Raw genomic sequence first — 120,069 nt, 5'->3', positions numbered from 1 at the left:
CTCTACTCCCTCACCTCTTTATTTTAAATTTATTTTTTTAATGGCAGGATAATCACTTTACAGAATAGCATTGGTTCCTGCCAAACACCAGCATGAATCAGCCACAGGTATATATGTGTCCTCACCCTCTTGACCCTCCGTCCCACCTTCCTCCCCATCCCACCCCTCTGGACTGTTACAGAGCCCAGAGCCCAGTTTGAGTTCCCTGAGTCTTAAAGCAAATTCCCATTCCCTCTCTGTTTTACACATGGTAGTTAAGTTTCCATGTTACTCTCTCCGTATATCCCACCCTCTCCTTCCTCTTCCCCCCAGTTGTGTCAGTTGCTGCCCTGTAAATAATTTCATTGGTAGCATCCTCATAGATTCCATAGATATGCATTAATGTATGATATTTGTTTTTCTCTTCACTGTATATAATAGGCTCTAGTCTCATCCGCCTCATTAGAACTGATTCAAATGCGTTCCTTTTTATCAGCCTCACCTCTTTTACCACTTCAACCAAAGCCCAAAATGGTTAAAACACAGAGCTGGGGATAATGTCTGAGCCCAGAAGCTTTTTATTACCTCTGCATCCCACCTAGCTAACTCGTCCCCTTAGAGATTTCAGTGGGGCGAGGCGGGGGGGGTGCAACCTCTTTCAGGAAGCTGTCTGAGCCCTGCTCCAGGCCTGGTTAAATGTCTGAGTCTTGCATTCCCAAAGGCAAAGCACATCTCAGCCGTTGATGACCAAACTCCACAGCAGTGGTTCTCAACTGGGGGCGATTTTGCCTCTTAGGGGACATTTGGCAATGTCTGAAGACATTGATGTCACCTCACGACAAATAATTCCCAGTGTAAAATGTCATGCATGCTGTGGATGAAAACTGATGTACGGTGACGCACTGTGAGCCATCCAGAGCGTCCTCAGGCCCCAGAGGGTCCCAGCAGCAAAGTTACTCTCCCAAGGTGGGCGTTCTGTATGTGTGGGGGTCACTGACTTAGTCATCACAAGGAGGAGGATCCTACTGGAATTTGGTGAGCAGGGGCTAGGAATGCCAGAGTCCCCCCACAATAAAGAATTGTCACACACACGTTTAGAATGTCCCACTGACATTTACATAGTGAAAAACCTCTTTATCATGACCTGAGCCCGAAACCTGACTCTGTTTTACATACAAAATATTGAGGGTTTAGTTTGGGATTTTTTTTTTTTTCCACATGGTGGTATTATTCGTTATCTGTTTTTATTTCAACATACACCCATACTCTTTAACTTTCCTGGGCTTCCTGTACAGAATAACTTCTGACCTTCTTCTTTTAGATCCAAATATTTGTTAAAAATAGAAGCAAACGTAGGACTGTGTCCTATTGTCTGGTGATTGTGCCTGTGCATTGACATATTGAAATTCACCGTTCAGGTCAGTTCAGTTCAGTTGCTCAGTCAGGTCCAACTCTGCAACCCCATGGACTGCGGCACACCAGGCTTCCCTATCCATCACCAACTCCAGGAGCTTTCCTTTACAGGACAGTGAGACAGTATGGTGATTTTTTAAAGCACATGTTAGGTATGTTACATTAAATTTCTGTCTAGTTCATAAAGAAGCCTGATGGGAAGTGTTAGAAAATATCTGCTAGAGGAAAAGAACGCCCACCGAGGCCAGACTGTGACATAAGTGAGAAGCTGGCGCCACCTGATGGCTGAAGTGGAAATGGCAGGTGTATCCCCACAGAAGAGACTGCCCACAACAAGCATTTCATCCTGCAGGGGCGCCTGCTAACCCTCCCCAAACACAGCTTCTACTGCCAGGTCCCAAGACCTCCCCCAGGCCTCGGTGCTTGGCACTTCTCCAAGGGCTTCAGAGGGCCAGGGAAGAGCTCTGGCTGAGGTGGGAGCCCATACTGTTGTTCACTTGTTAAGTCCTGTCCGACTCTGTGACCCCATGAGCTGCAGCATGCCAGGCTTCCCTGTCCTTCACTATCTCCGAGTTTGCTCAAATTCATGTCCATTGAGTCAGCAGTGCCATCCAACCATCTCATCCTCTGTTGCCTCTTTCTCCTCCTATCTTCAATCCTTCCCAGCATCAGAGTTTTTTCCACCAAGTTGGCTCTTTGCATCAGGTGGCCAAAGTAGTGGAGCTTCCACTTCAGCATCAGTCCTTCCAATGAATATTCAAGATTGATTTCCTTTAGGATTGGTTGGTTTGATCTCCCAGTCCAAAGGACTCTCAAGAATCTTCTCCAGCACCACAGTTTGAAAGCATCAGTTCTTCAGTGTTCAGCCTTCTTTACGGCCCAAGTCTCACGTCTGTGCGTGACTCCTGGAAAAATCAAAGCTTTGACTACACAGACCTTTGTCCACGAAATGATGTCTCTGCTTTTCAATACAGTCTAGGTTTGTCATACTTTTCTTCCAAGGAGCAAGTGTCTTTTAATTTCATGGCTGCAGTCACTGTCCGGAGTGATTTTGGAGCCCAATAAAATCAAATCTCAGTTTCCATTTTTTTCCCCATCTATTTGCCATGAAGTGATAGGAGCTCTTACTACTGTTCCCTGATCTGCCGCTTACTTGTTGGGTGACCCTGGGCAAGGGCACTGCCCACTCTGAACCTTGATGTGCAGGGTGGGGGGGTTAAAACTGGCTTCTACGGGCCCTCAAGGCCTGTCACACTCCATTCTCTCAATCAGGAGCATCCAAGCGCCCGTCACCTGCCTGTCCCCTGTGCCTCCTGCCCACAGAGGTGACGCTAGGGGTGGGACAGAGACAGTTCTTCCTGGAGGTGGAAGAACAGGTGGGCCAGCCTCCCAGGTTCCATCCCAATCCTGAGTTCTTAGATTGCAGTGAGCGAGCCCCTGACCCAAGTACCCCGGGCCAACTGCCACTCTTGCTGTGAAGGTCATCAGTGGTCACTAAAGATAGAATTCTGCCACTAAATGACTGTGACTCAAGCTCTAGCTTTCCCAGGGCTAGGGACTCTCAAGAGAGCTGAAGTGTCTTTCTCTCTTGGGCTGGGGACTCCCTGAAGGCTGAGACGGTCTCTCCCTCTCCCTCGCCCCTCTCCACATGGGCCCCTGACAGGCTGTAAGGCCCCTAGACCAAGGGCTTGCTAAGGGCAGGCCTGTCTCCTTCCAGTGCCTCCAAAACTCTGAGCACAGCAAGGCAGGCCCCAAAGGCAGTTCGGGCCCCAGTCCCTGCCCGGACACCCAGAGAAGGCGGCGAGGCAGCGAGGCTCTGAGGCACGTGTAGAATAAATATAACTTTATTCTTTATCCAGTAGATCTCAGTGGCAAGTCCAACAGTAACAGGTGCACCAGCGGGCTCTGGGGGGGATGAGACCCCCAACCCCGGGGCAAGGAGGGCAGGGCAGAGCCAGCTCCCCCGGCCCGGGGGAGCAGGGGTGACGTGAGGGGACCCCCTGTAGGCCCGTCCTGCGGGGCAAGGAGGGGGCAAGGGTGTGGGGTGGGGGGCAGGCCAGGGAAATGGAGGAACTCAGGCCATGTGTGTCGGCCTGTCTGTCCACTGTGTGTTTGTGTGTGTGTGTGTGTGTGTGTGTGTCTGTGTGTGTGTGTGTCTGGGGGCCCTGTGGGCGGTGCTGGTGGCCGTGAGGCTGGAGGGCAGGGGAGCTCGGACCCCCCCGGGCAGCCCCTTCACGGGGAGGGGCGCGCTGGAGGGCTTCGATGACGTGGGCTCTGATGGGGAAGCGGCTACGCCGAGGACGCAGGGCGGAGAGATGCACGCCTGGATGTCCCGAGGCCCCGGCGCTCTGCCCCCAGCCCCATCTCGGGGGTGAGCCGCTCCTACCAGGGGCTGCCGGGAAACGGTCCTTGCCCAGTGGTTAGGCAGAGAGGGAGGAGACGGCAGGCCTTGGAAAGTTACTACTTCACAGTTTTAAAGAGAAAACTGAGGAGGAAATGGCTGGAGAGGGGGCCTTGGGGGGCACAGGGACTTGGAGAGAGAGAGGGGAAGCCCCTTTCGAGCCGCTCCCCTCCCCCAGGGCCCACCCCCTCCCCTCCAGCTCTGAATCCAGCTCCCCCCGATACACAGCACACTTCAGTATAAATGTGCTTAAAATGAAAATTCTTATTTAAAAAAATCAAAACCAGAAAAAAAAATTAAAATAAAAACAAAACCAGCGAGAATTAATACCTGGGGGTTGGTATGGCAAAGTATGTACAGGGGATTCCCCCACCCCTGGCCCACCCCCTCTGTCACCAACCGAGGCAGGGGGGGTTCCCCAACCGGGGGGCAATGGCTTGTGAGTTCTGAGGATGGGGGAGCCAGGTCCTGGCATTTGCTGGTGATGAAGATGTGGCGAGGTGGGCAGAAGGGTGTCTTGATGAACACGAAGCCCCCAGGCCCCATCCCGAGGCCCGGGGCCAGGGGTCCTCACTCAGTCCACGGCCACACCCCTGCCGTCAGCCCAGGCTCCAGGAGCGGGCAGTCCATCGCAGGCCCGGGCCTCTGTCCGAAGAGTCGCCGCCACCTCCTCCCTCCAGTCCCCCGGGGAAGGGAGGACAGGTGGGGCGCAGGGCTGGCGGGGGTCGCATGGTTGGTAGAAAGGCAGAGAAAAGCCAGGGCACGGGATGAGGGCTGTGTCCACGGGGCAAGGGCAGTCACGGGGAGTGGGTGGCCGGGCTGCTTCTGTTTGAGCTGGGGCTGAGGCTGGGGCTACAGCTGCCGGGCGGGGGAGCCAGGCCGCCCCCGTCGCGCCCCCCACCCCCCGCTTGTCCGCTCAGAGTGTCCAGGCCCTCTGAGTTCTCCAGCATTTCCTGGATGAGAGGTGGCATGGAGCCCGGGATCTCCATCTTCAGCGTGATCACCCGCTCAGCCCCTGCAGGAAAGGAGGGACAGACGTCAGTGTACCCACCCCGCTCCTCTGGCTCTGCACGCAAGGGTGGCCCCAGGAGGGGGCATGTCAGGGATAGGAGAATCCACACTACCAATATCAGCTCCCACCACACACCGGACCCAGTGTTGTTTTCTGACATAAGCCAGCTCTCCTAAGACCCCACAGCTGAAGGGCAGCAGGGAAAACTGGCTCCCAACTCAGCTCTGGGGTCACTGGACTTGATGCCAGGCCCTTCCTACGTGCTGCTGCCTCTCCTACTGACATCTCAAGACAACTCTGTAAATGTTATGCCTGCTCTGCAGTTGGGTAACTGAGGCTCTGAGCCGTTGTGTGACCGGCTCAAGGACACACAGCGGTCCGGTTCCAGAGCCATGCCCTGAACTAGCATGCCAAGGTGACACTGCCACCTGGGGGCTGACAGGCAGGGAGGTCACCTGGGCACGGTGGGGTCCAGGTGAGTGGGGCATCACATGGGCACAAAGATGCAGGGTACCGGCTCAGATGCGGGAGGCCTGACTCTGGACATGGATGGCAGACACACAGGGACAGAGCCTCACCCTTAGCGCTGATGCTTCGCAGGTCTGTGATCTTCATCAGCATCTTGGGGAACATGTGTGGGCGGCTGGGCCTCCGTTTCCGCACATAGACCTTCAGTGCCTCAAGCAGCGGCTCCTGCAGCATGTCCACCCTCTCTGGCTGCTCCAGGTCCTGCCGGTCTGAGGAAGCAGAGAAGCCGGCTCAGTCTGGGAGGAACACAGCTGCGGGCCCCACCGTGACCACCAGGGGGCGCACGTGTCCAGGCCATGGGCAGAGCATCTTTGCTCCCCAGGCCTCCCCACACAGAGAGGTCCTAAAAGGCTCTCAAATGCAAGCAAAGAGCGACTGGGGACAAATGTGTCCCAAAGCTCGCCCTGAGAGCCCCGTTCATGGAGGTCACACCCTGAACACAGGCAGTGCCATCTTAAGTAGAGGCAGGTCTCCCACTCCTGCCAGTTATTCTGGACACCAGCCCAATATGGCAGAACTCATAACAATAAAATAATAACAGCAGTCAACATTTACTGGGTCTTACTCTGGGCACACTGTGCCTTATTTATTACCTCCTAATCCTCCCATCAACTTTATGAGGTGGAGACCATTACTGCCCCCATTTTACAGAAATGGAGGCTCAGAGAAGTCCAGCAACCTGCTGAAGGTCACGTGTTGGCCAGGATTTGAACCTAGGTGGTCTGACCTCCAAGTCCTCTTTCTTAAGCCCCCTGGAAGGAGCGCTGCCTAGAAATAGAGAACCAGAGCTCAGGTCTCCATCACTGTTCCACTGCCCTGTGGCCACAAACCAGACACTGCTCTGCTGGGACTGCTTCCCGTCTGACAGGTGCCTTTCTGATCAAATGATTCCCTAGCTTCTCCCTGGGAGAGGCTCTGCGAGCCGCACCACCACCCCTGGGCCTGGCCCCCAGACCCAGGCCCCCTGCCCACCTCCACAGATGAGGCAGATGGCACTGAGCAGCCCAGTCTCAGCATCATCCATCTCCAGGGGCAGCAGCTGGTTGGCGAAGGCGAAGACCAGGTCCGTGAGCGGGCCAAAGCCGGCGTTGTGCATCTGGGTCCGGTTCAGGGTCAGCCCGTCCGAGAAGGTCATTGTATCCTGCTCGGGCGTGTACCGCGTGCAGATCCGCAGGATCTGGGTGCAGAGGGTTCTCGAGTTCAGGAACTCACATCCACCAGCACTTCTGGCACCAGCAACCCCCCAGGACCACCTGGCTGGCAGCCAGACCACTGCTGTCCTACAGAACCTTCTGTGCAACACAGTCGCCACCAGTCACACTGTGACCGCTGGGCACTTGAAACATGCCGAGTGCAACTGAGAAACTGAATTTAATTAATTTCAATTTAAAACAGCCATACATGGCCAGCGGCTACTGTATTAGACAGTGCAGATCTACAGCATCCTGCCTGCACACAGAGAATTAGAAGGGAAACAAAACATTTCCAGGAAGGCCAAGACCAAAGTGGATTTTGGTCTGTGGTTCCCAGGACTGGGTACAGAACAAGAGCTCAGTAAATGTACATCATCTTCAGCTCTCTCAAACCCTGACCCTGCCCTCTTGCATCTCCCCTCCACCAGGAAGAACAGCCTGGTCACAACCCAGGTTCCCGACCTTGGAGGTGGCCGAGAGGGAACAGGAGGGCTGAGGAAGACAGGGAGGACGATCCTCCCTCCAGCCATGGATTTGACAGTCTCATCCACCCCCATCCTGCCTCAAGTCCAGCCCACCCTCTGGCCCCACCAAATGCCCTGCAGGCCCCTGAATCCCACTGGTCCCAAACCAGCAGGCCTCTCACATACCGCACACACCTCTAGAGGCTACCTCCTCTGGGGTTCGTCCCTAGGGCCCAGCAGTGTGGCTCTCTGTCCTGCAAGGAGGGGACAGCCCTCCCCCATGTGCAGCCAGCACTTATCACAGTTTTGCAACCTCTGTTTACCTATCTGTTGCCTCCACCAATGGAAGATTCTCTAGAGGGGACAGCGGTGTGTTCACCTCTGTTCTGACACCAGTTCAAGGCCTGGTCACACAGGGTCCCAGGTGAACCTTTACTAGACTGAACAGATGGGAAGATGGGTGGTTGGACGGAAGCATCGAATGAAAGATGGGCTGAGGGTGGATGGACGTGACTAGAAGTGAATGGGTGCACACCCAGGTGCTGAGTGTGGCTAAGCAGACAGGCAGACACGCGGGGGAAGGAAGGGTGGCTGTTTGGGTGGGTGGGCCTTTGGACAGGTCGACTCCAGATGGATTTTTAGGAAGGTGGTTATTTCAGTGGCAGGACATCCTCCAAGAACACAGGGGGCAGTGCCCAGGTGGGCAAGGTGCAGACCCTCACCAGGATGTCCAGGCAGGCAGCCTTGAGGAGGGTGATCTGGTCCGCAATGGTGAGGGTGGTGAAGCCGGGCAGCTGCTTGGCGAACTCCACAGTCTTAATGATGCACTTGGTGGAGAGTTCACTGAACTTGTCCCAGAGGTCAATGTCCAGAGAGACACGCTGTTCTGAGCTGTTGTTCTGGGAGGATGGGGGGGGGGAGTGGGAGGAGAGTGAGGGCCTTCCCCAGGGGGCACCCTTCTGGGCCTGGCTCTACCTGCCCCCCCGCAGGCCTGCCCTCTACCAGCCTTCACTTCCTGAGAGGCGGCGAAGGGGAGGACAAGGCAGCCCAAGCAGGGGTACGGAGGGGCAGGCCTGGAAGAAGCAGGGGTGCCCCTGGGGGGCTGTACCCAAGTGTATTAGCCCAGCTGGGGGGAGGGGCAGGCCTGCCAGCAGAAGGGGTATGAGGTTGGGGCGGGGAGCGGGCCATACCGTAGTGTATTTGCCCAGTTGGCAGAGGGCAGGGAAGGTCTCCTGATGCGCTTTGCGCACCTTCTCGATGAGCTCCCCCACCTCTGGCGTCAACGTGTAGCTCTCGGAGCACTCGGGCTTGGGCACCTCCTTCTTCTTCTTGTTCCGGTCATTTCTCACAGCTGTGGAGGGCCCAGGCCGCTCAGTGAGAGGGCAGGTGGGGTCAGCGGTCCATCCCCCCAGCCGTCCATCCCCAGCCCAAGCTCCTCCCACCAGCCTGAGAGATGTCCCCGCGGAGGCCACGGGGTGCAGTCAGGCACGCACACCAGAGTGCACACACACGTGAGTGCAGACAGGCGGGACATCCACACACAGTCGGTCCCTTGGCCCCCCCTGCAGTGCCCACCAGGCCCACACGCCGAGGCCTGCCCCAGGGCCTGTGACCACAGCATGCATGCCCCAGACCAGCTCGCTCTCCCGACGTCTACTCCAGCTCACTCTCCAGGGTGAAAGCCACCTGGCAGTGGTCGGGATGGGCTCAGAGCAGCTCCCTGGGCGAGCAGACACGGAGTAGGGCTCCCCAGCCTGAGAGTGGGGGGCCGGGTGGGAGAATCTCTCGGCCCATTAGCCGGGGGAGCTGACAAATCACCAGGGGCGCTGAGCCGCACACACCACTCGGCTTTAAAGAAGCGATGGGGTCGTTACCAGCCGATTATCCCAGACACACAATCACTCACAGGGCCAGTGGTGGCGGCTGCTGACGCTGAAGGAAGAGAGGGTGGGGGGGTGTAGGGGACCCAGGGAGGGGGTAGCAGGGTTGGGGGGAGCTGGCATAATTTGGAGATCACTCATGTCGATTCTGCAAATTCAATAAAGTGCAAGGGAGAGAAGGGAGAGGGAGAGGGAGAGAGGGGGGATAATTTGGGAAGAGAAAATTGCAGCTGTGACAAGACGTTTATCATTCGGAAGCTTTAATTCTATTGAAATGGCAGCTGCTCAGCTCCGGGGCACGGAGCAGCCAGAGAGGAGAAGGAGGGAGGGGAAGGGGGAGTTGGCGGTGGGAGGCAGAGGGGGCCCCACCCTGGTCCCCCTGCCATGAAAAGCTCTGGGATCAGAAGGTGGCAGAAGCAAAGGAGGAGGAGGTGCTGGGCCCTGCAGGGAAGGGTCCCAGGCCTGTAGGTCCCAAGTTGTCACCCGCTCTGCAGCGTGGAGCCGCCACTTCCTACGCTACAGAACAACACAGCCCTTTCCTCCTGAGGCAGGAGGTGGCCGGGTACTTCAGGGTCCCTCCACTCCTGTTCCCCCACCATGTCCCCTCCCCACTTCCTTCTTCCACTGCCCTGCCCACAAAGGGCTAGAGGGTCCTGCAGCCCCCTCCCCCACCCCAGCCCCCAAGGCTCAGGCTCCATGGCAACGGCCACGCAGACAAGGAGGCGTCTGTCAGCGTCATTTATCTCTGACATCATCAATCACCGGTCACCACGGCAACACCCATGATTCAACACAAGAGGGTCTCCCTGTCCAGCCCTCCTTCTCTCCCTCCATCGGGCCTCAGCTGAGCCCAAACTGGAAACCCCCATTCCTCTGGGACTGGAGAAGTCCCAATTCGCTCTTCCAACTCCAGGTCCCAGGCTCCACCAGACAAAGGCTCTTAGATCCCTGTGCCTGCAGCAACCCCCAACACACGCACACAAACACCCAGCAGCACCCGTCCTCAGACGCACGATCGGCGGGGGGACTCAGGGATGCTTCTGAGCCCCACCCCAAAGCCAGTCAGAGCCTGGAAGCAAGCTGGCAGGAGCAGACACGTGCATCCACGTGAGCGAGCACACGCAGCCCGCCTCACACGAACAGGAAGGGCTGTCCGCACACGGACACACAGATGGTGAGACAGACAGGTCCGTGCAGCTATACAGGAACTGTCCTCAGCCACGAGCCAGGGCACCGCATCATGGCAAGGCCCGTTCACATCCACACATTCACCCACATGCCCCTGCTCCTCTGGCTTTAGGGGCCAGGAGCTCAGGCCCTGCCCGGTGCACGGCGCGGCCCCGTCGGTGGCACTCACACTCCTTGGACATGCCCACTTCGAAGCACTTCTGCAGCCGGCAGTACTGGCAACGGTTCCGGGTCACCTTGTTGATGATGCAGTTCTTGTCCCGGTGACACGTGTACACCATGTTCTTCTGGATGCTGCGGCGGAAGAAGCCCTGGGTACAGAGAGCAGGGAGGCAGGTCAGCCACACCCACAGTCGAGCAGTGCTGGCCCAGAGCCTCAGTCTGAGGGCCGAGGGTCAGGCGACTGCTGCCCCCAAGCCTTTGGCCATCCGCTACCTGAGAAGGCCGGATAAGACGGAGAGAAGGGTCCGCCTACAAGGACGCTCCAAGAAGAATCTGAGTATGTGCTGCCTCCACACTGGGGTGGGGAGGGGCTTCCCCCACCCTACACACATAGACCTGGCTTCCCCGCTCCAGGGGAAGGGGACCTCAGGCTGCTCGTGGGTCAAGAAAAGGGGCAGATGGGGCTATATGGGAGAGAGACAGAGCTCTAGAACCCACATCACTGGGCTGGGAGTGCAAGAAAAGAAGACAAGCAGGAGGGGCCAGAGATACACACAGGCTGGCCTGGCCTGACAGGTGGAGACATGAGTGCTTAAGGGCAAGGCAGCAAGACACACATCCACCAACCAGGCAGATGAGCACAGATCACCGGGCGACGAGGCTGGTCAGAGGCTGCCCACGTGGGCTAACAGAGACAGGCAGACGACTGACCGGGGCAGACCACGGACTGGTCTGGACAGGACAGGCAGACACAGAGAGTCCAAGGCCTTGGGCTTTTTGCCCTTGACATCTGCCCCACACCTGGTGGCCACCCCACACTGAGGGGAGCCCAGGGCCCAAACCCCGAAGCTGTGCAGCTTCTGATCCCCAATCCTGGGGAAGAAACAGGTATACTCAAGCCCTGGGGAGAGGAAGCGGGAAGGCCAGGCCCACAGCTTCCGGAAAGGTGGCAGTCCCTTCTGCACCCTGGAGCCTAACGTGGGCACTTGGAAATCCGGCCAGACGCTGGGGAGTCCTAGCCCGGGCACCTGAAGGAGAGGCCAAGGCAAGGCGCCTGCTCCCGACGGCCGCCTGCCAGGCTGCCATGGCAAGGTGCGGGCAGGCCACCGGGGGCAGGCCTCCTGGGTCCCCAGCCAAGAGCCAGTCGGCAGCCAGTTCACCATGGCAACGCAGGCAGCAGGAGCAGAGCGCGTGTGAGCACTGCCAGCTGGAGGATGGAGATGCTGGGGGAGAGTCAGGGCTGGAGGAAGACCTCCGGTTTGGGGGACCCCTGCTCATCTATGGTGAAGAGGTTCTGCTGAAGGCTTCCTCTCCTCCAAGGCTGCTGCCACCTTCCGCACAGAAGTTAGAGCAGCAGCTTGAGGGACACCCCTACACCCCCACCGGTACAGTCCCCAGACCCAGTGGTGGGAACATCCCACTTATCTAATCAGGACTGTCCTTCCCCACAACCCCCTGAACTCACCTTGCAGCCCTCACAGGCGCTGACCCCATAGTGGTAGCCTGAGGATTTGTCTTGACAGACAAAGCAAGGCTTGTAGATGCGGGGGAGGGGAGGCGGCGAGGGGGGGCTGGGCACGATCTCTTCGGAACTGCTGCTCTGGGTCTCGATGGCTACAGAGAGGAGAAGGGCGGTTAGAGACCCAGGCCACCACCCTCAGCACAGCACAGCGCCCACCTGGCCTCCAGGTCTCGCCCAGGAGCCTCTCCCAGCTGCCCCAGGGCTGCCAGATGTCAAACCCTGGGGCAGGGGAAGTCTTGGGAGAGCTGGCACTCCCCAGCCAGACTGCCAGTGACGCCTCCAGCACCCCATCAGTCCTGCCTCCTTCCCCAGGACCCCACCTTCAAAACCAGAAACATCACATAATAAACCAGATTCGTATGTGGATGTGCCTATACTGGGTGGGTGCCAGGTGTTAGGTGTCAGCCTGGGTCCACAGCCCTGGACCCCAGGCGCCTGGTCCCACCTCCCCCAAGTGAGGAAGGGGTTAAGGCCTGAAGGAGGGAGGGACAAGGACACAAGCTGGGGGCAGAGGAAACTGGGGTCAACAGGATATTCAAAGTTGGCCACTCCCCCACCCCCCCTCTGCTTCCTCTCCCCCCCCCCCACCACCCCCACTACCAGCAGTGACAGCCCCTCCTCCGCCCAAGCAATCCCCTGGCCAGGGATCCAAGGCAGGGTGCAGAGTCACCAATGCTGGGGCGCAACAGGCAGGGACTCCCTCAGAGAAGCAGGGGGACCCCGTGGAGACAGGGGGAAGAGTCCCTGTGGGCCCCGGAAGCCCATGGCTCTCAGCGCACCCTGGCTGGGGGGAAAAGCATGACAAAGGGGGTCTGTTCCCATCAATGCTCTGTCTGTCTGGCCATAGAGTCCATAGTATGTCCGGGTTACTGCCCCCCTCCCCTCCTGTTATTCAGCTCCAAGAGGGCAGCCAGGAGGATGACCCCGCCAGCAGGGGCAGCCCCCACTAGCGAAATCCTCCCCAGTGCCTGGCCCCATGCCCATCACCCCAGGCAGAACAGGACCGGGCTAGGTGGGGGCTGTCTGTGCCCAAAGCAAGGGCAGCTGCTGGGTGCACTGAACTGCATAAGAACTGTGACCTGGTCACCCCCAGATTCCCAAGGGGCCACCCGGCAGCCTCCTGAGGCCTTCGCCAAGTCCACTGCTCCAGGGCCAAGGATGCCTCCCTGAGTAGATAGATCCCTGCTTCCTCCCACACCCCAGACTCCTATCTAGCCTCACCCCAAGACCCAGCACACGAGGTTCTGGAATTCAGAGGGGCCCAGAGTTCCTGCCCAAGCACCTCACAGCATCTCACAGCAGCTCATGTGGCCCCAAAACCCAAGCACAGAGAAAAGCAGCACTCAGATGGGGGGCTGGCTAGCTGCAGGCTACCACCCTCCCCACTTACCTGCAGACACAACTAGAGACTGCCAAGCGGTTGATGACAGGGAACCAGGCCAACAACCTTGGCAAGGCTTTCCTGGCTCTTAGCTGGGCCCGGGCACCACCTCCCTGGTCAGCCCGGCTGACCAGCACTGCTGTGGCCCCGCGTCCCTGTCCCTGCCCAGAGAACAGCCTGCAGCAAAAGATCAGGGGATGCTCACACCACACCCCCAGAGATCCAGACTCTGCTGCCCCTCCCCCCCTACTCTGCTCCTCACCCCAAATCGAACTGTCCTGGCCTGGTTTTCCCCCACCTCACTCTCCCGGAGGCCAGACAAGCAAATCAGACAGGCGAGAGGCCTGAGAACAGCTGCTGTGGGGGGAGCGGGGTTGGGGGGCCTGGGTGAGGCCAGGAGGCAGAGGGGTGAGCCACAAAGGAGCCCTTTGTTGTGCTAACTTTTTCCAAGACGTAAAAGGAGTAACAATAGACAATCCAGACTAGTGGGGGGGTGTCAAGGACAAGGGGATGTGGGGGGGACCATGGCCTAGAATCCCAGTCAGCGTTCCAACAAGCAGGGGACCCAATAAGCAGGGGCCGGAGGCACTGACCTACCTACCCCCACTCTGGTCCGCTCCTATCCAGTCTTTGCCCTGGGCCCACCTCCCCCAAGTCTCAAACCTCTCCAATGGACCAGAAGGCAGGGGGAGAAAGGGAGCTCTGGGTTCAGAGTGGGCTCGAGAGAGGGGAGGGGCACGGGGAGGCGCAGGGGGTGCCTGGGTGAAGGACAGACAGCTCTGAGGCCAGGGACTGACCGGAGGGCCAAAGGCTTGTAGAAATTTGGAGCTATGGCAAAGTCCAGAGGCTGTTTATGAAACTGGAAGAATGTGCTTTTTTAAACTCTGCTTTTTGGCAGGATGGGAGGTGGGGGCAAGATGACCCAAGCTGAGTGTACAGTTCGGTTTCAGTGAGGCCTCCTTTAGGCCCACCCCACAGCAGCAGGCTGCCTCTGGGGCCGGAACTCTGCTCTGCACCCCCCACCCCCAGCCCATCCCCACCTGTCACCCAGGTAACAGCTCTGAGGTTTCCCATTGTGCCCTTTGAACCCAGAGCTCCAACCCAGTCCCCACCTCCCGGGAGTGCAGCCAGCAGCCTCAGAGGAGCAGGGTGCACTGGGACCCTCCCAGCCTCTGCAAGAATTAGCCTTAACTCTGCACACCTCGGGGAGTGAGGACTGCCGCGACCTGGCCCCTCCCCAGAGGCCCCAGTCCACAAATCTCTCCTCTTCCCGCAGAAGGACTGGACGGGAGAAGCACCACACCTTCTCGGGCTCAAAGTTCCAGCGCCTGGCGGAGGGCTGGCACCGGCCCAGGAAGCCAGGCGTCCCCTCCCGCCCGCGCTACCGGGCTGCCGGCGGGCAGGAGGCACAGAGCGCTCCGGAGTCCCCCGCGCCCCAGAGCCGCTCGCAGGCGCACAAGGGGCCGGTTTCCTGGAGGAGATCAGCAGGAAATCAGCCGGGCCCCTGGCCAGCGGCCCCCTCCCAATCCAGCTGGCGCCCGGTCCTCTGCAGCTCCCCTCGCAGCCCCCGGGGAGGGCCAAGGAGGGGGCGCCGGGCGCTGGGTCCCGCCCTGCCTCCACCCCGGAGGAGGGTGGGGGTGGCTCTGGGTGCAGCGCCGCGGCCGGGGCGGAAGAAGGCCCCTACCCAGCGGCCGCCGATAACCATCTCTCCCCCTCCCCCCACTAGGGGCATCCACGTGCTTCACATTCTTGGACGTCTGGGAGCGGGCGGAGGCATGAGCGGAGAGATTGGTAGGGGACAGATGGAAAGCCACTTCCTGTGTACCCCTTATCCTCTGGCGCCCCAAATCGGGGGCTCTAGCGAGGGAGGCAAGGTCCCCAGGGTCCCGAAGGGTCGGGAAGGTCTCCTCCCACCTTTGGTGGAGGTGGCAGGAGGGAATGGAGAACTTGGTGGAGGGGACCTCCGAGGGTTCCTTTCATCCAAGGACACACTGGAGGGTTGGGTAATGACCCCATGTGCTCTACTCGCTCAGGTCACCACCCCCAGTCTCCAGGTCCTTCCTGTGCCCCACGACCACCCCCAGAGCCCCTCTACCAGCCTACACCGCCTTGGGGGAAAAGCCCACTGCCACACACCCACACTCCCACCACCCGGACAGGGCAGCCCAGGCCTCTGGCTCCACACCGCCCCGTGTCCTGCACTTCCCCATCGCCCACTGGACTCCAGGCTCCCCCGGACCTCGTCTGGCCAGTTTGGGGCCAGGAAGAGCTGAGCTGCCCCCAAGGGCTGGAGCCCAAGGTCTCAGATCCGCGCTCCTCCCCAGACCTCTGGCAAAGGCGGCCGAGACTGCGGAGGGAGCAACTGTGGCAGCTATACCCCCAGGGACCCCACTCTGGAGGGGGGACACCTTCCTCCAGTTCTGGGAGGTCTGGGAAGAAGGGTCCTGGTGTATGTCACACTTCTCGCCGGTCCCCTTCTCCCTAAAGTCCACCCATGAGCACCCCTCCCTCCCTCCCACCCTCTGCAGCCAACCAGGCAATCTGCCCCAGAGGCAAAGGTCAGGGGGCAGGACGGTAGAGGCTGGGGGTGAGGTGGCTCTGAGATGGGCGGCGCCCTACCTCAGGTCTCTCTTTTCTCTCTCTTCTCTCAGGTCTCAGGCGTTGGGGGCTGCCCTTCAACCTCCGGCAGCCCGCCAGGCCCCCAGAGACCCACTCCACCCGTCCTCCCTGGCAGGCAGGAGGGAGGCAGCCAGCCCGGGAGTGGGGGAGAAGCCCCAGGGAAGAGCTGAGCCCAGAGCAGCCGGAGAGGACGAAACCGGAGCCAAGTAACAATAACCCCCTGAGCGCCGCTCTCCCCCTCAGGTACACTGCCTCACAGCTGGGTATAAACACGCCCAGGTGTGCACCCCGGGCACTCAAGGCTCCCGCCAAAGCACAGAGCCCCTCCCTTCCAGAGAAGCCTGAACCCAGACAGGGGACAGCCAGCAGAGGTGGTGCCAGGACTCCAGGGTTCTCATGGGCGGCCCTTGCAGGGACAGCGCAGCGCCTGCCCCCGTCCCCAGGTGAAAACAGGGAAACAAAAGGACACGCTGGGTTGGGAGGGGATACATTCCTCACTTCCAGAGCAGCTCCAGACCCACAAAAAAATCAAGCTCAGCCTCCAGAGGACAAACCCTTTTAGGATTATAGGGAGGGGGAACCCTTCCCACCAGATTAACTTCCCCTCTCCATTCCTGGCACAGCCAAGTATCCAGGACCACGGCTACCCTCAGATGGACAAGGTGTAAGGTGTAAGGGTCGGGCACAGTGGCCAACGGGCATCTGATGGAGTTGCCCCTTCTTGCAGCACCCCACTGCCAACACCAAAGACCTGGAGTGCTCCCCTGACACCCACCCAGACGGCACAAGGGCAAGAGCTGGGGGCAACAGCCGCTGCCCAGGAGGGGCTGTCCCCCAGGCTTTGGCAGGGGTGGGATCAGAGACGGAGGCCCCTCCTCCGAGAAGCAGACAAGCCCCCTCTACCACCTTCACCCCACCCTCCTGGGTGGCAGAAAAGACCACTTAGCTGCAAAGCTATTGGGAGTCCAAGCAAGGAGATAGAAACTGGGGACAAGGGACTTCACTTCCCCTGCAAGAAGTGGAACGAGAGATGAACAAACGTTTCCTGAAAGGAGGAGCCCCCAAAGTTCCTCTGTTGGAACACAACAGAAATAAGTGCCCAGGGTTACGCGCGGGGAGTCCAATTGTCCAACAAGGGCACCCGACTTCGAGCAAGAGAGTCAAGGGAAAGTGAAGGGTCAGAGACAAGACCACCTCACCACGTCCCCAGTCTGCACCCCCTATTAGCAGCGGAAGCCCCACAGTCCGCCCCCACCCCCAGCTCCCACAATAGGAGAGGGAGGCCGATACCTACAGTGGTTTGAGCCATTCCAAAGCGGAGTCCGGAGCGGAGTGGAGTAGGGGCCGGGAGCAGGGAGCCCCTTCTCCGGAAGCAAACAGGCCCGGTTCTGGTTATAAAAATCCACCACCAGGAAGGGATTGGGGGTGGGGGTGAGCCCCCCCACGTCCACACTCTCGTACATCTTCCCCGCGAATACAAGAGGTCCGGGCGGGGAAGTCCTGCGCGCCGCCTCCCTCACTCAGTCGGCGGCGCCATCCAAGAGCTGCTGGGGGCGAGGGGCACGTCCCCCTCGCCCCGACTGGTGACCCGGGCCGGGGGCCACCTTGTGCCCGAAGTCCCGCGTCCAAATCGGCCGGCCGCCCTTCGAGTCCCAGGTGAAAGCGGGCAAGTTGTGTGCACTGCGGGAGGGGGGAAGTCCGCCGACTGCCCTCGGGAACGCCCGGCCGAGGCCCGGGAACTCCGCAGCTTCACCTCGAGGGGGCTCCAGTCGCGAGACTCCTGGTGTCCGAGGCAGCGTCCCGCGGCTCCCCGGGTGCGCCGGCCGGGGGCGGGATCGGCGCGGGGAGGGGGGTGACCGAGCACTTCCTCCTACCCCCCGGGGCTCCCGAGCTTCTCCCGGGCGAGGATCGGGTGAGGTGGGGACCGCGCGGCTCCGCCTCCACCAGGCCCGGGGCGGGCGCCCGGCACTCGGTCTCCGGCGGTGCGCGCCGAGGTCCCCCCACCCCGGCCAGCGCGCCCCGTCCCCTGCGGTCCCACCCCCTTTCCTCCGCCCCGTCCCGTCCAGGCACCGCCCCTGCCTTAACCCTTTCCCGGCGGATCCGGCTGCAACGGACGCCAAGCCGGGAACTGAGAGGGAGAGGCGGGGTGTGGAAGGAGATTGCGGGGAGCCCGGGCAGGGGGAGGAGAGAAGAGAGGACGGAAGGGGGAAAAGGCTCAAGAGCCGGAGTGCGCGGAGTATGGACGGAGGCTGTGTACCGGGAGAGGAGGGGGCTCCAACAGGACGGAAGAGGGACGGGCGTCTCCCCCATCCCAGTTCCGGCTCCCAGCCTCCCCAGTGGTTGGGTCAGTCCCCGGCCCCGCGAAGCTACAGCGAAGAAGGAGGTGGTGGGCGGGAGGAGGGGGGTGGTCCCGGTGTCCACCCCCAACACACCCCCCACCCAGGCCGGGCCTCATTTGCCTAATGCAATGCGGCTGAACTCTCTCTGAACTCGCCTGGCGGCGCCTCACCTCCGGGTGACCCACCCACCGCTGCCCGTGACATCACCCGCTCGCCAGCCTGCCCGCGGGGCTCGCCCGCCAGCCCCCTGCCCAACCGGGAGACGCCGGGAGTGGCGGCCGGAGACGAAGGGCCAGGGTGCTTGTGGCCAAGTGTGAGCGCCTTGCAGGGTGTCCCGGGTGTGACATTGTGCAGTTCGGGCAGTGTGAGAATGAGACACCCGGCTTGTGTCATTGTCTGTGACATCATGTGTGACTCCGGCCACCCGCCCGACCGAACCCGCAGCGGCAGCTCCGGCGCTTGGGCAGAAACGCTTGTGCCGAGGGGGGCTCTCCCTCCACGCTCTGCGTGCTTCCGTCGAGCAAAGCCCCGCCCAGGGTGTCTCCCAGAGGCGGAACCACCCTGGGCCCCCCACCGCACCGCCCAGCCCTGGAGTGAGAAAAGGAGGGGCTGAGGCCTTCCAGCTGACCACTTCCTCCCGGAAGCCCTCGGGAGGCCTGTTTCACTGGAAGAAAGGCCTAGGTTGGATAGGTCCAGGGAAGTGGGGGGATGCCCTGGGAGAAGAGGACATCTTATTGCCCCCTCTGGCCCTGCAGCCGAGTTCCTCATTCTAAAAAGGGATAGGAATTTACGTGCTTCCCAAGGATATTCTAAAGCCAGGTTTCTAAATTATGTGGTCAGGTAATCCTCACAGCCACTCCAAAAGATAAACACTATTATTCCTGTTTTACAAATAAAGAAACTAAGGTCTCAGCAAGGTCAGATGGGTTGTCCAAGATCACACTGCTAATATAGAGTATTTGAACTTTCTGCCATCAAAGCCCATATTCCCACCATGCCAAGCCAATGCAAGGAAAACTATTTTCTGATCACCTCCTAGGTGGATACCATGGGGAGCCTGCCTTTTTAGACCTTATGGTGAAACAGCCATTTAGCAAATAATCACACATATGTTTATTATTGCATATATATATATATATAAATATATATAATTGCAAGCTGAGATAATTGGTATTATGACACAAGTAAGCATATAAAGAACAAGTAAGCTTGAGGGAGAATTAATGTAGGCACCTAATTTAGGTTGGAGGGTCAAAGCAGAGACCTAAAGAAAAAGTAGAAGTTTAAAAATTAGTTAGGCAAAGAGCAGGAAGGAGTGGAGTTCCAGTAAGAGCCTATGCAAGGGTCCTGGGGTTATAATAATTAGAGCGTTTACTCAAGGAACTATCAGAGGACTAGGGTGGATGGCATATACAACTCAAGAAGAAAAGGAGCACAAGACCAGGCTGCAGAGGTGGGCTGAGACCAGACCAGGTGGGCTTGCTGAATTTTCTCTCAAACGCAGGGAGAAACTACTGAAAGGTTCCAAGAAGAGAAGAGGCAAGATCTGATTTACAGTGTTACAAATCAGCTTTAACCTTGTGAAGCTGTGTGGAGAATGGATGGTAGGAGGGCAGGAGAGACCAGTTAGAACAGTCCAGGCAGCACACAATGGTTAGCACAGCCCAGGAAACTGCCAGTGGTGATAAGTGAGTGAAAGTTGCCCAGTCGTGTCCAATTCTGTGCAACTCATGGACTATATACAGTCCAGGCCAGAATACTGGAGTGAGTAGCCTTTCCCATCTCCAGGGTATCTTCCCAACCCAGGGATCAAACCCAGGTCTCCCGCCAGTGGTGATAAAGGAAAGTAATCAGTGTGTGGCTCGGGCTACAGCAAAGTTCCAGGAAAGTAGCAAAGTCTACTGGGCTGGGGGACAGGTGGGTGTGGCGCTCCAAAGCAAGGTCTCACCTAAGTGAGGTGTCTGGGCTACAGAGGCAATGCTGGGACCTAGAGCACAGATGCAAGCCTTGGCTGGGGATGAGACTGCTGGGGAAGAGGGCAGATTGCTTCCAAGGCCCTTGGTATCTTTCCTCCCAATGACACAGATCCAGGGCACCAGTTATGTGCTAGGCCTTATGTTCGCAGCTTTGAGGTGCTCGGGGATCGGGGACTGTCCCTGCCAGCAAAGACCTGGTGATTGGGAAGAGATCTCCCAAATGATTACAGCTCACGGTGGGTACCAGGTGGAGAGGAGTCCCTCTGTGGGAGAGAGATGAGTTTTATAGAAGGAAAAAATAAGGACCTGCAGGCATTCAAAGGAGGTGGAGGATGGGGTGGAGAGTGAGTGAGGAAGAGGGAACATCTGTGAAGGTTTCTGGGAAGAGGCGGTATTCAAGATGTTCCTTGAAGGATGGATAGGATTTCCGGAGCTGGAGAAGGGGAGAAGTCAGGGTGAGATGTCTGTTCTGGACAATAGCAAGGTCACCGGGCAGGTCAGAGGAGAACACAGTGTCCTGGGGCAATGGGAGAAGAGGGGAAAAGGAAGGTTCCAGCAGGTTCTGGCTGGCCACTGGGGGTAGCAGGGGAGGTGGGGAGGACCTAGTGGCAAGCATGGGGCCCCTGTCCTCTGCCACATCCCCCATAATTTCTCCAGCACTGTGTGCTTTGCAGACCCTCAGCAGGTGTGGGCTGAACTGCCCCCCCCCCACCCCCCCAGGCAGGGCTCCCTCCGGTCCCTGACCCCATCTAGAGGAGATAACAAATAGGAAATAATGAGGCCCGGGGGGGCTGAACAGACATCAGATCCCAGTACAGGGTGCCGTCCCCCAAGACAACACCAGCTCCACCACCCGCCTCCCTTCGTCACCACTGATCTTGCAGGGTACTTGAAGCCCGCCCAGGCCCTCACCAGCAAGCAGGTCACTGTGGCCTCCTAGCAGCCTGCCCAGCAAGGAACAGATTAGGAGTCTTGATTTAAAGAGGAAACAGATTCAAGAGAGGTTGAGTGACCTGCCCCCGGCTGCACAGGAAGAGTTGTCCTTTAAGACTTCTGCCAAAGGGGCCTTGGTCTGTGGGCTGAGGTTCTCTGCAACTCAGAAGTAAGAATGGGGAGGGGAGGACCTCTATTTCTGATCTAGCCAGGGCTGAGGGCCTCTGGTCTACCCTGGGAGGTCCGGCTCCCTGGGCTGTGCCCCACCTTTGAAAAAGGAGAGGAGGAAGAAGGCGTTGTGGGCACCACCCCAAAGTGATTTGGAGAAGGGAAACATTTCCTCTTTCCACAGACACTACCCCTCAAAGGGTGGTCAGGCCCGCACTGGCACATCCCCATGGGCACAGGGCCCTTGGCATGGGCACACACTATGTCTCAGGTCTGGGCCAGCCTAGAGGACAGGCTTCCTTCCCGGAGTCCCCTCCCCCAGCCCATGCTGGGATCCGGCCCTGAGGGGGTCTGTGCACTACCAGTGCTTCAAGATAAAAGGTGAGGGGGGCCCCATTTTCATTCAAAACCCCATCCAACAGTCTTTCAGCTGACTCTGCATTTTGGGCCCCGGGAAGGGCACTGCTAGCAGCTCCCCCTCCCCCTGGGCTGACTCTCCTATTGTCCAGGGAAAGAGTGGGAGGAGAGGGAGTGGCAGAGAGGAAGTCTCCCCAGGCTCCCCCAGACCCTAGAGCTGCTCACCCGTTTCTAGGCATACAGGACAAATGTGTGGATGGAAACGAAAAGTCTGGACCCAGTCTTTCCCAGCTCCCATCCCCAGCTCCTCTCCCCAAGGCTTCCAACTTCCCTACCCCCACTCCACAAATGGAAACAAAATAAGAATAAGAAAGTGCCTTTTACACTCTGTTCCTCCAGTGTCTGTCTGGAGATGGGGGGAGGGTGCCCGCTGAGCTCTGCAAACTCCGGGGGCTGCAGTGGGCTGATTCGGGGGCGGGGATGGGTGTGAACAGATTGTATCCGCAGCTTCCAGGACAGGATGGAGATCTGGCCCCGGCCTCTTATCGCTCTTTCCCTCCAGCCTTCAGGATCAAAAACAGAAGAGGGGGCGTGGCTAGGGGGAGGCCTTCCCTACGCCCCCTGCTGGGTGAAGGCGGGAGGTCCTGAAGCAGAAGCGGGGCTTCCTCCTACCTTCAGCCAGGGAAGAGGTGGTTTCACCATGGCCCTGATCCGCCCCCCAGACTCCTCATACCCAGGGCTCCCCACCATACCCTCCCGGGGCTGCCTATCTGGAGGCCAGAAAACAGCCCAGCTGTAGGGTCACTCAGCTCAGCCACGTAACCACCAGCGCTGTTTCCTCATGTGTAAATGGAGATAATGTCCCTCTCCCGGATTGTCGGGATTAAGATTTGTAAAACAGAGATAAGGTCCCAGGCACACAGTAGGTGCTCCACAGATGTTAGCATCCCATTCTCTCCAGCTCCCACCCAGAAAAGGGTCACGATCCCTTTCCCCTATCATAACACCCGGGTACCACAGCCGCGAGACAGCGATGAGCGCATGCAAGGCAATGAGCAGAGTGCATTACGTCGGCGATCTTGCCTAATCTCAGCCCTCTGAGGGAGGTTCTGCTTAGATCCCTGTTTTACAGACGAGGAAACATGCTCGGAGAGGCTGTCACACTTTGTAAATGGCAAAGCCAGAACTCAAACTACACAGCCTACTCCACAGCAACCCCTCCCACCCCATGGAATTCCCAGGGCAAGCAATAAAGAAAGGCAGGTGCGTTTCCTCTCCAGCCTAGACTAGCGATAAGAAATAGAGACCCTTCCCCCTCCACACACACAACACCATCATAGACCCCTCCCCCTTACCCTCTGCCCTAAGTCACCCCCCCTCCAGCACACAAACACATTGACACCCCTCCGGCTCTGGATCTGATTCTCCTCAAACACACTCTGACCCTCTCACCCAATACTTTTAAGCCATTGACCCCCTCCCCAGCACACACCCAACCTTGACCTCGCCACCCCTAATACACACCCAACCCTGACCTCCCTCCCAAAACACACACAACCCTGACCCTCCCTACAAGGCACACAGAATCCCAAACCTCCACAGTAAATACCAGTCCTCAAGAGACCAAGCCCCCAGGGCTGGTTTGGAGGTGGGGATCTTGTATCATCCCTGGAACTTCCCACTCTGGCTTCCGGGAGAGGACAGCAGGACAAATACCCACCCCTCGCCACTGACCTAGAGAACAGTTCTGTCCTTCCACAGGCCACCAAGTCTCTGAAGCACACCCAGGGTCCAGCCTCCCCCCGCCCCAACTTGGCGAGAGGGCTGGAAGGATGGAGGGGGCACTACCCAAACACCTTTGTTGGCGGCAAGTGGGAGGAGGGGGCCTCCTGCGCCAGGCTGCCTGCAGAAAGGGTGGCAGGGGACCAGAGCATATAATTGCTCCTGGTGGGGATGGGGGCCACAGCTGTCCACCCTCCTGGGAAACACCTGGCCCCGAGCACCAGCCCTCAGGTGGGGGGAGCAGAGAAGGCGAGGTGCTTCCAGGTTGGAACTTTGATTTGTCATGCTGCAATACCCAGAGCAGAAAGCCAGGGTCACCAGGTCCCGCAGACTTCCACGAGAAAGAGGGAGATGCCTGGCTCCCTCGGGGTGGATGGGGAGGTTCCTGACCTAAGGGGAAGGAAGGTCGGGGAGAAGCTCAGAAGCTGGGGGTCTGGGTGAGCAGAGGTGTTGTTGTTTACTAGGAAGAGGCAGGGAAACCCACTGGCTCACACGGGGAGGGGGGCCGGAAGGGGCATTGCTTAACCAGAAATGTGGGCACCCCACCCTGGGGGAAGAAGGTTACCAGGGTGGGAGGTGGGGTACCCGGAAACCCTCCCCACCCACCTCGAAGAAAGAGGAAGAAGCTTGCAACATTCAAAAAGGAGAGCAAAACACCCGCTTGTCCGGCACAAGACAGGGATCAGGCCAGCCCTCCATGAGCCAGGGCCCTGTCCCCAATCACCTGAGGAAGAGCAAGCTGTCCACCAGCACCAGGCTGAGCGCCCTCGGTTTCTCCCTCCCTAAGAACCCCACCCTGGCGGGAAGCAGACGCTCCAGTTCCTGGAACTGGGATGTGAACTCCAGTTCCCACACAGATCCCAGGCACCACAGACCCACCCGCCCCTTCTCCAGCATCCCCTAACTCAGAGACTGGCCCAGCATCATCCAACTCAGAGACTGGCCTCTCCCATCACAGAGCACAGACTGAAGACCAGGCCAGAATCGTTCTGACTCCCGGGTCACAATGCTGCCCGCTGCGCCCCCTCCATGGGAGGAAACAGAAGGTGGAGGTTTGAGGAGGCAGCATCTGCCTGCCCCCTTGCCCCGGGGCACAGAGGGTTAGGGACCTAAAGGAGCACAGACTTAAGAGCCCCTGCTCTCAGCGGGCTGGTGGGGCTGGAGAGGGAGGGGGCCACCGTGCAAGCCAGAAGACGCGAGCCAGGAAGCCGTGGTGGCGGTGGGCAGCCGGCCAGTGCGGGCAGCGAGGCGCCCGGCCAGGGCCTGCCCCAGGGACAAAGAGACTCCCTGGCTCCGGGGAGAGTGCGCTGCCCCCACGCTGGGAAGGGGGCACTGACCCAGCCCGGCCAGGCGCACAGGGCAGTGGTGCCAGGCAGCTTGCCAGCGGCCATGGGAGAGGAGGTGGGTGCCCGGGGTGGGGTGTTCAGTCCCTGCCCGCCAGGAGAGATGGGACACGGTTCCCAGGTCAACAGCTGACCGGCCAGGCCAGCCCGCCATCCACAGCCCCCTTCTACTGCTTCCACCCCCTCCCGCCCCAGGCCAGGCCCCGGCTCCCTCCTCCCCCAAACCCTGGCCTGGCGCCCAGCTGGGCCCTGGGGGCCAGAGTTACTGTAAGCGGCCTGGCAGGACCGAGGCCTGGACTCTGCCAGCTGGCCACAGCTGCCGCCACCTCCCACTACCTGGCCAGGGAAGGGTACCAAGACCCCCACCCAGGCAACAGGCGACCCCCATGGCAGAAGGCGGAGGCGGAGAGAAAACACAGGCCCTGCCAAGAGCAGGCCTGCGCCCACAGCCAGAGTCCAGGCCTAGCGTCCCCTCCCCGGACACTCTCCCCATCACCAGGCTGCCTGTGGGGCCCTCCCCTGCCCCGGCCCCCTCCCCACAAAGGGAAGCACCATCCAGCCTGGCCAGCAGTGAGGGAGGGGGTGCCTTCTCTCAGAGGCACTGGATGGGGTGGAGGGGAGGTGGGGTGCTGTTCTCAGTAGACCAGCCATCCCCACCAAATGTCGAGAGGTTTGTTTACCCGCCTCCAGCCTCCTTGTCCAGTGCTTGGAGCTATTTATAAGGCCCTCAACGGCGGAGCACAGGAGGGGGCGTGAGGGGCCAGAGGACAGCATTGTCTCAGCTCTCCACACTGTGTGCCACCCCCAACACCAAACACAGCCACGGCGATGCATCCTCAAGCCCCCGTGTCCAGGCGGTCCCCCTTGTCTGGAGGAGACCTGGCCGCTGAGGAAGAGATGTGCCCAGAGGCCCAGCCTCAGGCCTGCCGCCTTCCACGGCCCCCTCCCACAGCGCTCCCCCACCCCACTTACTGGCTGGGGATGGCGTGCTATAGCCGCTCACTGGAAGCTGGTGCTGGAGAGTGGTCAGAGCGCCTGGCGGGGACAGTCCACCCAGCATGGGGGGGAAGAAGAAGGCGTAGGGGGGCACCGTGTACCCATTGAGGTGCCCTCCCCCAGGTGTTGGGCAGGAGCTGCTGTTGCTGGCCATGCCAGGCGGCCACAGTCAGAAGCGCAGGCAGACAGTCTGGCGGGCTTCAGGCCGCCTCTCCTCGGGGCATGGGGCCTGGGCCCAGAGGGGACTCGGGTGGTCAGCCCACCCCCCCTTCCGTCCCGGAGCTGCAGTCCAAGGCCAGCAGGCTAATCTCAGGCTCCTGGCACCCCCACTCTAGGGGGGGGCTGGTGGGCTGGGGGACGTCCCGAGAGCCAGTCCTTTGGTCAAGCGGTTCTGCGAGCTGGCACTTTCCCGGGAAGGTCCAGAGCGGGCCTTCAGGATGCCGAAAAGGAAGCCTCTCCTGGGTGGGCCCCGGCTAGGCGGCTGTGGGGGCCATGTCCCGTGATGCTGCAGAGAAAGAAAAGACAGGTGAGTGGGCACCGAGGAGCGGGCTCACAGGCATTCCCCGTGGAGCTCCCCAACCTGGGCGGCCGGAGATTTTCCCGTGGCACCCGGCTGAGCAGACAGCTGGCACCATGCCTGGCTGGCAGAGACAGCCTGGGAGTAGGGCCCAGACACTGCTGGGGGTGGCAGGACAGCACAGCCAGGCTGGGGAGACGGGGACAGAGCCCAGCAGCAGGGCCTCTCACCCACAGTCCTGAGAGCAAAGCGTCCACACTGCCATGCCACCCCGGAGGATTCCTGCAGCAGAGAAAGGCAGCTGGCCCTCCTTCCCCCAAAGCAGGTTACCTGAGGTCAAGATACAGAGAACGTGTGCTTGAGAGGAGGAGGGAGGGGGAGGAAAAGCCGCTTCCCTAAAGCATTGGCACTTCTCAGAAAAATGACTCCTAAGCCAGGGGGCCTTGCTTACACCACTTCCCCCCCCAAATCCAAGCCCGAGCACCCCAGATGGTTTTGTCCCACAGGCCCAGGGAGGAGGCCCGTTTACATACCTACAAATAGGGAAATGGGAGCTGAGGACTCCTGAGTATCACCTCCATTGCCTAACAGCATGATGGGCCGGGGGTGGAGAGTATGCCAGGGGACTACCCAGCATGGAAGCCCCCTACTCCCCTCACCCACAATGAAGGGGCAAGGGAGACGGAGCTCAGACTTCACCCACATCCTCTGCCTGCAGAAGCAACCTCCCTGGAGGCAGTGGGAGGTGGGCAGAAGATGACAGCCCAGATGCCCCCACCACCATCAGCGTATACACAAATCCACACCCTGTTTGAACAGCTGGGGCCTGAGGATACACACAGATAACACCGCAGGTAGCAAGAGACAGAGGTGAACCCAGAAATTCCACAACACAGTGAGACAGACAGGCGGCAACAAGAGCAAAGAAAGAGAAAGAGAAGCATCCACAAGAGGGCTAGGAGGAAATATATAAACTATCAATAAACATGCATGTATTTATATATGACTGTGTGTGTGTACACACACATACACACACATGTGACATATATGAAAAAGAAAAGAGAAACATGGCTAATCAAAGCCACAATGAGATACCATTTTGCATCCACCAAGATGGCTATAATCAAAAAGGCTGACAACAAGTAGGTGAGGGTGTGGGGAAATTCAACCTTCACACATGGTCGGCAGGAATGTAAAATGGTACAGCTGCTTTGGAAAACAGGCTGGCAGTTCTTCAGGAGGTTAAACACAGAGTAATATGACCCAGCAATTCCACTTCTAGGTATCTACCCAAGAGAAGGTAAAACATGAAGTCCACACAAAAACCTGTATATGGATACAAACCTTTACACCAACACTCCTAAGAGCCAAAAAAGTAGAATCGACCCGAATGAACATCAACAGATGAATGGATAAATAAAATGCTGTACATCCATACAATGGAAGAGTGTTCTGCCATAAAAGGAACAAAAGCAGTGGGACTTCCCTTGTGGTCCAGTGGCTAAGACTCAGTGCTCCCAAAGCAGGCAGCCTGGGTTTGATCCTTAGTCAGGGAACTAGATCCCACATGCTGCAACTAAGACCCACATGCTGCAACTAAGAGTTCCCATGCCGCAGCTAAAGATCCCACAGGTGGCAACGAAGATTAAGGATCTTGAGTGCTGCAACCGAGACCTGGAGCAGCCAGATAAATAAAGAAATGAATATTTTTTAGAAAGGGACAAAGTACTGATATATACTACATCATGGATAAACCTTGAAAACATTCTGCTAGTTGTAAAAGACCACCTGTTGTATGATTCCCTTTATATGAAATGTCCAAAATAGGCAAATCTAAAAAGGCAGAAAGTAGACTGTGGTTAGTTACGGGGTGGGGGGGATGGTGTGGGTGTGGGTTTGAGGCAAATGGGAAGTGACTGCTGAATGGTATAGGGGCTCTTTTTGGAGTGATGAAAAATTTCTAAAAGTGAACGTGGTGATAGTTGCACAACTCTGTGACTATAGTAAAACCACTGAATTGTACACTTTAATAGGTGAATTTTATGGTATATGAATTATATCTCCATAAAGCTGTTAAGGGGAGGACGGGAAGAAAGGGGAGGAAGGGAAGAGAAAAGAGAAGAAAAGAAAACAGGGCCACAGAGACTCAAAATAATGATGGCCTCCAACCCCTTCCTCTCCAAGCTCAGGCCATACCATGTTCCAAGCTCCAGGCTCCAGCCTCAGACCTAAAGTCCAGGGGACACGCACATGGCCAGCATTTGGCCAAGAACCATGCCTGAGATGGAGGAGTTCTGCCAAGGCCACTGTGGACAAGGCCAGGACTTCTGAGCCCAGTTGGGCGAGCCAGCCAGCCTGTGACTGTGCAGGGCTGAGGGGGGAGGTAGGGACAGGTACTTGCAAGGGAGGGGGCAGTTCCCCAGGAGTGAAATCTGGACCTTGTTAATGACCATGATTTTTACTGTTACTAATTATGACCTCCTTAGGGCCTCTCTTACTCCTGAATGAGGTGCCCCCTTCCTTCCCAGGCCCCCGCCGATTCCCTCCCAGGCAGAGAGGCTGACGTCAGAGGAACAGGGGCCCCACCCATTGGGCCAGCTGCCGCCCTGGCCCCCCTACACACCCCTGAGGGGCCCCACACAAGGAGAACTCGAGCCAGCACGAGAAGGAGGGGCTGGCTGAGCCTCAGTAGTGTTGACAGTCAGACCCTCACACACACACACACACAGACACACACACTTGCAGGAACTTACACGCAGAGTTCTAGGGAAAACGTCACACACACACATTTGCAGGAACTTAGACGCAGAGCTCTAGGGAAAGCGTCCGGTGAGCAAGGGCATGTTTGCGCACCCAGCCTGTGTGCGTGCAGACACGCACGTGGCTCATGAGGAGAGGGAACCCAGATACACGATCGCTCCACACCTGGGCTCCACACACAATGAACCGGCTCCAGGTCTGCATGCACAGCCCAGGACACAGGTCCTCAAAGACACACAACCACAGCCTCACGGTTTCCCAAACTGTACTTCCCCTGGTCCTCACCCAGCCAGGCTGGCCTCTGCACCTGCCTCCCTGTGGGCCAGCCCCCCAACAGCAGCAGGGCCCACAAACACAGAGAAACACTCCAGTGGATTCCCCTCCATAGGGGGGCCTACCTCCTGAGGTGAGGCCCAGGAAGCCATTCACTCCAGACTCCAGGCCTCCTGACCCAGCTTTTGGAGGGTGGGGGCGGATTCAGTCTGGACCCTCTGGAGCTCACCCTTGACCCCAAAGGAAAGACTAACAACAGCCACCTTAATATGCCTCAACTCTGCCCCTGAGAAGTTTGAAACTGGACCATACTTCAAACCTCACTCACAGATACACACCCCAGGGAGAGGCTGGAAGGCGGCCCCCACCCCCATGAGAGCTTCACCAAAGGAGCTCAGCCTGCAAACTTCAATGCAAAGTTACTCAACTCCCTGGGGAAGGCCTTGAGTCAAGGGAGGGGGTAAAGGTCACAGAAATGGGCCAAGGGCCAGGCTGGCCAGGGAACAGGGGTGGGCAAGGGCAGGGATGAGGCGGGTGGGGCCAAAGAGCACAGGCCCGGCCTCAGAAGGTTTCTCTGGAACCATGACCACCCTCGGGGAGATGCCTGGGCCCTGGCCCCCAGCACCCAGGGTGGAGAAGACACTGTCAGAGAATCGAAACCAGCACCAAAGAAAGGGAAAACAAATTACCCACATCCAACCTCCACCCTGTGCCTGCCACCTCCACGGCCCACGGGCACCCTCCCTCGAGGGAGAGAAAAACCACAGGCCCTCACCTCCCATACACCGGGCTCAGCCTCAGCGCAGCACGAAGCGGGTGGGGGGAGGGCCGAAGCGCTGACCACCAGCCAGGCACCCCTGCCCGCTGGGGACCCCCCCACCCTCAAAGGTGCCAGGATCCCTTCCCCAGCATCAGGAGTCCCAGCCACCGGATCCTTAGGTCCCCAGAGTCACACATCTAGAGAGAGAGGCAAAAGTTGGCCGAGCTGTGAAGACAGCAGAAAGAAGCAAAGGTTTTGAAGGGTCAAATCTCAGCTCTGCCACTCTGGGTGACCTTAGACAAGTCACTTAACCTCTCTAAGCATCTGTTTACTCGGCTGTGAACTGCACACCTCAACAACTGGCTGTGTGATTTCGGAGATAAAAGTCCTGGAAAGCACCCAGCACAGTGCCTGGCACACAGGAGGTGCTGGGCAACGGGGTCCCCCGCTTCCCCCACGTCTGCCAGCACCACCTCACAGCCTCCCTGGCCCATGTGTCAGCACTCCCCTCCTTCTCCCCAGCCAGTGCTAGTATCTGCTGACGGGGCTGGGCAGGAAAATTACCCATTTTCCAGGGTCTGTCTTCCCCCCAGACCAAGGAGCGGAATGTAGGGAGAGGAATACTCGGGGTGTGGGCGGAGGCCTGACCACAACCCTTTCCCAAATTCCCTTCTTTCATTTCACAAACCAAAAAAGGGAAACCTTTGGATTTGGGGAGCAGAGGAGGGGAAGAGAGATAGTCGATTTATTCCCCTGCCCTCAGGGGAGGGGAGCCAGGGGTCCCCAAACCCAGCTGGCCTTGCCCTCCTCTTCATCCACTTCCTCCTCCCTGTTCCCAAGTTCCCCCACAACTAAGGCTCCTAAGGAATAGAGGCCAGGCAGTTCTGGATAGGCTGAGAGAAAAGGGGATAAGGATTGAGGAGCTTAAAAGAAGGGGCGACAGGGGCTTTCCTAAGCATTCTAGACAGTCAATGAATCATATGCAAATGCCACCCAAAGCTCAAGCTCAACTTGAGGGTGGGGGGCAGGGAGTCCAGCCCTGGCAAAAGCAAAGACCCAGCCTCTCTGGACCCCCTTCCCCTGCCAGGAGCTGGCAGAGCAGGGCAGGGAGGGACAGGGCAGATTTCAAACCAGAACAGTGGGCTGGAACTATTTATAAACTTTCCAGGAAAACACATACACACACACACACAAAGCCACAACCTCTCCCCCTCCCCCAGACTTCTCAGATCAGCAGACTAATGAACATTACTCCCTTTTCGCCCTTTTCCAGGGGCCCCTCTCTCCTCCTGGCCAGGCTCGTCCTCTGTTTACCTTTTGCTCACCCGGCTCCGGGCTGCAGAAAGCTGGCAAGGCCAGCCCCATTTTGAAAGAGACCACCCCAGGCAGGGCAGAGGAGGATCGGCTGGGTGAGAATGGGACAGGCGGAGGGCATCTCTTCCCCCACCAGTCCCCAGAAGCCCAGGCCTGCCTCGCTGGAGCTAGGAACTGTTTGAAAACCTGCCCCAAGCGCTTGCAGGGCACATCACTGGAGACAGTCAGGGGAGACCCGAAGTCCAGCGGCTGGCTTCAGGATGCTACCACTCCCCCACCCCACTCCTGTCTCAAGATGCAGCACTTACTCCCAAAAAGTCTCCCCAACTTGTACCCCCTCGGCCCAAGCTTCTGCCTCAGCCCCACTGGGCTGCCTGATGTCCACAGGCTCCCCATGTGACTGAATCCCAGGCAGAAAGGGCAATTGGATAATCCAAGCCCAAGACAGGACAGGTCTGCAAGGAGGAAGTTGGGGGGGGTCTCTGCTGATCAGAGCAGTGTCCCAACTCCTGCACCCCCAGGGACCGCACCCCAGAGGCCCCTGGGAGATGTGCCCCGGGCCTCCAAAGCCAAGGGTGACTGGGGGACCCACTCCGAATCAGAGCTGAAGCCTCCCACCCGGTCTTCTCTCGGAGCAGAGAGCAGGTGAAAGGGCAGGGGGCAGCCCAGGCCTCAAGGAGAGGGACCGGCCCACGGGGAAGGAAGAAAACAGGAAGAGGAAGAGATGAGGCTGCTGAGGCCACAGCCAGACCACAGGAGTGTGTGGACCACACAAAGGCAGCTCTGTCCGGGGGGAGGACCAAAGGGGCACAGACAAAAGGGGACCCCCCCCCCCAGCTTGGAAACCACCGTCTTGTCTCCACAACCAGACTGGCACGGGGCTTTCCCCACCCCCACCTTGGCAGCTGCCCCCTCACCACTGTCTCCCCTCTCCGCAGTGCAGGAAGTAAGACTATCACAATGCAGGGGGCCGGGGGAGGTGGGGGTGAGCACAGAGAGCAGAGGGGTGGGTGTGTGTGTAGGTGTAGGTGTAGGTGTTGTGTAGGTGGAAGGCTACAGCAATCTACCCTGCTAACTCCTCAGCCCTGCCCCAGCCCTGGGAGTGCCAATGCCGAATCTGAGGGCAGACGGACTGTCAGCAGGACACAGGGCTCCGAGCCCCCCTCTCGGCGTCCCTCCCTAGGGGCCGCGCTGCAGGGAAGCCGGGAACGCCCCCCCCTCCTGCCTCAGGATATCCTTTTGGCTCTGACCCCAGACCAGGCCTGAGTCAGACTGTGCCCCGCCCCATACCCCTCTATCCAGCAACCCCCCAGGAACTTCCTACTCCATACTCGCCTACTCAGTTGGGGTTGGAACTAGGGGGAATCTCTTCCCCCACTTTAACCCTACCGGGGGTGGGGCAGATGGTCACTAAGTCCCACGACCTGCCCCGCGGAGGGCCGGTGGGGTCAGGGAGAAGAGGGTGCAGGCTGTGTGCGGAGGGGAGAGGCGGCGCTGCAGAGCACCACCTCCCCACCCCCAAATCACACAAAACCGGGGATCCTGCCCAGGGCCCCTCCCTACTCTAGCCCGGACCCCAAGAAGCCGCAGAAACTCCCTGGGGAGAGTAGTTTCCATGAGAACAGAGGATGGGAGAAGGTTCCGAAGGGAAAGGGGACAGGAGCAGAGGTTCCTAGATCGGGAGTCTTTCTAGGCCAGCGGGACCCCCAGGTGGAGGTCTGCACAACTAGTCAGACTCACAGTCAGCCACAGCCAAGCACAGCCAGACGTGGTCACAGTCTCCTCGACATTCAGTCTGACTGGGTGGCTGCGACTCCTTCCCACAGACAGAAGTCTGGGGGGCCCGGGGATCTGGGGCATGGGAGACCACACACACTCAGCCTGAAACAGCCCCCTGGGCAGGCCCCCCCAACCCACCCCAACTGTGGGCCTAGAGGGAGGGGCAGTTCGCTCCCCACAAGAGCCAGGGTAGTGCCCAAGGCGGCCATCTCCATGGCAACCAACAACAAACATCCCGGGAACCACAGTGGGACAGGAAGTGACAGTCATGTGACGGGAAGACAGGTTTTTTTTTTTTCAGTGGGGGGGTGGTGAGGAAGCTTGTTAGCAGCCCCCCTCCCCACCCCGGGGGAATCAGCAGTCCCCTAAGTTTCCCCCACTTGGAACTGGATGGAGGGAAGTGGGGCAGCTGGGAAGGTGCACCCCCTCACTGCAGTGTACGCAGTTGGTCGCAGGGCTGATGGGCCCTCCCTCCCCACCTGCCACTCATGGTTCTCCCCGCTGGGTCCCCCTCCCTTCCACTTCCTGCCGTGACTGGAGATCAGAGAACTCCCCACCGCAGCTTCCCCTTCTCAAGTCTCGATTCCTGGGCTGAAGGTTTCATTGTGGGGCGAGGGACACAAGGAAGGAGGGCTAGGGACCTGCGGTAGGACCCGGGGGACAGAAGCTCCAGGGGAGGGGCTGGGAGGGAGCTACTCCAAGGGAGGTGTGTATACACAGCCACACCAAGAGTGGGTCACGGTGACATACCACCGGGCGCAGTGACACACAGACTGCCTGACCTCAGGCAGCTCTGGGTGGAGGGGGGCAGAGCCACTGGATCTGGCGCGCCCCACTCCACCCTGGTCCTGAGCCTCCAGGTTCATCTCAGGCGTCCACTGGCTTCCAGGCAGGCGAGGTCCCAACGGTGCCCAGCCCACACCACCTCTCCCCTGCCTTTTGTGCTGAGGAATCCCCCTCCCAGCTCCAAGGTGCCCGCCCAGACGAGGGCACCTTGGCCGGAGGTGGGGGGAATGGAACCTCCCGCCACCCCCCTCCCCTTCTCTGCAGATGTCCCAGACTATATTTAGCCCAAACCGGGCGGCCAGCCAGACCCAGACTCCCCACTGGCCTGGAGCTGAGCTCCCAGTTTTTATGCAATTAAAACATTAACAGAGAACCACCCCCATCCACACACCCCACCACCACCTTCCCCCCCAGTCCAGCCACAGCAGCAGAGCTCAGAAAACTTGAACATGGGCAGCCCAGCTCTGCAGCCAGGGATGGGGTGGGGGTCATTGGGCAAAGAGCAATAAATTCATCCCCTTGCCCATCTCCCAGGCCCTACCCCCACAGGCAGGAGAGGCACATCATCCACGAGATCAGGTTGACACTTGGGAGGGGAGGGGAGGCTTTCCTGGTTCCGGGGCCGGAAGGGAAAGGCATACCCAGTGGGTGGGGGGTTGCCTGGCTGCAGAAATTCCACCTGTCATTTTGCAGCCCCCCTCCCAGGCCAGCTCCAGTTACAGGGCTGGGGGTTGGCAACAGGTGCTGGCCAGGCTGGCAGCAGACTAATCCCCACCCGCCCCAGGCTGACAGTGGTGCCTGGAGGTCCAGGCAGGGGCCCTGGCCGGCAGGATGCTGGGTAGAAGAAGGAGGCACTGCTGCCTGGGGGCAGGGGGTAGACCCAGACCCCTTCTGTAAGACCTGGTCCTCTGGACTCTGTGTGCTGGAAGGTCTGGGGAAGGCAAGGAAACCTTAGTTCCACAGCACCTATTTCATTTCCCCACGATGCCAGGCGGGCGGGCTAGAGTGTGGGAGGTCTGTCTGCCTGCCTCTTCCTCCTCCTCCTCTCCAAATTCCAGGAACAGGCAAGGGAGGCTCCAGTTGCGGAGAGAGAGAGCAAGCAGGCGGTCCCAGCTGAGAGGGAGGAGGGGCGGGGACTGGAGCGGGAGGCAAGATCCAGACGAAGCAAGAGACACCCACACCCAAGCCAGACGGGACAGACACACCGACACTGACACATTCTCACACTCTGGGCCTACTCCTCATGTGCCGCCCACTGTGCAGGGATACCCAGACTCCCTCAGCCAGTCCTGCCAATCTCCAGAACACTCCCTGGACACACACAGCTATCCAGGACTTTGCCCCCACCCCACATCCCCCCACAAACCCTGTGGGCTCCACACAGCAGCCAGAGGGCGGAGAGGGGAACAGAAGGAGGAAAGACAGCAGGCGTCAGAGAGGACGTGGAGCCAAAACCCTGGGAACTGGGGTATCAGTTGCCACACTCCTTTCCCAAAACCCATTAAGTCAAGACAACCCTGGCCATCTTGCCAGGGGCCCTGCCAGCTTCCCACACTCCCCAAACCACCACCACCAGGAAGGGTGTGGGGTGTTGGGCGAGAGGAGATTTACTCATCGCACTGGTGGGGGGTGGAATAGGATTACCTTCCCCAGACGCCCATCACCCCTTAACCCAGACAGTGCTCCTAAATGGACGCCAAAGAGTCCCCAACTCACCCACCCATACAGCCCAGTCAGGGTCCTGCCCTGTCCATGCCACCCAGAGAACAGGGAACGGGGCACTAAGGTTTTATCTGGGGGCAGGCCCCACCCCATCACATAATTCTGAGGACCACCCACCTAAGAACCTCTAGTCTGATCAAGGAGTGGGGAGGGGGTTGGGGGGGCTCCCTGAGGGCAGACAGAGCCAGGTTCCAGGACCAAATGATTTAGAGGAAGGGGAGCTAATTAACTGGGGTCTGGGTCAATACCCCCAAAATAGACCCCAAGGGCCACTCAGACAATGCCCTTTCCCCCCACAATAGACAGGGTGGCAGGAACCACGTCATGGCACATGTGGGTGACTGTGCCCAGCGGGGGAGGCATAGGGGTGATCAGGATGGGGCTGCCCACAGCTAGCTTCCTGCCAGGCAGCCACATGGTTAGGAGTAGGAGGGGGACCAGGGAGGTTTCCCAGAGTGGTAGTAGGGGCATTTAGGGTCAACCTGAAGGGCAGGGATTTGGGGGCTACAAGAGGAGGCAGCCAGGATCAAGTCGCTCCAAGCCCAGGGTCATCTCAGAACTTCCCCTGCATCTGCACTGCCCTTACCAGTCTGGCAAGGAAAGTCCTGAGGTGCCCACCTCATGTACACTCATTCAGACACTCCAAATCCAAGATCCTCCACTCCCACGGACCTACTCAAGTCTGACACCAGTGACCGCTCTGTCTCAGGACCCACATGGCCCAGAGTTCCAGGCAGAACTGACGTCCAAGCCCCTCCCAATGCACCAACGTCTTTCATAGTCACAAACTCCCTGACTCCACAACCACCCCCCCTGCCACCTCCAGCTCCAAAGACTCTTTTATCCCCTCCCCCAGACTCATCTCCACCCCTCACAGGGGAAGCCCCAAGGCTCCAAGCCACCCCCACTGCAACCTGGGGCTTCCCCGGCCCAGCCTCCCCATCAAGCACAAGGCCAGGGAGGAGAGTTTGGGGCTTGAACCCATTTCCTAGCAAGACCTGGCGACCTTACTGAACCACTTCCCCAGAACAACCCTGCCCTGTGACCACTGCAGCCAGGGAAGGGAATAAGAGACATCTCTGAATCTCCTAACTGGGAAACTGGAGGAGGGATGGCAGTCAGGAGCAGAAGTGAGGGTTGGGGGTAAGCCCGCAGTGGGTGGAGGGGTGGGGGAGTCTCCATCTGAGAACATACACACACATACATGTGCACACATCTCGCAGATAGAAGGCAATCTGGTTACAGAAGAGGGAGCTGGCATTAGGTGGGGGCCAAGGGTACCGCGCTCCATGCCAGCACATGGGCAACCTATCCAAGGTAGGATGAATGGTAGAGATGTGACTCCAAGACTGGGGGGCTTTTCTTATCTGATTTTCACATGAGTTAGTCCCCATCCCCAGCCTGGCACAATGGAGGCCTGGCCCCCTTCTCAGGGAGCAGCCTGACAATAAGGCAATGCCCAGAGAGGAGAAGGGGCACTGCCAAACAGACTTTCCAGCGCCCCCCTCCCACATACACATCTGGCTCGCAGCTTCCTCGCTTTCTGGGTGGCACCAGGTCCCAGACACCCTCAGCAGAGCAAAGACGACCAATCTGTGCCTTCCTCCCCACGCCTCCAAATACTTCCACAACCCCACAGTGCCACCAGATTCAGAGACATCCCTCCCCTGACTGCACTGGCTCCCGTCCCCAATTCTGAGGGCTCCCCGCACTCAATGGGGGACACCAGCTGAATGGGCCCCGCCCCCCAACCGGCTGCCTCTGGTGGGGGTGGGCCCCAGGGCTGATTCTCCCCAAACCACAGGGCGGCTCAGATAACAGGAGAAAAAGAAGGAGGGGGCTAGTCCGTTGGGCATCCGATCTCTCCCCAAACAGGTTTCAAAGTCTTTTTTGTTTTACTTGTTTGCGAAAAGAACAGCAAGAGAGGGCAGGAGTTCCCAGGGTCGGTCTGCCACAGCTCGGCGGCCGGAGACGCGCGCGGCAGACGGCCCCAGACACCTCCCGGCTGCGCGCGAAGACACCGGAGCAGACAGACGCACAGACGGGGCTCCCCCACCCTGAGCACGGCGGCGGGTTGGGAAGCCCAGGAAACCCCAGGTTCCCGTCGGAACCCGCCCAGCACCGGGTCCCCACCCGCGGGTTCTATCAGGAACAGGCCAAGGGGCCCCGATGCCTGCGCGAGTCGGAGGCTCTCCAAAATCCCCCGGGGAGAGGTTACCTCGCTGTAGGGGGAAGCAATCCGTCCAGGTCACCCGCGGTCACAGCGTATGCTCTGACCCTGAGCCTTAGAGCCGCTCGGCGTCAGGGGTTGCGGGGTCCAGGAAGAGGAGTGGTTTGGGGGGCCGTGGCTCAGGGGCGCGGGGCTAAAGCAGCGGCCATGGCGAGTCACGTGCGGAGGCTGAAACTTTACCCGGAGCCCCAGACTGGGGGGGCGGAGGGTACCGAGCAGCGGGGAGGCCCTCACCCTCGGGCCCGCCCCCGTCCGCCCACCGACCAATCACTAGCCAGGGGCGGGCCCACAGGCTCACACCCCCCCCCCCCACCTCCTTAATAGACCCAGGGAAAGGGCGAGTCTTAAAGGAGCCGCGCCTAGCAGAAAGCTCGACCGTGGGAATCTGGGAGAATCCCTCCCTCTGCCCCATAAGAAGAGATTGAGAGCGAGAAGGGGAGTTCTGTGCAAAGAATGGAATGAGGATTCAGTGGAGAAAGGACTGCCGTGTGCGGTATCATACTCCCTTCCCCCCAACCACACACATCCACAGTCACAGGCGCAAGGATCACGAGCACACGCCCTTCACAACTAAACCTGGGTTAGACAGGTGGCGACGTAATTTGGAAATACACACAGAGATTCTGGCCCTAGCGGTCAAGCCTCTGATCCCCTTCATTATAATCTTCCTCCTGGAGCCCCCTGAAAATGAGAGCTGTGTGACCTTGAGCGAGTCGCTTCCTTTCTCTAAATTTCAATTTTCTCACTGGCAAAAAAGAAGTGCAAAGGCATGTAGACCACCCCCAAGCACGGCCCCCTCCTCTTCCCCTAAACACCTTTCCAACCTGAGTGGGTCGGAGGAACTCTGGCCCAACCCAACCTTTCAGCAACCCCCAGAACCCTTCCCCTAAAAGAACTGCAGTTCTCAGGGGTATTCCAAGAGCTGAGCTGGGGGCGCCCAGGAGCACCCCTACATGATCAGACTCAAGCTTCTCTCTCCTGGTCCAGGCTGGAGGAGACAGGAAAGGTCGCATTCTTGGGGCAGAATCTGAGTCACTCTCCCTCTGCAGAGACCCCAATCCCCGACACAGCCACAAGCCCCCTCCTAGCCTGCTGCTCCGTTTGAGAGGACCATCTGCCCACCTCTAGCCGTCTACGGGGCGGGTGCGGGGGGGCGGACAGAAAGAGGAATCAGTAAGTGAACACCTCCCTCCAGGTCCTCGGTCAGAGAAGTGGCCACAAGTGCCCCCACAGGACTTCCCACTGTAAGGGGAAGTGCCCACTCCCAGGCCTCCTGTGAGGAGACAGCATGACCCGGCTGGCAGAGCTCTCAAACCCACCGGCCCGACGGTCCCCGCTTTTTAGACAAGGAACCCCATTCTGCGAGTGGACACTGGGTTTAATCCCCGATCGCCCTGCACGGGTAGCACAGCCGGGCCTAGGACTGAGGGATCTCATTGTCTCTCTCCAGCTTTGGGCCCTCAGCCTGTTTGAGGTAGGACAAGCAGGGTCGGCAGAACGCTGTGCCCTGAAGTCCAGCGGCGCGGGGCAAGAGCGTCCGGGTGACGCTTCGCCAGGCCCTTTCCCGCCCGCTGGGCCGGGCTGTCTCCCGCTCCCGTCTGGATTTCCGTCCGCTGGTGCGAACCAGCCCCTCCCGCCCTGTCCCGGCCAGATCCATCCGCAAACATGCGCTCAGCGGGCAGGAATGCGCCAATGACTCCCAGATGTGCACGCCGACGCTTAACCCCTTCTCCCCCAACTCCCCCCCCCCCCCCCCCCCAAAAAAAAGGCCTTCTAGCTAGAGTCCAGCCAGCAGCAGGGGGCGCCGCTCAGAGGGAGGTACCAGCCTGGGAGGGGGCTCAGTGCCAGCCACCTCCCAGCTCGCACAGTCTCCTCCTAGATTCCACCAGTCTAGATTCTGCCAGACTTCCTTCCCGCGGAGGCCAGAGGGGAAAGATCACGGACACTACAATGCATCGTGCACTTTGTGCACAGGGATACTGCCTCCCACGAAGGGGGGCCTTCACCTACACCTGCCAGCACATGGGGTCAAGTACATTCACGCACATGGGGATGCATGTGTGCAAATGTACACTCAGGACATCCATATATGCACACGCATGTGCACATTAGCGCACACATGTATGCACACATATGTATACACACAGAACTAGCACATACAAGACAGGCATCTGTGTATCCACAAGGTCATGAAGCAGAGGGGAGGCATACTCCTGAACAGACAGAGCAGGAGACCCACATACAGATGAGGGTAGAAATTCCTGCACCCACAAACCTGCTCCCCACAGAGGGCAGACACGCACAGAACATAGACATCCATGTGTACAAGCACACAGCCGCACACTTTAGGGCACTACCTCACTGCTGAGTTGAACTCCAGCTCTGCAGGACCCACTCCAGGGTCCCCACCCCCACCCTCCAGGGACTCTCATGCAAGAGCATGGCCAAAGGAGGGAGATAAGCCACAGTCCCAGGGACCCCTCACTCTTTAAAAAAGACACCCCTTCTTGGGGTCTAGCCTTCCCCTCTGGCAGGCAGAGGAGATGGGCTGGGGGAGGAGCCTGAGCAGCTGATTTCCCAAGACAGGCATCTCTCTCCCAACTAGAGGAAATCTGAGAAAACCCAGATAGGTGTGGGGCCAGTGACAGCCTCAGGTCAGACAAAGGAGATACAAAATAGCTGTGAAACACCCTGGGAGAGCCTACACTTCCAGCAAAACAAGGCCTCCCTTTCTCTGCCAGTGGGGAACTCTTAAAAGAATAGCATCACTGGTAATCTGAACAGAGGATGGGAAATACTGCCCCCGCAAGACCACCTGGATGCAGGTGGGGTGGAGATGTCTGCTGGAACCTGAACTGACCCCACCAGACTCCTCTCCCCCTCCCTAGCTGCTCAGCTTATCCCCCCAAACCCCCTCATGGGCCCACCCATCTCACTTTCACAGTCCTGGGGAGTCATCCAGGGCAAGGCTACTGCTTCCATTGTACAGATGAGGAAACTGAGGCTCAGAAAGGGAATGGCCGTACCCAAAGTCATACAGATTGTCAGTGGCAGAGCTAAGAGCTGAGACTCAAATTCACAACCCCTCTGCAAACCCCCATTTATCCTGAATATATTTCCATGCAGCACCCTGCTCCCTCTTCCTTCATCCCCCAACAGAGAGCACAGGGCAAAAACACCAGCCTTGCCTGGCTCTGCAGATTTGTGGGTGGGGCCAGGACACGCCAGAGAGAGATCACAGAAAATGCTGGGGGCTACATACATAGCCCCCCAACCTCACCCCCAAGCCTGGTGCCCACCTGCCTAGCAGGCACGGCCAGTGACTCAGCTGCATCCGGGGGAGATGCCAGGGCAGTGACTCACCTACCGAGAAGAGCTGAGCCTGGCACCTTGCCAGCCCCAGGACAGAAGTGACTTAGTCACCGAGACTGTGATGCCCAGCAGGCACAGCCCAGGGATTGGGGACAGGGGCAGGCCGTGTCCTCCATGGTAATCTGCATCCCCGATGAAGACCAGGCATCCTGGGGCAAGCCATGGCACTACCCGCCCCTGAACCCTTACCACTGCCCACACCCACCATGACAGGCCCTGCTTCCGTGCAGACAAGTTTTCTGAGACCCCTGGGCTGCCCTGCCCCTCCCCTGAATGAAGCCTGCCCCTTGCCCATCACTCACCACCCACTCTCCCCCGGCCCCACCTCCTCCTGCCACCCAAGTTGTACCCAGGCTGTGAGTCTCCTTTAACGTGTCTTGGCAGCACCTCCTGCCCCCACAGCCCCTCTTCCCCCCGCCATACACACATGCACTCATACACACTTCTGCCAGCCCTGCTTCTGCCAGCAGCTGCTGAAGTTGTTCAGCGGGAGGGGAATCGGGGTGCAGGGATTGAGTTACCAGAGGCTGATGGGGTGGGCTGTCACCCAATCCCTTCCCCAGCTCATCCTTCCCCCTGGATACAGCCTCCCTCACCCACGTGCTCCCCTCCCACCTCTGGCTGGCAGCCTACTGCCCTTTAAGCCCCTCCACCCCCACTCCACCCAAGCTAGAAAATAAATGTTCAAGGGTATTTGTCATGCGAAGACCAGCCCAGGATATGAGAGAGAGAACAAGAGAGGAGACAGAGACAGACAGACAGAATCATTCCTGTGCCCGCCACAGGCACTAGGTGTGTGGATCTCTGTGTATGTTGAGCCAGAAAGGGACTGAGTAACTCCCCAAGTCTTGGGAGAGTTGATGGGGCCCAAGGGGAGCCGACAGGCTGAACAACCTCAATCCATTTGCACTATTGATTTCTCATACACTGCAGCCGGCCTGATGAGGGGGGATGATAAATCAGCCCCCCAGAGACATAGAAACTGAGTGGAGAGAGGGGGAGGGGCCCCTGCACCACAGTTGGTGGCCCACTGAGACCTGCTTGGTGGGGAGGAGGCGGGCTGGGCGGCCGAGTGGCAGGAGGCAGGGTGGGGAGTGGGTGTTGGATTAAAGCCTGTCTAGGACACCTCCTTCCAGCTGGATCTGAAGCTGATTGGAAGAAAGAAGGTGGTGGACAGAAGCACCATCTTTAGCTCCCCAAGCAGGGCTCTGAACAACCCCAGAGGGTGCCCTTCACCCACTGGTCTATGGAATGGCGCCCCCTGCAGCTATGCAACATGCTGGCCCCTGGGATGAGGCTCAACTCTGAGGGACCAGTTTCTCCACTGAACTTTCTCTGGGCCTCAGAGGGCTCACTTCTGACTGTGATCAGAAGCCAGTGGCAATCTCCCTGCTCGCACCCCCTTCCTTTGTTGGGTGGGTTGGCAGACAACCACTGTGACCTCGGCGTGGCAGGACGGGGGCTCACACAGGGCTCTGGAGAGTCTGGAAGCCTGTATCCTAGTCCTTGGTCGGTCCCTAACTCCTCCTGGGACTGTGGGCACGATCCCCACCCTCGCTGGGTCCCTAAAATGGGGTTAGGCCGGATGCCCCTTTTCGAAGGTGTCTCCGAGCTCCCGGCCAGCCAGCCTGTGAGACAGTTGGAACCGGCCCAGCACCTCGACTCACACCAGTGGCCACAGGCCACCTAAACAAACCCCAACCCTGACCTCCTTCCAGCCTGGACACAGACTCTCTCCACACACGGCGGAGACTTATAAACAAACCAAGCTGGGGTTTACCAAAGACCCTGCATAAACAAGCAGAGAGGGAAAGAGACCAGGAGCCTGGCCAGGCCCTACTTGCTGCCGGACGGACAGACAGACGGAGGGAGCACAGCCCAGTGGGGGGAGGGGCTGTGACAAGAAAAACAAAGGGCGCAAGGGGCCTGGATTGGGGTTCCAAAGCAGCCAATGATGGGGTGAATGTCCAAGGGCAAATCACATCCCCTCTTTCCCCCTCTGTAGGGCAAAGGGATGGGCCAGGTGCCTCCAAAGCCCCTCCTGGTTCTTTTTGGATAGAGAGAGCCCTGGGGGTCCCCAGGACTCCCCTGGCCAGTCCAGCCCATCCTCTGATCAGGACCCTCTTCTCAAGGCCCGACCCCTGCCCACCACGCCTCCTCCTTGCTGTCTACTGTCCCCCTGGCCCTTCCTCACTCCTCCGCCCGCCGGCTTACCCTCACCTTGGCCAGCCCCTCTGCCTGCCCCGTGCTCTTCTGCACGTCCCTCCTGCCAGGGGACAGACCAACTAAAAATAGTCCCCGCAGCCTTTCTCGCCCACAGCTGCCCAAAGAGCAGGAAATGAGGGGGGCAGGGAGGCCCATGTCCCGCTCTCCCCCACAAACTCCCAGCCCCAAATCAGGTCCAGCCCTCCAGCCTGGGACGAGTGCCAACTTGGCCATCTCAGGGGCACCCCACACCCCTTCCCTAGGGGGAGGCCTGCCCATAAGTGCCTACAATCTGAGAGCTGTCCTCACCCCACAGGAGGGGGAGAGGAGGCCAGCGGTCTGGAGGGAAACCTTCCCAATTTCTGACAAATCAGTGCCAACCACACTGTGGGCACCGAGAGGGCAGGGCCTGGCTCCATGGACTGGTCTTTTGAGGGCAGAGGGAATTGGTGTGGGGAAGTCTGTGCTGGTTCTCTTCATCCTGGCCCAGCTGGAAGGAAGACAAAATAGTGCCCCAGCCTCAATTATGCTAATCCCCCATTCCCCTAAATGTGTGGGTGCAGACAGAGGGGTTTCGGTAGCCACCCCCAGATACCATGGGAAAAAAAAGCTTTAGAGGAGAGGTCTTGGCTCCCACACGTAAAGATGGAAGCCTGGAGGCAAGAACAGGCCATCCCTGCCAGGCTGGGCATATGCTGCCCCCAAGCTGAGTCAGAGGCTGGGAGGGAGGAGCCGGGCTCTGGGTGCCAGGGGCTACAGAGCCTCCACCCCTATCCCACCTGGGACTCCTGACACCTCCAAGCCCTGGGAGAAGGCCCTCCCCGCGCAGGAGGAAGGAAACCAGCTTAGCGACTCTCTGGAGGCCTGCAGGGCAGCTCTGCACCAGGAGGCAGGCGGGAAACCCAGGAGCCTTGGCTCCTGGCCCAGGGAGGGAGGGAGAGAAATACCTCGGAGGGGAGGAAACAGCCTGGAGAGAGGCAGACACAAGTGCCCCCAGCAGCTCCCAGAGGTGACCCTCCAGGAAGAACTGGCCAGAGAGGCTGCAGGGGGAAAGTGAACACATTTCTGAACAAGAAGGGAGAAGAAGGCAGAGCCCTAGGGATGCAGGAAGCAGGGCAGGCCAGCCAAGCTCTCACCTGCTCTCCTCTCCTCCCATCAGAGCCTCTCAGAGTCGGAAGTGCTTATTAAGGGCACTAAATATCAGGGAGGTCCTAGGGGCCTAAGTGCGTTCCCCCCTCCCCTTACCTCCAGACCCCAGCCTGTTCATTCCTGAGCTTCCCCTGGCACCCCTCCCCTGGGGCCCAGCCAAGTCAGGAGTCAGCAGGCCCAAGGTGGTGCCTGGGAGGCCTGGGCAGTGCCAGGGGCAGCCCTCATACCATCCTCCCACTGGCTTCCCTCCCGCCTGCTCTCGGCCGCCACACATATCTCAGCTGTCGAATCCGATTAGGGCTCTTGCCCAGTGAGCCGGACAAGGAGGCCACTGGGCAGGGGAGAGACAGGGACAAGGACGCGGAGCAGGAATGGCAGGAGGAAGGTGGAGACGGGGCTCAGGGGAGAAGGTGTGGAGCCCCAGAGGACCAGAGAGCTGGGAGCCAGCTATGACCTGCATTAGGGGAATTCTGCAGCCCCTAGGGCAACAACCTGGTTCCTCCATCCCAGAGATGGCCAAAGATGGGGGAAGGAAACTGAAGGCAGAGAGATGACCTAGATTAGAAAAAGAATCCCATCCTAGAACACTATCCCCGCCCCCCCCTACCCCACCACACCCCCCACCCACTACCATTTGCACTGGGCTGTAGGATACATCGTCTTATGAGGTCTTTATGGCTGCATCCCTATCAGGCAAGCCGGGCTTGTTACTAATAGCCATTTTTATAAATTAAGAAACTAGAGGCTTAGAGACCTGTATAAATGCACGTAGTCAAATGAGCAAGCTGAGTCTCAAATTCAGGCCTGATTCTCAGTCCACTGCTCACAAGCAGAATTTACTTTCCTTCCTGGGTCAAGAGCAGAACTGAATCTGAAGTCACTCCATTATCCCTATTTTCCTCCAAAACCACCCCTTAGGGGATCTGGGGGATCATGGAGGAATACAGAACATACCCTACACCTAGATAGAGTGACCAGATAGAGGTGCGCCACCCACCCGCCACACAGGGCTAGAGGGGTTCCCTCAAAGTGTGACCTGTCTCTTCCATGGCTCCCCAGCCCAGTCTGCAACACCCAGAGGCAATACACACACGTACACACACGGTTACTCAGACAAGTCACACACCCCTCCTGCCAACACACCAAACCAGAATGAGATGCCCTAGATCTTCAGAGAACAAGGCCTGTCAGCCCCCCAGGAGAGGGACAAACAAGTCCCCGTAAACACTAGGTATCAGCCACCCCTCTCTCCCAGAGAGCCTGCAGGAGGGCAGAAGCTTCAGGGTAACACCAGGAGCTCGAGCTCTGAAAGCCAAGGATCCCAGGGAGCTGGCATGGCTGGGTGGCCTCCCTGATTTGGTCCACACCCCCTTCCCCAGCCATCTGGGCTGAGTCTATTCTGGCCTGGGCCACACTCTGGGATCTCTCCCCTTCCATGCATATAGCCACCTCTCTCCTGAGCTTATAGATCTTACAACCATATGGTCTACACACACACACACACACACACACACACACGGGGGGCGGGGGGGGGGGGGACACTTTTCCATAGGTGTTGAGGTGTTGGCAAGGATAGGAAGGGCTCTAACCTGAAAGAACTTCCTGCCGCCCCAGGGAAAGGTCACCCCCACCCCCCCCAAAAAAGCTCACAATCTCCACTACCCTCCGCACAGCCTTTGGCCACTCCAGCGTGCCATGAGCCTGGACGCGGGCACTGGTTCTACAAGGCGAGCGGGGAGTAGGGAGCAAAGTCCTGGTCTCTTAGGGCTGGCGGGGGCGGGGAGGGAGGGCAGGGAGGAAGCAAGAGAGAAATCCCCAGGGAGTCTTGGCTTCCCCAGCGGCCTCCCGGTCCGGCTCCCCGTCACCTTAGCGTGCCAGCTCTCCCCTCGAGGTGAGGTGGGGGAAGGGGGATTAGGAAACACCGCAAAGGAGGGTGCGGGGTCTGGCGCCCGGGCAGACCTTACCCCCACTTTCCATTCTTAGCTGGAGAACGGGAACGCCTGAGGGGCGTGCAGCAAGGGCACCGGAGGGCGCAGGGGCTCGGAGCTCCCAGGCACCCCTGTGTTCCCAGGCCCCCACCTCCCTGGACTACAGCGAGCCGTGGGGGAGGAGAGATGGGGAAAGCCTGAACTGCCGAGAGGGAAACGGCCAGATGAGAAGCGGAGAGGCCGGGCGGAAGGCGGCCGAGGCAGAATTGGGAAGGGGTGTTCGAGGTCCTACCTGACTCAGGTGCGTGCCGGCGGGGGGCGATGGGGTTCCCAGGAGAACCGGGGAAGCCCTCTCAGCTCGATTCAGGATTCCCCCCTGCTTCTGGGTTAGGCTGCTGCAAGAGGCACAGGTTCCCGCTGGGTCCTAAAGCCCACTCTCCAAACAGTAGGCTCTCCCCGCCCTCTTCCACCAGCCGTGACTGGGTCAGCGGGTGCAGAGCTGAACCGATGGGGCAGAAAGAACTCACTGGTGAAAGACGAGGTCTGAGTCATGGGCTGGGGACAGCCACAGTCCCCGGTGTCAAATACACAGCACATGAGAGATTTTAGTTGAGGATATTATGGGACAGAATTAAAGAAAACATTGCTTCTGCCTGGCCTGAACGGATGGATTTGAGCTTTGGGACTGAAGGTGGGGTTAAGATGGCTTTTCTCACCACTCTCAACTAGCCTGGGACTGGGGAAGGGGGGTGTTTACTTTGGACAGGAACTCACTTCTACCCTCCTCCTCCTAGACAAAGCACAGTCTCCCCTAAATTATTCCTAAATGCCTAGGAGGAGGAGGTCATACCAAGGGGAAAGAAGACACTAATTTCTAGCAAGTGGAAAGAGCAGTATGACTTAGGTAGCAATTGGAAATTGGCATTTTTATATCCTTAGACTGAGGCCTGTGTGTCCGGGAGTGTGTTGGGCTGTGTAGATATAGGTAGCCAGGTGAGAGGATAAGCCGGTGGGGCTGGGAGTCTTTGGGTTACATCCTTTGGCAGAAATGGCAACTGTCAGTGAAGGAAGGGGATGCAGAACCTAGGGGTCGACTCGGGCTCCCTATGCGGCCCTCAATAGGATCCTGAAGCTTTATCAGAATGAATATGTTAAAGGAGAGTATTTTCCCAGGTACTGTTTAGGATAAATAGGGGGCAAGAGGGCCTCAGCATAATTAGATCAACTTCAAGTTTGTTGTTTAGTCGCTCAGTCATGTCCGACTCTTTGTGACCCTATGGACTGTAGCCCACCAGTCTCCTCTGCCCCTGGGCTTCTCTAGGCAAGAACACTGGAGAGGGTTGCCGTTTCCTTCTCCGGGGAATCTTCCTGACCCAGGGATCAAATCCTGCATTTTGGCAGGTGGATTCTTTACCGCTGAGCCACCAGGGAAGCCCGCAACTTCAAGGTTACAGACCCAGTTAAGGATAGCCCACTTTCTCAAAGGGAGAACTCAGGGTTGGGGGGCAAGGTGGGCCAAGGAATGTGGAGGGAAGGCTGCAGAGGACCTGGTAAACATTTTGCAAGGGGAGTTGCACACACCTCCAGCAGCAAAGCAGGGGAAACGTCATGGGGTGAAGGGCCAGAGGAAGTCAGGGACACAGTCATGGAAGGGAGAGGGCACGGCCTCTTCCTAGAAGGGGGAGAGGGTGGCAGCATTGCCTCAGTCTGGCAGGAACTGGGGAGAGGAGCCGGATGGCAGGTTTGGAGGGCCCCAGGGTGGAGCCGGTGGGGTGAGCTCAGGTCAAGCCTTTCACCCTAATGTGCCTCAGTTCTCTCCCAGCTGTTAACCAGGTCTCTGGGTTCTTCCCAGGCAGTTAATGAGTGTTTACAGAAGAGCTTGGAGATCTTCAGATCTCAGCTGGGCCACCACTACAGTTATAAAGCTCAATAAGGGCTGAGTGTCATTGGGGAGGGGAGGAGCAGGGGAAGAGGGAAACAGACGACTCTCTTACAACCTAAGGATAAAGCCACGCTCAGAGAGCAGAACCAGCCTCAGCTGCCACAGGATATCCTTGTGCCCAGGGATGGAGGTCATGTACCCTCATCCTTCTTACCACCACCAAAGGCTGGCCCGCAGCTAAGTGTGGGCAGAACCCAGACTACAGCTGGTCTTCATTAACTCCAGCTCTTTTTCACCCCCCACTGTGAACCCACAGCTTCTACAGGCCCAGGCTGGAGGGGCTGCCCTAGCCCGACCTTGCTGCTGACTCTGGGGTGGGGGGCACCACACCGTAGGCCAAGCTACCAGCTGAAAATAAGGTCAAAGCAAGACTCGCTTTTCCCACTGGGAGCACGCAGAGAGGAAAGAAAGGAGTGTGGGGGTGAGAGGGTGGAGGTGGGGGAATTTAGGGCAAACAGCAGGCAGTGAAGTCAACTGGATCTAGGCCCAGAAACCCCCACACCCTGGGGCCAAGTCTTACTCTAGCTTTGCTTTCAGCCCAGTCTTGGCTGGGCCCCAAACTAGGGAAGGCCCTGGCTGCCCCTTTCCGCCTCCCTACCCCCACCCTTATTAAATACACATTTTATCTCTCAGCATCTTCATTATCTTAACTGAAGGAGACAAGCAGTGGATGGCGGCGGCAGAGCGTCAGGAGAGGGGGGCGGGTGTGGGGAGCAGGCGCACCCTTGTTGTAAAGTGCTGATGAAGCTCTTTCAGGCAGTGTGGGAAACAGAGGCGGGATCAAAGGCAGCGAGGCTGATTCAGAACTCAATTAGAGCTTTTTAAAAAAGGAGCTGGCTCCCTCCTTTTGCCAGGCTTCAGACAGCCTTTACCCAGGCCCCTCGCACCCAATTAGCTTCTACTGCCAGCACCCTGGGGCCGGGGTTGAAAATCAAGGGGAGGCCAGAGGGCACAGCTTCTCCCCCTGCAGACCCACCCCTTCTGAGAAGGCGGAGACCTGCTGCGGTCCGTGTAACTTACAAGGTCTCCGAGGGCACCTGATCTTTTCAGGAGGAACCTGAGCTCACACCTTTTCCTCAAAAGTTAAAACAAGCTCACGACCCCAAAGGTGGGCTGCTCCCCAGCCCCTTGCCAACTAGAGGCTGCACAGCTTCTGGCCCACCTCTGGGGACACTAGGTAACATCCAGACAGACACCCCCTCCTCCCAGCCAGTAGGTGGGACTCTCTCCCCCAAAGCCAGGGCCTCCTGGGAGCAACATGGAAGTTGCCTCAAGCAAAGTATCACATCAGAGGGAGCCACTGGAACGCATCTGTGAGGGTGAGAAGCACCGTGCCACGGGGATGGAGCGCCCCCTCTCCTGCTCCACCTCCGTGCAGAAGCACCAGCCCCGGCTGCCTCCAGATCAGAACTGTCCTCAAGATGGAGAGGGAGGCAGCGTCTTACTCCTGTCACGGATCTGTTCACTCAACAACTGTTCATGGAACACCGCCCCCCACCCCCACCCAGGTCTCGGGCCCTGTACTAAGTGTTGGGGACAGATACAAGTGTTAAAAAAGCTCTCCACCTCAGCTCTGTTTTGGTCTCTCTCTCAGTAGTCAAGGTAACCTCTCCACAGATATTTTTAAAAAGCCCCAAGTCGTATCTCCTTCCTACTCCTCAGTTTTTATTGGTGTATCTTAAAAGGGCGCAATGAGGGGGAAGAAGGAAAGAGCTCTGCCAACTTTGGATCTCTGGGCAGCTTGGACCTCACACCCTCTTGCCAGTCATCCAGCCACAGGCAGGTCTTCACTGAGCCAGAATTGTCAGTTGCAGCTCTGGGGTTGAAACTCACACCAGTTTTATTGTGTCTGTGTGCGTTCCATGGCAATACCCACCCAACACTCTATAGAAGCTTCCTCTGCTTCTGTGAAGAAATAAATAAACCAGGAGACAGACACACACACCCCACCACCTTCGAGAGGAAGAATGTAGGTCAGCATCTCTGCCACTACTCCATGTGAAACGGCCTATGCTCCTGGCAGAAACCAGTAACCACAAGCCCAGCCCAGCCCCCTTAAAATCCCACTGGCTTCCCAGGGCTCTCAGCTTCGGCGAGGAAAGGACTTTCTTCCTGCTCTCAGTCTGCTCCCCGGCTGTCTGAATTACATTTAAGACTCCGCTGACAAAACATACATCAGCCTGTGCTCCCACAAGGGCAGCGGAAGCCAAGCAGGGACTCGAAGTCAGCTTCACGCATCGTTGACGGAACCAACCCTGTTCCAATTGCTGAAGTCTTAAGAGCAGCAATGACCTAGAAATTGACAGTGGGGGGAGAACCGAAGGGAAGGAAAACGAACAAACCAGTACACAGAAAACCCGATTTCCTAATACCAGGGGAAAGGGAGAGGGAGGAGGTAGAGGGGGGAAGAAATTTGGCCTCTTTGAATCTGCAAATGCGATCTTGGCTCAGTGCCATAGAGGATCCACAGCGGCCCCAGTGCGAGTCAAGCCATGTTCCTGACTCCAGCCCTACAGTTAAGAGGAAGGCGCCAAGCCTCAAACACAACGAGGTGGGGAGGTTGCTCCTCTTTGGGCAGGATCCTACTGTGGACACAGAACAGACAGCAGCTGCCCACAGTGTGGAAACAAACTGTAAAGCAGTCACGTCTCTTAAGGCTGCAGCATCCAATAAAATGTAATTTAAATCAAGCCTCGCATCTGTTCTCAATCCCATTCAGTCTCTGCTTTCCATCAGCCTTCGGACAATCTCTGCAATTATGCTCGTTAACCCTTATAGCCCCGGACACTTTCCAAGCTGCTAGGTAGAGACCAGTGTTCTCCCCTCGCAAATTGACCTCAGAGGGAACAAATGCTCTAGTGAAGGAGTGTGAGACATTCAGACTCCTGTCTACAGACTACGCTCTGCTACACACACTAGCAGGTAGTGTTCATTTCAGAGGGCCCTATGTGTCCCCCTTCTATCCTGTGCCACCTGCCGCAGCCCAGATCACATTGCAGGGATACAGTGGGCAGCATGAATGAAACAGTGGCCTACTGATCATTTGTACACATATCAAGTTCTCAAACCCAGGCCGTGTCAGGAAGGCAGGAGGCAGAACCCAGGAAGCAGCACAGACTTGGTCACTGGCTGTCAGACCATTCCTATCACACATGGTTTGCATTCCAAGCATATGCTTGAGTTATAAAAGTACAGCAGTCTCCCAGAGGAATCAAACATCAGGTTTTTTTCTCCCTTCCCTCAAAACTACCCCAGTCCCACACCTGCACTCCTAAGATAGTCAGTGTTATCATGGTGCCCTCTGGTGTCCCCATCACAAACTGCCATTTAATGTCACTGGAAGCCAAACCCAGAAAAGTGGGGACTTGAGTAACCATGTGGATTAATTTATCTAAGAAGACTGGGAAAATGAGGTTTCAATGACAATCCAAACCCAAACAAGGGCGTCTTGAAACAAGTGGCTTCAGCTGAGGGCAGCTAGGACCGTGGGACAGTTTGGGGAGGAATTTTCACGTTGCCTTCTGAAAAGTTTGAGCTCTCTTGAAATGTGATTGCGGAAGAAGACAAAGACTGCAACTTGAAAACAAATATATTCACAATCTGTAGTCACATTCTCCTGACCACCCCCATAACCTTGGGAGTGCCCAGGAAATTCAACGAGTCTTTAAAATGTCACAGTGTGGAAGTATCTGCAACATAACATGAACACAGTACACTCCAAAAAAAAAAGATATCCTTTGATCAAAGTGTCCTCCAAATCTCCACATCAACTTGCTTATTTGTCTGGAGTCTCCTTTTTCGTTCTGCTTCCTCTCATCCAAAAGTTCTTAAAAATATACCAATGTTTTAGGAGACTAAGAAATAAATATATGAACTTTCTGCAGCATCCATCTGTATACTTGTAAGCATGTTGGTTAGGGGCACACTCAGGGTAGAGGTAGTGAATGTAATTAAAAAGGGTCTACTTGGTAGTTTGTAATGCATAAATATAATAAAACTCAAAGGTGTAATTCTGTGCTAATAGTCACGAATCTATAGATTAGATTTTATCAGTTTTAAGTAAAAAAAGTTCATCTGCTTTCAGACCTGAGTGTATAAAGTACTAAAATGAAGACTCCATCGGTCTCTAAATGCCAGCTGGATACTTCCGGGTGGGGTATTAGTAGAAAAGAATTTAAGGCAATCCAGTAGCTAAGATATTTCCAACTAAAGCTTTGTCTTTCAGCGCATGCTCTATTTCCTGCTCTTCAATCTTCAGAGACACCTGCAGGGAAGAGAAAAGGACTTTTTGTGGTGGAGAACTCACAAAAGCCAAGTTTTTATTACAGAAACCTTTACTATGTTCAACTTTTCTCACAAGAGTCAAGCAAGTTAAACACTGCTTTTCCAATAACATGGGGGAAAAAAATCTGCTTCATACTATAGCCATATCTTCACACGCCTTAAATCCTACCTAACAAAAAAAAAAAGTGTTCATCTAATTGGGATCATTTTTAAATCTTTACTTTAGCAAAAGATAAGCTCTTCAAAGCAGGACAATTAAAAGCAATGTCACAAAGAAGCAGTTCGTTGTACCTTTGTGAAGCGGGTTTCCTTGTTTTTCTTTAATCCGAAAATGCCTCTGGCCTCCAAGAGACCTGAAAGTGACAAGCACTCGGACTGGTCCACAGCTGCCACCTGCTGTTTGCGACAGACGTTACTGTAGGCTTCGTATAACTGGACGGAAACAAGGGAAAACAAGTGTGGTTTAAAAGCCCTATCTCTTCTAACTTTGTAATCTTCTAAAATAATGTAAATCTGGGTTTGCAAAAGAGTTATCTGAATACCCTAATGCTCTCCCTTTTCAGTAAAATCCTTGCAAAGGCATTCTGGAGGTACCGCCGAAAACCAATACTGCAATGCAAGGAGGGGGCTTTATTGTGTTTCATGGGGAGAGGCAGAAATAAAGGGGAGAAGATTAATGGTAAAGTCTCAACCACAGCCCAAGGGAAATAAAAGTCAGCTGCCTTTTACATGATACCAGTACTTATTCTCACCGTTAAAATCCATTTTTAATTCACATCAGCTGCAGCATCATAGGCCTTTAGGAAAATATCTGCTCTGCAAAGCAGATTCTCCTCTCCACCCCAGCTCCATCTGCTGAGATTCCTGACTAACCTTCCCCAGGGTGACCTCTTTGATTTTCAACCGCCTGGTCAAGAGCAGCAAAGAGCAGACCAAGATCTTCTGCTGGAGGGGGAAGGAATCTCGTGCTCCTTCCTGGCTCAGAGGCATTCTGTTTCCATCAACTTCCGAGATGACTTGTGATACGTGAATAACACCAACCCGCCTGGGAACCAGTGACTCAGAGGGTGATTGATCTAGCAAGTAAATAAATCAGGATTAATTTGATTTTTTAAATATTGTATTTTTACAATTAAATATGAATCAAAACAGATGAGATACTATGTTTTAGTGGAAGGAAATTCAAGAGCAAAACAGAGAGGCTCCAGGTCTGTAACATGAAGTCAAAGGATGAGACACAGTGTGATCCTCAGGAAGATGCCAAAATGTGACATGACTTGGAAAGTAGGGTTATCCTTTCTAGGCAGAACGGTGAGCTGTTTTATCTGGTATGATGCAATTTAATGTCAAAGAGATGAAATCTACCTCATGAAAGAATAAGGACCAGACAGAGAACTGATGTAAGGTTCCTAATATCTCAGAGACAAAGAAGGACAGAACCTTGAAACAAAGATGGCTGGGCCTGGTTATTGTTAAAGGCTGGAAAAATTACCTAATATTTCAAATCAAATGAATGGCTAAACGTGGACAGTCCTAAGGCCTCTAGATAGCCTCCCCAAATGACCTTTGAGGTTTGGTTCATTTGCCCAAGCCGATCTCCAGGAGAGCAACACTTGAGAAAATGTCATCGGATATTTCAGCAGATAGCACCATCTCAGAGGCCGGAGGTTGGGAAACGGCCAAGGAGCCACAGAGGACTGTGGCCTCATTGTTTGGATGCAGGAATGGCAAGACAGAGGAGGATTTGCTCTGTAACAAACTTTGCCTCATGTTACTTCCTGAGACCAAGTCAGTTGTCCCACAAGAGTTTGCTTCGATTGTTGTTGTTCAGCCACTAAGTCGTGTACGACTCTGCAACCCCGTGGACTGAAGCACACCAGGCTTTCCTGTCCTTCACTGTTTCAATTTCATGATCACAGACAGGATGCTACCGAGGACTACGCATACTGGAGAACCTGGAGTTCAGTGGTCAAGAAGCAGAATCTCACAAAGTTGAGAAGAATTCAGGTCTAGTCTTACTCCCTATCCAATGGCTGAGTCTTTTCATAACACCAAGAAGGGGTCACCTACCCAGCTTGTGTCTGAGTCTCTTCAATACTGGGACACCCACTCTGTGTCAAAAGAAGACCAGCTAGTGCTCTTTAATGGAAAGTGCCTTCTTTTTTTCTTTTTGGCTGCACCACGAAGCATGTGGGGTTTTAGTTCCCCAACGAAGGATCAAACCCACACCCCCTGCACTGGAAGTGCGAAGTCTTAACCACTTCCCTGGACCCACCAGGGAAGTCTAGGAAAGTGTCTTCTTATATTTAGTTAAAGTCAGTCTCCCTGTAGCTTTCTAAAGCCATTAAAGCTAACCACATCTACCAGAGGTTAAAAGACAGGAATTAAATTAGTTTAATAATTTATGAAAGAAGTCACAACTTCTTTTAGTTCTGTGTGTGTGAGTGGTGCTCACAGGGTCCACTGACAAGCCTAAATGTTACTGGTAGGGGAAAAAGGGAATGATGTGAAAAGTTGAAGAGAAACCAGTATCTAGTCTGTGCATTGGCAAGTATTACCCACTATCAGTCAAAGCACTGTTTGGCTACTTTTGAAATATTTTTATTAATCTTCTTTCAACAAGTTGATGATAAGGAAGAAACAATCAAATCAGACTGTCCTGTTTCTAAAGATTAACACTGGATATTAACCATAAGATATGTAGTTCATGGCCATTTTACATCCTCTATAGCTAAGAGGACAAGGCTGAAGGAAAGGAAAACTAATTTTGTCGTTTTTGTGAAAGCTTGCAGTTTACTGTAGCAATGCTATCTTTGTATCACCACCCTCTGAGGCTTGTTGAAAGTCTAGCGATATCCCAAGTTGAACTAATTCTTTCCCTGTCTGACTCTTATTTCCTGGGCTTTGCTTTCACCTATATCAAGACCTAAAGTGCACTCAAACATAAGTACCCAGAGAGAAGCTGATCCAATCCTACTGTCTAGTTTTCATTCCTAGGACTTGGAAATAAAACCGACTCTGTCCCAACTATTCATGTAACACCCTGGAGAACTCATTTCCAGTAATGTGTGGATTACAGCACTGGCAGGCAAGACTGAAATAAAGTAGATGAAATTGATGAAAAACACAGACACCCATACACAAATGGATAACAGGATTTAACTACGCTCATCTCATCTTTCTATCTCTTTCAGAAAAGTAAAGCTTCTAATTATAAAAGAAGAGGGAACAGAGATAAACTACTCACATTCAGAGAGTGGTTTGAGGATAGTCTGACTTTTGACATCTGACTCGACAATTTCAATAGCCCTCCTGTAAAAAAAAAAAAAAAAAGCATTTCTAGAGTTAATTTAGGCTGAGCCAAACCAAACACCACACCAAACCACCTAGCCCAAAAACAGGCACATTAACACAAAGCAACATGTTTTATAATTTTAAAACCCAAGAAAATTGGATTATGCCTCAACTCCAGGGGACTTAATTGCCTCGAAATAAATCATGGACCAGGGAATCTGAGAAACTTCAACACTATTCGATTTTCTCTTATAGAGGCCAAGTAAGTCATCCTACATTGAGCCAATGATAATATTTTGGACAAGGAAAACATGTCATGGATAGAAGAGAGGACATCCAGTGTGGGTGACTGACTAAAGAGAGACAGTACCACCCACACACACCAGACCTGAGAAGAGCCCGCAGTTATCTATACATAGGCTATGTGTAGGCTAAAACCACACCGGCCTACATGACTCTTGCTCATAGCTGCAGTCTTTATCCAAGTAGTTTGCTGACTAGGAAGAACTTTCAAATCCAGGATCACACCATCTAGCAAGAGGAAGAGCTTACTCTCCCACTGCTCTCTCCAAAGTACTTTGCCCACAGGAAGCCATGAGCCAGACCTGGATCTTCTGCATGGCAGTAGGGGGAGGTTGGACCAGCGGGCCAACACAGCAAGTGTCATTTTAATGGACCCAGTGTTCCTACTGGGAAAGAAGAAATTTCATCAGTCAGCACAGAGGCTTTCCCCAGCAGGAGAGGCCGGGGGATGGGAAGGGAGAGAGAGAGAGAGAGGTCTGGAACACAACTGTGGGGGACCACCAGCTAGAGGAAGGGGTGCTCACAAAAGCAAAGGAAGGGGGCAAAAAAAGTCTCAAGGCAAGGATGGTTCAGGTCCATAAATAAACCTGCTTGAGACCAGCTAATGGAAAAGTAAACTGGAGTCTTTTTTAATACAAATGTAATTAACCAATCTATAATCACCACAGGGAGTGCCAGCAACATCTCATTTGTTTCCCCCTCTGTAGGTAATGGACTGATAATGTTTCAGACATTAACACGGTGGAAATGCAGAGCTCCCCGCTGAGAAACAAGTCCTCCTTTCTGAACGTAAAAAGTGGCAGAATGGAGCCTCTTAAGCCACATTCATTTGAGTTACACAAGACAATTAACAGCATTTCTTCTTTTTTAATAAAAGCAGCCAACAGTGCCATAACTCACCTGCAAATATCAAGCGCTTTGCGAACATCTCCCGAAACAGCAGAGACTTTGCGGGCGCAGAACTGAATGGCAGCATTGTCTAGGACCTGGTCATTAGATGCCTTTGGACAAGACATAGAAGTTTACAGCTGAAACTCTACGGCTCCTCCTCTGCAATTTAGGTCTCAGACATGACTGCTTTCACACTTAATTCTAAACTTGATTGACCAATCTTAAGGGTCTAGGAGATGCCTTTTCTGCTTAGAAATGGGAATTTTATACACTGAAGCATTTTGTAGGAATGTGGTAGAGGTTCACAAAGGGGGAAAAAGCAACTGAAATTTAAATTACCAAAACTACACTAAACTAAAATCTACTTGGTCATTTACAAGAGAAAGTGTTTACTTGGTCCTATTTTTTAAAAAAATTTTTTGGCCAGACCATGAGACATATGGGATCTTAGTTCCCCGACCAGGGATAGAAGCTGTGTCCCTCTGCTTTGGAAGTGCAAAGTCTTAGCCACTGGACCGCCAGGGAAGTCCCAGGCCCTATTTTTTCTTTTAATTAAAAAAAAAATTCTATTTCTTTTTGGCTGTGCTGGGTCTTCATTGCTGCATGGGCTTTTCAGTGGTTGTGGCAAGCAGGAGCTACTCTCTAGTTGTGGTGAACGGGCTTCTCATTGAGGTGGCCTCTCCTGTTGTGAAGCATAGACTCTAGTAGTTGCGGTTGTCAGGTTCAGTTGCTCCAAGGCTCATGGGATCCTCCCAGATCAGGGATGGAACCCGTGTCTCCTGCACTGGCAGGCAGATTCTTTACCACTGAGCCACCAGGGAAGCTCCCTCAGGTCCTATTTTAAGACTACTGTGTTAGTTGCTCAGTCATGTCCGACTGTTTGCAACCCCCGAGACTGTAGCCCGCCAGGCTCCTCTATCCATGAAATTCTCCAGGCAAGAACACTGCAGTAGGTTGCCATTTCCTGCTCCATAAGACTATTAGAGAAGCATTTGAGTGACTCCTCTCTTATGTTTATTCCAACACTGAAGCACCCAATAAATGGAGCCATGGGTGGAAATTCACATAAAATGTTCTCACTATGGCCCACAGAAACGCCTTGTTTAGCAATGCAATCAAAGCAAAATATTTTAGAGCCATGGTTAGTTTCCCTTTCACAGGTTATACAAGGAACAGACACCTTGGTACAGTGCTTGGCACTCACTTGATTCAGTCGATCCTGCAAGATGGTGGCTATCTGATTTTTGGTGTAAGGTGGGAAGTTCAACAGCTGTGGCTTACATTTTTCTCTAGCTTGAAGCCTCGGCAGAATTCTGTCCGTGAGATCCAGAGTATTAGCAATACCTGAGGAGGAGATAATGTGACACTTATCAGTGGTCAAATCATCCTAAAAGGAAAAATAAACCTCTGAAAGCCGAATACAATTTCTAGTCATAATCCAGCATTCCAACTGTTGCTTCCCACTTGTCCCCCACTCTCAATACTCATTAAGTAGGATGTACACAATCATTGAAGAATGCTTTTTTTAAAGTGTTCTTTATTTCTTGGCTGTGCTGGGTCTTCGTTGCGGCATGTGGGAAGAATGCTCTTTTCAAATTAGGTTTAAAATTTTGACTAATAAGCAGGACCAGACACTCCCAAAATTGACTGTTGCTGAAATGCAATATTATGCCATTTCTATTCAGTTAACAAAATTGATTTGATTAGTGAAAGTGAAAGTCGCTCAGTCCATGGAATTCTCCAGGCCAGAACACTGGAGTGGGTAGCAGTTCCCTTTTCCAGGGGATCTTCCCAACCCAGGGATTGAACCTTGATCTCCTGCACTGTAGGCGGATTCTTTACCGGCTGAGCCACAAGGGAAGCCCTGATTTGATTAAGTTCCCTATTATTTTATAATAACTGTCCTTTTTTAAATTCTTTTATTTATTTTTATTTTTTTTTTTGACTGAGCTGCACAGTATGTGGGATCTCAGTTCCCTGACCAACTCATGCCCTCTGCCATGGAAGTGCGGAGTCTTAACCACTGGACCACCAGGGAAGTCCCTATAGTAACTTTCTTATTATGGTAAGAAAGCAGAAAGCTGGTGTAAGATAAAGTAATAGGTGATAACGGAATTCCCTGGCAGTCCAGTGGTTAAGACTACTCACTTTCATAGCCAAGGTTCAATCCCTGGTTGGGGAACTAAGATCCCACAAGCTATGTGGCACAGTGAAAAAAAAAAACAAAACTGATAAGCTGAAGAGATCTAAAAAAGAAGTCTTTAGAACCACCACGTAACAAAAACAACAGAGCACTAACCAATCAGCAGCAACCGAGAATTGCTCAGCCACGGCCATTCAAAGAGTGTGTACAAGACATCCTGCCCTCTGCTGTCCAGCTGATCCATCTCGTCCAACACCAACACACTACAAAGAAAGAGAAACCATGAGGATCCATGTTCACCCTCTTAACTCTCCAATCTGTTTGATGTGGGCTGACTCTAAGTCACATTCCTACACCTCAAACCAGTTTGAAGATAGTCATCTACCCCATTTGGTAACATACAGCGATGAGCTTAAAAACATTTTCCCCCAATTTGAAACCGGAAGGTTTTTCTTTTTTCTTTTCTTTTTCCCCTTTAAGCTTATGTAACTACATCTCAGAGAGAAAATATAGGAAATGTTCTTTTTATGAGTAAACTAATAAATTCAAGAGAAGAGACTGTGAGTTTGTGGGCAACAGATCTTTCAGACTTTCATAAAGCAACATGTGGCAGAGCAAAGCTTACATCATGGGGCCCTTCTCTGCAGTCATATGGTTTTCCAGTTTCCTCATCATGTCCTTCCCAGCTGGCCTGGATACTTCTTCCTGACAAATCTCCTGAGCAATGGCTGGGAATACAGCCTGGGCACTCCTCAAGGACATGCAATTCAGCACGATAGTTTTAAAGCCTTTTAGTTCCTTCTAGAAAAAAATGCAAACAGGCAAGTTAGTTTGGCCTCAGATAAACTTCTGATGGAACATGAAGTGTCTTTGAGGGGTTAACAGCATATAAGAGAATAAGCTCCACTTTCATTTGGAAAGATTTTGACAGTGAAATTAAAAATGTCTTATTTGGGGGAAAACTGCAATCCCTGAAGTACTTCCACTGCTTCTTAACCCTTAATAACCAGATGTCATTTTAGCAAGAGCATCATAATTCAGACTCTCAATGTACCTTGAGGTCTTGCAGAATTCGGCTTAAGCAGGCAGTTTTTCCAGTTCCAGGAGCACCAGAAAGATAAAGACTTCCAGCTTTTTTCCCACAGATGTGCTCTCTTAGGAAATTCCTGATGACATCCATCTCCTTTTCCCTGGCAGGCAGCTGATCCGGGACAGCTGTAGTCAGGACCTGTTTTGCCTGCTGGTAGCAAGTGCCTGTGCCAGACATGAAAGGACAATTAGACACAAGAGAGGGGACGGAGAAGACCCACCGGCTTTCACTTGGAATCACCAGCCTTGGTTACGAGGCTGCGCCAGCAGCTGCCATGTAAGAACCAACCTTCTTGCTTGAACAGTCTCAGACATGCAGGTTCTTTCTCCGGCGGACATCTCTGCTCAGAATTGGTTGTGATGTCCTGACCTTTCAGAACTGAGGAATGTGTTTTGCTTTGGTGAACTCTGGTGTGTTCTCTTTTGCTAGGAGACTTAGTTGTCAGCTGATTGTCAAATACCAATCTGCGTCCCTTTGATGTCTGTGAGCGAGGGGGACCATTCTCTTTCTTGCCTTGCTTTGGTGGAGAACAGGGAGATAAACGGGGAGTGTTGCACAGGTTGTCGTCACCTGAAACATATTAAAATCAGAATGGGTCACTCATAGCAGTGGACTCTAAAAGGACTTGGAAAGATCTCTGCATCTGCCCCTCAAAAAGGGGATGAATTTCTACCAGGGTCAGAATTACCAAAATAAAATGCCTCTCAGCCAGAAGCAAACATCGGCCACCAGATGGCACCACTGAGTCTTACTAGTTGGTAGAGATTTTAATGGGAGGAAATTCTAGGATTGCTCTAAAACAGGGCTTTCCAACCTTGGCATCTTGGACCAAATAATTTTTCATTGTGGGGGACTGTCCTTGCACTGTATCATAGTGAGCAGCACCCACTGTCAGTAGCATCCCCTCAGTTATGACAACTAAAAATGTCTCCAGATAATACTAAATCACCCCTCATTAAAAATAGATGCGCTAAAACAAGAAAAGGAAAAAAGAAAACAAAACTTAAAACAAAAAAACAAGAAAGGATTATCAACCACAAGAATTGTCACCTGTTTCTCATAATTTCACAACCATTGAGGCAAGTTTCAAAATACTATGTAACGAACAGCGACACTGACAACCAAGTTCAGTATTAAGGAATTGACGACCAGCCCTATCAAGTAGTTCAGAAAGTGATTTCAAAAGTAGCTTAACTCTGAAGTTCCATAAGCAGTTAGCAACCATTCTGAAAATAACCAAAGGGAATAGAATCGTCTTAACTGTACTCAGAAAGCTGTTTCAAAGGCATGTTATTATTAAGAAAGAGGTTGAGAGCTACTGGTTAAAAAGTACTCAAACAATGGATATCTTACCCAGACGTTTTCTGGGGCTAAGAGGCAGAATTTTTGCACAGGGAGAACGCAGGATAGCCTGAGCATTTGTCAATTCTAGTTTGGTGTCACTGGAGCTTTTAGCTTTGTCCACCCTATGAGATGGTTTCTTTTTTGGAAAGCTGATTGTAGCCTGTGACTGGGAGCGGGTTTGAGGCATGATGGCAGCACAGCTGGGTACAAAAAAGGGAACAGGACATCCAGTCAATATGTAAAAGTGAAGGAAAAATAATTAACATGTAACTTAAACCAATGACCAACACTCATTTCATAATCAGATTATGTTGTGACAATATTTTAGCATTTACTTCTGCTTCATATCCAAATCTATGCAACAACAAATACCTTGTCTACCTACTACACATAACAGGCTGTCATAAGTATTTTAGGTGTTTACTCAGCTTCCCTTGTGGCTCAGCTGGTAAAGAATCCATCTGCAATGCAGGAGACCTGCATTTGATCCCTGGGTTGGGAAGATCCTCTGGAGAGGGGAAAGGCTACACACTCCAGTATTCTGGTCTGGAGATGGGATCGCAAAAAGTCGGACACGACTGAGTGACTTGCACTTTCATTTAAGTTTTACAACCATTTTAGAGCTAGGTACTATTATCCTTTTCTTACTGATAAGAAAACTGAGAGGCAGTGAGACCCAACATCATAGCAAGGTAAGATACAAGACCAGGTATTCTGGCTCCAGAGCCCAAATTTTTAACCACTCAAACCATGCAATAAGAAGTTGATCTTAATTGGCGCCTATAACACTTCTAATTCTCTAGCTCCAGGCCCGGGGTAGATCATTATCACCATCTTAGCGCAGCAGCCTCCCATACTTACAGGCTTCCCCAAGCCCTCAGTCCCTACTCCGCCCAACCTCGGCCCCACATAATCCCAGATGTTCGGGGAACATCGCCCTCCTATCGCACTCAGCACAACTGTCAGACCATTCCGAGGGTGCATTCCTCGCTACCCGACCCCGACCTCATCAGCTTCCAGCGATCTGAGCTCTCCTCCTAACAGAACCCGCGGTCCTTGCCCCAGGCTCTCACAAACTCCGCTGACCCCAAGGACCCGGGTCTCTTCTCCTTTCCACCATACAGGGATGCGTCACCTCAGTGCCGGCTCCTCCTCACGTCTCCGGCAGACAACTTTAGGGACTGTCCACGACAAGCTGCTGGATAAACCCCACACCGACAGCAGCAAAGCCCAGCCACGCTCGCGCCAAATCTGCACTGCCGCAGGTTTCCCGCCTCCCGCCAAAGCCCGGCCACGCTTCTGATTGGGTGTCGCCAGAAAGCCGGAGGCAGGCCCCTCCTTCACAGCCAATCAAGCCGGAAGGTACACGACCAATAAGAGAGCCCCAGGTCTTAGCGCCACTGTGAGGCCACGCCCACAGGTCCGTCTACATCCGGGGCCTCCGCGGAAAGACGCGCGGTGGCGCCGGGACCGACTGAGACCCGCTGGCCGCTCCGCAAAGCCCGGCGGGAGATGTAGTCTTTGCAGCTCGCTACTGTATTCCCACGCCCCTTTTTCGTTCTCGTTGCCCTTTCTCAGTGTTGCACGTACCCATTTTCATTATCCGAATGCGCTAGATTTTCAGAGAGCTACTACATAATCAGTTAATCAGTTCAGTCGCTCAGTCGTGTCCGACTCTTTGCCACCCCGTGGACTGCTGCACTCCAGGCTTCCCTGTCCATCACCAACTCCTGGAGTTTTCTCAAACTCATGTCCATTGAGTCGGTGATGCCATCCAACCATCTGATCCTCTGTCATTCCCTTCTCCTCCTGCCTTCAATCTTTCCCAGCATCAGGGTCTTTTCCAATGAATCTGTTCGCATCAGGTGGCCAAAATATTGGAGCTTCAGCTTCAGTCCTTCCAGTAAATATTCAGGATTGATTTAAGATGGACAGGTTTGATCTAACTGCAGTCCAAAGGGACTCTCAAGAGTCTTCTCCAACACCACAGTTCAAAAGCATCAATTCTTCAGCACTCAGCTTTCTTTATGGGCCAACTCTCACATCCACACATGACTACTGGAAAAACCATAGCTTTGACTAGATGGACCTTTTTCGGCAAAGTAATGTCTCAATACCTAGCATTATTTGGGCAATTCTGGGTGCCAGGTTTGATGCCAAGTGCTTTACTAATGCTCAACACTGCAAGGCACAAAGCAAATCCGCTGTGGGTTAGAGGTCACAAAATTTTTGGTGGTCTTGAAGGGCCTAGGATCATTATCTGACACCAAAGTCAGTTTCTTTGTAAAGTTCTACATAAATAACACTGCACTTCATCACATTAGCCCCCTTATTTGTGTTTCAAATATGAGAAATAGGGCCAGGCCTTAGCTTATATTTTGTTACAGATAAGAATATGATATTCTGTGTACCTTCCTATATCTGTGTGTACTAGTCCCATTGATCCACACAATGTGGGGAGTGGAGAGAATTATGGCCCCTTAATTTAAAAATATTTTTTAATGGCTAAACACAAGGGTTTCAGGACCAGAGAAGACCTCTACAGAAGAGGCAAGCTGAGCTTTTAATGAAAAAATATAAATTAGAGCAGTAATTTACAGGCCATCTTCCAAAGCTAATAACCCAGTTAAGCCTCAGGCACCATTAAAAACCAGAACCCAATTCTAGGTGATGGTAAGCATTTATCTCTCATCCTTCTATATCAAATGAAATAGAGCAATAAAACCAAGAAATAGGAAAACAACAATATTACAATCAAGTTAGTTGTAGTTGATTCATATAGGGTATAAAAACCAATACTGAGATCTTATGTGTATGCCAGGCTTTGAGCTCTGGTATTTTACCTATATCACCCTGTTAATTCTCACAGGAACCCCATGAAGTTGGAATTATTTCCATTTCACAAATAAGGAGACGGAAATAGAGAGGTTGAGATGTGCCCAAGATCACACAACTAGTGAGTGGAAGAACTGGAATTCAAACCCAGGAAGTCTGAAAGGAGATCAAACTCCTAACCACTTAAAACATCCAACGAGTAATAGACAGCAAGTCAAAGTTGCTCAGTCATGGCCAACTCTTTGAGACCTCATGGACTATACAGTCCATGGAATTCTCCAGTCCAGAATACTGGAGTGGGTAGACGTTCTCTTCTCCAGGCAATCTTCCCCACCAAGGAATTGAACTCAGGTCTCCCACATTGCGGGCGGATTCTTTCCCAGCTGAGCCACCAGGGAAGCCCAATAGACAGATGCAGGTTCTGTAGCAGAAAGAGGGCAAGGGCACACATTTGAGGAAGGCTTTCTAGGAGATGAACACTGCAAGAATGAAGGGCGTAGGCTGCCACAAATGGAGAAAGTGTTACCATAGAATTGAGGCTTTTTTACCAGCTGGTATTTCTGATCTCTTAATAGGGCAATAAAACCTAGGAAGCAACTTCCTATGTTCATAAATTTCTATAACCTGGACACCTAAAAATTGTCCTTCATAACCAATGGTAACAAGTGCCCAGTGAGGTTTTAAGGTATGGTGGTGAACAACCTACCTATCTTAGTTACAGAGGGAGCAGAGGAATCCATGAGTACTTAATGTGCATACCAGAGCCTGTGGAAGCATCCACCAGGAAATACAGCACTGGTCCAAGGAAAGTCTACAATTAGAGTCAGGGACTACTGGAGAAGCAGGCAGAGAACTGCAGAATGTCCAGATTGAAAGGTCTCTGAAAGGATACCTACTTGAAGCTTTCTATTTCCAGTACTGCAGTAGTTATGATGAGATACCATAATGTTTCTTGCTTCTGTGCCTCTTCTGTGCTGTTTCCTATGTCTGGAATGCTGCTCACCATCCTTCCCTGGCTAATTACCATAAAGACTTTTAGTATCCCTCATAGGTTTCTCCTGGTGGCTGTCCTGCTCTCCTGCTAGACTGTGAGCTCCTTGGAGGCAAAGACCATGTCCTATTCATCTTCATACTGTCGGTGTCTGGCACAGAGCTAAAATATGCAACCAATGCTTGCTGAATGAATGGAAAAAGACATTCCTGCCAAGCGGCTATCCATCTTTTGCGTGAGCATTTTTTGTGGTCAGACAGCATACAGTCCTTTAAATCTCACACCCCCTAAACCTAGGAGTGGAGAATGAATTATGTGTAAAATGATCCAGACTGAGCTCTGGTGATGTCAGAGACAAAGCATCTCTCCATCGTTATCTTCCAGGGTGATGAGGATCCTGAGGTTGACATTTTAGTCCTTTTAACTCTGTCTGCAGAGTAATAGTAAGTCAGAGACAGGCAGCTTCCTTACGGTAACTTGCAGTTTGTGACTGGGCTGGGTCAGGAAACACTGAAGCGACACTTTCACCGTAAGCAGCTATGCCTCGGTAATAATTAAAGTGGGACAGATTAGTGTCCTTATCACCTGCTAAACCACACACAGTATCATGGGGGAAGGAATGAAATTACACAGGAAGGACCTGTCTGGCATCCTTTTGTGAGTCTGTGCGCATGTTTTTGTGTGCACTGGTGGGTGCGACTAGCAATACCATCCCAAAAGGACAGAGAAAGCTTATAGGAAGTTAGGAAGTTAAGGGTCATTTAGGCAAGCTCCATTTGAGGGCTATTCAAAGGCACAGGAGGAACAATTACATCAATAAATAGGTAGTTTATTAATCATATTAATAACAATGATGAATCAAAGAATCAAGAATTCGGCCTATCTGGAAAACATGGATGAAAATGAAAGGAGGCCCTTTTCCCCCCTCACTCCCTCCCCCAACAGGTTTTTATATCAAAACTATGTGACTGACTCATCCACACACCTGTTATGAATCAGTCCAGGAAATAATTCCAAGACCTCTGCTAGTGATGAAAGTACAGGTTAAGCTCATCAAATCTATGGTGATTATGTCAGCTGACCACAGTAAGCCGAGACTGTCTCATTCAATTTCGACACCTAAAGTCAAAGTTCAAGAAGTCAGCTAAGATTCCAACTTAAAAAGGAGTGAGAGAGAAAAGCCAACATCCACATAAAAAAAGACACACACAGTCTGTGTTCCGTCCTCACCTTTTCTTCACACCTCAGTATGTGAATCTACCAAGCACACAGATGGAGAGAACCATTAGGGATATAAAGACAAGGCCTGGGGGGATCTCCCTGGGCTCCCTGAAATCATGGGCAAGGGGAGTTAGGTGGCAAATACAAATAATGACCAACTCTCAGAATCCCTCAGTCAGCTTGGCGAAGTGGAACTGTGAGTTTCCAAACACAGCAGGAGGGGAGGAGAGAAAGTTCTCAGGAAGTTGCAGATGCTTATGTCCAAGTAATTGTTTCTACTGTCTCAAGGGGACCTGGAGTCAAACCACGACACCCCCGAGACAGCAGACTTCTTCCCACTCTCTGCCACCACTTGCAGCAGTATCCCAGACAAGAGTACACAGTTTTCAGGTTTTTTGTGTTTGTTTTTAAGCAAGGTTTAATTAAACTGCACGGCATCCAGAAGAAAGAAATGTACCAAAGAATCCAACCTGAGACCAGATTACACATTGGGGTGGCGGGGGGAATCAATGCTAAGTGGGGGAGGGAGTACTGTAATCAGAAACAATGCCAAAATAAATCATACAATAAATTATTTTTTAAAAAGAGAAACTGATCGACATGCAAAGATGGACGCGCACGTACATACACACGCTCTTCACACACGTCACTCTAGTCTTGTATTCAGTGTTGATGAGGGCTCCCGTGCTGGTCACCATGGGAAAAGACAACAGTTAGACATGAGAAGAGAAGGCTCAGCCCCTCTGCCACCAGTGGAATGAGGGTCAAGACAGTTAAGAGAGGGAACCCACTCACTTGTCAGAAACAAGAGAAGAAAGAAGGAAACAGCAGTTATCAAGGAAGATTTAATTGCCTCAAAGAGGGACAGAGGAAGAAAGCACAGAAATCTAACACAAGTAAAGGCACAATGAATGTGGAGTTGAATGGAACCAAACCCTTCCTTCAGTTAGTTATCCTTTATTTTGTTTTTGTAAGTGTTTTGAAGGTGGTTGTAGTTTTGCTTCATTCTGCTTTTACGAGATGAGTCCTGAAGGCAGAGTTGTAATGCCTCCCATTCCCTAAGTTAGGGTGGCTCCCAGAGAACCACCATAATCACGTGGAGCTGGGGACTGAGATTCAATAGGGAAAGAGAGCCTACAACTGGAATGTGAGGAATCCGATCTGTAGTTCATTGTAGGTTGGGTTTCCAGAAGAACAGACAGCTCAGTGTAGTGCCATCAAAGGGCCGCAGCCGCCCTTTCCTCCACCCCCAGAGCTTTACAGAAGGGAAGGACTCTGGAGTCACACTTCTCCCCCACTCCCATAAGCACACAGCCTACAGATTATTTCAAGTGATCAGGAGAATTAAAACACACCCCAACCCTGAGTTGCTCTGCAGCAAGTCTATTTACAATTTTCTCTCACCTCTCCCTGGAGGTGAGTCTGGGTTTCAAGCTGGGAAGCTGTGGGGTGAGGGGATGCCCCCAGTGCAGTGGCCAGTCTCCTCGCCTCTGCCAGCTGGGAGAGCTGGTATACTTTCTGGAGGCCGGAGCCTCCCATCTGTTGGGTGGGATAACCTGAAGTGCTCTCCTCGCTCAGTGGGACCAGGCGGTAAAGCTACTGGGGGCGCTGTGGCTGGAGGAAACCTCCCCTCAGAGAGAAAACCTGGAATATTAAAGTGCTGTGATCCAGGTTCGGGGGCCAGAGACGAGGGACACGGGGACATCGAGCTCATTGAAAGACCTGGAGGCCACTGGCCTGTTTCCCAGAAAGGGCGGTAAGAAGAAACTATTAAGTTTTTCCCACTCGAGAAAAACAGCATAAAACCAAACCCACACAAGGGCTTTTTTAGCACAGCTCCCTGACGCTTGGCCGGGCAACGTCTCTTCCTTCTGGGAAGGAGTAAGGGGGTTAATGGGACTGGGCAACAGCCTCAACATGAGACCACCCAATCTTCCACTGAAGAGACGACATTCCCACAAGCAGATAAAAAGAGCAGTTTAAAAGGTGAGAAGTTTTAGTGCTCTTATAGCCAGCCCACCTCAAACCTATATTACAAGCTTTTTACAGCGTACAAAATAGATCAGTAACTATGAGGCTCACATTCCCATTCTTCAATAGTAAATATACATGATAATAAATCTGTTATTAACAGAGGGACCAAATAAGGTATAAGGCAAAGACATTTAAATAGGTACTGTGTCATCAACATGCTCTGCAGAAGAAAATCCAGCTGACTAGATCTATTCCCAGGCCTTTTCCCATGAGGCCAAGAAACTGAAAGTACAATACATACCCACATGACACAGTCCAAATTCTGGGGAATATGGGGGGCAGCAGGTCACAGGGGAGGATGAAGTAGCCCCAGTGAAAACCTGGGGTTTGGCTTTTACGTGTAACGCTTATTTCAATGCTCTGTGTTTGAGTGGCCGGGGGTGGGGGGGAAGGTAACACTTTGATAACATTGTACAAAAGGCATCAACTCCCATTTCAAAAATAAATGGGAAGACTTCACAGTCTGAGTTCAGTAACCGTCAGTGTCTACCCTGGAACTCTGCTGCATGTCAAGTCTTGCACTTCCTCCTTTGCCCTCCACTAGCATCTCCTCTCTCAGCTCCTCTGGCTTCAGGATGCCAGGGATACTGCTGAGAGGTAACTGCTAACAGATGTGAAAGTAAGAATCATAAATAAAAGAACAATTAGAAAAAGTGTGGTGACAGACCTAATCGTGGTTTGCCTCAACAGTCAGCATGGTCCAGGGGATGGCAAAGGACAGCAGACCCCAGACAAATAAACCAAGTTGAGAGCTCTCTCATCTAGCAGTGGGAAGACTTGGGTTTCACTGGGCACCATGAAAAGACCCTTAGTTTGTGATCCAATAGATTGGAAAGGTCCCTAGGACAGTTTAGACCTATAACGTATCTGGTGAAAAGTCTTCGTGGACTTTTCCCCATTCGTTCCAAAGGATAGCATGGTTCCTCTGCTCTCACTCCAAGCTCTGAGCAGCCTCTGCACGCAAGGGCTTGAGCAACCCACACCAGCTGGACGTGGAGCTCCACTGTGCTGTCGGAGAAGGGCAAGTCCCCGTACCACGAGCCAAGCTCACGTCCTACCAAGATTGGGAACCTCCATTTCCTCTGGGCTCTTCAACTGGGACTTGGAAGACGAAACATGTTGCTGGCTGCCACGGAAGATCAACTGGATCGAAGCACATCTCACCAAAGTTATTGTGCTTCTTGGCACAGAGGAATCTTTGACGCCCCCAGAAGCTTCCTCACCTGTCTCTACTTAGAAATGTTAACCTATGCAGGCTTGCGGTTGAATGGTGAAGGGACTGGGAAGAGCCTGCTCAGTCAGCTGAGCTGTGAATTTCAGAACCGGTGGGCCTTAGTTAAAAGTCTCCACAGCCCATAGAGCTGGACCTTTCCAGAAGGGGCTTCACCCTTCCCTCCTTCGTCATCCTGGGGGCTGCAGTTTCTGAACTGCACTGGAAGGGCCAGCGGCCTCTGGGGCCAGGCAGTAAAAGACTGAGGCAGCCTCAAGGTCAAGGTTAAGGCCAAGGCCAAGGTCCTATTTTCCTCTCTCTCACTAGAGGTTTTAGGGATTTGAGAATCCATAATGAATGAATGAAAGGGACTTTTCTCTTGAGGGGATAAGGTGGTGAGAGAACAACAACATCCCTCAGCCTCAGCACCTGCACAAGTGGAGCAGGGAGTCCCAGAGTGCACCCACCATGGCCCCTGGTCCCTGTGCTGCAGAGAAACTGACTAGCTCTGAAAGGATGCCCAGTTTATTTCACCCTCTCTTTTCATTGATGTTTAGTTCAACTGGTTAGTATTTAGTGTTTATATCCAGCCTAATTCTGGGTATGGGCGTGGGGTGGGGTTACAGCAAAACCAAAATACCCCCAAAAATAGAGCAGATCCATTTCCTTGCCTATGCTCCAAACCTGACCTTTAAAACAGATCATTTCTCTGCAAACTCCTTTCCTGTTTCACTAAAAATGCCCACTCCTGGAAGTCCTGGCCATACCAGCTTCCTAAAATGAAGAAATATAATGTAGCCACCAAGTTCCTCTCCCCCCACTTCCCTACAGTGGGTAGGAGAAGGTGGGAGGACCATTCTCCAGCCCACCCCACCCCGACAATGAGTTCATTCATCACAACAAGGCACCTTTCCCCAGAGGAAAGCAGGAGACATGGAAGCTTCTCCCTCATCTGGCCAGCAGGGCTTGCTAGAGGGATGGATGCAGGGTTTGAGGCCCTACTGTCAATACAGAGAGTCCGGTCACCAAGTCCAAAGATGAGATGCATAGATGGAGGTGAGTTGGGAGGACACTTGGAGTCTAGAGGTTGGTTGCACTGGAGAAACACGTCAGGAGCTGTCATGCAGGTTTCAGGGGAATGGAAGGGACCATCTGAGAAGAGGAGAGGGTCCATCCTTTTCCTGAGGAACAGGACCAAGCCAGGCTTCACCTGAGAATGGGGGGCAGAGGTGGAGCTCCACGGGCAGCTGAAAAAAAACAAATAAAAACCACATACATAAAGTCACTCACCAGACCCAGAATCACCCAAACATTCCTAAAACGAGAGACAGACAGGCTCTTTGAGCTACCCTTTAAAACCTGGGATGAGGTTTTGTCTTTTTAAGAAAATGCAGACAAGAAGAAGCAAATGTTAACCTAAGAAAAGCACACATCAATTCTATAGCCTACATAATTATGGCAGAACTTCCTCGATTCTCTTCTTACCTCGGTTTGTTTTGCTGGGATATATCCTCTGAAAGTGTTTATACTCTTCTGGAGCAGGAAAGTCTTCGACTGGATGGAAAGAATACTTTGACTCAAAATCATCTGCAAAGGGAATAGAGCATTAATTCCTATCACCGCCTAATTAAAGGAGCCCAGCTGTTTGCCTGGGAGGGGAAGGAAATATAATTCTGTTTCAGTAACACAGTCATCTTAAAGACTATCACCATGGGAAAACAACTGAACTGAATCCACAAACTGGTAGAAATTAAGCTAACCTGGGAATATCTGTCACCGGCTAGTGAGAGATTTTGACCAGGTAATTCCTTTTCAGTCTGGGCTCCCCTCAGTGAGTTTTGTAACACAGTTGGGATAGCCATGTCATGCCCTCTGCTCCTACCTCCCATGGCTCCTCTACAAGAAAGCCCAAGTTTTCTATGGGTGTGACTTGCTCACATTCCACAAGGCATATCTTCTAAGCAAACACCCTAGTCCACTTAATAGGAACAGTCCAGAGCAGGGGCAGAGAAGAGGTAGTCATTGAAGAGTCTACAGTGCGCCGGCTAAAATGAACCGTGCAGATCTTTCCAGACTTCCTTAACAGTTATTGTTCAGCTGCCCATTCATGGCCAACACTTCGCGACCCCATGGACTGCAGCACACCAGGCCTCCCTGTCCCTCAACAGAGAGTCTAATAATACCTGCTGGACAAACTTTCATCACAGACCTAATGAATCAGACTCTCTCAGGTGGAGCCCAAGATTCATTTATAGCCTTGGAAAAGTGGACCTGATAACTCTAGTCAATTTAGTCAATCTCCTTGTTTCACAGATAAGGGAAGTGAGGTCCAGAAAAATGAAGTGACCTCTTCAAAGTAACAGAGCTAGTCAGTGGCTTTGGATTATCAGATAAATACTGTGCATACAATGTTCTGTTTTCAAAGGTCCAGAAAGGAGCCTGAAGTCTTCCTCAGAGAATACGAAATTCCTGTTTTCAATAATCCTGAAGAGGATACAGTCTCGAACCTAAAAGCTAACCACAAATAATGAGCCTTGAGGAGCAAGAGAGTGGCTTCAGAGTTAGCAAAACACTTGCTGATTTTACTTTTAGTCTCTTCCAAAGCAATTGAGCGGAGAATTCACCTAAGGAAAGCAATGTACATGGATGGGAACAGAAGTCTGAAGGAAAGTCAGGAGAGAAACTGCAGTGAAAAGGGTACTGGCCATGCCCATTGTGCAGTGGCCACTGGAGTCAGTGAAGTCCGTCAGGAGCTATGAGACTAATACAGCTAGCTACTTACCCAAGAAAGATCGGACAGTGGTGATGGAATCTCTGTGGCCATTCCTCAGGGGCGGTGGTGGCGGAGGCGGCCCAGCTGGCGTTCTTGAGGGTGGAGGTGGGGGCTTTCCTCGGCTCAGGGGTTCTGACCCATGCATTCGGTATGGTGGTGGGGGAGGGGGGGCATCCCTGGCACCATTTCGGATAATTGGTGGCGGGGGTGGAGGAGCTGCAATTAGAATCAAAAGCAGTTAGGCTTGGATGCAGAAACGGTGATGGGCAGAGGGATGTGAGAGACATGGGCCAAAAGAGCATTTTGGTGCCTTCCCAAAGAACCAGACTCTGTGAGCCTCTGGACAGCATGTTGAATGTCACATCCCCCTCCTCTCATCCCTGTTTCTTTTTTTAAATTTTTACTTTCTTTATTTTACTTTATTTAGTTGGCTGCGCTGTGCAGTATGTGAGATCTTAAGTTTCCCTGACCAGGGGTCGAACCCGTGCCCCTGCACTGGAAGCATAGAGCCCCAACCACTCGGATTGCCAGGAGTCCTCCTGTTTCTTTAGCAACATCACATTCTTCCAGAGACAAAGTTCAGAATGAATAGATGACCCTCTTTCACTTCCCATGACAAGTCAGGCAAGAACTCTACTTATTCGTGATGATTTCTTCTCGGCTTTTCCACGCCTGCCTCCACAATTCAAAGTCAGGGCTTTCTCATTTTTAGCCGGTTCTACTGCAAAAAGCCTCTCCGCTGTTTTCCTTGCTTCTGATCTCTTAGCCTTCCCATCCATTCTGCATACCAACAACTCACTAATCTCCCTGAAATACTAGCTCAAACTTTTCCAAGGGCTTTGCATTTCCTACCTCATAAAGTTTCAAATCCTTAGCTTCCACAAGTATCACCCCGTCTTCCTCTCTTACACAGTAAGCTACCACGTAGGTAACCTGATCTCGTCTTCATTCCTTCCTTCCTTGCCTCCTTGGTTGGACTGGCACCATTCTTCCACACTCCCACTGTTATCTCTCTCTGGACTACTCTACTATGCTACATTATGATTATTCATTATATGTGCTTCTTTCCCAGTATACTGTACATTCCTTAAAGTCAGAGCAAAAAATAAAATAAAATAAAGTCAGAGCAGTGTCCATTCATCTGAGCTCCCAAGCTCAGCCAGATGTATAGCAAATGGTAGGTATTTGATCAATATTTGCTAAATAACCTGAATTACCTATGCTTTCCTCTTGTGACCAGTCCTTACTATCAAATCCTACCTATCCTTGAAGGTTTAACTCAATTCCCATCTTCTCAAGACTTTCTCAAAGCAATCCACTCTATTCTGATTCCCTCCTTTGTTCCCTGACAGCACTTATAGACTATGTCACTTATTCGAGTACTCAGCAGTACAGACTAAAATGTGTGCCTTTCACATTATGTATAATAGTTTCATTGACAGAAGTTACATATTTCCAGTGACAGGCTCACTGCTCAAAAAAAAAATCGGGAAAGCCTCTTTAGAACTGTCTCCAAACCCAGTTTGTCAGACAGATCCATAAATATTATTATATGATGGTCATTTCCCATTTTCTGAGGTTGCAGCACCAACAAAAATATTCTTAACTATGTCTGACTCTGACTTCTGGTCATTTCCAAATATCAAATTCACCCGTAAAAGACAAAAATCTGCCATCAAGCATTAGATAATATCAAAAGCATGCTGGACATCAGACTTCCCTGGTGGTCCAGTGGTTAAGAATTATCTGCCAATGCAAGGAACACAGGTTCGATCCCTGGCCCAGGAAGATCCCACATGCTGCAGGGCAACTAAGCCCACACACCACAACTACTGAGCCAGTGTACTCAATCTTTAAAACTTCTTGTAGCCAGCCCTGTACAAGTATGTGGCATTACCCCCATTGCATTGCATAAATGAGGAAAGTGGGACTCTGGCTATTTATCTAAGGTCACAGATCTAACAGACCCAGAACACGCCTACTCTTTCATAGTAAGAAAACTGCTACATACTGCTTTTCATAATTACCACAAGTATTAATTACCTCCCCAACAAATGTATAACCCAATGAGATGGAGGTGTGTTTTTTAGTACCTAGGCTATGCCCAGTAAGAAGTTGTTACCTACACAGTACATGGAGAGACTACTTTGCTTAACAAACAACACTGTCTTAATAATAAGAGTATGTATTATTCCTCCTGAATTACTGTCAGAATTTCTATAGAGTAACCGTAGGCAAGCATGAAACAGTAATGGGCTGATGCTTGTAGACAAGGAGTCTGGCACTGTAGGCCCAGCAAAGGTCAGTTTTAGCTTCCCACAAGACACACTCAGACGTAAACTCTCCCTCAATCTCCAAGGTCTGTGTAAGCACGGACAGTGTCCATTAGAGGTAATAATCAGAGAAACCTCCTTAACACCTCCCAGCAGATCTCTGAATCCTGTTTTCGTACCAAATCTGCTCAAACAAAACCTCTTTTGGGTCATCCTCAAAATATTTCCCTCATGCTCATATTTCTTAGGGTCCTGGAAATCTGTGTCTACCAAGACTCCCTGGTGGGGACAGGGCAAGTAAAGTAGACAGCATCAGCCAGGCTCAAAAGGACACCAGTGAGGCTGTGAGCAGGCGGCAGTGACGAGAGGCAACCTGGACAGGCAAAATGGAGCAGGACGAAGAACCACCTGCTTGGCTTCCTTAGCTCAGGGACGGTAATCCTGACCAGGTTCTGCTGTTTGTCACATTCAGTTTTAACACTATTTCAAGTGACAGAGCTGGAACCCAATGACCTCAAGAGACCAGCAGTGCGCAAAAGAAACCTCAGGTGGAAAGATCAACTTTTGTAATCCAAGATAAGCCCAATTTTGAGTAAAGTATGATGTTACTGATTCTTTTGTTTTAAACTGAAGCAGGGCTTCCCTGATGGCTCAGATGGTAAAGAATCTGCCTGCACTGTGAGAGACCCAGGTTCGAACCTTGAGTTGGGAAGACCCCCTGGTGTAGGGAATGGCAACCTGCTCCAATATTCTTGCCTGGACAATTCCATGGACATAAGAGCCTGGCAAACTATAGTCCATGGGGTGGCAAAGAGTTGGACAGGACTGAGCACACAGACATAGCTGATTTACAATGTTGCACTTACATCTGCTAAACCTAACCGCCCACTCTATCCTTGATTCTTTTCAAAAGAAAAAGTGCCCTTCAAAATAGTATTTTACTCTACAGAGGAAAAATTCAAAAAGAAACTCTATGGACCAATAGGAAGGGATAATTTTGGTCTCTGAGCACCCTGGGCAAGGCAAAAGACTCTTTTTGCCTTTTCTACATATTCTTTTGCCTTTTTACATATTCTTTCAAATGTAAATCATTCATAAAGAAATCAAAGTACATTTATAACATGTTATCATAGTATGATTAATTAATAGAGATAAGTCCATGAAAACTACCCAGAAGCCCTTTGCATAAAAACCACTAAACTCACCAGCACACTACAGTTTATAAAGCACTTCTATGCATTCTTTTATTTACAACCACCTCCGAAAGTACTGTGAATATCATTTTACAGATCAGGAAACAAACTCAGAAATCAGAGTGATAGGCCCAATCTCACAAACAATGGAGCCAATACTCAAAAGATCTCTGACTAAAATATCTCAATTTTTTTCTTTTTTTCAGAGTATCATTTTTAAGAACTGTTGCTCTGGTTACTGATGCAGAAAGTAGGCTGAGGCCTATGGCAGGCTTCAAAGTTGGTGATGGCTAATAGAAGAACAAGACTTATAACTTCACAATATTCTAAAGAAATCACAAAGAAAGAACTGAGAAGTGGGAAGCAATAAGTCTACAGACATTTGAAACGACTCAATTCAACCCACGGAAATTACGTTTTCCCCTGCTTCTATTCTTGGTTGGGTTTAGAAAGATATGGGCTCTGGCTTAGAAAAGGGTCATTTAAAAAAATTCTTTAGTTAAAAAAAAACTTTTTAACCAAAACTTTGTAAAATCAAAGGTCATGTTGGGACTATATCCTTACGGCTAAAACCAGGGAGATACAGGATCGGCCATGTACTAGGCTCCTGCATGACCACCTGATGCCATGGCCAGCTCCCAGAATAGACATCTCTGTACTTAGTCAAGCAGTGGACAGCTTAATGGGCCTTTAATATATGCTTCCTGGTGACAAACTCCCTAATCGATGATTTCACCTATACCTGTGGGGTGTCTAAAGCCAAAGTTCAAAAGCCATTTGTGGAGGGTGCAGCTCAAAGCCCAATGATACAAAAGAATTGTTACTATTTTGTCTCGAAGTTGTGTCTGACTCTCCTGTGACCCCATGGACTGTAGTCTGCCAGGCACCTCTGTCCATTGGATTTCCCAGGCAAGAATACTAGAGTGGGTTGCCATTTCCTTCTCCAGGAGATCTTCCCAACCCTGGGATCGGGACCTGGATGTCTCCTGCACTGACATACAGATTTCTTACCACTGAGCCACCAGGGGAGCTGATACAACAGAATATGGGAGCCAAAATTCCGGGGCCTACGAAGGGCTTCCCTGGTGGCTCAGATGGTAAAGAATCTGCCTTCAGTGCAGGAGACCCAGGTTCGATCCCTGGGTTGGGAAGATCCCCGGATAAGGGAACAGCAACCCACGCTAGTATTCCTGCCTGGAGAATTCCATGGACAGAGGATTCTGGCAGGCTACAGTCCATGGGATTGCAAAGAGTTGGACACAACTGAGCGACTAACACTATAGAACCTAAGAAGGCTCCAGAGAGCTGTCAGAGTCTCATTCACTCTCTACTTTCAGTCGGGCTATTTTGAAAGATGACACAACTTCTTGCTTGATTCAGAGTCCAGAGAGCTCACCGTCACATCATGGAACCTGCACCCCCCCTTCCACCTTTTCAAAGGTTCCTGAATCTTCTCCTCACACAGTTTAGCAGCATGGTCCCTTGTGACAATCACTCCCTTACACATCCCCTTACCTCCTCCCTTGCCCCACTCTCCCTCATTGTCACACATGCCTACAAAATGCTAAGCTGGTTAATCACAACTCGGCCCTGACTCAGGACTGGCAGAGACGCAGCTGAACACACTTCAGGCTGATGAATCTCACTTGAAACATGTGGCCCCTAAGCTGGAGCGAGCCTTCTGTGTCACTGCTCATCGCAGCACACTTCCCTCTTTCACTCATTCACCCGTGCGCCCAGATGGCCATTTCCTGCCCTCTTTTCTCTCCTCAAATCTCCCTCTAACTCCTTACCCACATTCACAGCAGATGTCCTTGCTTTCAAACTCACCAAGAAAATAGAACAACAACAAAAAAAAACCAGAAAAAACTTTCCACATGCTCCCACCACTACACCCACCTACCCACTTGCTTCTTTGCCTATATGCTCAGCCATCCCTCTTGCTACCCAGAAGAACTAGCTGAATTCTTACCTAAAGACAATCCTTGACCTGTGGATCAGATTTCATTCCTTTCTGCCTCCCTGAGGATTACCCAGGCAATCGCCCCCTCTCTACAGGATCATTCCATCAGCATACAAACAGATGTTGAAATCTCTCCCATCTTGGAGCATGGGGCAGGGGGATCAACCCTCAATCTCATGTCCTCCTCCAGCAACCAGTCCACATAGCTGCAACCCTCTCCCCTTCACAGCAAACTCCCTACATATCTACTGCTGTCTTCATCAACTCCTCTCCTATTCCCGCAAGCCTGAACCCAATCCAACCAGACTTTCACTGCACCCTCTCCTCAGCACTCCACTAAAACTACTCAGAAGGGTAGTTTGTGGATCCTCAAAATGGCTCTTCGTGTTGCTGTGACCAGTGTCGCTCTCAGCCTTCAACTTACCTAACCCACCTGCAGCACAGGCCCCAGGCGCTCACTGACTATCTTGGACTTTTCCCATTACTCTCTCAGCATTCCTTCCTCACTCGAGGCCCTTCCTCAGCTTCCTCTGCCTTAGTACTCTCATTGCTCTGGCCTCTCCTACAGGAAGGCCTCACGCCCCAGACCTCTCCTCTCCTTCAATGAACTCACTCCCCAGGTGGTCTCACCCTAGCACGTAGTTCTCACCCAGCACCTAGTTCTCAAAATTCTTCAAATTCCCCTCTCTAGCCCAGACCATTCCCCTGAACTGCACAGTCTCAGAGCCAATTGCCAATCCATGATTTCCTCTCAGGCCTCAAACTTGACATTCAAAACTGAACACCTAGGAGTTCCCTGGTGGTTCAGTGGTTAAGAATCCACCTTCCAATGTAGGGGACTCAATCCCTGTTCAGGGAACTAAGATCCCACATGGTGCGGGCCAAGGAAGCCCTCGAGCTACAGCTAGAGAGAAGCCCACGCACTGCAACTAAGACTGGAGGCAGCTGAATAAATAAATATTTAAAAGCAAAACAAAAAAAAATGGGACACCAATCTTTCCCCAAACCTGCTGTCATTCACCCATACACCCAGTTCACTGCCCTAGCCTCCGAAGTGCTCTTCTTTGGCCCCTCTGTCCTCCTGTGGTCTTTCTCAACACAGGATCCAGTGACCTTTTCAAAAGGTAGATCAATGCTATTTCCATGTTCCAATCCTCCCCCCGACCCAGTGGCTGCCCATCTCACACAGAGTAAAACCTGAAGTCTTCACAAAGTCCTCGGCTACTCTTTCATGGAGTCTAGCTTTCTGACCTCCACATCCTGCCACTTGTCCCCTCACCTATCCTGGTCTTGCCACAACAGTCTCCCTGCTGTCCCCAGTCTCGGGGCCTTAGCATCTGCTGCTCTCAGTGCCTGCTCAGTGCATTCCCTCGGTTTCTTCAGGTCTTTGCCAAACTGTCACTTTACCAGTAAGGCCTTCCCTGACCCTACTTTTACCCTCATCCTTGCAATTTAAGTATTTCCTCATCCCCACTCCAGTATATCCCATCCCCTTTCTCTGCTTCGTATTTCTCTAAAGCATCTATATACTATGTGTTTATATATATATTTTTGCTTGTTTTCGTTATACATACATATACATATATATATATATATATATATATTTTTTTTTTTTTCTATTAACTTCTTCCCCCCGTGTTCAGAACAGGATTTTTTTTGTTTTTTACTTATTGCTGTTTCCCTAACAACAGAATCTGACATGTAAAAAGGCACTCAACAAACCTGTCAAATGAGTATTCACTTCAGTCCCTGAAGAAGAGCTTTGGGGAGAAGGGTGACGGTATGAGAGGAAACACAAGGAGCTTCCAAGCACTTACCTGCTCCCCGGCTGGGAGGGTCACGGGTTGGGGGAGGTGGCCTATTACTCTGTGAAGAAGGGGAGGCTGAGGTGGGTGGAGGAGGCGCCAGGCCTCTGGCAGGCCCTGGAGTCTTCCTATGCAAAGAATTGTGTCTCTGTGGCAGCTCGGGGGCTGACTCATTCGTGGGGCTGGAGGGTCCGTTGGGGACCCCAGGAGGCTGGCGGTAAGGCGGCGGAGGCGGCGCCAGAGACTGGCCACTTGGTCCCGATCTGACATTCACAGGGGAAGGAGGCGGCTTGACTGGGGGTGGAGCGGAAGGTCCCTCTCGAGCCGGGTGAAGCCTCTGTCCGGGCGTGGGTGGCAGGGGCTTCTCTCTGTTGTAGGCCGCGGCCTTGCTGCCATGCATAGGCAGGGGCGTGGGGGGGGCGTTGGCACGCCGCCCCGGGGGAGGCGGAGGAGGGGCAGAGGAGCTGTGCTTCATCCCCGTACTGCTGGTGGGATTGGGCCGAGAGAGGTCCGGTAACGAGGGTCTCTGGGTCCGGGGCAGCTCCGGGAGTGAGGCCCGGCTGCTGTCTGTGTCATCTTGAGGACGCCCACTGGCTGTGGTCCCTGGAGGCCTCGGGGCAGCAGCTCGGGAACTGGGGACTTGGAGGGCCGGTTTACCAGCCAGGTTCTCTACAATTACAGCAGAAAGCACCAGGTCAACAGAGCCAGGCGTACGGTGGTGAGTTATCTCCACGTCACCCCGCCTCCTCGGTGCAACCTGCATGGCAGCAGGTACGGTTCTGGGTTTTAACCTGGTTTCAGGCTCAGGGTCCATTAACAAATACTACTGCTGCATGTCGACCGCACTTTCATCTAATCCCTCAGCTTCTGCTTTATTCTACTCTGTCACTCCCCCCCTGCTCCCACTCCCCTTTGTCACACCTCTACCATACTCCTGATTTCCAGAGGTCCCGCTTGGGATCAGTCACAAATGAATGCACTTGGGAAATACCCTAAGGAAGTCCTTGCCACATACCTGAACTGTCCTTGGCTCCCACAGGGCGCAGCTTTGGCACTCCTCCTTGGAAGAGACCTCCCTTGGCCTGCAGGGCAGCTGCTCCAGAACCGTAACCACCACTGCCTCCTTTGGGTTCTGGAAAGCACACCATTAGGATTGTCATTTCATGTGTGCTCTGAGCTGGTGACCAAGTCAATCCTGAGGAGAAACCTGTCCTTCCCCCTGGGCTTTAATTTGCAAACCGCCACTGCTTTTGTCCTTCCACTGAAATAGAACGTGGGCCTCTCTGCTCCACAGCTTCAAGTAGGCATGGGGATGAAACTTTGGGCTGTGATGAGAGAAGGAACGAGAAGCCAATCTTCCTTTATTTAGGGCAGAGGGGTAACCAGGATGAAGAGGGTTTTCTAAGCTCTCCTCTCCAAGTCGCAGATGATCAGGGGCTGACGGCTCTGGGACCCAGGTGTGAGCCAGCTCCCGAGAGGCCCTTCAGCAAGAACACTTGCTGCAATTATAAAAGCATTACTGGCTTCAGAATATCAGTTTTCAGGACTGTGGTGGTTTCCTCAGAGAAAAGCCAAGGATGTGCCCTAACAAGCATGAGACATAGTAGGAGACGGGAGGCTTAAGACCCCGAAAATCTTTCTCAAAGATCAAAAAGAAATTTCTAAGGCATTCAAAGGTACAGATGAGAAGACAGTCACAGAACACCCTAACACAAAACTCCCACCCAAGACCCAGCAATAAAAAATGACAGCCAGGCTGACTCTCCAAGTCAACCCTGGGATCCCAGCGGTTCACAAGGCGATGAAGCTTAGACTCACTCTCGAGGATGGGAGCGCTCCGATCATTAATGTTGGTCACCTTCTTCAGCTTAGTGCCCTTGCAGATGTCCTGTAAGAGGGCACCTCGACCCCGCTGCTCATCTCTACTCAGCTTGGGCGGCTCGGTGTTTGCCTGAAGGAAGAGGGAAACAAAAGTTCACCCTCAATATCCTCTTCATCACAAGTTCAGGATAAATGTCTTCGGCAAACTGGACTCCACGCCATGCCTGTCTAGCCTGATAAGGTACATGTGCCAAACAATAGTCCATTACCATCCTTCTCTCACCCTTTTCTCATGCTGTCCCTTCGGTGAACAGTATAGCTCTCCCTCCTATTTAGAGGCTTCTGATAGGAGGCCTGCACCAATACTAACAGAGGACCTATGTGCTAGGCTTGTGTCAGATGCTTTATCTGTACTATATCATCATCATCAATGCAAACATTTATGGAGTGCCTACTATACCAGAAGCACTGTGCTAATAATAATAAGCACATTACTTTCATTATCTCATTCAAATCTTGAAATATTCCTATGACCAACTATAGTAAGAACATAAGGACAGACACCTAGATTAATGGAACAAAACAGACACTCCATAAGCAGGCCCAGATCTATATAAGAAATAATAAAAGTATAGTTCAGTGCATAAAGGATAGACTATTAAATCAAGGTGTTAAAAACAAGTGGTTAATTTTCTGGGGGGATGTACCATAGGGCATGTAGGATCTTAATTCCCTGGCTAGGGCTCAAACCTGAGCCCCCCGGAGTGAAAGCTCAGAGTCCTAACCACTGGAATGCCAGGGAAGTCCAACAAGTGGCTAATTTTCAGAAAAAAATAATAAATTAAATACCTACCTTAGGGCTTTACTCTGGCTGAATTAAAAATTTTAAGTGTAAAAAAAATAAACCCACAGAAGTACTATATGGAAAAAAATAGGTAAAGGGAAGGACTTCTTATCAAAACAACCAAAATACAAGAAAAGATCAACAGATTTCTTTATTACAGATTATTCACTTAGGAATATAATATGCAGATAACACACTGGAAGGAAAAATTATCAGTGACAAATGTAACATATGATAGAAACAAAGGTAGTGTTCTAAATCTACAACATTAACAAACAAGATGACTCAGAAATCAACAGGATAATAAGCAAGAAAGATTATGAACAGTACTGAGGTTTCCCGGGTGGCTCAGCAGATAAAGAATCTGCCCACAAAGCAGGAGATGCAGGAGACTTGAGTTTGATCTCTGGGTCGGGAAGATCCCCTGGAGAAGGAAATGGCAACCCACTCCAGTATGCTTGCCTGGAGGATCCCATGGACAGAGGAGCCTGGCAGGCTACAGTCCATAGATAGGATCGCAGACAGTCAGACATGACTGAAGCGACTTAGCACACACACATGAACAATATTGGGTAAAGAAAGTCAAAAGAGCCAGCAAATATGAAAAGGAAAAAAAAAAAAGCCTTCAACTATAATAATTTAAAAAAAGTAGTGTAAAGCAGTGTTATTATCTACCTATGATACTGGCTAAGGTTAAAATCACAGAAAGAGTCTGTTAGCTTTGTGAAGGCACCACCTGTCTGGTGCTGGGCACACTGAAGATGCTCAATGCACAGAACAAACACCTACCCTGTGGTGGCCACAAGGCTCAGGAACACAGGCACGCTTTCTCTCTACTACACGTGGTTAGATGGATTGGTATGATTTTTCTAGAAAGTAATCTGTGCATTAAAACACCTTTTAAAGCCCAGCACAGGACTTCCCTGGTGGTCCAGTGGTTAGGACTCCATGCTTCCACTTCAGGGGGCACAGGCCTGGTCCCTGGCCATGGAACTAAGATCCTGCATGCCACGTGTGCGTGCTCAGTCGCTTCAGTCATGTCCAACTCTTTGGGACCCCATTGACTGTAGTCCTCCTGGCTCCTCTGTCGATGGGATTTTCCCGGCAAGAGCCCTGGAGTGGGCTGCCACACCCTCCTCCAGGGGATCAAACCTCCTGCGTCCCCTGCACTGCAGGTGGATTCTTTACCCACTGAGCCACCTAGGAAGCCCATATGCCATGAGGCGCAGCCAAAAAATAAAAGTCTAGCACGAGAGTTCTACTTCCAGGAATTAACTTGAAGAAAATAATTGGAGCGGTGCACAAAGATAATAACAGGAAAAAACAGTTTATAATAGCATAAAGCTGAAAGTAATCTAAAAGTTCAACTGAAAAGAACAATGAGGAGGATGCCAGTTAAGCAACTTCAAGTGCCTACCTTCCCCCCTTTTCTGGCTAAACTCTACTCATCTTTCAAGATTCAGCTCAGTATCATCTCCCCCCAGAAGCTTCTCTTGTGGCAGCCTCCTCTCCTTCAACCACTGGTGAGGTGCCCTTCTTATGGCCCCATTTATCTCTACATAGCATGGATTTTGTCTGTTGACTTGTCTGTCTCACTCATTATACTGGGGACCCTTAAAAGCAGAAACTGTTTCATTTCAGGTTGACAGGATTACAGATGATTTTTATCTGCTTCTTTTTGCTTATCTGCATATTTCCCCTTTTAATTTTTAAATAAATTCGTGTGGAGAGTCAAGCAATATATAAGCTCTTATATGGGAACTCCCTGGCAGTCCCAAGGTTAGGACTCTTGCACCTTCACTGCTGAGGGCACAGGTCAATCCCTGGGCAAGGAACTAAGATCCCACAAGTCGAGTGGTACAGCCAAAAACAATAAAAAAATGTTTTTTAAAAATGAAAACTAAAAGTATAGAGAAAATTAAAGTACAGAGTAAAATTACGTGGCTTTTCTAAATTGTAGTCAGCCAAGTCTCTGACACATAGTAAGCCCCCAGTGAGGGGGCTGTGAGGGAATGACTAAGACAGAACAATGCAGGGCAGTAATCTAAAGGCTACAGGGATCCAAGCAGAACTGTGGATCTTTGAACTCTACTCTATCAAGAGCAGTTCTGCTTTTACCTACTTTACTTATTGGTCTTCCACATAAAATTTCATCCGAAAAGGGGATCCAGGGCTTCCCTGGTGGCTCATTAGCAAAGAATCTGCCTGCCAAGGCAGGAAACATGGGTTCAATCCCTGATCCAGGAAGATCCCACATGCCTCTAAGCAATGAAGCCCATGCGCCATAACTATCGTGCCAGTGCTCTAAGAGCCCAAGAATCACTACCACGGAGCTCACGTGCCACAACCACTGAGCTCTCATGCCTAGAGCCCATGCTCCACAGGAGAAGCCACCTCAATGAGAAGCCTGAGCACCGCAACTAGAGACAAGCCCACGCAGCAATGAAGAGCCAGCACAGCCAAAAATAAACAAGGTTTTAAAGGGGAATTCAGTGCTCACTTCAGCAGCACATATACTAAAATTGGAACGATACAGAGAAGATTAGCATGGCCCCTGTGCAAGGATGACACACAAATTCGTGAAGCGTTCCATATTTTTTCTGAAGATTGAGCCCAGTTCCTGCCACTGAAGTAAGGCTGAGATGCAGTATTCTTCAGATGATTATGTTTGGTTGGTGTTTGGCATCGAATTAAACATGTAAAATTTAAAAAATAAATAAATAAATAAATAAATAAAAGAGGATTCACACATATTCTCAAACAAAATGTCTAAAACCCAAAACTTACAAGAAAAAAAAACAGAAGTTGGCAGGCCTGAGTTCTAGTCCTAGTACTGAAACAAACTAGCTAGCTAAGTCATTTTTCCTCTTTTGGGGCACAGAGAAAGGACACCCCGACCTTTATATCACAAATAATTTAATAGGGAAGAAACACTGATGCCACCTGCTCAAATCTCCACTTAGACTGAACCAGGATAGGAAAGCCAAGACAAGCCATTATGGTCCTAAGAGGACTTCTCAGGAATCAGAACTAATTGAGGAAGACAGACTTTACTTATGCAGTCTCCATCTTCCCACACCACATTATGTCTTACACCAGGAAGCCCTAAATATGCGTTCAGGTTTTGAGAGAGCCGAGTGGAAGGACGACCTACCTGATGAAAAGTGGGAGGTGGAGGAGGACCGGGGGGTGGTGGAGGAGGAGGAGGAATTGGCATCCTTGCCCTGCGTGCAGCTGGCACTGCTCTCTCTCCGTTTTAATCTGCAGCTTTGGGTCACTCATATACCTGCAAGTGAAGCAGAAATACATTCAAGAGAACAACTTTGCCTTGAGAGACAATGAGTACCAGAAGGACCAGAGGACCGGGCACGACACCAGAGAACCGAGGCACTAGTCTCCGAGACGCACCGTGATACAGTCCTGGGCTCGGTAAAGCTTTTCCATGAAAGGCCAGATAAAAACAATACTTTAGGCTCTGTAAACTGTCTCTGTCGCACATTATCCTTTTGTTTTGCTTTGACAGCCTTTTGCATTACTAAACTTCATTTTTAACAGCTGTTTTAGGCTCACAGCAAAATTGAGCAAAGTACTGAGTTCCCCTAAAACCCCTGTCCCCTCAGCCAAACATACAGTACCCCACTATCTCCATCCTGCTGTGGTACATCTGTTATAACTGATGAACCTACACTGACCTCATTATTGCCCAAAGTCCACAGTTTACATGAGGGTTCATTCTCTTTTTTAAATTTAATTACTGAGTTATTTTTGGCTTTGCTCTGGGTCTTCGCTGTTTCGGGTGGGCTTTCTCTAGTTGCAGTGCTCAGGCTTCTCACATTGCCGAGAAGCAATGTTCTCGGACACACAGGTTCCAGCAGCTGCGGCCTGCGGCCCTGGGGCACAGGCTCAGCGGCTGTGGCACCTGGGCTCAGCTGCTCCAGAGGCGTGTGCGGTGTTCCTGGACCAGGGAGTGAGCCCACGTCTCCTGCACTGCAAGGAGGACTCTTAGCCACCGGACTGCCAGGGAAGCCCCAGGGTTCACTCGTGCGGTTGTACGTTTCATGGGTTTGGACAAATAGATAATGGAAAAGACCCTGATGCTGGGAAAGACTGGGGGCAGGAGGAGACGAGGGTGACAGAGGATGAGATGGCTGGATGGCATCACCGATTCAATGGACACAAGCAAGCTCCAGGATATCGTGAAGGACAGGGAAGCCTGGCACTCTGCAGCTCATGGGGTCGCTGAGTTGAGCAAAGCTTAGTGACTGAACAACAAATAATGACAACTGTCCACCAATGTAGTGGACTCTCCAGGTGGTGCTAGTGGTAAAGAACCCACCTGCCAATGCAGGAAACGTAAGAGACACAGGTTCGATCCCTGAATCAGGACGATCCTCTGGAGGAGGGCATGGCAACCCACTCCAGTATTCTTGTCTGGGGAACTCCACGGACATGGGAGCCTAGCAGGCTACAGCCCACGAGGTCGTAGAGTTGGACATGACAGTTACACAGCACGCACGTATGCACCAATGTAATACCATACAGAATCATCTCACTGTGCTAAAAATTGCTTTATGCTTTGCCTATTCATCCCTCCCTGCCTCCGTTCTTTGAACCCCTGGCAACACCTGAGCTTTTTAATGTCTCCATAGTTTTGCCTTTTCCAGAAATGTCACGTTGTTGGAATCATACAGCATGTACCTTTTCCAGATTGGCTTCTTTCAGTTGATAATATGCATTTCAGTTTCCTCCATGTCTTGTCACGGCTTAATAACTCATTTCTTTTTAGCGCTGGGTTACATTCCACTATCTGGATGTACCACAGTTTGTTTTATCCATTCACCTCCTAAAGAACATCTGGGTTGCTTCCAAGTCTTAGCAATTATGAATAATGCTGATATAAACATCCCTTTGTAGGCTTCTGTGAGGACATAAGTTTTTGACTCATTTTGGTAAATATCAAGGAGTATGACTGATGGATCATATGGTAAGGGTATGTTTTGTAATAAACTGCCAAAATATCTTCCGCAGTGGCTGTATCAATTTGCAATTCTCACAAGCAACGGGTAAGAGTTCCTACTGTTCCACATCCTTGTGACACCTTTTAATTTTAATTTTGGTCATCCTAATAAGTGTGTAGTCCTGTTGTTTTAATTTGCAATTCCCAAATGACATGTGAAGTTGGAATCTTTTCAAATGCTGACTCGCCATCTATATATCTTCTTTGGTGAAATGCCTGTTCAGGTCTTTTGCCCACTTTTTAATTGGATTGTTTTCTTATTGTTGAGTTTTAAGAGTTCTTTATATATTTTAGCTAATGGTCTTTTATCAGCTGTACCTTTTGCAAATATTTTCTCTTATTCTGTGGCTTGTCTTCTCATTCTCTTGATCTTTACATTTTGAAAATGTAAAAAAATGTTCTTAAGTCATTGTGCCATATAAAACAGATCATGGACCAGATCTGACTCATGGGCCAAAGTTTACTGACCCCTGATATAGTCATATCACTGGAATCTGATATGAGCATAAATACTATGTGCAAATTTAACCCATTACCAGTGGCTGAACACTCAAAACTCAGAAACTATATGGCTGTCTCCCTGTTAAGAGTTTGTAAGTGTTCCTCATTTCACAAATGAAACTAAAGCCAGGGGACTCTTTCCCTAAGACACTGAAGCAGGGGGCAAAGATAAAAACAAAACTCAAGAACAATACCTCCAAAAAGTCACCCCAAGGAAATCTCACTTCTTGAACCCCTCAAAGTCAAAGCCAAATAATTGCAGAGGTTTCATTCTAAACTCTTTACAGGAGTGAACAAAATCTTTCTGTGAATAAAGAACACTTAAAAACACTTTTCCCAATGCCCTGAGAATGATGAAAAGGCAAATATTCCAGAGGTTCTATAAAACCAAGAACCTTTGTAGGTTAAGTAAAATTTCATTAAAAACATGACTGTGAATGTCTTCAAAATCCCAACTCCTCCCAGTGTAATGCCACTAAAGGTTGTTTGCCCAACAGAACTTTTTGCTCCAACCACAAAAACCTGGACACTACTCTGGCTCGGTGGATCCCACTGGGAGTAGTGTCGGAATTCACTTCAAAGAACAAGCAGCTGACTCTCCTCTAAGGGAACTACCTTCTCGTTTCTGGTTTCAAAGCTAACTCTAGTTTTCCTTTCCCAGGAATCTAACATACTAGGCTTGAAAACTTAGTCAAAATAGTAAATGCTCATAAGCAGAACATCTATCACAGAGTGTGGGGGTTGTTAAAATGAAAGAAACATATGGAGAAGAAGAAATAAACTTTCTTCTATTGAATTCTCTGGGTTCGCTATGACCATTCCACTCAGGTCCCCATAGCCGGCTTACAGCCAGCAGCCTAACAATAGGGAAAATTATAGTCCATTCAGAAACAAACATTGTCAACTAATTCCAGTCACCTCAGTTTCTGCCTTTTCTGGGTTTCCCGTTTTACCTACTTTGGCCATTGCCACGGTTGAAACTGTCTTCTAGAATGACCTGGAAAAGAGATTCAGACAAGTCCCTAATTCTTCCCAGACCCACAAGCTGATCCAACCTACGTGCTACAAAGTAAGAAATGACCTGAAAGGAACCTTAAATCTGATAGTGAGTGTCATTTATTAGGCAAAACAGTAATTCTCTAACAAGGCAAACCTTTTTTTAAAGTCACCCACTGCAAGAGACCACTAATACATTACACAGTTAAAGATGCCTTTTTAAAATAGGCTCAATTCAAACTCCAATTTCAAAATAGGTCCCTCAAAAAAATCACTTTTGGGAGTTCCCTGATGGCCTAGTGGTTAGGATTCTGGGCTTTCACTGCCATGACCCGGATTCAATTTCTGGTCAGGAAACTGAGATCATGCAAGCCATGGAGTGCGCGCGTACACACACACACACTTTTATCAAGTGACTGTCTTTAGCGCTGACTACCAGCAGTGGCTCTCAGCCTCTCTGCTGCCTCCACAGAGACTGCAGGCATGTCACCCTCTTGTCAGGGACACGGAATATACAATGATGCCCTGTACAGTAGAGTATTATCACTCCCATTTTACAGGTGAGAACTCTGAAGTTCGAGGAGCAGGGGTCTGTGTACACACTAGGGTAAGAGGCAGACCGACAGCTAAGGGCAACCCCCATGATCACTCAGGAGGAAACTCTCAAACTCAGGTCTCCACATCCCTTTCTACCTCACTCATCACTATGAAACAAAGCTCGACTGCTAGCTGGTTGGGTTTAGCAATCTTCCATTACTTTTCCTAAATAAAAACTTAACTCACTCCAAATTCCCATCTTAGTGATAGAATACAACTAGATCTCTGTATTTTCCCAGAGCAGACCAATTTATACAAATTTAAATTAACACAACTTTCCTTTCCCTGAAGATTCCCCAAAGAAGTGTTATTCAAACCAATTCAAGATGGATACTACAAGCACTAACCCAGTGCAGAGGGTCTGCTTTGAGAAGTGCTTTCAGTTAAGAACAAATGAAGCAAAAACAATTCATAAAGCTTTACAAAAAGACAAACTTCAGTGACTAACGTTGTTTAATGAGGACAAATTTAGGTCTTCTGGAATCACTGTCTATCACATTTTTAAGAATCTAACACTCGTGAAGTTAAACAAAAAAGAAAAAAAGTTCATCACAGAATTATGTCTTTCCTTTCTGTCTATTAAATTCAAACTATAAACCTCACCATCTGTTTTCCAGAGTCCCTGATTTTCAGAAAAATTCTCATTCCTTTCTTAATCCCTCCCATCTTAAAAACCATGATAAAATAAGCTTTACACTTCCTCAGGAGTCAGTTTCTTTGAAATAAAGACCAGAGAGCACTATTTTAAGTCTTCTTAATGTCAACTTTATCTCAGAATTCAGCGATAAGTCTCTATAAAACTCAAGCAATGCACTTTTTAAAAAGTGCTTTCTTCTATTCCTCAAAAGACAAAATTTGTTTTTCTATTCAATTTTCAAATATTCATACATTTTAGGAGCAGGAAACCTCCTGAGGACAAAGACAATGACTGCTGCCTTTTACATTTAATAAATGAAGAATCCAATTTAGTTGCTTTTTTCATATATTTAAAATGATCTAAGAGATATTGTAGTTACCACTATAATTTGAGGCCTTTATTCAAAAGGTATTCTACTGTTATAAAACTGAGGTTTAAATTACAAGTTATTTTAAAAAGAAAAAATAATTTTTAAAAATCTAAATCTTAATGCCATCCACTTTCATGCTGAGAGACCTCAAGTAACAGTACTTTCCTTTGATCTCAACTTTGATTACACAGTAAATTACAGTTTTTGTACCAAAGTACCCGACAAAATCTCACAGGGGGGAAAAAAAATGACCCTGAACATTTTTTAAGTAGGCTATCTCCCTCAGGAAAGCCTCAAGGGCCTTAGTTCCACCTTACAAGACTCAGTCATATGGGTAGGAATTTAAGATGTTAACAAGGAAAAAAAAAAAAAAAGATGTTAACAAGAAAATCATTTATTTATTTAATTTTTGGCCACACAGCACAGCATGTAGAATCTTCATTCCCTGACCAGGGATTGAGACTGTGCCCTCTTCATTGGAAGTACAAAGTCTTAACCACTGGACCACTAGAGAAGTCCCTACCTCACCCTTCTTAAATACGTGTTTGATTCTTTAATATCCTATTAAGGCTCCCCTGGTGGCTCTGAATCTGCCTGCCAATGCAGAGGACACAGGTTCGATCTCTGGTCCAGGAAGATCCCATGTGCCATGGGGCAACTAAGCCTCCCACAAAGAATTATCCAGTCCAGAAACGTGAATAATGCTGAGATTGATAAACTCTGTTCCAGTGGCTTAACAAGACAATTTTTTACAATCATGGACCCTACATTCTAGAGGAACAAAACAAGGAAACAAATACATCAGCGATAAAAAGAAAGGAAAAAAGAGAACCAAAAGGGGAGTGTAGCAGCAGGGTACAGTGTGCTGTTAGATGGGGAGGGGCAGGGCTGGGGGCTTGGCTCTCAGAGCCTGGCTCTCCATGAGCAGCCAAGCCCCAGGAACATCTGGGGAAAGTATCTTCCAAAAAGAATTAACAAACATCAAGGAGACGGAAATGAATTTGATGTGTTAGAGAACTAAACGCCAAGGTAACTAGAACAGGGTGAGAAGAATGGTAGGAGATAAAATCTGAGGCCTTTATAAGCCATGCTCCATATCCTCCAATTAAAAATAAATAAGAAGCCATCCTCCAAATCCAATAGTAGTATCCTTCTCTGGACTTCCCTGGTGTACAGTGGATGGGACTCCACCTGCCAATGCGGGGAACACAAGTTCAATCCCTGATCCAGGAAGACCCCCACGCCACGGGGCAACTAAGCCCACGAGCCACAACTACTGAGGCCACACACCTCGAGCCTGTGCGCCACGACAAGAGAAGCCACCGCAAGGAAAAGCTCACACACCACAACTAGAGAGTAACTCCTGCTTGCCGCAACCAGAGAAAGCAATGAAGACCTAGCTCAACCAAAACAAATAAATAAAAATTTTAAAAAGTAGTATCCTCCTCCATCCAATATGCCTATTATACCAAAGAAGTCTAAACAAACCAATAGCTTCACATCCAAAGTAAACAAGCTCCACCAGTTATCTCATGCATTAACCCCACAGACTGTACCTCACCTCTCTTTGACTTGAGCATAGCTGGGGACCTAGGTACTAACCGGAAGCCTTCCAGGGTTAAAAGTTCCCTGCTGGGAAGTTGCTTACCCGCCCACCTACCCTTCAGCCTTGCACCTGAAAAGCAGCAGTCTGGGGAGGCATGAGCTCTTCACCACAGTGGCACACAGACATCCAGTTCCCAAGCCACAGAACCCCACATGGAGAAGAGCCAGGAGCTCCCTGAGAGGATCCGCATGCCACTGCCGGAGACTAACAGCAGGAGTCAAACAGGTTCCTCTAATTTCGCAAGAACTGACATCAACAGAGAACTATGAACACGCCTCCATGTGTTCTACGACAGAAGACCGTAGAGTTTCCACTAAAGCAATTCTGGTTTCTCTAAAACACAAGGAAACAGACTAGAGTAACTTTCTTGTTCTACATCTTTCACCACCCTCCCCTCCTCCAAAAGCTTTATATAATCTGAAAGTAATCTACAGCCCTCTTCTCTAAATAGAAAAGGTGCTCCCTCTCCCTTGAAATTCAATTCAGTCAAACCTCTGGTGAAACAGATTTTTATCATGTATGGCTATGGAAGTAATTAAAATTCCAAAGTTACTCCATGAAGGAAAAAAACATCATCTTTCCAATGGCAGGCATTTTCCATCAAGGAAATTTAACTATGCAGCAAACCTGATTGATCCAACAAGTAGTTTAAAAAAAACCTCTTGACTTCAATTATTTTTCACTGTTATAAGCAGCACACAATCCTGGAAGAAAAAAGGATGGAGGCAGAAGTGCGCACACATGTGTGTGTGTGTTTAGTCGCCTAGTCATGTCCAGCTCTTTGCGACTCCATGGGCTATAGCCTGCCAGGCTCCTCTGTCCACGGGATTTCTCAGGCAAGAATACTGAATGGGTTGCCATTTCCTCCTCCAGGGGATCTTTCCAACTCAGGGATCAAACCTGTGTCTCCTGTGTCTCCTGCATTTCGGACAGATTCTTCACCCACTGAGCCACCAGGAAGGCAGAAGAAAAATACACAACTTATGATGAAAATCTTTCAAATAGAATTTTTCTAATAAGAATATAATTATACATCCCAAAATGTAGCTTTTTCCGCTAATAAGACTCTTTCCTCTTGTCCCAAGTTATTTTTCAAAAGCCTGAAAAACATAAACTCAGAAGCCTACATAGGCATAGACTACTTGAATGTTGTAAATATCAGGTTCCACAGGTTATATATGATTCCCAGATACAGGGAAACCCAGCAACCAAGTCCTCTCATCTAAAAGGACCACAAATCAATGAGAAGTCTACTCTTGCGTTCAATTAAATAACCAGTTGTGAAGAATGGCTTCATTAAAAAGATGGCTAGAGACAACTAATATAAAAGCAACTATAACTACAATGCCTGGAAATCATCATAAACAGAGATGGTAAGAAACGACCTTACCAAACATCCCTAGCCCCCACCACACCCCTCAAAGCTAAGAGAAAATCCTACTATTCTGAAAGCAATGAAGCAGTGGGAGGGTTGTTGTAGTTTTGGTCGCTAAGTCGTGTCAGATTCTTTTGAAACCCCATGGATTGTAGCCCACCAGGCTCCTCTGTCCATGGAATTCTCCAGGCAAGAAGACCGGAATGGGTAGCCACTCCCTTCTGCAGGGGATTTTCCCGATCAAGGGATCAAACCCTCATCTCTTGCATCTCCTGCACTGTCGGGCAGATTGTTTACCACAGAGCCACCTGGGAAACCCATTGGGAGGGTGGGGGAACATACATAGAAAACAGTCAATTGCAGTAAATCAGTTATAGTTCACAGTGCTGTAGTGCTTTAAAACACAGCCAGTGGGACTTCCCTCGTGGTCCAGTGGTTAAGAATCTGCCCTCCAATACAAGGGATTCAGGTTTGATCCCTGGTTAGAGAGCTAAGATCCCACATGCCTCAGAGCAACTAGGCCCACACACAGCAACCACTGAGTCCACACTCTCAGGCCCATGTGCCACACCCAGAGAAAGCCCGAGCGCCGCAACTAACACCTGAAACTGCCTAATAAATAAGTAAATACTTTAAAAATAAACAAACCCACAGCCAATGATCAATAATCAATGAGACAAAGCTTTATTTTTATTATATATATATATATTTTTTTTTGGCCATGTGACTTGTGAGATCTCAGTTTCCTGACCAGGGGCTGAACCTAGGCCATGGCAGTGAAAGCCCAGAATCCTAACCACTAGGCCACCAGGGAATTTCCAAGACAGTAACACTTTAGATTTCATACTGTTTTTGTGACTTTGTTCACCAAAACTGTTTCAATGAAATTTGTAAAAATCTATTAGAGCTGTTTCAATAGAGCTGTTCATCTTAGAACGTAAATCTATGTCAGAGCTGACACGGCTTCCTCAGGCTGCATTTAGCTACTAAGAGCCACAGACTTCCCGTATCTGGGAACTACGGTACTAGGCCTCTATCTACAACCTCAATAAGATAGGTACTCATTTGGCCCCTGATCTCCAAGTGAATAACCGCAACCAAAAAGCAGCTGCAAACCCATCATTTCCAGATGCTTTACATACTGATAGTAAAAGATACAAGTTTTTCCTTGTAAGGCCTAAGGATCTATAACACAAAAAGAAGAGAATGTGCCCTCTCATACTGTCAAAATTAAGAACAAACTTCAAATCACAGTACTTGAACATCTCCAAAAATGATGCTGCATAAATCTAAGACAGATAACTAGTAAATCTGTTTTTAAAGCCTGAGTCAATTTTCCATTTCAAAAAAAAAAAAACCTAACAAAAAACAGATTCCTGGATTTGGACAGTGAAATGATGCAGAGTAGCTCAATGTTCATAACTAATATTTCCTCCCCACCCACACATCCCAGGAACCAGTGGGTTTAGAAATGTTGGCTAAAAAAAATGGAGTCACACGAGGCCAAAGTTATTACCATTTGCCAGCATTTAACTACAGAAGAGAGGAGTTAATCAGATGAAGGACACATTCTAATTTAGAAATCCAGACCAAAGCTAGACAGACTAAAACACAGTCAGAATACAAAAGCAACTCAGGATAGCAATAAATGGTTTAGAAGGTCCTTCTAAAACAGAGCTTCCAAACTTGCCTCAAGAAAAAAACACATCCTAGGGCATGTTTAATAAATACACACAGACACACACACACACACACACACACGCGGATTTCTGGGCCCTCATCCAGACCTACTAAAATCAGGAAAAAAAAGTTTAAGGCATAAATTAAGGAAAAAAAGAAAGAAAATGGGAAATAAGACAACAACATAAAGAGAGGTATCAACAAAATTTTGGAAGCTGGACAGCAGATGCACTAGTGATAAATAACTTCAAAGAAAGGAAAAAACCAAATGCCTAGAAGCAAGCAGATTTCTACCACAGAATCTCAGAAAAGGCTCAGAAACTGGAGGCATCCAGTACCTCTGCAGAAAGGGGTGTAGGAGGGGCTAAAAGGGAATTGGTTGAAAGTCTGTGTAACGTACCTGTGGCTAATTCATGCTGATGTGTGGCAGAGGCCAACAAAATATTGTAGAGCAACTGTCCTCCAATTAAAATAAAAAGAAAAACAAAACAAGGACAAAAAGTTTGTGTAAGAAGTAAGATTCTTCTATCCCCTGTGTCCCCGCCCCTACACTGCCTGGTAAAAGATGAGAGAAGCTGAGCCAGAGGGCCTCTGAACCAAGGGACCAGTGATAGCTAAGGGCAGCTGTACCGAACTGAGAACAAACGGGGATGAAGCGAGTCTAAGTGTACTCAATAATGAGACCTCTCCCCACCCCAGCTCTCTTCTCCCACTCGGCTCCAAAAACACCTGCTGCTGGGCTGACACTCTCCAGGCAGAAAACCGTAGCAGTTCTCTCTGAGGAAAGTGACCAGGGCCAATTCACCCTAAAATGGTGCCCGCCACTTGATGAGCCAGGGATCCGCACTCAGCTTTTTAGTGCCTCATCCCTAAAAATGAACAGATAGCCAAGAATTATTAGACATTTCAAGAAAGCCTCTCACGTGAAAGACAGGAAGCAAAGTAAATAAGCAAAACAATTCCTGACAACATGCAAAAATATTTATACATAAAATTCTGAGACATGTATACCTATGGCTGACTCATGCTGATGTTTGGCAGAGAGCAACACAATATTGTAAAGCAATTATCCTCCAATTAAATTTTTTAAAATTTGGAGAAAATTTCTTGGAAACTAAAAAAAATTGATAGTAAATATTTAAAATACAAGAGCTGGAAGAAAAAACTAAGGCTGTCTGAAAATTGAATCAGGGGGAAAAAATTCACAAGGGAAAAAAAATTGAGGGCTAGTCTAGGAGTTTCACCATCTAGATAACAGGGGTTCCGAGAAGTAGGGAGGAGAGAAATAATTATCAGAGAGAGAATACATTATAAGAGATGATAATACAAGAAAACTTGACAGATGGAAAGGGTAAAAGTGTTAAGTCGCTCAGTCAGGTCTGACTCTTTGCGAACCTATAGCCTATAGCCTGCCAGGCTCCTCTGTACATGGAATTCTCTAGGCAAGAATGCTGGAGTGGGTTGCCATTCCCTTCTCCAGAGGATCTTCCCGACTCCAGGGATCGAACCCAGACTTCCCACACTGCAGGCAGATTCTTTACCATCTGAGCCACCAGGGAAGTAGATGGAAATAAGCTGCAGACTGAAATGGCCCACTGAATCTCAAGCATGATGAATTTTTTTTCCCCTGGCCACACTGTACAGCTTGTGGGATCTTAGTTCCCCAAGCAGGGATCAAAGCTGGGCCCCCACTAGCAGAAACATGGAGTCCTAACCACTGGACCACCAGGGAACTCCCAAGCACGATGAATTCTAATATCCACCCCAAGGCACATCACTGCATTTCAGAATACCAAGGATAAGGACAAGACCCTAAATAGGACTAGCCTGGTGGTCCAGTGGTTAAGAATCCACCCTCCAATGCAGGAGGCAGGTAAAGACAAGACCCTAAAATCTTTCAGAGAAAAAAACAGATCCTATACAAAGAATCTAGAATTGAATAGCATCAAACTTCATACTATTATTATCGCAAGTTAGAAAATCACAAAGCAAGGTTTAAAATTTTAAAATTTCCAAAGAAATATGACCCCCAACAAAGTATTTTATATCTAGTCAAACTATCAACCAGCATGAAGGTAGAAAAGAGATGATTCAGACAGGCAAGCCCTCAAAAACTGCACCCATCCTATAGATCTTTTTCATAAAGTCTCTTCAACTCCACTAACGTGTTTAAATGTGCTGAGAAGAGATACTTCCATCCGAGGTTAGGGATGAATTAACGACTGATACTTCGTAAATCAAGCAAGAAAAAGGAAATAAGACAGGGAAAAAAGACTAATATAATACTTAAGGAAAAATATATATATAAAGAAGGAAATATAATCATAGTACACAGTCATTATATTGGATGCTACTTTTTTCTCTTCTTTTGATAACACTCACCTCTACTCCCTTCTGGACTCACAGGAGAGAAGGGAGGCTGGAGGTCTGGGAACTACTTTTCCTAGAATCCCCTGTCACTGGGTTGTGGTTTAAAGTCCACCAACACATAGCATTCACTCAAGATCTAGAAGATAGAAGGAAGGTGGATGCCATTATTGATCCTCCAGGAACAATGAGCAGGTGCTCAGACAGATGACAGACATGTGGTTTGCAGCAGTTTTCAATATTCTGTAAATTGGCTGCTTTGGTGTTTAAGGCAGTCAGGATTATTAATGACTGCAGTTTCTTTCAAGCCCTGCAAGTGGCTTCCCCTGACCTATGCTCCCCTGGCCTTTCAATGATTTGATAATCTGTGAAATACCAAGAATGGTTGGTTTTTCTACTTGAATCCTGATATATGATACCAAAACATATAGAATATTGATTTAATCAAGATCGTGATATATATATATAAGGCAGAGAGCAGGAAGGGTTGTGCATGAATAGCAGCATAAGAATGCAAAACTCAAGTGTCCACAGTAAAAACTCAATAGATAATATCTAAGAGTGGAAAAATCAAGACGCAACAGTGTAAGAATACTATGTAGAAACATGAATATACATCAGAAAAAATACTAAAAGTATTATTAAATTATTAAAAATATTAAAAGCATTCAGAGAAGAAGTGAGGAGAAATGGAGCAGCTCTTTAAGTACTGTAAGACTTACAGTACTATTTGACTCTTTACATATTCTGACTATTTTAATTTTAACTACTAAAACCAAAAAATCTAACACTGTACAACAAAACCAAGCTTCAGAATATCAAAATTTCCCAAGAAAGGTCAACACTGGATCTGCTACCAATGCAGTTAAAGAAAGTAGAAAATCCCAAACAAACCAAAATAACTCATGTCTCAGGCTCAACTGCAATGAAGCAGGCTGCCTAATGTGACCTGAATCTCTGCCACAGCCTGGGTGTAACCAAACAAGGTTCACCACCCAGCGCTCACACCATCACAAGTCAAATACGTGAGGAACTTTCAGGCCACTATGAGAACTCATAAGCAAAGTTTAATTGCAAAAGTAAGCACAAAAATAGAGGGATAAATCTTAAAACCAATTACTTAGTCCCCTTTTCAGGGCTTGTTCCCAATTTAATGCAACTAACTGAGAAACAAAAATAACCAACATCTGCTGCCAAAATATCTTTACAAGTTCTAAGAAACTGTTAATGAAATTAAAAGATTTATCAGGTAGGCTGAAATCTAGTCACTGATGACAAAAACCAGCTCTTCTCACTCGAGGCTGGCCATCTCATAGGACTAGCACTTGGCTTCTATGTGCGTTCCATCATTTGCACAGCAGAAATATTAAAGTAGAAAACATATACAGAGAACAGTCAGAGGAAGAAAATCAGTGATGACAGTCTCCATTAAGAAAACGCCTGAAAGAAAATTTAAGCAGCTGCTCCATAAAACGTTGATCCAGACTTCACATGGAGAGAAGTGTCATGCCTCATTTCAAAGATAATATATTAAGTCCCAACTCACCACAGAAGGTCTATTAACAAAGCTGTGACTTTCACTGCAGAAGAGTTTCTTCTCTCACACTAATACCCTTAAGCCATCAGATACACAGATGCTCCTTGCTGAAATGCTAGAAAAATCTGCACATTCTCATTCTGAGATCACTAGTGATGGTCTGCGAAATCAGGAGTCTACTTTGAGCTATGAAAACAGGGCAAGCTGATCCAATTACACAAGTAAGTACTAAATCAAAACAGGACCATCTGGGCTTTGAGGAAGAGTACTGTGATTCCTGAACAAAAGTCAATATAAAATATACTGCAAATACTGCAGATAAAAAATGGTTTCATATATTCAGAGTTATAATGGCCCTGAGCTACTGATCCATTGTGCATGTCCAGTAAGATGTATGCACCATGTTAAGACATACGGCCTAGATGACAAATTATTTTCAGTAGTTCACAAGAAGAACATCTGTGTTCTCTCTCCAGCGCATGAGGCTTACCAAAAAAACAGTCAATAATCCCCAGAGGTGAAGAGGTTTTTTGTTTCTTAAATAAGCAGGTCTGGCAAACTAACAAGCCCATCATCCCCCATGATCTAAGAACAGCTCCCCAACAATCTCCAAACCAGTTCTCAAGAGCCCCACATTTCAAGTTCTAATCCAGCCACAAGAGTTTAATGAGCAGGATCTAAAAGAAATCAAGACTAAAAAGAACAGGCTTTATCCAGGAAATTTTTTGGAAAACATGTTCCACTGTACCAATATCTTTATGATATTGATGGTTTCAGAATCAAAAACAGTAAACTACTCCCAGGGGAAAGAACTGACAGAAAAAAGTCTCTACTGGAAAGGCTGAGTTCAAAATGAACTATGCCATTTACCTGTATTTTTTAAGAACTCACACTCTCTGAAGTCTTGCCCCATCTCTGCTTCTCACTCCCTAAGGTCCAGACACACCGGGACTCCCTTCAGCTTCCACATGGCCACGTTCTTTCCCTCCTCAGGACCTTCAGCTTTGCCATTTCCTCCCCTCATCCTTCAGGTTTCAGCCTTAGAAGTCAATTCCTCAGGGACCTTCCCTGACCACCCGCCTTCTCAATGAACTAGGGTCAGATTTCCCATTTGCAATCTCCACTGTACTGTTGGCAAACAGTAATTAATTACCCGTTTAATGGGTGTTTTCCCCACTAGACCATAACCGCATGAGTGCAAAGGCTGAATCAGTTTTGTTTTCACTGTTGCATCACCAGTACCTACCATAGTGCTTGGCACACAGTAGGAACTCAACAACTGTCAAGGAAATGAACAACAGGGCCCCCAAAAAAGCAGCCTCAGCAATTCTAATTTACCCTACAGATATGGTCACACATGCAAAAGGCCAAACATATATAGTTTTTCTCTGGAGCATAGTTTGTAACAGCAAGACTGGAAACATTACATATCTACCAGTACAGGGCAGGAGCTACTCTCTTTACTGCTCATATAGAATGACTGATTGCCAAAATAAGTTTTTTAAAAACTGTAGATAGAATTAGTGTGTGACACTCATTTTAAAAAATGCAAGACACATATATATTTACTTTGCACACATTATCTCTGGAAAGGATGTCAAGAGGACTTACCTGGTAGTCCAGTGGGTTAAGAATCTGCCTGCGAATGCAAGGGATATGGGTTCCATCCCTGGTCTGGGAAGATCCCACATGCCTCTGGACAACTAAGTTCATGCGCCACAACTACTGAAGCCTGAGCATCCTAGAGGCCATTCTCCCCAATTAAAGAAACCACTGTAACATGAATCCCAAGCACGGCAACTAAGAAAAAGCCCACACGCAGCAACAAAGACCCAGCATGGCCAAAAATAAATAAATAAGATTAAAAAAAGAAAAAAAGGATCTCAAGAAATTGATAATATTAGCTGACTGTGGGAAGACAAACCAGAACGAAGAGTAGACAAGGGCAGAGGGTAGACTGCTCAATGCATACCATTTTTTTTTACCCTTTCAAATTCTGGGCCACGTGAATATATTATCTATTTAAGAAAATAATACTTCTATTGTTATTTTCTTAAAAGTCCTGTCCTTGTAAGATAGTGACAGCAAAGAGTTTAAATTAATCTCAAAAAGGAAAAAAAAAAAATTAATCTCATACCTGGATCTTTAATGACAAACACCCTGCCTACATCTGAGCACTGGGAAGGCAGAAGTGGAAAGAAAGAAAACTCACTCTCCACACGTCTCAGACAGCATGTCCCATAATACACTGTACCCCTTTAGAAAATTCCTTTTTTAAAAAAAACCAAATGTTCCAATATGGACATATGGAGACTGTTTCACAGTCAGAGGGTTTATTGGGAGGGGAAAAGAAAGAGACTTACTTGATTCAGGTTTTCTATGAGCACAGAGAGCAGGCTGATGAATTTGTATAGAAATATTATTACAAATACCAACTAAAAACAAATTGCTTTCACTCAGGGGCCTCAGTCTAAATGGAGCTTAATATAAATCCATGAAGTTTAAGAAGCTAAAACATTTTTGAAAACCAATTATTAAATGGGGAGGAGGACATCCCTGGTGGTACAGTGGACAGGAAGCCGCCTACCAATGCAGGGGACAAGGATTAACTCCGTGGTCTGGGAAGACTCCACATGCTGCAGAACAAGCCCTCGCACCACAACTAGAGAGCCTGTGCTCCAGAACCCCCGAGGAGCCGCAACTACTGGGCCCACGCTCTAGAGCCTGTGCTCCACAAGAGAAGCCACTGCAACGAAAAGCCTGTGCACCGCCACAAAGAGCAGCCCCCGCTTGTGGCAAGTCGAGAACGCCCGCGCGCGGCAACAAACACCCAGCACAGACCACCCCCCTCAACTTTTTTTAATGGGAAGGAACTCTACATGTGTTCCCTGTTTATACAGATATGCCACACTTCAAGACACTCTTCAGGAAAGAAAGACCTGAGACTTGATTAAATACAACTCCAATAATCATATTTGTTACCACAATCAAAGCCCTGGACCAGGGTCAAAACCTCTGCATCTGAACCTGCATATCAGGAACAGAATCCTCTGGGCTAATGAAGGAGAAGAAAGGTGAATCCAGGGCCGCCAAGATTTGTTTTGAGGTTCTCTCCAATGTTACAGGGCCACTGTCATATACTGCGAGAAATGATCTTCATAATCCATCCCAAGACCTAATGGAGACACAGTTATCTTCAAATAATCATCTCCTGGAAAACAAAAGTGTACCCACTAGGCAGAACACACTGAAAAAAAGCGTTTACTAAGTAGAATTAAGTATTTAGGATGGTCATACTAAATTATTACAACTTTGCCAAGCTTAAATGGCAAGTGAGAAGCCAATTCCTGGCTTCCCTATCTGAGGACCTATTTGCCTCCACAGGCATCAGCCAAAATCTTAAGACAGCTAAGACTGACACAGATATTAGCAAATGCCTTCTTTCCCTACCAACATTGCTTTTCTCCATAAAGCTCTATCCAGTATCTTTAAATACCCTTTGATAATACCACCAAAAAGTGCTCCTGAGTTTAATCTGTGGCTCCCTAGGCTCAAAGGCTTGGGAATGAGAGTGAGGTGAAAAAAAGTCGGAAACACTCTCTTCCCCTCAACGCCTTGGACTTTGAAAGCTAGGCAAAGGCAATGATTCTGCATTTAATCACCAGATGAATAAGAAACAGATTTGAATTTAGAAGGAACATAAAGGAGTGTAAGAACATTCAGTAAAGAGTACCGCCTCCATTTCCTTGCAGAGAGGCTCTCAGGATCTGCCAATGAACCTCACTTTGACATGGAACACCCCATCTACTCTAATCCAGGCCACATCCCCCAAGAGACAGTCAACCGGAACTCTGCCAACTTCTGCGCGGGAGCTGTGTGCAGAACAGTAGCAACAAGAGCCTACTTTGAGAAGGAGATCAACAATCACACTCAGGAAGAAAAGAAGTTATTTGGCACCGGGAAACATGTTGCCAAAATGTTAGCCACAGCTTCAAGGTCCTGGTTTGTGTTTCTGCAACTATTCTCTGCTTTGACAGAGTCCATTCTCTGACCCAGGAAACCCAGCTCAGCTTCTGTCACCCTCCCCATCTGAAGCAGTCAAGAATTCTTTCAATTTGGTGGTATCAAACTGTGACACAGACAAGACGTCCGCCAGAGACTAAAAAGGAGGGGGGAAATGTGCAATTTGCTGTTTTCCACTTGGGACTGGCTCCAGCAGAGCAACAGAAACACATGGCAGAATAGGAAAAACGGAAAACCATTATGTGAAAGAAGCAGGCTACACTAAGTCTGCCCAGAGCCTCCAAAACTTATTTCCAAACCTTCTTAAAAACAAACCAAAAAGACACTGTAGGTTGAAATGACAGCAAAATATAAGCAAGTTTTTACCCTCAAATAAGTGTACAGATAGGTTATATCCTGATAAGCCCATCACAAACTGAAAATACCATTAAGTAGAAAATACATTTAATACACCTAACCTACAGGACATCATAGCTTAGCCTAGCCTACTTTAAATATGCTTAGAACACTTACATTAGCCTACAGTTGGGCAAAATCGTCTAACGCAAAGCTTATTTTAAAATAAAAGTACTGCCAATAGCCCTGGTTTTCCCAGTAGTCACGTATGGATGTGAGAGTTAAGGACTATAAAGAAAGCTGAGCACCGAAGAACTGATGCTTTTGAATTGTGGTGCTGGAGAAGATTCTTGAGAGTCCCTTGGACTGCAAGGAGATCAAACCAGTCAATCCTAAAGGAAATCAATTCTGAATATTCATTGGAAGGAGTGATGATGAAGCTCCAATACTCTGGCTGCCTGATGGGAAGAAGTGACTCATTAGAAAAGCCCCTGATGCTGAGATTGAGGGCAGGAGGAGAAGGGGACAACAGAGATGGTTAGAAGGCATCACTGACTGGATGGACATGAGTGTGAGCAAGCTCCGGGAGTTGGTGATGGACAGGGAAGCCTGGTGTGCTGCAGTCCATGGGGTCGCAAAGAGCTGGACACTACTGACCAACTGAACTGAACTGACTGAATAGCTCATGTCATTTACTGAATACTGTACTAAAAATGAAAAACAGAACAGTTGTATGGGCACAGGATGGTTTTAAGTGTATACCGGCTGACTGCGAGCTGCGGCTGTCTGTCTCTGCCCAGCATCGTAAGAGAGCCAAGTATCGATAGCTCAGGAAAAGATCAAAATTAAACATTCAAAGTACAGCTTCTACTGAATGCATATCGCTTACACACCACTTTGAAGTTGAAAACTCTAAGTCAAACCATGGTTAGTCGGGGACCATCCATATGTACTTCATACCTGCAGTTCTTCCTGGGGTCGGGTTGCTGAAACAACCTGAACCAGCAGCCTGTGACTTTCAGAATTAATTCAGAGCAAAAGGAACACAGATTCAAGTTCACCAGGTTACTCTCCAATCCACCGTGCAATGCAGGAAACACGGGTTCAATCCCTGGTCCGGGAAGATTTCACATGCCACGGGGCAACTAAGACCCTGCGCCAAACTAAGCCGAAGAGCTGAAACTATTGGAGCCCACATGACCTAGAGGCCACCAAAAGAGGAGCCTCCAGAATGAGAAGCCCTCGCTCCGCAACTAGAAAGCAGCCTCTGCTCGCAGCACCTACAGAAAGCCCATGTGCAGCCAAAAATAAAATAATACATAATTTTTTAATAAAAAGATTCTATCAAAGAGCCTAAGAAGAAAGAACATCCACCAAAAGGAATAGAACTCATCTCTTCCCTTCTTAAAAGCCATCAGTAAAACCTGAAAACCCCACAGTTCTCAATACCTTCCACTTTCCCCTGCATTTCATCTCTGTGCTGACATCACCTAATCAGTACCAACTAAGATAAACACTACTCTGATACCAAGTGTGAAGCAGAGTTAGAAACTGCCCCCTCTTAAGCAAATCCACGTCAGACTTCAGAAATGCCAAGACTTTCAGGAACACGTCTAAGCTAAACAAGTTCGCCTATGCACCAAGTGTTTATAGAGTATTACACCCAAAGGAAAACCTAGAACAAGTCAAGACGTTAAAGGATTAAGAATAAAGAAGCCAAAATTGTCCATGAGCACACTGGTCCCCAACAGCTGGCTAAAAGGACTGAAGTGACTGAACCAAAGCAAAAGGCTCAATTACCTAAAACTATTTTTTAGTGAATTCTCAAAGAGTTCATGAAGCAAGTGTTTGTCAAGAGTAAAATACTCTGGTAGCTAGAAAATAAAATACTGCATTCTCCCACATTCTCCATCAGTTCTCTCCATCAACCAACCTCTTTCATTTCCAATTCTAACTTCCCCATCTTCGTCTTGACCACAGCCAATACAACAGTGTAACACAATATGAAATTTCTGGCTACTAAAAGTTGACCTTAAGAAATGTTTAAAAATTGGACATGTATCAAATCCAAACCAACTCTTCCCAGGCACAAGGCACAAAAAAATGGACAAGATTGAGAAGAAGAAACTGGGAAGGAACTGGGAACGATATTTATCTTCTAAATATCAGTATCTCAGTCATTTTCAGGAATTACTTCTTTGCAACCACTTTAAAGATCCCATTTGCTTAAGACAATCTTTTAGAGGCAGAGAGGGATCAAACCAACATCCCCAATGGGGGTAAAAAAAAGAGACAAAAAATGACCTGCCTCAAAGTTACTTAGTAAATCCACAGGAGAGCTAGAATCGTCCTTATTCCCTGAGGTTCTCTTCTGAGTTGTAGAAGGAAAAAAAGTCACCTAAAACATGCAGTAAGTCATTTAGAAACAAACACAGGGCAAAGATAACAGCGTGAAAAGGAAGGATCCTAGGGAGGTGGGGGATGCCAGAATTAAGACTTCACATCATTCCAACCTGAACCCTCAACTGCAGATCGCGCTCCCTTGCGAACCTCAACATGTAGCAATTCAACCTTAAACTCGATTGATTCCTTCCCAACTAACGTTCTCAGATTCCCTCTAATATAAGCAATTTCCTCAGTTACCCCATAACCATTGGTTTTCACTCATCAATCCCCAAATATCACAGCGGCCTCCTCATCCGGAGCATCCTGTTAATTACCTGTTCCCAACAGGTCCTCCCTCCCCATCTCCCTTTTTGCGCACGGTTACCTCGTTCCTCACCCCAGTCGCCGTCTTACTCACCTCACCCAACCCTTCAGGATCCCTTATTTCCTGTCTCTCAACAGCCTTCCTTCGCATCTCACAGTTAGCGCTCGCCCCACACCAATTCCCGACCACTCCTCCCTACTTAGATTCCCCACGCCCCCTCTTCTCCAGGTTCTTTACTCAGCCTCCAATCCCCCTCCCCTTAGGTCCCGCCCCCAGGACCCCTCTCTCCCACAGGCCCCTCCTCCAAAGTCCCCTCTCCCCTACAGCCCCGCCCCAGTCCCCCCTCCCCCGGCTCGCCGGCCCATTCAGATCCGCAGGTCATTTCAACGACGGACCCACCCTCCCTGGACCCACTCTTCCCGACCTGGCCGCAGCGGCTCCGGGAGCGACTCCTCCGCCACCTCGGCTCTGGCTCCGTCCCGTCCTGCTTGCCCCGCGGCAAGCTCCCCTTCTCGCCGCCGCCGCCCCTTTTGCCAACCCGGAAATGGATCTGCTCCCACCGTCCCCAGCGTCCGCGAACAAAATGGAGGAGGGGGAGAAAGGAGGAGGGAGCAGAGGGCGAAGAGACACTACACGCATGCGCATCTGGAAAGCCCGCCCCTTGCCGGCGCACGTAAAGGCGGAAGCGCTCGGTGGCCGCCATCTTGGGAAGGTCGCAAGAATGTTGCTTAGCGCTGAAAAGCAGGGTTTGCAACTTTGGTTGCAATTAGAATCACCTGGGAAGAGTTGACTAAATTAGTGATACCTGAATTCCACACCCAGAGATCTTGATTTAATTGATCTTGTGTGTAGCTAGGCATCGGAACTTTTAAAACTGCGCAGTGATTCTAACATGTTGCTAAGTGAAGACTCACTGAGCTGAAGAGAGTTTCGAATAATATCTTTTTCATCTTTTTTCCGCGTGCTCACGCGCACACACACACCATAAATGTCCTTTCCTAATTTCGAGTTAACGAAGAACCCGCCCCAGTCAACCTTGCAAGGGCTCAGTAATCAAGCTCCGGTTGTCATGGCAACGGCGAGGCAGGCCCTGCTAACTAGTCACCCGTTAACGTCATCTTAGCTGCCTAACCCGAACACCTGTGAACATTCGTCTTCACTTTCCCGGACCTGGGCTTCCCAGTTTCCATGGCTGGGGGTTGGTGCTGCAGACTTCCTGCTCTTGGGGTCGGGGGTGGGGGGGGGGGGGTGGGCAAGGAATCCTGTGCCCTCCCTGGCGGGCCTGCTGTTAGTTCTGTCCCAGCTAACTAAGGATTTCTCCCTAGTCCACCCACAAAAATGCTTTTCCACTGCAGTCAAACTCATTGCCTCAAAGTGTTCTTTGGGTCTCTCCATCACCTTTATTTACGCTGAATGTGAAGTAAGAATTGGGACCTAATTCTCATTTCTTACCGCGTGCCCTTGGCCTCAACTATGCTATCTGTAAAATGGGTCTAATAGTGCCTGTGGAAGCCCCTAGAGAAGCAAATGGCAACACATTCCAGTATTCTTGCCTGGAGAATCCCATGGACACAGGAGCCCGGCAGGCTGCTGTCCATGGGTCGCAAGAATTGGACACAACTTAGCAACTAAACCACCAACAACTGTTTCCTAGGGTTGTTGGAAATCTCAAATGGGATGAATGGGAAAGCATGTGATAAACCATAGGTTGTTATTATTTTTGTTTTCCTTCTGTTCTGCCATGAGTAGTGCTGGGCACCACCCACTAGTCAAGTAAATGTCACGACATTCATTGAGTACCTGATGTGGGCCAGGCACTGGGCTAGGCATCAGAAGATGGCTACAGAGGTGACTAAGACAGAGCCTCTGCCCTCAGGGGACTCACTGGATGGTACACAGACTGGCATGTAAACAGCTGGCTGAGATACAAGTGGGCATATGATTAGTGCCATGGGGACAAATGGGCAGAGGGACCTCAGACAAGGGAGTGATTACTCCCTGCTCGAGAATGGGAGCAGGTTTCATAAACGGTTTTGAATTCAGCCTTGAAGGAGGAGCAGAGTTTTATTACTAATCAGAGAAGACAGGGAACACATTCCAGGCAGAGGGATCAGTGGGTCCAAAGATAAAGATTACATAAGGTTGGTAATCCTGTATGCCTGAAGGTGGGGTGATGGGGCAAGACACGCGGTAGACTGAAACTCCCAGCTCTTCAACCTCATCTCTACTCTGTCCCCTCCTCGCTCACTATACACTGTGCAGACCGGCTTTCTAGTGCAATGCACCAAGTGCTTCCCCAAGGCCTCTGTGTTCATCTGTGCTCTGTCTTTTCTGCGTTTTCATGCTTTGCCCAAATACCACAGCTAATGTAAGCCCCCCATTCTCTATTACATCACTCCATGATAACAGCAGCCACTGGGGTGCAATGCAGGAACATCTCAACTAGGCTTGAAGAAATAGGTGTAGGCTGCATAGAGAAAGTAATCTTTACCTAAGTAATGCCTGATGGGTAAGTAGGAATTGGCCAGGCTCAGACAGAAGGGAACAGCATTCAGCGCACAGGAAAAATATATACAAAACAAGAAGCACAGCCCATTCCAAAAACTGAAAGCATTTCCAGGTAGTTAGAGCTAGAACTTATAGGAGAGGCAAGGAGTTTGATCCAAGAAGTAGTCATAACATCTGAATTTATCAATACTTGCTATGTGCCAGGCACTGTCAATTATAACATCACATGTCGTAACTCATTTATCCTCAGGATTACTTTCTGAGGTAGGTATTATTATCTCCATTTCACAGATAAAGAAACTGAGACACAGGAAAGTTAACCGTCTTGCCTGAAGACACATACCTATAAAGTAGTAGAAGTATCTCCAGAGTCTCTGCCTACCCAATGACCCCACACACTCCCAGATCCCAGTGTCCCTTTATTATAACAAATATAATTCAACTTTACTATCCCCAAGTGAAATTAACAGACAGTTTAACCTATCTGATTTTAAAAAAACAAAACATGATTTCAAAAAATAAATCAGGGCTTCCCAGGTGGTTCAGTGATTAAGAATCTGTCTGCCAGTGCAGGGCACATGGGTCTACATGCCATTGGGCAACTAACTCTGTGCACCACAACTACTGCACCCGCATTCTAGAGCCTGAGAGCTGCAATTACTGAATCCAGGAGCCGCAACTACAGAAGCTCGCATGCCTAGAGCCTATGCTCACAAGAAAAGTCACTGCAATGAAAAGCCCAAATGCTGCAATGAACACCCAGCACAGACCAAAAATAAAATAAATAAATCTTTTTAAAAAATCAATCTAAAGCCCTGACTATAAAAAAGAAATAAGAGGAAGACATTTCGGTATATCAACACTCAGGTATCACTACCCTGGAAGATGCATAGTGAAGTAGTTAGATGCTTGCACTCATATCTAGGATCACTGAGAATGTGACAGCAACAAATGTGGATTGACCTAAGGGTGTTGTGTTGGGCAGTGCTGTCATTTATGATGTGATTTTCCCAAATAGTGAACAACTCTTGTTAAAGGTCTGAACAACACAGAAAAACAGAGTAGTTATATTCTTTTATGTTTACTTATTTAAGCTTCGACAGGTCTCAGATGTGGCACGTGGTATCTTCGATTTTCATTGCAGCGTGTAAGATTTCTTAGTTGCGGTATGTGGAATCTAGTTCCCTGACCAGGGATCAAACCCAGGTCCCCTGCATTGGGAGCACCAAGTCTTAGCCACTGGATCACCAGGGAAGTCCCCAGAGTGGTTGTATTCTTAGAAAAGGCAGATCATATTAAATATGTACAGGAATATTTTAAATGTGTATATTCCTGTGCTGACAATGCACACGTGCTCAGTCACTTCAGTCCTGTCCGACTCTTTGAGACCCCATGGACTGTAGCCCGCCAGGCTCCACTGTCTGTGGGATTTCCCAGGCAAGAATACTTAAGTGGGTTGCCATTTCCTCCTCTGGGGGAGCTTCCCCACCCAGGAATTGAACTCAAGTCTCCTTCAGCTTCTGCATTGGTGCATTGGCAGGCCGACTCTTTACCACTGAGCCACCTGGGAAGTCCTGTTCTGACAATAGGACAGACTGAATACCTTGGAGATCTTCTCCCTAAAAACAACTAACAATCCTAGATAAAATGTTTTTTAACTCTTAAATGCTTTGATGAAAAAATGAGGAATGTGGGGAGCAAACTAAGTGAAAGCAGCAGACATAAACAGAGGTAAGAGGAACAGGTTCTTGCTCAGAGGACACTTGCCTAACTACATGAGTTTGAGCTTTTGTCAGTGTCTTGTGGGGAAAGAGCATCCCAGCAGGGATTTTTTTTTTCCCCAATTATTTTTATTAGTTGGAGGCTAATTACTTTACAATATTGTAGTGGTTTTTGCCATACATTGACATGGATCAGCCATGGATTTACATGTGTTCCCCATCCTGAAGCCCCCTCCCACCTCCCTCCCCATCCCATCCCTCTGGGTCATCCCAGTGCACCAGCCCCGAGCACTTGTCTCATGCCTCCAACCTGGACTGGTGATCTGTTTCACACTTGATAATATACGTGTTTCAATGCTGTTCTCTCAGATCATCCCACCCTTGCCTTCTCCCACAGAGTCCAAAAGTCTGTTCTATACATCTGTATCTCTTTATCTGTCTTGCATATAGGGTTATCGTTACCATCTTTCTAAATTCCATATATATGCATTACAGTATACTGTATTGGTGTTGCATATACATATATATGCAATACAGTATACTGTATTGGTGTTTTTCTTTCTGGCTTACTTCACTCTATATAATGGGCTCCAGTTTCATCCACCTCATTAGAACTGATTCCAATGAATTCTTTCTAATGGCTGAGTAATATTCCATTGTGTATATGTACCACAGCTTTCTTATCCATTTGTCTTCAGCAGGGATTTTAACAGGAGATTCTCCATGATAGCTCAGTTGGTAAAGAATCCACCTGCAAGGCGGGAGACCCCGGTTCAATTCCTGGGTCAGGAAGATCCACTGGAGAAGGGATAGGCTACCCACTCCAGTATCCTTGTCTAGAGAATTCCATAGGCTGTATCGTCCATGGTGTCGCAAGAGTCAGACATGACTGAGCCACTTTCACTTTCACTCCTTCATATAGATGGGAGGCCAAAGGACTACCTCCTCATGGTTAAGGTGAACCAGAAATAAACCTGTCCCTTCCTCCCTTGAGGGGCTTCCTGGAGGCTCAGACAGTAAAGAATCTGCCTGAAATGCAGGAGACCCGGGTTTGATCCCTGGGTGGGGAAGAGCCCCTGGAGGAGGGTAAGGCAAGTATTCTTCAGTATTCCACTTCACCACTGTTGCTTGGAAAATTGAATGGACAGAGAAGCCTGGTGGGCTACGGTCTATGGGGTTGCAAAGAGTCGGACACAACTGAAGCCACTTAGCACACACTTCCTCCCTTGGGTGTAGGATTAATGAAGATAGATTCCAGGCTCAGATGATAATTAATAGATTTTTCACATAGAAGGTTCAGTAGGACATTGAAAATCACATGGATAATTCTTGGTTGTGCAGAATGGTTCCTTGTATTGCCAAAGTCTAGCATCCCTAACCCTGTTCACCAAACGCCATAGCACACATTTATTGTGATAAAAAAAAAGTCATCACAGGGAATTCCCTGGAGATTCAGTGGTCAGGCCTCTGTGTTCTCACTGATGAGGGCTGTGGTTCTATCCCCAGTCAGGGAACTAAGATCCCACAATTTGTGTGGTGCAGAAAAAAAAAGAAAAAAAAAAAAAAAAGCCACCTAAGATTTCCAAAATGCCCCTATAGAGAACCACTGCTCCATGCTAAACTGTCAAGTTGCCAGGGATCAGTTTGTGAAGGACTTTATTATCTGTCATGAAAAGTTAGATTTTATCGCGAGGGCAAGAGGAAAACCATTACAAGGTTTGAGTTGAGAAGTGCCATGACCCACTTTGCCTTCTAGAAAGAGCCCTCTGACTAACTGCAGCATATGCTGTGCTTAGTCGCTCAGTCCTGTCTGACTCTTTACGACCCCATGGACTGCAGCCCTCCAGGCTCCTCTGTCCATGGGATTCTCCAGGCAAGAATACTGGAGTGGGTTGCCATGCCCTCCTCCAGGGGATCTTCCCGACCCAAGGATCAAACCCAGGTCTTCCACACTGCAGGCAGATTCTTTACCGTCTGAGCCACCAGGGAAGCCCTGGAGAACTGCAGCATAGAGAATGGATTAGAGGGGGCTGGGCTAAAAGCAAGAATGCTGTAGACGATGAGATGATGGGTGCCTGCATTGAGTGGCAGCTGGACATAATTGGGCACAAAGACCTTGAAGACAGGGCTGCTTGTCTGCAGAGCCCAAGGCCTCGAATCTTAGTTCTCCCCACTACTGAATAGGGTGAGGCTTTGGGTAAGTTACTCAACTTCTAGCAGCCTCAGGCTTCCCATCTACAAAGTGAGAGAAGACTAAATGAAGGGACTTGCCTGGTGGTTCAGTGGTTAAGAATCCGCCTTCCAATGCAGAGGACGCAGGTGAGATCCCTGGTTAGGGAACATGCCGTGGGTCAAGTAAGCCGATTCACCACAACTAGAGAGCCTACGTGCTGAAAGTACTGAATCCTCGGGCTCTAGAGCCCACGTTCCACAACAAAAGAAGTTCCTGTGTGCTGCAACAAAGACCGGGGGGAAAGAAAGAGAGAGTGAGACTAAATGGAATGCTCCTGAACCACTTGGAAAGCACTCACTAATTGTAGCCTTGATCACTATGAGGGTATCAGTGGTAGAGATAGTGAGATATCATTCTAGAGATATTTATGAAGTGGAATGTGATGGCTGAAGAAGGGAAGAAGTCAAAGATGATTCCCAAGTTTCTGGCTTGAATGCTTTTGTGCAAGTGACGCCAATACTTAGCCAGAGAGTCAAGGAGGAAGAAGAGGGATTGGGGCAAGGAAAAAAGATTGGGGAGACTAGGTGGGTGAGGGAGAGAAAAGAGGTTCTTTAGGCCACAGGATGTTTGTGTCTGGAATTTAGGAGAGCAGTCCTAGCAATTTGGAACTCACAAACTGGGTTAGCTAGTCTCCAAGGCAGCCCCTAATGACCCAGGACTCCACCTGTTCACTGAATCGGGGCTGGCCTGTGACTCCTTTTAACACAGAAGAAGGAATGCTGTACCAGGCCCATAATTAAGCTTAGGAAGACCTGGCAGCCTCCAATCTTGTGTGTCCACCCTAAACTCCCATGTGAGAAATCAGTTATTCTGTTGTAGAGACCACCCGGAGGGGGAAGCCTGGACATGGAAAGAGAGGACTAGCCATCCCAGCATTCCAGCTGTTCCCACTGCATATGAGATGAGTAAGCCAGCCGTCTTGGACATTCCAGCTCCAGTCACTTTCTGACCACAGCCAACTGAGACACCCCAAGGGGGACAGCAGAACTACCCAGCTGGGTCTCCATTAACTGGAGGGTCATAAGTTTAAAATAGCTTTAAGTCACTAAGGTTTTGTTTTTTAAAAAACTTATTTATTTGCCTGTGCCAGGTTTTAGTGATGGCACTTAGGATCTTTGATCGTCACTGTGGCATGAGAGAGCTCTTTTTAAAATAAACTTTATTTATTTGTTTGTTTTTGGCTGTGCTGGGTCTTCACTGCTGCTTGGAGTTTTCTCTAGTTGCAGTGAGCAGAGGCTGTCTCTAGCTGTGGTGCTCTTACCTTTCATTGTGGTGGCTTCTCTAGTTGCAGAGCATGAGCTCTAGGGCACACGGGCTTCAGTGGTTGTGGCTCCCAGGCCCTAGAGCACAGGCTCAGTAGTTGTGGTTCATGGGCTTAGTTGCTCTGCAGCTTAAGAGATCTTCCCAGACCAGGGACCAAACCCATGTCCCCTGCACTGGCAATCGAATTCTTTACTAGTGAGCCACCAGGGAAACCCCGGCATGTGAAATCTTTAGTTGCAGAACGTGGGATCTCATTCCTCAACCAGGGATTGAACTGAACCTCCTGCCCTGGGAGCTCGGAATCTTAGCCGCTGGACCACCAGGGAAGTCTCATAAGCCACTAAGTTTGGAATAGTGTGTTATGCAGCAGTTGATGCTCAAACAGAAATAGACTGATGAAGTCTAAGCCCAGATGTATGGAAGAGGGCTTAGGACAGAACCAAGTAACTCCTCACGCAAGGACCAAGCTAAGGGAGAAAGCCAATAAGGGAGGCTGAGAAGGAGAGGACAGAGGGAAGTCCTGAGAGTGTAGTGGCCAGGAGTAGCAATGAGTGTTTAGGAAGAAGAACCATCAGACACACCCAACGCCAGGAGAGGATGGTAAGAAAAGCATCTCTTAGATTTGGTAAAATGGGAGTCAGTGACCTTGACAAGAACAGTTTCCGTAAGTAATGAGGGCAGAAGTCAGATGCACTGGGTAGAAGAATGACACATTTTGAAGAAGAAAAGGACATTGTTGTTTAGTCACTGAGTCGTATCTAACCCCATGGATATATAGTCCACCAGATTCCTCTGCCCATGGAATTCTCCAGGTAAGAATACTGGAGTGGGTTGCCATGCCCTACTCCAGGGGATCTTCCCCACCCAGGGATCAAACGCGCATCTATTGCATTTCCTGCACTGGCAGGCAGATTCTTTACCACTGTGCCACCTGGGAAGCCCAGAACACATAGAGCAACAAAACCACATAAACTAGAATTTACACACATATTGACCTGGAAGAATCTCCCAAACTTAACACTGAGGAAAGAAAGTTGCTGAACATTATATCTGGTAGGACAGTATTTAAATCAAGTTTAAAAATGTGTGAATATAAAAATTCTTAAACTCACTAATAAAAAGACAAATAACCCAACTTTTAAATGTGCAAAGGAGAGACTTCCCTGGCGACCCAGTGGTTAAGACTTCACCTTCCAATGCAGGGGATGCAAGTTCTATCCCTGGTCAGGAAGCTAAGATCCCACATGATTGGCAGCCAAAAAAATCAAAACATAAAGCAGAAGCAATATTGTAACAAATTCAGTAAAGACTTTAAAAATTGTCCACATCAAAAAAAAATAATCTTTAAAAAAAATGAGCAAAGGATCTGGTAGTAGGTTGGTGAATAGCATTTCCCCACAATCCACGATTACCCAGAGTTTGACGTTTTTTGGAAATAAAGTCTTTGCAGATGGAATTAGTTGAGGCCAGCCTAGATTAAGAAGAAGTCATCCCAGGGACATCTCTAGTGGTCCAGTGGATAAGACTCTGAGCTCCAAGTGCAAGGAGCCCAGGTTCAATTCCTGGTCAGGGAACTAAGATCTGACATACTGCAACTAAGCCCATGTGCCACAACTAAGATGAAGTCAAAATAAATAATTTTTTTAAAAAATGTTTTTTAATTGAAGTCATCCTGGATTAGGGTGGGCCCTAAAACTAATGACTGGTGTCCTTATAAGAAAAGTGTTCAGAGACACCCACAGGGAGAATACCCCATGAAGATGGAAACAGAGATTGGGGTGATGTGTGTACAAATCAAGCAAATAAGGTTGCCATAACACGAAGCCATTGTTACCTCTTGAAAGTGTACATTTGAGTGGGGTTTAGTGTAATCACAATGTTGTACAACCATCACTAACATCTAATTTCAGAACATTTTCATCACCCCAAAGGAACTCTATGCATTAGCAGTCTCTCCTACTTCCACCCTCTTCCCAGCCCCTGGCAACCGCTAACCCATTCTCTGTCTCTATGAAACTGCCTATGCTGGAAATTCCATATCAGTGGAACCACACAGTATGTGACCTTTTGTGTCTGGCTTCTTTCACTTAGCATGTTTTCAAGGTGTACCCATGTTGCAGCATGTGTTAGCATGTCATTCCATTTTTATGACCAAGTAATATTTCATTTTATGAATATACCGCATTTTAGTTTACTCATTCATCAGCTGATGGAATTGAGTTGTTTCTACTTTTTGACTATTGCTAATAATGCTTCTATGAACATTCTTATATAAAGAGTTTCTTTTGAGGGTGATGAAAATGTTTTAACTATACTCACATATAAAATAAAACTTTAAAAAATTATAAAATGTTTTAAAATTGATTGTGGTGATGGCTGCACAACTACATACTTTAAATAGTGGCTGTGAATTACATCTCAATAAAACTGCTACTTCCCCCTAAATGAAAAACACTCTGCTGTTTTGAGATGTATACATATGTAATGAAAGTTTACAGAAATGCATGAAAATGATACCACGCTCAGGAAAGTAGTGACCTCTGGGGAGAAAGGAAAAGGGTGTGACTGGCATAGGGTACCAGGGATCTCAGGTGTAGGGTAAGATTTCATTTCTTAAACTGAGTGGTAGAGACCGGTGTTCATTATATTTGTCTTTAAACTTTTTTTTTTTAACTTTTTATATGATTGAAATGTTATACAACACATTTAAAAATATTTTGAACAAGAGTGAGTGGTTGGGATACACAGGATATTTGCCAGATGCAAAAATCACTGCATACTAACTGCAAAGCGGGGGCGGGGGGGAGGGGAAGGGTATCTTTTTAATGGAGAAATTTGGCAGTGCCTCTTTAACCACAGAGTCAACCTCAGCCACCACTAACAGGGGCCAATTGGACACTATTTGCCTCCTGGTGTAATGCTGTTAACAACAACATCACCTATAAAATATTCTTCCCTAGAATATTTAACCTCCAGAAAACCACTAGAACTATACAGTCCAATTTAGGAGCCGATAGTCACTGGTAGCTGTTGATCAATTAAGATGTGATTAGTCTGCACAGATGTAGAGAACAGGCTTGTGGTTGCCAGGGGAGGTTAGGGTCAGGGAGGGATGGACTGGGAGCTTGGGGTTAGTAGACTATTGTATTGAGAATGGATAAGCAATAAAGTCCTACTATATAGCACAGGGAACTATATTCACTACTCTGGGATACACCATAATGGAAAATAAAATTTTAAAAATGTATATATATGTATAATTGAATCACTTTCTGTACAGCAGAGATTGACACAACACTGTAAATCAACTATACTTCAATTAAAAAATAAATTTTAAAGTGATTAGTCTGAATCCACATATGCTGCAAGTAAAACTGCACACCAAGTTTCAAAGACTTAATACCAAAAAAAAAGAAAAATGTCTCATTAATATGTTTATATTGATTACAAGTTGAAATGACATTATTTTGGATACAGTGAGTTAAATAAAATATTACAATTAACTTATCTGTTTCTTATTTCTTTAATGTGAATACTAGAAAAATTTTAATTACCAACATGGCTCACATTATATTTGTATTGGACACTCCTCTCTAGACAGAACCAGTAGCTTAGACTCTATAGAGGGGATGAAGGTACAAGTAAATGAGAGTGTGGGGGAAACAGTCAGACAATTCATGTATTTACAAGATATCTGTCTAGACTGAAAAGTCAATGTCATCTAGAAAAGAAGCTATTCGAGATTAAGAAGCTATTCGAGATTAAGAGGCTAATGAGATCTAACAGCCAAATGCAGTGCATGGACCTTGATAACATGAGGATTTTTTTCCCTAAATTTTATTAAATATTTCTTTTTATAAATTTTTATTTGTTTATTTATATGTTTTTGGCTGTGCTGGGCCTTCATTGCTGCCTGCGGGCTTTCACTAGTTGTGGCGAGCGGGGCTACTCTTCATTGCCGTGCACGGGCTTCTCATTGCAGTAGCTTCTCGTCTAGACACACAGGCTCAGCAGTTTCAGCACAAAGACTCAGTAGTTGAAGCTTGCAGGCTTAGTTGCCTTGCAGCAAGTGGAATCTTCCTAGACCGGGGATCAAACCCGTGTCCCCTGAATTGGCGGGTGGACTCAACCACTGGACCACCAGGGAAGTCCCTTAAAGATATTTTTGAAACAACCTGGGAAAAATAAATATAGACTGAATATTAACTGACATCATGGAACTACTGTGGATTTTCTCAGGTGAGATAATGGTGTGGTGGACAGGTAAGGCAATGTCCTTATTCTTAGAAGATTCTTACTATGGCTATTAGGAATGAAGTGATGTTAACATTTGCAACTTACTTTCAAGTAGCTTGGCAAAAGAAAATGTGTGTGTGTGCCCATATGCATAGAGAGAGAACAAAAGCAAATTTAACAAAATGTTAATTATAGAGTCTAGAAAGTTCTAAGTATTCATTGTACTAATCTTTCAACTTTTCTGTGTCTGAAATCTTTCTTGATGAAAAGTTGGAGAAACAAGACAAAATAAAATAGGAATGAATGGGGGGACTTCCCGGGTGGTTCATTGGTTAAGAATCCTCCTTGCAGGCTTCCCTGGTGGCTCAGTGGTAAAGAATCCGCCTGCCAATGCAGGAGACAGGGGTTCAATCCCTGGTCTGGGAAGATCCCACATGCCTCAGAGCAACTTAGCCCATGCACCACAACTGTTAACCCTGGGCTCTAGAGCCTGGGAACTGCAACTACTGAACCCACATGCCACAACTACTGAAGCCCATGCTCCACAACAAGAGAAGCCACTGAAGTGAGAAGCCCTCACACTGCAACTAGAGAAAAAGTCGGAACAGTAATGAAGACCTATCACGGCCAAAAATAAAAATAAATAAAATAAAAATTATTTAAAAAAAGAATCCTCCTTGCAATACAGGGGACTCAGGTTCTATCTCTTGTCAGGGAACTAAGATCCCACATGCTTCGAGGCAACTAAGGTTGCATGCCACAACTGAACCCATGCTCCACACCTAGAGAGACTTCCTGTCGCAATCAAAGATCCCCCATGATGCAACGAAGATCTCAAGTACCACAAAAAGACCCAATGTAGCCAAATAAATCAAATAAGTAAATAAGTTTTCCTTTAAAAAAAAGAAAAGGAATGAATGGGACACGAGCAGGTAGAGACAATCTCTACAGGAAGTTTGGCCTAAAACAAGAAACAAGAAGTGAAGCGGGGAGGTAGCTGGAATGGACATGTCAGCTCAGGGAAAGTTTATAAAAATGGAGAGTTGAGGGACCTCCCTGGTGGTCCAGCAGTTAAGACTCCACTCTTCCAATGTAAGCGGCAGGGGTTCAGTCCCTGGTTATTGTTGTTGTTCAGTCACTCAGTTGTGTCTGACTCTTTGAGACCCATGGACTGCAGCACGCCAGGCTTCCCTGTCCTCCACCATCTCCTGGAGCTTGCTCAAACTCATGTCCATTGAATCGGCAATGCCATGTCCTCTGTTGCCTCCTTCTCTTGCATTCAATCTTTCCCAGCATCAGGGTCTTTTCTAATGAGTCAGCTCTTTGCGTCAGGTGGCCAAAGTATTGGAGCTTCAGCTTCAGCATCAGTCCTTCCAATGAATATTCAGGACTGATTTTCTTTAGGATTGACTGGTTGTTCTCCTTGCAGTACGAGACTCTCAAGAGACTTTCCAACACCACAGTTCAAAAGCATCAATTCTTCGGCACTCAGCCTTCTTTATGGTCCACCTCTCACATCCATAACATGACTACTGGAAAAACCATAGTTTTGACTCTGTGGACCTTTGCTGGCAAAGTGACATTTCTGCATTTTAATATGCTGTCTAGGTTTGTCATAACTTTTCTTCCAAGGAGCCAGGGTGTTTCAATTTCATGGCTGCAGTCACCATC

General features: G+C 50.1%; 3 protein-coding genes, 1 long non-coding RNA gene and 1 other non-coding gene across 11 annotated transcripts; 2 read left to right on the top strand and 3 right to left on the bottom strand.

Annotated features, from left to right (window-relative positions):
* Window positions 1-4,037: 4,037 nt before the first annotated feature.
* RARA (retinoic acid receptor alpha) lies at window positions 4,038-48,335 on the bottom strand. 5 transcript variants are annotated; one of them, XM_061143963.1, is made up of 9 exons: window positions 46,724-48,335; window positions 25,613-26,141; window positions 11,686-11,834; window positions 10,228-10,369; window positions 8,181-8,341; window positions 7,713-7,889; window positions 6,306-6,510; window positions 5,384-5,542; window positions 4,038-4,808 (listed from the first exon to the last, which is right to left on the bottom strand). In XM_061143963.1, exons 2-9 carry the CDS (start codon window positions 25,788-25,790, stop codon window positions 4,591-4,593), a joined length of 1,389 nt encoding a protein of 462 aa, XP_060999946.1. In that variant the 5' UTR covers window positions 25,791-26,141; window positions 46,724-48,335; the 3' UTR covers window positions 4,038-4,590. The 5 variants fall into 5 exon arrangements, with proteins under 5 accessions (XP_060999946.1, XP_060999945.1, XP_060999947.1 ...); XM_061143962.1 differs by lacking the exon at window positions 46,724-48,335 and adding an exon at window positions 37,766-37,965; XM_061143964.1 differs by lacking the exon at window positions 46,724-48,335 and adding an exon at window positions 26,384-26,467.
* On the top strand, window positions 46,284-51,032 carry LOC133057445 (uncharacterized). Its single transcript, XR_009693030.1, has 3 exons — window positions 46,284-46,394; window positions 46,487-46,732; window positions 49,611-51,032. It is a non-coding gene; the product is annotated as an uncharacterized LOC133057445 (long non-coding RNA).
* A 711-nt stretch (window positions 51,033-51,743) lies between these two features.
* CDC6 (cell division cycle 6) lies at window positions 51,744-63,013 on the bottom strand. 2 transcript variants are annotated; one of them, XM_061143960.1, is made up of 12 exons: window positions 62,858-63,013; window positions 61,732-61,922; window positions 60,667-60,948; window positions 60,343-60,542; window positions 59,914-60,089; window positions 59,445-59,551; window positions 58,350-58,489; window positions 57,155-57,255; window positions 55,905-55,969; window positions 53,531-53,733; window positions 52,949-53,089; window positions 51,744-52,637 (listed from the first exon to the last, which is right to left on the bottom strand). In XM_061143960.1, the coding sequence occupies exons 2-12, from the start codon at window positions 61,907-61,909 to the stop codon at window positions 52,548-52,550; spliced, it is 1,683 nt and encodes a 560-aa protein (XP_060999943.1). In that variant the 5' UTR covers window positions 61,910-61,922; window positions 62,858-63,013; the 3' UTR covers window positions 51,744-52,547. The 2 variants fall into 2 exon arrangements, with proteins under 2 accessions (XP_060999943.1, XP_060999944.1); XM_061143961.1 differs by lacking the exon at window positions 62,858-63,013 and adding an exon at window positions 62,809-62,828.
* Window positions 63,014-66,593: 3,580 nt separating this feature from the next.
* WIPF2 (WAS/WASL interacting protein family member 2) lies at window positions 66,594-107,043 on the bottom strand. 2 transcript variants are annotated; one of them, XM_061143959.1, is made up of 9 exons: window positions 106,862-107,043; window positions 97,847-97,970; window positions 85,840-85,971; window positions 81,839-81,971; window positions 81,036-81,152; window positions 80,033-80,689; window positions 72,796-73,002; window positions 71,499-71,600; window positions 66,594-71,260 (listed from the first exon to the last, which is right to left on the bottom strand). In XM_061143959.1, the coding sequence occupies exons 3-9, from the start codon at window positions 85,900-85,902 to the stop codon at window positions 71,220-71,222; spliced, it is 1,320 nt and encodes a 439-aa protein (XP_060999942.1). In that variant the 5' UTR covers window positions 85,903-85,971; window positions 97,847-97,970; window positions 106,862-107,043; the 3' UTR covers window positions 66,594-71,219. The 2 variants fall into 2 exon arrangements, with proteins under 2 accessions (XP_060999942.1, XP_060999941.1); XM_061143958.1 differs by lacking the exon at window positions 97,847-97,970 and having other exon boundaries at window positions 106,862-107,042.
* Window positions 85,178-85,284, top strand: LOC133058030 (U6 spliceosomal RNA). The gene has a single exon (XR_009693156.1). It is a non-coding gene; the product is annotated as a U6 spliceosomal RNA (small nuclear RNA).
* Window positions 107,044-120,069: the final 13,026 nt, after the last annotated feature.

This window comes from Dama dama, chromosome 5, assembly GCF_033118175.1.
Source record: "Dama dama isolate Ldn47 chromosome 5, ASM3311817v1, whole genome shotgun sequence".
NCBI lineage: Eukaryota > Metazoa > Chordata > Mammalia > Artiodactyla > Cervidae > Dama > Dama dama.
The sequence above is the reverse complement of the archived record's forward strand: the minus strand, read 5'-3'. Positions and strand labels throughout refer to the sequence as shown.

What these genes read in the sequence shown, in the direction of transcription:
- RARA (XM_061143963.1), bottom strand. Translation starts at nt 25,790, where the DNA reads ATGGCCAGCAACAGCAGCTCCTGCCCAACACCTGGGGGAGGGCACCTC. An exon ending in AGTGGGCATGTCCAAGGAGT is followed by an intron (nt 8,342 to 10,227) that starts GTGAGTGCCACC and finishes GGCCCTCCACAG; the next exon opens with CTGTGAGAAATGACCGGAAC. An exon ending in GCGAAGCATCAGCGCTAAGG is followed by an intron (nt 4,809 to 5,383) that starts GTGAGGCTCTGT and finishes CCTTTCCTGCAG; the next exon opens with GGGCTGAGCGGGTGATCACG.
- WIPF2 (XM_061143959.1), bottom strand. Translation starts at nt 85,902, where the DNA reads ATGCCAATTCCTCCTCCTCCTCCACCACCCCCCGGTCCTCCTCCACCT. An exon ending in GAGCGCTCCCATCCTCGAGA is followed by an intron (nt 81,153 to 81,838) that starts GTGAGTCTAAGC and finishes TGTGCTTTCCAG; the next exon opens with AACCCAAAGGAGGCAGTGGT. An exon ending in GGGAGCCAAGGACAGTTCAG is followed by an intron (nt 80,690 to 81,035) that starts GTATGTGGCAAG and finishes CTGTAATTGTAG; the next exon opens with AGAACCTGGCTGGTAAACCG.
- CDC6 (XM_061143960.1), bottom strand. Translation starts at nt 61,909, where the DNA reads ATGCCTCAAACCCGCTCCCAGTCACAGGCTACAATCAGCTTTCCAAAA. An exon ending in GCAGAGAAGGGCCCCATGAT is followed by an intron (nt 59,552 to 59,913) that starts GTAAGCTTTGCT and finishes CTTTCTTTGTAG; the next exon opens with TGTGTTGGTGTTGGACGAGA. An exon ending in TTCTCGGTTGCTGCTGATTG is followed by an intron (nt 58,490 to 59,444) that starts GTTAGTGCTCTG and finishes TCTCCTCCTCAG; the next exon opens with GTATTGCTAATACTCTGGAT.